This window comes from Puntigrus tetrazona, chromosome 25 (genome assembly GCF_018831695.1).
Source record: "Puntigrus tetrazona isolate hp1 chromosome 25, ASM1883169v1, whole genome shotgun sequence".
In the NCBI taxonomy this organism is placed as follows: domain Eukaryota; kingdom Metazoa; phylum Chordata; class Actinopteri; order Cypriniformes; family Cyprinidae; genus Puntigrus; species Puntigrus tetrazona.
In genome coordinates, this window is record NC_056723.1 from 14,076,314 (window position 1) to 14,203,813 (window position 127,500).

General features: G+C 38.4%; 9 protein-coding genes, 1 long non-coding RNA gene, 1 pseudogene and 1 gene segment (V, D, J or C); 9 read left to right on the forward strand and 3 right to left on the reverse strand.

Moving 5' to 3' along the window:
• LOC122331293 (leucine-rich repeat-containing protein 56-like) overlaps nt 1–413 on the forward strand; it is a 1,825-nt gene extending 1,412 nt beyond the window's left edge. Inside the window, exon 5 of the mRNA XM_043228860.1 lies at nt 403–413. Coding sequence (XP_043084795.1) covers nt 403–413 — 11 coding nt within the window. The remainder of the gene's footprint in view (nt 1–402) is intronic.
• A 6,981-nt stretch (nt 414–7,394) lies between these two features.
• Nucleotides 7,395–11,488, reverse strand: LOC122331294. The segment is given in 4 exon segments: nt 7,395–7,744; nt 7,840–7,896; nt 11,283–11,396; nt 11,476–11,488. Coding segments are annotated over 4 exon segments (534 nt in total).
• A 3,133-nt stretch (nt 11,489–14,621) lies between these two features.
• LOC122330404 (NLR family CARD domain-containing protein 3-like) lies at nt 14,622–36,796 on the forward strand. Its single transcript, XM_043227363.1, is given in 10 exon segments — nt 14,622–15,110; nt 15,936–16,049; nt 16,212–16,288; nt 16,291–18,043; nt 18,486–18,659; nt 20,375–20,548; nt 20,904–20,950; nt 21,020–21,322; nt 21,325–21,574; nt 35,721–36,796. Coding segments are annotated over 9 exon segments (2,928 nt in total). The 5' UTR covers nt 14,622–15,060; the 3' UTR covers nt 21,561–21,574; nt 35,721–36,796.
• On the forward strand, nt 23,531–36,796 carry LOC122330406 (annotated as a pseudogene).
• A 935-nt stretch (nt 36,797–37,731) lies between these two features.
• LOC122330409 (NLR family CARD domain-containing protein 3-like) lies at nt 37,732–46,804 on the forward strand. Of its 5 annotated transcripts, none has more exons than XM_043227368.1 (9): nt 37,732–37,930; nt 38,109–38,148; nt 38,460–38,519; nt 39,922–40,023; nt 40,177–42,006; nt 42,782–42,955; nt 43,998–44,171; nt 44,298–44,344; nt 44,426–46,804. In XM_043227368.1, the coding sequence occupies exons 3-9, from the start codon at nt 38,470–38,472 to the stop codon at nt 44,962–44,964; spliced, it is 2,916 nt and encodes a 971-aa protein (XP_043083303.1). In that variant the 5' UTR covers nt 37,732–37,930; nt 38,109–38,148; nt 38,460–38,469; the 3' UTR covers nt 44,965–46,804. The 5 variants fall into 5 exon arrangements, with proteins under 5 accessions (XP_043083303.1, XP_043083301.1, XP_043083306.1 ...); XM_043227366.1 differs by having other exon boundaries at nt 37,733–37,930; nt 39,919–40,023; XM_043227371.1 differs by lacking the exon at nt 39,922–40,023 and having other exon boundaries at nt 37,733–37,930.
• A 2,004-nt stretch (nt 46,805–48,808) lies between these two features.
• LOC122330875 (mixed lineage kinase domain-like protein) lies at nt 48,809–55,043 on the forward strand. 2 transcript variants are annotated; one of them, XM_043228210.1, is made up of 11 exons: nt 48,809–48,952; nt 50,158–50,610; nt 50,736–50,852; nt 52,306–52,483; nt 52,567–52,667; nt 52,745–52,880; nt 52,997–53,081; nt 53,296–53,435; nt 53,513–53,562; nt 53,669–53,812; nt 54,663–55,043. In XM_043228210.1, the coding sequence occupies exons 2-11, from the start codon at nt 50,163–50,165 to the stop codon at nt 54,698–54,700; spliced, it is 1,437 nt and encodes a 478-aa protein (XP_043084145.1). In that variant the 5' UTR covers nt 48,809–48,952; nt 50,158–50,162; the 3' UTR covers nt 54,701–55,043. The 2 variants fall into 2 exon arrangements, with proteins under 2 accessions (XP_043084145.1, XP_043084146.1); XM_043228211.1 differs by having other exon boundaries at nt 48,812–48,952; nt 50,161–50,610.
• A 21-nt stretch (nt 55,044–55,064) lies between these two features.
• LOC122331295 (leucine-rich repeat-containing protein 56-like) lies at nt 55,065–59,133 on the forward strand. The gene is made up of 10 exons (XM_043228861.1): nt 55,065–55,745; nt 55,853–55,940; nt 56,091–56,151; nt 56,469–56,565; nt 56,634–56,831; nt 56,937–57,084; nt 57,161–57,265; nt 57,947–58,011; nt 58,104–58,156; nt 58,442–59,133. The coding sequence occupies exons 1-10, from the start codon at nt 55,608–55,610 to the stop codon at nt 58,707–58,709; spliced, it is 1,221 nt and encodes a 406-aa protein (XP_043084796.1). The 5' UTR covers nt 55,065–55,607; the 3' UTR covers nt 58,710–59,133.
• A 261-nt stretch (nt 59,134–59,394) lies between these two features.
• Nucleotides 59,395–87,962, forward strand: rassf7a (Ras association domain family member 7a). 3 transcript variants are annotated; one of them, XM_043228212.1, is made up of 6 exons: nt 59,395–59,532; nt 81,960–82,118; nt 82,609–83,468; nt 84,565–84,739; nt 85,426–85,512; nt 87,446–87,962. In XM_043228212.1, exons 2-6 carry the CDS (start codon nt 82,016–82,018, stop codon nt 87,475–87,477), a joined length of 1,257 nt encoding a protein of 418 aa, XP_043084147.1. In that variant the 5' UTR covers nt 59,395–59,532; nt 81,960–82,015; the 3' UTR covers nt 87,478–87,962. The 3 variants fall into 3 exon arrangements, with proteins under 3 accessions (XP_043084147.1, XP_043084149.1, XP_043084148.1); XM_043228214.1 differs by lacking the exon at nt 59,395–59,532 and adding an exon at nt 59,577–59,692; XM_043228213.1 differs by lacking the exon at nt 59,395–59,532 and adding an exon at nt 62,517–62,694.
• A 1,512-nt stretch (nt 87,963–89,474) lies between these two features.
• LOC122330457 lies at nt 89,475–90,656 on the reverse strand. The gene is made up of 2 exons (XR_006248016.1): nt 90,479–90,656; nt 89,475–90,067 (listed from the first exon to the last, which is right to left on the reverse strand). It is a non-coding gene; the product is annotated as an uncharacterized LOC122330457 (long non-coding RNA).
• A 1,584-nt stretch (nt 90,657–92,240) lies between these two features.
• phrf1 (PHD and ring finger domains 1) lies at nt 92,241–107,222 on the forward strand. 3 transcript variants are annotated; one of them, XM_043227540.1, is made up of 18 exons: nt 92,241–92,354; nt 93,013–93,151; nt 93,488–93,610; nt 94,053–94,240; nt 94,317–94,400; nt 95,127–95,257; nt 96,264–96,355; nt 97,278–97,435; nt 97,894–98,026; nt 98,267–98,379; nt 98,497–98,690; nt 98,810–98,932; nt 99,033–99,178; nt 99,761–102,712; nt 103,625–103,695; nt 104,797–104,922; nt 105,018–105,146; nt 105,328–107,222. In XM_043227540.1, exons 2-18 carry the CDS (start codon nt 93,058–93,060, stop codon nt 105,484–105,486), a joined length of 5,016 nt encoding a protein of 1,671 aa, XP_043083475.1. In that variant the 5' UTR covers nt 92,241–92,354; nt 93,013–93,057; the 3' UTR covers nt 105,487–107,222. The 3 variants fall into 3 exon arrangements, with proteins under 3 accessions (XP_043083475.1, XP_043083476.1, XP_043083474.1); XM_043227541.1 differs by having other exon boundaries at nt 92,285–92,358; nt 97,278–97,417; XM_043227539.1 differs by having other exon boundaries at nt 92,286–92,358.
• irf7 (interferon regulatory factor 7) lies at nt 106,763–112,030 on the reverse strand. Its single transcript, XM_043227542.1, has 9 exons — nt 111,871–112,030; nt 111,322–111,478; nt 110,959–111,127; nt 110,798–110,883; nt 110,632–110,680; nt 109,813–109,935; nt 108,580–108,969; nt 107,500–107,615; nt 106,763–107,420 (listed from the first exon to the last, which is right to left on the reverse strand). The coding sequence occupies exons 1-9, from the start codon at nt 111,885–111,887 to the stop codon at nt 107,274–107,276; spliced, it is 1,254 nt and encodes a 417-aa protein (XP_043083477.1). The 5' UTR covers nt 111,888–112,030; the 3' UTR covers nt 106,763–107,273.
• A 2,737-nt stretch (nt 112,031–114,767) lies between these two features.
• LOC122331029 (achaete-scute homolog 1b-like) lies at nt 114,768–117,134 on the forward strand. The gene has a single exon (XM_043228456.1). It carries the CDS (start codon nt 115,894–115,896, stop codon nt 116,404–116,406), a length of 513 nt encoding a protein of 170 aa, XP_043084391.1. The 5' UTR covers nt 114,768–115,893; the 3' UTR covers nt 116,407–117,134.
• The last annotated feature ends 10,366 nt before the right edge of the window (nt 117,135–127,500 follow it).

Here is a 127,500-nt window from a genome sequence, read left to right on the forward strand (position 1 = left end):
ATCATATTAAAATCAGCTAACTAAATATGTATTACATATAAACTCTATTTGTTGTGCTGACTTTTATTAAAAATATATCAGAACAATTTCTGACATTCCTAAAGCATCTGAAACCCTGAAACCTAAAAATGACTGGTGATTTAAAAATAAAAAAAATCACATTGATTTTGCCTTTTTGTTGTCTGTTCATGCCATTTAATTTTTTTGGAAAGATAGTCCTAGTGTCCTCTACAGAGGACATAAAATAAAATATGATTAAAATATATTTATATAAGACTAATAATAATAATAAAAGACTTTATAAAAGACTAATAATAATAATTATAAAGACTAATAATAATAATTTCTTCCACAGATGAACAGTGAACAGATTATTTGTAACTTTTTCTTTGCACTACGTAGAAAGGAATTGATAGAGACTGAGCCTTCTGTGAGGGACACAGCTGAAAGGAGAGTCTTCACAGAGAGTCAAGTGACTTTTATTTTGTGTGCGTCTGTAATTTCGTTATTTAACATTTTCATAAACCACCCACATAAACTACTTTAGAGGTCTGCTTAAGAGTGACTGCTTAATGCCAGCTTTTTTCTTCTTTTTTCAAATTTTTTTCTTCGTTCAGATTTTGGCAGAGTTCAGTCAAATATCTGGCACAAACCTGCAAACCGAATTCTTTCAGGAACCGGACAGATTCACAGACCGTTTCATTGATATTTTCACGTCCAAAAGAGGAGCAATTGGCTGTAAACTGAAGAACATTCTACAGCAGATTGATGTGAGCTCCTCATACACACCCAATTCTTTTTTTGTTGTTTTTGTCCTGTGTGGTTTGTGCAAGCAGCACTATTAAATGCTTTTCACAATGTTGTTTAATTCTGCAGAAATCTGACATCAATGGCCGACGAACAGCTGTCCTCTATCTCCTCTACCGTCCACTTCTCCTTGGAGAGGAGCCCACCGAGTTTTACAAGACATGTTTTGTCAGTCATATATCTTAATAAAAAAAAAATGGCTTGAATGAATGAATGCCTTGATTTAAAAACTAATGCATTTTTTTTTACAAATATATACTATTAAAATGTGTCTGATTTTGTCTTTTTGCTACACACAATTATAGGACTGTGATGACGAAAGAGAGATGTCTGGCGTTTCGGTTGGCATACTCACGGTGATCCCTGAGGACTCACTCAATGCATCTAAACGCCACATGCGGTCATTTTGAAAGGATGATTTGCGTTGGATGACGTGGAAATCTTCCTCAAACCATGCGCCTGCTTTTCGGCCTTATTTATGCTCTGAATTTAGAGTATCCTCCCATACTGAAGAACACTTTTGACTTCATTCAGAGAGTGATTTTGTCACTTGGACACAAGGCTCTCAAACCAAAAATACAATTAACTGATTAAGGACTGACCTTTACTTCATTACCAAATTGGTAAATTAGAATAGAGATGAGTCTTTAAAAGAACTTGCACTTTTAAGAGAGCTAGTAAACTTGTTTAGGACAGTTTGTTTTCCAACACTGTTTCCTGTTGGAGTACTTGCCGTGTGCACAATGTAAAGTCGGGTTTTAGAGTAAAACTTGGTGTTAAACGGAAATTAAGGAAGTTTTAAGAGAACTTTAATTTTTATTAAAGAGAACTAACTAAATAAAAGAATTTGAAGAATTGTTTGTTTTTTGAAAAAGTGAGGAAAAATTATCACATTGGATTAGATTGCACTGTGTACAATTTTCAGTGTTTTCGATTTTGAAGGCATGGCTTAATATTCTTATTGAACAAATAAATGCCAATGATGTTCCAATATCTGTTGTCTGTCTTTGTCTAAGTACAACTTACTTGAGAAATTTAAGGCAATCAGTTTCCAAACATTGCTCTAGTAATGTGAACAAGCAGGCCTGTAAAGGGAACTCTTTTATTTGAGTTACGTGTACTAAGATTGAATGTATATCGGATTTTAACCGAACTTGTCATATTGAGTTGTAAGTACTTAACTTTATTAGTAACCTGTACAAATAAACAAGTAAAATACACAAATCTGTAGCAAGTTTAATGAACTCACAAATGATGAACTACTTGAGGCAATCAGTTTCCATAGGTTTTTCAAGTAAATTCAACTTATTACTGTTTACAGTGTTCATCAACTATTTTGTCGTGGACTCCGTATCATCAGTCTAGATGATGATCCATTAAACTATTTAATATCAGGTCAGACCAAGCTGTCATGTCTTATATATATTAAAAAAACCTATAAACTGTATTACATAGGTATATAGTATCTGTTGATTTCATCTTTTATACATTTCCTTGACATAACTGGTGGAACCGAAAAGATGGCTGAAGAACTTGTGTTAATATACTGTTACATGACAGATTCTCAATGTGAGCTGATCGGTTTTGTTCTTCAGGCAACGATGTGTCAAGATCGAGGACGGACAGACAGACACCTGCTGGTCATAACATATCTGCGACGATTTCCAATCAGGTTTTAGACCGTACCATAGTACTGAGACTGCTCTCATTAGAGTTACTAATGACCTGCTTCTATCATCGGACTGTGGTTTTATCTCGTTATTAGTGCTATTAGATCTTAGCGCAGCATTCGATACTATCGATCACCACATTCTCTTGGATAGACTAGAAAACTAAGTTGGCATTAGAGGAAGCGCCTTAGCATGGTTTAAATCATATCTATCTGACCGCTATGATGAGGTATCATATCGATCAGAAGTGAAATATGGAGTTCCTCAAGGCTCAGTGCTAGGACCGTTACTTTTCAACCTGTACATGTTACCTCTGGGAGATATTATCAGGAGACATGGTGTTAGCTTTCACTGCTATGCTGATGATACTCAGCTCTATATTTCAGCGCAGCCTGGTGATACACACCAAACTGAGAATCTAACAAAATGCATAGTCGATATAAAAAACTGGATGATGAGTAACTTCTTAATGCTAAATTCTGAAAAAAACGGAGGTGCTAATAATTGGACCTAAAAACCCCACATATAATAATCCAGAACACAGTCTAACGGCTGCTCTGTTAATTCTTCATCATCAGGTAGGAACCTAGGTGTGCTGTTTGACAGCAATCTTTCCTTCGAAAACCATGTTTCTAGCATCTGTAAAACTATTATTAATTCATGCATTTATGACCTCGAGGTTTGATTATTGTAATGCTTTATTGAGTGGTTGTTCTGCACGCTTGATAAACAAACTTCAGCTAGTCCAATACGCTGCAGCTAGAGTCCTTACTAGAACTAGGAAGTATGATCATATTAGTCTGGTTCTGTCAACACTGCACTGGCTCCCTATCAAACATCGGATAGATTTTAAAATCTTATTATTACCTATAAAGCCCTGAATGGTTTAGCTCCACAATACTTGAGCGAGCTCTTATCACATTGTAGTCCTGCCCGTCCACTGCGTTCTCAAAACTCTGGCCATTTGATAATACCTAAAATATCAAAATCGACTGCGGCCGGCAGATCCTTTTCCTATCTAGCACCTAAACTCTGGAACAATCTCCCTAACGCTGTTCGGGAAGCAGACACACTCTGCCAGTTTAAATCTAGATTAAAGATCTAGATCTTTTTAACTTAGGCTACACATAACACACCAACACACTTATATTATGTTTTTTTTCTTCATTCTGTATGGATGGGGTTTTGGTCCCTTGCCGCTGTCGCCTCTGACTTGCTTTGTTGGGGACGCTTAACTTTTAGCAACTATTGTCGAATTTATTACAGAGACCGTCTCTGCATTTATTAACAAATTGTTCACTCTCGTTATTATACTTCTCCCATGTGTTCAGAGTGACCTACTTTCTATTAATTGTCTAATTGTCTTCAGCTGTGTCTTGTTAATTTAGTCACTTCCTGTGTGTATTTAAGTTCCAGTTTTCTTCTGTTTAATCGTCAGTTCTCGTCTTTAAAGTGTGTGGGTTTTTTTTGTCCTGCCTGCTTGCAGCTATCTTGCTATTTTGTCCATTTGTAAAGGATTAAAACTGTTTCAGTTCATTTCTCTCATTGAGTGCTCTTTCTCACAAACCAGACTGTGACATAGGTTCAAATATGTACCTTTAAGCTATCAAAATGGACCCTTTAGGTACAAATATGTCCCTTTTAAAAATCTACCGCCCTAATGACAGCTTTTGTACCTTCATTTCTAAGAGTGTATTTGCACTAAAAGGTATAATATACAGTATTATCAAAATTCACTGTGTTCCTGTTTTATCCTAATCCTTAGAAATAGCAGAATGTTTCACTTAAAGTGTAACATAACAAACATACAGGCTTTATTCAAATATATTTACACTAAAGGTATAATTGAAATTACATTTCTTTATATGATTCAATTAATTCATAAAACCACAAGCTGGTTTTAGACAGCACAGACTACTTTTGCAAACCAACTAAAAATCTATTACATATAAACATTAATAAATATGAATTATATGTACAATTTAGTGTCTAGTGCCTCGGTCTGTTCCTCTTATTTAAACAATGTCCCATTTCTCCCTTTTCTCTACTCTCATTCTGAAAAACAGGCTTTAGCTAAAAAATCCAATCTCTATCTGATCTCAGGCTCTGGTTTCTGCTGGTTCTGTGTGTTCATCTCCTCCAGGATCCACACAGAGCTCCTCACGGACTGAAGGTGACCAGGAAGCAGTTCTCCGCACTTCCTGTGTCACTCCTGCTCTCCCTTCTGCCCTACTTACATTTATTAGCAAACATTTATTTCTTTGTGTATTTGCAAAATGCTGGACATCATTTTAGAACCTTTTCTTTTATGATTTCATGCAGGTTTCCTTTACAATGTTTATACAACAGTGCTTCCAGTCTGTACTGCACTGCAACAAAACAGAGATGTCAGAAGACAAGAAGTCTAGTGTAATGTGAGCCATAGTGATTCATGTATTCAGAGAGCTGTGTAGTGAATTAAAGGCTCATTCTGGACTTTGACAAGGCTATTCCTCTAAACTTAATTGATGGCAAAGCATCCACGTCCTGATGAAACTCAGCATGTGCTTGGCTGTTGTTTCTTGTTATGAACGGAAGTGTTTGGTTTCCTCTAAACGTACCAGCACTTTACGTCTAATAAACAGTTTCATGTTCGATTCATGTCTACCAGAAATCTCAAAGATCATTTAGGTTCTTCTTATCAAAGGTGTCTGTGGTCCTGGTTACAACTCGCGTTAAGATGCGTTTTGTCAATCACATTTTTTTAGTCTCTTAGTGCTCTATGAGCGCGATCCAGTCTACTTCTGGGAATAATTGAAAGTGGACAAACTTAACCCATTCACAGCTGTATTTAGCTTTTTTCCACTTCAGACCAATGAAAAGGCACCTTAATAAAATTCAGCTTTTGACTGCAATGCAGTGAACAATGGATGATTTTTTAAGATGTTGATTAAAATGTTACTAAAGCCACAAGAGCATTTTTTACAATCAATAGTGATAGACATAAAATGTCAATGAAGTTAGAAAAGGAAACAGGATTCAGAGATCTGTGGAAATCTGTTAATAAAGTAGATTGTGAGCTCATTCAAACTGTTCAGAAGTCTATAGCAGAGCTGGGTGATTTTCCATCAGTCCAGCAGTAGAATATGAATCTGAATATGAAATATGAATCTGACCATGAGATCCTGACTGACTCCTAATAAATAAATAACTGAAGAGTAAGAGAGTATAGGAATATTCAAATATCCTAATTAGAAACTGAAATAAATGACTGATAAATGTCTCACTATAAATGGTCACTCTCTTAAAGCTACAGGTGTCTAAGAAAAGAAGCAAAAACTTGGAAAACTTTTACCCTTAACATGTTTTTTCTTCAACAAGCACCTCACAACTTTTCTTCAGGCAATGTCAAATCTAATGAGTGTTATATAATGATATTACATTGCATTAATAAGTATATTTCCTCCTTAGAACATCATATAAATAAATTTGTGAAGTGTTTGATTCAGTGAGTTTGTGTTGTTTGTGATCCTCTCATCATCAGCTGCAGTATCTCTCAGCTGTATCAGTGCAGTCACTGTGACTCTGACTCACAGCTTTTTGTACGACTCTTTATCACTGTGTGAACACCCAGCTATCACTGATATAGTGTGCACTCTGACAGTAATAATCTCCTGTATCTTCAGTCTGGACTCCTCTGATGGTCAGAGAGAAATCACTTCCAGATCCACTTCCACTGAATCTAGATGGAGTTCCTGACTGGAGGTTGTTTATGTAATAAATGAGGAGTTTAGGAGCTTCTCCAGGTTTCTGCTGATACCAGGCTAAGTAGCTGCCGTATATTCCTACATCTATGTTACACTCTATTGTAGCTGTTTGACCGAGCTGGACAGTTTTAACTTTAGGTTGAGTCAGAGTGACTCCTCTGGATTCTGAAGAAGAGAAAAAGTCAGTTTGTTTGTAAATCACCTTTATGGAAGACTATTTGTATACTAAATTGGTAAAAACAAGAACAACAGTAACCTTTTTTAATATAAAAAACATGATATTTCACCTAGGATAAAAGCTGCAATGGTCCAGATGAGGATGAGGATGTTGTTCATTGTAGTAGTTGAGTCTTGTGTGATGATGAAGATTGTGTTGTGTTCTGCTCTCAGTCATGAAGTGTTAAACTCACAGCACTATAAACACTCTCAGAGCACTGAGACGTGACTATAATGCAAAGTGACTGCATTTACACTGCATTTAAATTATTAATTTAGCATACATAATTTTGCATGTAGACGGTAATGCTAGTAAATATATTAGTCTGAAATAGATTAAAAGCATTATATACATCATAGTTTATCCAGAGAAATAACTGACTACATGAAGCTTTCATTTCAAGATGATGCGTGGTAAGCTTTTTATTTCAGTCCAACACAGAGCAACACAGGCTATCGTATTATTAATTTCAAATACATTTCTGATACTAATAGTCACACCCCTGCCCTGTTTTGTGTTTCTCTTCATTTAACATGTATTCTGTGCCCTAGTCTCTGTCTTCACTTGATTGTATGATTATGTTCAAGTGTTGTTAATTATCCTCATTTACCTTCCCCATATAAGTTACCTTCAATGTTTTTTCGTCAGATCTCATCTATGTACATGTGTGGTCTCGATTATCTTTGCGTGTATTGCTGTGGATTTTTAAAGTTTATCGTCTTCCTTCCCGCAGCACAACGTGACAGAAGACCGGTCCAACATAAAGTGGTGTGTTTTCCCCTAGTTTTGTGTTTGGTTTCTATATTTAAGAATGGACATTGCATCTACTAATGAGTAATGTTGCCATTTACTAATGGGCATTAGTGTGTGTTCTCTGATCAGTGTTGTGTGTGATTGTGTTGTAGAGCAGCTGCATTATCTCTCAGCTGTATCAGGTTTTTGTACGACTCTTTATCACTGTGTGAACACTGGTTTATTGTTGATCCAGTGGTAACTCTGACAGTAATAATCTCCTGTATCTTCAGTCTGGACTCCACTGATGGTCAGAGAGAAATCAGTTCCATAATCAGCTCCATTTCCACTGAATCTTGATGGAGTTCCAGAGTAAAGGGTTTTAATGCTGTACACTAAAAGTTTAGGAGCTTCTCCAGGTTTCTGTAGGTACCACGAGACGCAAGACTTGCAGTCACCATCTGACCGGCGTCCAATAGAGCTGCTGGTTTTACAGGTCAGAGTCACTGTTTGTCCGTTCTGAACATGTTTCTCTGTTGGAGTCTGAATCACAGTCACCTGTCCTGCAGAGTCTGAAGAACAATTAAACGACATTAAACTTTCAGAACTGAATAGAGAATAGAAATGTTTGAATTACAACTGCAAAGATCAAACTATATTGTCTTACAATGAAAACAAATTGTCAAGATCAAGAAGATGATGAATGTCATTTTAGTTGTTGTGTCTGTTAAAGTGTCAGTCATGAAGTGTTAAACTCTCAGCACTATAAACTCTCTCAGAGCACTGAAGCATGTCGATGAAAATTTGAATAATTTACCTAAAAAGCTGTAACTCAAACCACTGATCAGTAGACAATGCGCTCATCATTAAACATGGACTGACCTTATATGAATGTATAAACATTATCAAAAACCATAATTGGTTATAAAACACAGCATTCCAGATTTGTTCAAGTCAAGTGACTATTATTTAAGTCACACAAAAAAAAGAGTGATGAGCTATTAAATAGTGACTGAAGTGACTTGTGGCAGGTATGGTGATTCATACTTGGAATTTGTGTTCTCTAACCATTATGCCTAGCTGAGACTGTTGGGAAGGGCTTGATTTGATCCAATTGGCGTTTATATCAGTAACTGTAGCAGTGAATGGGGTGAGTGGTAACTAGAAAGCTGAATGGCACTGGAGACTATGAATGCCACCTACAATAGTACAATTGTAGGTGCACTACAATTACAAAAAACATGCCTAGCCAGCAGAGGAAGCCATCGCCAGAGTACTAGTAGTGCTCCCTCTGCAGTCATTTCCTGTTTGTGGGCTTTATATCAAGAGGCCCACCATGTGCTCAATGTGAAGTATTGCCAGTATCACCGCCTTACCAAGTGTTTGCTTACCATTGTTCTATTGACTGCCAAGTGTATGATCTCTGCCTGTTTGCCTGACTGCAGATCTCTGATCTGTTTGCCTGTCTGGATTCATTGCCTGGTAAAGACCCATTGCCTGTTTATTGATCACTTGATTACTCTTGGATTATCCCTGAACCTGTCAGCCTGTCGGACTGCCTCTCTGTGTGTGACCCTCTACCTGAATTACGTTTATGTTTGTTGCCCTTCTAATAAACTTCTGCACATGGTTTCTACGCCGACATCCGCCTCCTCATTACACACTGGAAATTTAGTGTACTTACTCTGTATGTTGTAATCTAAAGCATTACCAGACAAGACAATGTTTTGTGATAATACTCTTAGGTGTGTTTGTTGAAAACACCAGAAGAGTCGACATTTTCTGGTGGCATTATAGTCTTTATTACTGTCACACTCTGCAAAATTAATAAAAGCTTGAGTTTATACCTCTGCATGTTTGTTCTCTGATCAGTGTTGTGTGTGATTGTGTTTGTAGAGCAGCTGCAGTATCTCTCAGCTGTATCAGTGCAGTCACTGTGACTCTGACTCACAGCTTTTTTGTACGACTCTTTATCACTGTGTGAACACATCTTTACTGTTGATGTAGTGATAACTCTGACAGTAATAATCTCCTGTATCTTCAGCCTGGACTCCACTGATGGTCAGAGAGAAATCACTCCCAGATCCACTTCCACTGAATCTAGATGGAGTTCCTGACTGGAGTCTGTTTGTGTAATAAATGAGGAGTTTAGGAGCTTCTCCAGGTTTCTGTAAGTACCAGGACAGACATGGTGTTGGGCTGCAGCCTGTTAAAGGAGTGCTGGCGGTGCATCTCATCACTACAGTCTTTTCTAGTTCAGTTGTTTGAACTTCAGGAGTTTGAGTAACTGTGATCTGTCCACTGGAGCCTGAGAGAGAAATGTAATATAAAAGTATACGCATCAAGGCAATTTTTAGTATACCGTAGGCCCCTTACCATAGCTAACTTTATTAATTATACTGTATTAAGCTCTCATCATGTACCTTGAGTACAGCACATCAATGTCCAGATGAGGATGAGGATGTTGTTCATTGTAGTAGTTGAGTCTTGTGTGATGATGAAGATTGTGTTGTGTTCTGCTCTCAGTCATGAAGTGTTAAACTCACAGCACTATAAACTCTCTCAGAGCACTGAAGCATGTCTGATGATGTAAAGAAGTGGGCGGGATTCACAACAGCTTGAGCTGCACTATGTACTGTATTATTATGGGTCTAATAGATGAAATTTCAGATACAGATGAAAGCATTTATTAAAGCCATTATTTTTTTTTCTTTAACTCACTGACTGTGGTCTTGAATGCAGCATCACTCACTTTATTTTATATAAAAGCTCAATATTAAATAATCTGTACAAAGTGAGGTGCGTCAAATGGTGACATCAGTTGTGTTTTGGGGGTGTAGGGGACAAATTCAACATGGGGTTTGTAGCTGTAATGTGGAGACTGACAACAGAGTTAGGGATCCAAATGCAAAAAACTTTATTTACAGTACGTTTTTAGATTTTCAAATCTTTAGTCAGATTTCAGCACTACATCTGCACAATTAAAGTGCATTAAGTACAAAATGAGTTGTTCCAGTTTAGCAGACTTTTAATACTTTAAGTATAGTCTAGACAAGGCCCAAGGGGTCTTACAAACCCTACTTTACTGCAACATGAGTAGCAACATCAGTCAGCAGAAAGGTTGGCCATACCGACACACGAGATATCAGACGCTTTATTTAAACCCGTAAATCAGACAGAAAGATAGCCAGGCTGTTTGTGGAGTTGTTTATCCTGTAACAGTAGCTGTCTGTTACATCTAATTTAATTTAAAGTGTAAGTTCACAAGCTGTTCTAACTACCTCACTGCAGTACATGATCAGTACATTTTTGTTTCATGTAAGTGACTACCAAGACCTGGCTACTAGAGTACTTTTACTGTAATTAGTCTGTACTTACAGGACACTGGGTCATTAAAATAAAGTTATCTGCTGGAAGGTCTTTCTACTGTGAACGAGTGTACTGTAGTTAGTGGAAGCTAGAGACTAAGGCTGAAAGTTTTACATATGTATATTTTTCTTATAAAAATTACTTTTTGGGAATTTACAATTTACTCAGGAGGCCTTTATTCTCATGTTGCATATGTACCATTTCCAGTATTTACTATTTTGTTTTTCTCAGAAAGATATGACTGAGCAAACATGACATGAAAAGAAGCAAACGTGTAACTTTACCTTCCCTGTCTAATACAGATAGATGTTTTCTAGTTTGATTTAATGGGTAAAGGGATAGGACATCTAAAGTAAAGCATTGCCACATTTATAACAATAAACTTCACCATCTATTTATTTTGTGTTATGAGTGTGTGTTCTCTGATCAGTGTTGTGTGTGATTGCAGTTGTAGAGCAGCTGCAGTATCTCTCTCAGCTGTATCAGGTTTTTGTACGACTCTTTATCACTGTGTGAACACCCAGCTATTACTGATATAGTTTATAGCCATACAGTAATAATCTCCTGTATCTTCAGTCTGGACTCCACTGATGGTCAGAGAGAAATCAGTTCCACAGTCAGCTCCATTTCCACTGAATCTTGATGAAGTTCCTGACCGGAGGGTTTTAATGCTGTGCACTAATAGTTTAGGAGCTTCTCCAGGTTTCTGTAGGTACCAGGAGAGACATGACCCACACCAACCGTCTGACTGGCGTCCAATAGAGCTGCTGGTTTTACAGGTCAGAGTCACTGTTTGTCCGTTCTGAACATGTTTCTCTGTTGGAGTCTGAATCACAGTCACCTGTCCTGCAGAGTCTGAAGAACAATTAAACGACGTGATGTTTAAAAAGTTTGAAATAACTTTTAAGAGAGCTAACTGAATGAAAGGTCTTACCTTGAAAATACATCCCTAAGATCAAGAAGAATATGATCAATGTCATTGTAGTTGCTGTTTTTGTTGCTGTGTCAGTCATGAAGTGTTAAACTCACAGCGCTATAAACTCTCTCAGAGCACTGAAGCATGTCTGATGATGTAAAGTGACTCTCACTATTTAAATCATTCACCTGAAGACTGTAGTTCACTCTCGAAGACACTACACTTGTTTTGTATCACATTTAATACAGTATTACAGTATAAAGGCACTGCAGGTAAACATTAAAAGCTGAACGAACAAGAATGATTATGTAACAAAATAGTATTTAAATTGACAAGTTTCATTAATAAATCCACTGGTGGACAAACACTTAATAAATTATCATAAAAACAACCAGTATAGACAACAATGGCTATATTCTTCAACACATGTAGTGTTTTTCGGTAACTGTTTCATTTAGATTTAGATTACTGTTTAGATTACATAGTTTTAAGCACTCCTGAAAATTCAGCAATATTAATATTATGCTTTGCTGCTATTTGCCAAACGTTCATGTTCATAAGAGTTTATTCACATGCCAGTGACGCCCCCTCTAGAATAAAAATCTACAATACAATACTAATGTATTGTTCTTTTATTTAAATGGGGTTTAAATGAATAAATAAATTATAAATTATATATATATATATATATATATATTTTTTTTTTTTTTTTTTTTTTTTTTTTTTTTGTTCATTTGTTTGAGAACCACACATGTATGTCCAACTTATATTTAATAAACTATGGCGATTCTTTAGGATTATATGGTTACTTTACAGGCAGATAATACACTTATATTAATATTAAAGAGCAACATAGATTTATTTACAGTCTTGTTGTTTGACGCTTTGGCAGTACTCTAATATGATTTTCTGAGTTAAATGTTTATTAAGGCTTCAGTGTTCACTGAGAGCAAGTACACTGTTAAATTAATTAATATGAATAAAATATTTCAGGATGAAATGTCATTTAAATGTATCAATTAAAAAATAAAACCTTTATATTACACTATTGTAAAAACTTCTTATAAAAAAAAAACAGTTAACATTTACTTATAATATAATCTCAGATAATACATTATTATTATGTCTGTTTTGATGAATATTTTGTCTTCTCTTTTACATTGAAATATTCAGGGTTCACTCACTGAACCATGAAAACACCTGCAAATGGAGGAAATTATGAAACTATTTTGAGTAGTCAAATGATGAACCCCAACCACTGAAACAGATGACTGTTGGTTCTGTGTGTGTTGACTCGGTGTAGTCTGACTGTATCTTGAAGCTCCTGTGAAACATCTGCTGATGGAGCTGATCTATTCTGAGAGGAACAGAATGAGTCAGGACTAAAGAGAGATGATGTTTGTTCACTGAGACTCTCAGCAGTCAGACTGAGCTTCCCAATGATTGATCAACCATTTACTGTTTTGCTGTAAAAACTATATGTGTGTGTGTGTGTGTGTGTGTGTGTGTGTGTGTGTGTTGTTTGTGATCCTCTCATCAGCAGCTGCATTATCTATCAACTGTATCAGATACGACTCTTTATCACTGTGTGAACACATGTTTACTGTTGATGTAGGGGAAACTCTGACAGTAATAATCTCCTGTATCTTCAGTCTGGACGTCTTTCATGGTCAGAGAGAAATCACTTCCAGTATCTCTTGTTCCTGTCACTGAATCTAGATGGAGTTCCTGACTGGAGGGTGTTCATTTGATATATGAGGAGTTTAGGAGGTTCTTCAAGTTTCTGCTGATACTAATATAAGTGACCGTAGCGTATCCCAATGTCAATCTAACACTCTATTGTAGCTGTTTGCACAGTTTTAAATTCAGGCTCAGTCAAAGTGACTCCTTTGGATTCTTATAATAATATAACTTAAATAATGTCTCTTACGGAAGTATGTAATAGAAACCCATGATAAATAATCAACTGCCCAGTACATTCTGCGTCAGTGACGTCAAATGGTTGCACTCCTTGAGCTACTGGTGCTTTTTACCACAGCACAACTAATAAACAGTAAAGATGTTGTGTCGTTTTGGTTGAAATTTTCAGTCGAAGGGCGACAAGAGAAGCGATGTTTGACATTTGCCATTTTCCTAGCGATAAGAGTAGGAAGAAAATAATGTGATGATGCCTGTAGACGAATTAAACTTCCTAAAGATTTGTTTCTTTGTCCTTTCCACTTTAGCTCTGATGCTTTTGACTCATTCCTGTAATCTCTTTCATTTGAGGTGGTCAGTCAGTTTATTTTCTGAGTTGTGTTTTCTGAGTTGTCTAGATCACCGAGTGCAACCATTTTACGTCATCAGGATAATGGCGTCACTAAAGTCCAAAATATGTATAAAACAATGTGGATTTTTAATAATATAAACCATTCATGGGTTTTCTTCACATATTTCAGTAAGGGACATCATTTACATTATATAAAGCCACACAAGTATTAATAACCAGGGTTCCCTTTCATGTAAACATACAATAAATAAAGGACTATGGCTGAAAGCTTACTTGTAATGAAGTAACTGCACTGTAAAATCTAACTGTTCTAACAAACACTGTTTAGATAACTTAATGCCTGTAAAACTAGTAATATGTACTAGTATACACATAATATTCATTGTTTATTCGGAAAACCCAAATTACGATTGATTGATTCTTTTCTAGTTGCATCTACTCATTTCTCAAAGTCCTATTGAAAGTTGAATTGTCAATAAAACTGAAGAATTGAAAAGAACATTAATGTCAATCTGCTAAAATGTGCTGGAAATGATAAACCCGTGAAGCAGATTAGTCCATACATAATTATACAATACCTATATATTATTATGATATTATATATTTTTACAGATGGATCGGTTTGAGGCACTTAATCGGGTGTGAGAAGGAGGCATATAAAACTAGTTTAATTTTCATTCATATTGTCCGTGTTGAGTTATAAACGGCACAACTGCTTTGAGATCCACCTGAGCTTGTGATGATGCTCTGCACCACTAGAGGGAGAAGAAGACGAGAAAGAAACAAGAGTTAAGAGTCACCTTGACCGGGTGACTAAATGAAAGTAAAACAAAGGATCATATTTTGAGTTTAAATCTATGCCTGGACTTTGAAGTGGAAGCATACAGTGGTAAGTTCAGAACTTGTTCTTTATCTAATCATGTAGATATTTAAAAATAAAATGATAATGATAATTATGATGGTAAGTTATTGTCTATTTAAAGATGTGTTGTTGGAGGAATAATTTCAAACGTGTACTAATTATACTATATAATTATAAGGATTTATGCAATAATTGCTAGGATTTATGGGCTTTTTTGTTCGTTTTTTCATTTGTGCAGTCCCAGTGCAGTATGGTATCATTTGTACAGTATTATACAGAACTGCAATACATTATACTGAATTTGACTGTGTATGCATCTATTTAACATTGTATTTTTAACTTTAACTTTTAGCAATACAGAAGGCCTTCAATCCGCTATTGAGACTATTTAATAAAATGTCACCATATTTTTGTTTGTATATATGTAGTTTGTATAGTTTATATTTTTTTAAGAGTAGGAAGTGCTTCCAAAATGAGCTCCCATGAGAAAAGAGAGAATGAGGAAACCTCCGCTGACTCCAGGTATGACATCCATACTTTTTCAACTTTTTATGGAGGTGCACGTTTTTATGCACGTTCTGATTTCAACATGTTCCTAGGTAACATATCCAACATATTTTGTTAAGGAACAACATTTTAATCCAAAAATATAGTCTTGACCATATCCGTGCACCTAAACCTAATCTTGCACATGAGTAATGCCTAAAATCAGAGGAAATGGTGTAAGCCTAAAAAAAATTCTTCAAATCTGACTGGTTAATCACAACGTTGTTCCAAGGTCAACAAAGATGATAACCTAGGAAAATTTCAAACTCAGTAAAATCAGGTCCTGCTGTGATTTATAGCTCTGTAGCTCAGGCCATGGCTCTCACAATGCCAGGATCATAGATTTGATTTGTGTGAAGCTTACTCACACATCACTATAAGATATACAGTATTTGTTGAGTTTTGGATTAGTGTGTTACCTTATGTTGGCATCTGTTACCGTGTTTAATCTGTATTTGATGGGTTGCAGAAATTCTCAAAAGTGTCCACGTGAATTTTTGCATTGGCCAGTGTCTGTCAGTGCCGTGTCAAATTATCTGAATCTTTCTTTCTCTCTGTATTTAGATGAAACGTAATGTGTCTAAACTAAATTAAAAGCCAATGTTCAAGGCAATGTTGTTCCCAGCATAGTTTGCATTTAGCAAATATTTATGTGTAAAACTTTTATAATATAGAACATAGTTTATTCCTGTTTTCTACAAAATTTCAGTTAGCCTTTTTTCAGTAATCAAATGGAATAACAATAATTAAAATAGCTTTAACTGTTTGTATCTATTATACTTTGTCTTTTGTCACTATCAGCAGGAAAAAGAGACTGAGATCAGATGCTGCAGGATCCAGTGTGTCTATGAAAAGTACAAGTTCCATGTCTACATACAATACATTCAGTGATGGAACAGTGACCTCTGCCCCACAGTTAGTATAAATATTTAGTTGCTGAAATATAGATTTTTAGTAACCCAAATAAATACTAAATGTCCTCCAAAATATTTAACAATGCACACTAATATGTTTCTCAAAATCTTAAACATTCATTGTAAACACTGTAATTTTTCCTGTTCTTCCTATTAATTTTAGCATAGTGGAGACAGATAATACAACTGCATCCCACAATCAGACCCACATCAGGAAGAAAAGACCTGAAGAAGTCCTGCAAAAGTCAAAGACAGACACAAAACCAGCATGAAGAACAAGTATGAACACTTATTTGAGGGAAACAAACTACAAGGAAATGAAACCCTCTTGAACAGGATCTTCACAGACCTCTACATCATAGAAGGAGAGAGAGAAGGGGTTAATGAAGAACATGAGGTTTTACAGATGGAGAAAATTCCCAGAAAACAACACTCACAACACAATCCAATCAACTGTAATGACATCTTTAAATCATTACCTGAATCAAGATGTGAAGAGAAAGACAAAATCAAGACAGTTCTTACTAAAGGAATTGCTGGAATTGGAAAAACCGTCTCTGTGCAGAAGTTCATTCTAGACTGGGCCGAGGGAAAAGCCAATCAGGATGTAGATTTCATGTTTGTGTTTTCATTTCGAGAGCTGAACTTGATTCAAGATCATCAGTACAGTCTTCACGGACTTCTGCTGGACTTTCATCCTGAGCTTCGAGACCTGGGCTCAAAGATTTATGAAGAATGTAAAGTGGTGTTCATCCTAGATGGTCTAGATGAAAGCAGAATGACACTGATGTTTTCAGATGATGAGAAAGTTTGTGATGTGAATGAATTTTCCTCAGTGGGTGTGTTGATGTCAAACCTCATAAAAGGAGATCTACTTCCCTGTGCTCTCATCTGGATCACCTCCAGACCAGCAGCAGCTAGTCAGATCCCATTCAAAAATATTAATCGTGTAACAGAGATTCAGGGTTTCAATGACCCTCAAAAAGAGGAATATTTCAGGAAAAGAATCAGTGACCAGCATCAAGCCAGCAGAATCATCTCACACATCAAAAGAGCAAGAAGCCTCCACATCATGTGCCACATCCCTGTTTTTTGCTGGATCTCATCAACTGTGCTTCAGAAGCTCCTGAAAGAAGATGTTAATGCAGAAATCCCTCAAACGCTTACTGAAATGTACATCCACTTCCTGCTGATTCAGATTAAGAGACAGGATGAAGAGAGAGTTCCAGACAAACTCCTTCATTCCAAAATAGAAGTGACTGTAAAACTTGCTAAACTGGCTTTCAAACAGTTGATAAGGAGCAATGTGATGTTCTATGAGGAGGACCTGAGAGAGAGTGGCATAGATATCACTGACTGCTCAATGTATTCTGGGATTTGCACTGAGATCTTTAAGGAAGAATCTGTGATTCATCAGAGGAAGGTCTACTGCTTCATTCATCTGAGCATTCAAGAGTTTCTTGCTGCTTTCTATGTATTTTACTGCTATTTAAATGACACCATGGAGGCCCTTAAAGATTTTGATTTAATGCACAATTTGCACAAAGGTGCAGTAGATAAAGCCTTAGAAAGTAAAAATGGACACCTGGATCTGTTCCTGCGGTTCCTGCTGGGCATCTCACTGGAGTCCAATCAGAGACTCTTACAGCATCTACTGACACACACAGAAAACAGCTCAGAGACCATGAGGAGAACCACACAGTACATAAAAGGAAAGATCAAAGATGGACATGAACTCTCCACTGAACGATCCATCAATCTGTTCCTCTGTCTGCTGGAAGTCAAAGATCAGACTCTGTCCAAAGAGATTCAGGATTTTGTGAAATCAGAAAAACACTCAGAGAAGAAACTCTGCCCTGCTCACTGCTCAACAATTGCCTACATGCTTCAGATGTCAGAGGAGGTGCTGGATGAGCTGGACCTCCAGAAATACAACACATCAGATGAAGGTAGAAGCAGACTCATACCAGCTGTGATCAACTGCAGAAATGCTCTGTGAGTGTTTAAATTGTGTTTCACAATGAAAAATCCTTTCTGAATGGAATTCACTTTTGACCCTGTTAAAAAAAAAGAAACAGCAGATTTTGTATGTTTGATTTCTGGTTATGATTGCTGGTTGTAGCTGGTTTAAGTTGGTAATATGCTAGTTATAAGATGATCCTAAGCAACTAGCTCCTGCTCAGGACCATCTTAGGACCAGCACATGACCAACTTCAAACAGCTTGTGACCAGAAGCCATGCTTCAAAACATACCTATTCAGCATATGCTGTTTTTATTGTTGTTTTTTTAAACAGGGTATTATTTAGATTATTTTTAGAATGTCCTGATCTGTTTAACAAAATTAAATAGATATTATTGCAATGCTAATAGTAGAATGAAATTAAGAATTTGATTATTATTATTATTATTATTATTTTGTGTTCTGTTCTGTTTCAGTTTGGCTGGCTGTAATCTCACTGACCAACATTGTGATACTGTGTCATCCACTCTACAATCCTTAACCTCTGTCCTAAGATTGCTGGATCTGAGTAACAATGACTTGCAGGATTCGGGAGTGAAGCTTCTCTGTGATGGAATGAAGATGGAAAACTGTCAGCTGGAGATACTGAGGTCTTTTAAATCATGTCAAATTCTCAACATTTGTAAAGGCAGCAGGTCTGCTAAATAATCTTCCCCTCTTTCTGCCCAGTTAAATCTTTAAAATTGAGAAAAATAGTGACAGGTTTGGAGGTTTGCCTAAAGACTTCATAACTGATCATTAAAAAACACTTAAAAAGCCCATCATTCTGAAGTGTCAATTAAATTATTTATTGTGTAGACTATTTTGTTTGGTATAACTAAAGTTCTGCACTCAGACTTGTGTTTTTAATCTGCTGTCAAATTAAAAATATAGTGTAAATTATTTGTGCATATAATTTTATAACACAAGAAATCCAATAAGGACATGTATACTTGTTTAATGTATACATGTATACATCCCTTTGGACTCAAAGGGAAACTACGTCCGAATTCTGTTCATTGACTTCAGCTCAGCATTCAACACCATCATCCCTCAGTAACTGATAGAGAAGCTAAGCCTGCTGGGCCTGAACACCTCTCTCTGCAACTGGATCCTGGACTTTCTGACAGGCAGACCTCAGTCAGTCCGGATCGGGAACAGCATCTCCAGCACCACCACACTGAACACTGGAGCTCCTCAGGGCTGTGTGCTCAGTCCACTGCTGTTCACTTTGCTGACTCACGATGTGCAGCGATGTACAGCTCCAATCACATCATTAAGTTCGTTGATGACACGACCGTGGTGAGTCTCATCAGCAAGAATGACGAGTCAGCATACAGAGATGAGGTGCAGCAGCTCACAACTTGGTGTAGAGCCAATAATCTATATCTGAACGTCGACAAGACAAAGGAGATGATTGTTGACTTCAAGCGAGCAAAGAGTGACCATTCTCCGCTGTCCATCGACGGGTCCAAGGTGAAGACCGTCAAGAGCACCAAATTCCTTGGTGTTCATCTGGCGGATAACTTCACCTGGTCACTCAACACCAGCTCCATCACCAAGAAAGCCCAGCAGCGCCTTTGAGAGCGTCCTTTGCAGCTGCATCACTGCCTAGTTTGGGAATTGCACCGTATCGGATCGCAAGACCCTCCAAAGGATAGTGAGGACAGCTGAAAAGATCATTGGCGTCTCTCTGCCCTCTATCACGGACATCTACACCACACGCTGCATCTGCAAAGCCCACAATATATTACAAGACCCCACACATCCCTCACACACATTATTCACCCTCCTTCCATCTGGAAAAATTACCGAACAGTCGGGCCCTCACAACCAGACTGCTGAACAGTTTCTTCCCACAAGCCATCAGACTCCTCAATAACCACACCTGAATGGCCTTCCTGTCCCATAAGCATTCTTGCATGTCTTATTATTGTTGTTTGTATTTTGTGTTCTTGCACTAATTATGTTTTTGCCTTGCACTAATTTTGTCTTTGCACTGTTTGCACACTGGATTTGCACTCTACCCCCTTGCTGTTTGCACTAGTCCGCACACTTTGCAGTTTATGTGGCTAAGACACTGTCTTAGCTCAATATGTGAAGTTCTTTTGTATTGTGTTGTAAGTCTGACTCCATGTAGCACCAGGTCCTGGAGAAACGTTGTCTCATTTCACTATGTACTGCACAGCTATATGTAGTTAAAATGACAATAAAAGCCACTTGACTTGACTTGACTTGACTAAAGAAAGGAACAATGATGATTCCTCAGGTTTTTGATATTTGAGGGCTTCACATATAATGCAGTCTTTTTTATGTATGTTTATAGGTTGTCGGGATGTATGGTGACAGAAGAAGGCTGTCGTTATCTGTCTTCAGCTCTGAGTTCAAACCCTTCACACCTGAGAGAGCTGGACCTGAGCTACAATCACCCAGGAGAATCAGGAGTCAAGCTGCTCTCTGACAAACTGAAGGATCCAAACTACTCACTGGAGATTCTCAAGTATGTAGAGTACAACTGTATATATATATATATATATATATATATATATATATATATATATATATATATATATATATATATATTGTATAATCCCAATAAAGCTTAAAATGAATGCATTGCCACCAATCCACCTTCAACATGTTTGACTGGCTGATGTAAAAACTTTAATGGCATTTTTTTCAGTTTCAGTTTTTACTGAAATATATTGAAACACTGCAAAATACAGCTCTGTGAAACACTTTGTAACAAGATGTATTTACAAAATGCTAAACAAATGAATTGCAATTGTTACATTGGAGGTCTGTATGTGAATAACTATTCCAGATACTGTAGGTATGTTTGTGTTTCATTTTAGTTTGGTCCATGGAGAGCCTTTCAGGATCCAACCAGGATTACAAAAATGTAAGTTCTATGTCTGAACTCTAGCACATTTAATAAAACAAACATACAATTGCCTCTTCTTTTGTTCAGATTTCTGTGATCTCACACTGGATCCAAACACAGCGAGCACTCAACTCATTTTGTCTGAGAATGGAGAGATGAAATATGTAGAAGAAGAGCAGCCATATCCTGATCATCCAGAGAGATTTAAAGACATTCCTCAGGTTCTCTGTCGAGAGAGTCTGACTGGACGCCATTACTGGGAGGTTGAGCGGACTGGCTGGGCTCGTGTAGCAGTGGCCTATAAAACAATCAGCAGGAAAGAAGGGATGATCTGTAAGTTTGGATACAATAACAAGTCCTGGTGTCTCTTCTACACTGTTGATGGATTTGTTGTCAGCACAACAATCTAAATAAAAACATTCCTGCCCCTTCACCCTCCTCTAACAGAGTAGGAGTGTATCTGGACTGGCCGGCCGGCACTCTGTCCTTCTATAGCATCTCTGACACACACACACTCACACACTTACACACATTCAACACTACATTCACTGAACCCCTCTATGCTGGGTTTAAGGTTTTTGATTCCTCGCTGTCACTCTGTAAGATCACACAACAGACAAACAACTGACTTCTGATTCCATCCTAATCATGGTCCTATGTCTATAGCAATTGCATTTTGTACATACAAATACTGTTACTACTCATACTACTCATAAACAAAAAAAAAGTTTTTATTGTATTTATGTTGTATTGCAAAACACTGTTATTGTTATTGATACAGAATAAGTTTGACAAGTAAAGGGTGGGATAAGGGATAGTGAAGTAGAGTGATAGTAGAGCAAACAAACTTAATATATATGTCATTCATGCTGTTTCTCCACCACATATATGTACTGCGATCATTATGTTATTATTCTGTTACTGTTTAATCTTAAATGAATGTTGTATGCTGTGATGACTTGTTAAAGACAAGAGAAAGAGACATTCTCTAATTTAAGGATATTATCACATGATCACGCTGTGAAGCAGTAATTTTAATTTTGAATGATGTTTAACTGAACATGAAAACAAACACAGCTAAAATGATTTAATAAAATGTGCTGATTATCACCATCTCTTCATCTTCTGCTTTCTGAAATCCACCTGCATTTGGGCTGGCGTGAAAGAGATTTTATGTTGACACAATTTAATATGTTTTGAATTTTTAAATGAAGCATCACTGAGATCCTGTTGTTTTCTTAGAACTGAATCTGAGACAAATGCAAATGAACTATTCCTGTGGTGTGTTTACTGTAATTCTACAGTGTTTAGTGTAAATATACATTGTATTCATTGTAAATGTTATAAAGAGCAATTTGACCTTTTTCTATCCAGAACGTGAAATCTGACACAACCCAGACCAAGGACTTTCAGTGTGCTCATTAATTAATGAACTGTGAGTTGGATTCAGTTCAGCTTAGTTTATTTGATGAACACTCTCACGATATATTGCGCCCCTTTAGAGAGATCAGATGGTCTGGTGAGTTTGCTGGCCAGTCAAGCACACCAACACCATGGTCATTTAACCAAGTTTTGGTGCTTTTGGTAGTGTGGGCAGGTGCCAAACTTTGCTGGAAAATAAAATCAGCGTCTTGAATACAGTGACGCTGGTTTTTTAAAAAAACAAAGTGGACCAACACCAGCAGATGAGACTTTTTAGCAACTTGGTCTATGAGCTTCTTCGCCCTTCCGCCAGACAGATTCCAAATGAAATACAAAACTTTGTTCTCATCTAAAAAAAAGGACTTTGGACCACTGGGCAACAGTCCAGTTCTTCTTCTCCTTAGCCCAGGTAAGACAGCAATTCTATATATACAGACAGACACATTGCATTCAGAAGGACAGTTTAGCTTTTTTTAGCATACTTTTGTGCTTATTACAGAAATAATATGGCCTAACCTACTTTGAAATATGATACTGTTATAGGTGTGAATTAATTGTAAGGATTTCAGACATTTATCTGCATTTTACCTATATAGTGTATTATAGTTCAAAATCATATGCATTTAGCTGAATTTCAGAGTGCTTTTGACCGCTAGCTTATGTAGGACTAAAGTACATATTTACTGTATATAGATTTTTATAATATTGATTCAGAATTCTCTGTAAAGGTGGAAAAACATTTTCGTCTTCATTTGGATTGAGGTTGAATGCTTAGGAACATGGAAATGGAATAGAATAAAATAAAATAAATAATATTGCTTATCCTCTCATGATACATCAAAATCAGTTTACCCCTAGACACATTGTTTTTCTTTTTTGAAACATAAACCCCATAAAAAACGATGCAATACTCAACTGCACTACTAAAAACAGACCAGATGAGTCCATACATAATTATACAATAACTATATATTATTATGTTATTATATATTATATATTCTCACAGGTGGAGCAATTTGAGAAACTTACTCAGTTCCTGAAGGAGGATGAGGAGCAGAAGGACGTCAAAATTCAGAAAAACACCATCCTTAGGGATGAATTACAAACAAAGTTTTTTATTTTTATTTAATTAACTCTGTGTTGAGTTACAAACACCCACAACTGCTTTGAGTCCACTAGAGGGAGAAGAAGACGAGAAAAGAGAAGAGACAAGAGTGACCTTGACCGAGTGACTAAATGAAAGTAAAACAAAGGATAATATTTTAAGAGTTTCAACCTATACCCAGACTTTTAAGTGGCAGCATAGTGTGGTAAGTTCAGAGCTTGTTTCTTGTCTAACTATGTCGATATATATAAAAAGTTTACAATGGAAATTGTGATGATAAGTTATTGTGAATTTAAAGATATTTTGTTGCCAGAATAATGTAAATCTTTTATGATTGTATGATTCAGTGATTGTTGATTCTCTTGATGTGCCATGACATGCTCTTAAAAATGAATGCAGTTTTACATGAGTCTTACATGCTCTTCTTTTATATCACAAACACTGCGTTATTGCTAAACCTACTGCTTCAAATTTCTAGAATTGTACTGTATATTAAACATTAAAAACTGAATTACCAGTGAGGAATGATTTTGTAATGTAATAAAACCTGAACAAAACAGCCAAAGATATTTGATATGAACCATCACAAGATTTTCATTGCTCTTATAATGTTAAAATTAATGTCATGACCACTTTAAATGTTTATATGTATCTTGAGTGTTATAAAATATTGTTTATGCATTTTATAATCGTTTTTTATATTTTTTTTTATAATTAAATAATATTTTCCACTTTAATAAGATAAAGAGAAGTGCTTCCAAAATGAGCTCGCATGATAAAATGAAGAGAAAAGACACCACCATTGATTTCAGGTATGACATCAATACGATTGCTGAAATATGACTGAATAAAAGTTGTAATATAAACATACACAACTGGAAGCGGTGCAACCAAGAGAAAAACTATGAAACAAAGAGAATAATTTGTTGGACATCATTTAATGCATATTCATGAAAAAATAAAGTAAAACTAAGTCAGGGATTCTGATCATGTTTAGGTCAGCAGAGAAGTCTTTGCTGGACGCAAATCTGCCACACATAATATTTTTTCCACTCAGTTATGTCATAAGCAAGATCTTTTCTTATTAAAACATATTATGTCATGCGTTCCATTATAATAGATGTATGCTGCATTATGGGAGCAAGTGATTGGTCACATAATGCATATTAAATCGCTAGTCTGTCAATATACTGTGATCTAATAGCTGTACTCAGAGCCATGGCTCCGATACTGCCAGAAAACTGAATGGGGGTAAACTAAATTAATAGCCAATTTTCAATGTTGTCTGTTTAAGCATACAATACATACTTGTTTGTCTTTTGTTTGTCACTACCAGCAGGTTGAAGAGACTGAGATCAGATGCTGCTGGATCCTGCAGCAGTGTGTCTATGAAAAGTACAAGATCAATGCCTTCGCACCCTACGTTCAGTGATGGAACAGTGACCTCTGCCCCACAGTTAGTATAAGTATAGTATATGTAGTTGCTGATTTATAGGAATGGGCAATGTTTCAAATATATTTTAAAAACAATATTTTTTAATAACATTTTGCATTTTGCATTTTGCATCAGACTTTTAAAGCTGCAGTGCCATGTAGTTGGATTCTTTTGTTGTTGTTTTTCATGTACCATGTGCTCTGTGTGCCCTACTTCCTGTCCTCTGTTAATTGTCTCTATTGAGAGTTATATTCTTGTCGAGTACTCCTTTCCTGAACCACACAGTGACAGAAGAACGGTCTTCAAACAGTTTATATAGCGGCGTGTTTCCCTGTTTTTTTTATGTTCTCCCCAATGAATGACCTTAATTTCCTCAACCTCCTGCTGGAGCAGGGGGAATGCTCTCTCGAGGGCTACACAGAGGAGTTTGTCGCCCTTGCCAGTGACTCGCGTTACCCGGGCAGCTTCCTGTGCTCGATCCACTTTCACAGACTCAACACCTCCACACAAGCAAAGCTGTCTGAGAATGGGCCTTGAGAGAGCGTTGCTGCTTACATCGAGTTGGTGCTGGTGTCGTGCAGTTCGCCAGTGACTGTTCAGCCTGTGGACAGCGACACCAACCCCACTCCAGATCCAGAGACCATAGACTTGGCACATCCCATGCATCCTGAATCCCCTCCAGCCGTTCTGAGTCCCTGCCTCCTGTGCCACCCACTGGTTATTGCGCAGTCAGCACATTTTCTAGAGTCTGCCCCACAAGCGCGCCCTCCAGTGATTGCGCTGTCAGCATGCTCTCCAGTGACCAGACATCAAGATTTCCCACCCTTCCACTCTATTCTGCCTCCGTTGATGTCTTCCTGCAGTCCCTGTACTCACCCTCAGCTCACCATCTGGTGCTGGGGTTTGCCAACGGTTCGGCCAGTCACCATCGCCATCATTGGAAGAGGATCCCTCACCTCGTCATCTAGCCTCCAAGTCCTGGACTTCACCTCAGCCCATAGACCCCTCGGCTCCACTGTGGCCCATCAGTCCTCCAGCTCTGCCAGGCTCCATCTTCCTCTGGATTCCTCACCTCCGGCTTCACGTCATCCCTCCATCCCTCCGGCTCTGTCAAGCTCCTCCATCCCTCAGGTTCCACCTTTGGCCTCTGTCGCTCTGGTTCCACTGTGTCCTTCTAGTTCCCTGTCTCCTCATCGGGTCGCTGGTGCCAACAGTGTCGCCTGAGGCCCTCCTGCTCCTTGGTGTCACCCTGGCTCTTCGGCTCTCCGTCTCCTCCACCACCTGCTCCACTGCCGTCGATCAGCCGCACAAAGTTGACGGCCATTCCTCCTCCATTGCTCCTCCCTCCGTCAGCTACACCGTGGGCCGTCATTTCTGTGCTCTGGATCCTACAGATCTCCTCCTACTTCGGACTCCTCCCTGTCTCCTCTCTCCATCTGTTCCATGGACTCTGTTTGCCAACCCCCTCCTGGGGGGCCGTTCTCCACCAGAACCTTCTCCCAAGATCCCATTCTCGGTGCTCTCTCTCTCCTGACAAAATGGTGTCTTCATGCTTTTTGTATTGTAACTCACAGTGTTTTTGTTGTATCATTGCATACAGTCGCACGTTTTTACTGGATGTCGCCAGAACCAAAATTTTAGAGTTAAACTCTGCATTAACTGAAGAGCTGTGGGACAATGGTCTGCTCCAGAGGCCTACTGCATCACTGACCCCCACTACTGCACCTCGCTACAGTGGAGATACTACAAGCGGTTCGAGAGAAAGCAAAAGGGGTATATGCGAGAAGGTATGCAGCTAACCCACACAAGCCAGCTATCCCCACCATCTTATTGGTGAACATTCGCTCTTGGAAAATAAACTGAACTATATCAGATTACTATGATAAACACAGAGGACTGTAAGAGACTGTTGTGTTTTTGTGTTTATGGAAACATGCTTCAACAACAGCATACCGAATTTAACAACACGTGGAGCTGTTGTGGTCTGCAAACACTGCTCATCTCTGGTGGACTTCATGATTATTAAGTGCCAGCCATTCTATCTACTGAGGGAATATATGGCCATACCGTTGCTCTATATATCTCTCCCAGTTCCAACAACAACTACAGGAGAGTGACACTAAATGATCTGTACCAGGACATCAGTAAGCAACAGACAGCCCACCCAGATTTTTTTTAATCTTGGCTGGGGATTTTAATCATGCTGACTTAAAGAGTGTGTTCCCAAAATCTACCAACATATTGACTTTCCAACAAGGGGAAACAACACATCAACCCTCCCCACATCGATTGCCTCAAACCACATGACCATCTTGCTAATGCCTGCATACAGACCGGTCGTCAAATTTACCAAACCAGTTCACAGACAGATTCAAGTGTGGCTATAAGGGTCATCAGAAGCCCTTTAAGACTGTTTTAGCACCATTAACTGGAGTATGTTCAAGCAGGCTGCCGCATACAATGACGTCACAGACCAGAATACACAGAGACTGTTACATCCTACATCATCAGGTGCATCGAGTCATAAAGTCCATCACTGTCTGACCCAACCAGAAGCCATGGTTGACAGGAGAGGTCTGCAGACTCCTAAAGGCCCAGAACGCTGTCTTTAGAGCTGGAGATCAGGAGGGCCTTAAGACCGCTAGGACCACCCTGTCCAAGACAGTACTCCAGGAGATTATCGTTTCAGTGACTGCAGAGACACTCAAAGCCTGTGGCAGGGATTCAGTCACAGACTTCTAGCCCCCACTGCAGACCTGCAACAGCTCCGCCCCACTGCTGAACAAGCTGATTACCTTCTTTGCTCGCTTTGAGGAGGCAAACAGCACCACAGCACAGAAGACTCCACCTCCCCTGGACGACCAGGTGATGATGGTATCCTGCAAAAAGAGCAAGAAGAACCTTCAGCAGGGTCAACGCATGCAAAGCTCCGGGTCCTGACAAAATTCCTGGGCGTGTTCTGAAAGAACACAAACATTTTCAACACCTCGCTTAGTCAGGCTGTTGTCCCCACATACCTCAACGCTAACATCATCATTACAGTGCCGAAAAAGTAATCTCCATCCTGTTTCAGTGACTACCATCCAGTTGCAATTGAACAGCTAGTCATGCACCATATCAAGTCATCCCCATCTCTGGACCCCTTTCTATTTGCATATTGGTCCAACCGCTCAACTGATGATTCCATTGCCACTGCCCTCCACTCAGCACTCACACATCTGAATAAAAAAGACTCATGTGTCAGAATGCTATTCATAGACTTCAGTTCAGCATTTACTACAATCATCCTCAACAGCTCATCTACAGAGTGGTTCAGCTGGATCTTAACACTTCGCTGTGAAACTACAGTACAGGTCATCATAATTCAATCTGCTGCCATCAAGGAGGAGACTGCAGGAGGAGTCTCCAGACTAGGACTAGTAGACTGAAGGACAGATTAATACATCAGGCTTCATAAGACCAATAAAAACATTTTTTAGTAAATTGTTGACCTTCTGGAAAGTATGTTCATTTACTGTACATGTACTCAATACTTGGTAGGGGCTCCTTTTGTTTTAATTACTGCTAGCATGGAGGTGATCAGTTTGTGGCACTGCTGAGGTGGTATTGATTTCTTTGACAGTGACTTTCAGCTCATCTGCATTTTTTGGTCTCTTGTTCCTCTTTTCCTCTTGACAATTCAGGTCTGGTGAGTTTGCTGGCCAGTCAAGCACACCAACACCATGATCATTTAACCAAGTTTTGATGTGTTTGGCAGTGTGGGCAGGTGCCAAATACTGTTGGAAAATAAAGTCAGAATCTTCAAAAACTCAGGCAGTTCAGCCTTGACTGGGTGCACTGACCAAGTCCAACTCAACACAGAAAAGATTCTCTACACAGGGTAGAGCTTGCTCTTTTCCAGTTTACCTGAGGCTCCAACTGGCTAAGGTACTGGAGCACCAGGTCCCTGTGATCGCACAATTGTTCTTGAAACTGGGCCATGATGAGCCAGTCGTCCAAATAGTTGAGGATCCTGATGCCCACTGAACTGAATCATATAGCCAAGTTGTATCGTACAGACAGACCTTATATATGGATGCTTAAATAGGTGTTGTATTTCTATAGGTAGATGGGGTCAGCTGAAAGTCAGCTGATGCAAGCTTGACTAACGTGAACGCTATGCTAGATTTTTTTTTTGAGCTGAACTCACACCCTGAATTTTTATATGTACACAAAAGGCCTATTTCTCTCAAATATTGTTCAATGTTGTCTTAGGCTGGCCACAATAAAGGGCCACTTACACAGCACAATGCCACAGATGTTTCAAGTTTTGAGGGAGAGTCCACTTGGCATGCTGGCTGCAGGAATGTCCAGCAAAGCTGTTGCTTGTGAACTTAATGTCATTTCTCTACCTAAGCCACCTCAAAATCACAGATTATGTGTAACAACATCAGCCCAGGACTTCCACATCCAGCTTCTTCACCTCCAAGATCTTTGCATGACCAAAGGATTTCTGAAACTGTCACATGGAACTGCATCTGCATGCTCGTCATCCTCATTGGGGTCTTGGGATTGTGTGAGTAAGCGGAATGCTGATGCCCATGGTGATGGTGTGGTTATGGTATGGACAGGCGTATGTTATGGACAACAAACTCAGGTGTATTTTATTGATGGAATTTTGAATGCACAGAGATAACATTGGTTCCTGAAGGCCATTGTTGTGGCAGTCATCCCATCATAATGCACCGCCCCCATGTTGCAAGGATCTGTACACAATTCCTGGAACTGAAAACATCCCATTTCTTACATGGCCAGCAGACATGTCACCAATTGAGCATATATGACATAGTGTTTCAATTCCTGTGAATATCCAGCATCTTCACACAGCCATTGAAGAGGATGGACTAGAAGGTGATTCTTAGCATGTATGTGCATTAAAAATGTAGTTTCTGTGCTTTGGTGAATGTAAGGGAGGATAAATGTCTCATATGGAATTTCAGTCTGGTCCTGAGGGGATGACTCTATGAAGAGTTTACAATATTGATTACTATTATGAGTTTACATGTGATGAACATGATGTGCTGTGTCTTTTACCATTAATCTTGGTTACTCAAATTGACATTATCCTTCCTTAGTTGGCAGTCTGTTGGATCTCCTGGCCCATAATTTTACAACATTCTGTTGTCCTGGGCCTCTGTAGTAGAATTTCAGCTTCTCATGTTTCAATGTTCCAATCAAATTTTAAAGTGTCTGATTCACTCTGAGATCCAACAATAATCTGCAGGTTTTGTTGTTAATCACTGCTGGTAGCTCAGTTTACTGTAAGAAACTGCAATTACAGGTTTTAAACATAAATTGCAACAAAGAGGCAAAACTTATGGACTGCAGCTATAAATACAACAGTTGTTTCCAACTACAGTCCTGGAGGTCCCCAACACTGCGTGTCTCCTTAGTATATTTAAAAAGAACAAATAAAATAGTATTCTGTATTTAAAGTATGTGTATTTGAAATACTACTCATTCCTGCTGATGTATTGCAATTTCATTTTAATTTTCATTTTCATTTAAAATTGAAGGCAAAAATGAAAACTAAATGTTCTCCAAAATTTGCAACAATCCACGGCAATATTTTGCTTAAACAGTCATTGAAATCACTGTTATTGCCATTTTCAATGTTTAAATTTTAGCATTATGAAGATAGATGATACAACTACATGCCACAATCAGACCCATTTCAGACAAGAAAGACATGAAGCAGTCCTGCAGAGAGTCAAAGACCAACACAAAACCAGCATGAAGACAATGTATGAACACATATTTGAGGGAAACAAACTACAAAGAAACCAAACCCTCTTGAACAGGATTTACACACAGCTCTACATCATAGAAGGAGAGAGAGAAGGGGTGAATGAAGAACATGAGGTTTTACAGATGGAGAAAACACCCAAAACACAGCACAATGTAATCAACTGTAATGAAATCTTTAAGCCTTTATCTACACCAGGATGTGAAGATAGAAACAAAATCAAGACAGTTCTTACTAAAGGCATCGCAGGAATTGGAAAAACCGTCTCTGTTCAGAAGTTCATTCTAAACTGGGCTGAGGAGAAGCCAATCAGGATGTAGATTTCATGTTTGTGTTTTCATTTCGAGAGCTGAACTTGATTCAACATCATCAGTACAGTCTTCATAAACTTCTGCTGGACTTTCATCCTGAGCTTCAAGATCTGAGTTCAAAGATTTATGAGGATTGTAAAGTGATATTCATCCTAGATGGTCTAGATGAAAGCAGAATGACACTGATGTTTTCAGATGATGAGAAGGTTTGTGATGTGAATGAATTTTCCTCAGTGGGTGTGTTGATGTCAAACCTCATAAAAGGAGATCTGCTTCCCTGTGCTCTCATCTGGATCACCTCCAGACCAGCAGCAGCTAGTCAGATCCCATTCAAAAATATTAATCGTGTAACAGAGATTCAGGGTTTCAATGACCCTCAAAAAGAGGAATATTTCAGGAAAAAAATCAGTGACCAGCATCAAGCCAGCAGAATCATCTCACACATCAAAAGAGCAAGAAGCCTCCACATCATGTGCCACATCCTGTTTTTGCTGGATCTCATGCACTGTGCTTCAGAAGTTCCTGAAAGAAGATCTCAGTGCAAAAATCCCTCAAACTCTGACTGAAATGTACATCCACTTTCTGCTGATTCAGATTAAGAGATGTTATGATGAGAGAGATCCAGACAAACCTTTGAATTCCAAAATAGCAGTGATTGTGAAACTTGCTGAAGTGGCATTTAATGAGCTGATGAAGGGCAATGTGATGATCTATGAGGAGGACCTGATTGAAAGTGGCGTAAATGTCGCTGATGCCTCACTGTTTTCTGAAATTTGCACTGAGATCTTTAAGGAAGAATTTGTGATTCATCAGAGGAAAGTCTACTGCTTCATTCATCTGAGCATTCAAGAGTTTCTTGCTGCTTTCTATGTTTTTACTGCTATTTAAGAAGCACATCAAATGCTCTTAAAGCTTTTAATTCTATGCTGAATTTGCATAAAGGTGCAGTAGATAAAGCCTTAGAAAGTAAAAATGGACACCTGGATCTGTTCCTGCGGTTCCTGCTGGGCATCTCACTGGAGTCCAATCAGAGACTCTTAAAGGATCTACTGACACAAACAGAGAACAGCTCAGAGACCATAAGAAAAACAGCCCAGTACATTAAAGAGAAAGTCAAAGATGGACATGAACTCCCCACTGAACGATCCATCAATCTTTTCCTCTGTCTGCTGGAAGTAAAAGATCAGACTCTGTCCAAAGAGATTCAGGATTTTGTGAAATCAGAAAAAGACTCAGAGAAGAAACTCTGCCCTGCTCACTGCTCAACAATTGCCTACATGCTTCAGATGTCAGAGGAGGTGCTGGATGAGCTGGACCTGCAGAAATACAACACATCAGATGAAGGTAGAAAAAGACTCATACCAGCTGTGACCAACTGCAGAAAAGCTCTGTGAGTGTTTTTTTTTTTACATTGTTATTTACATTTTTTACAGCATTAATGTTAAAGTAATTATAATAAAAATACATGAAAATACATAGGCAATTAAATTTTATTTTCCATTTTTTTCCCTAAACTGTGCATAACGATGATTCGCAATTATGTTATAACAGGATGATTTGATAGACCATTTTTCTTTCTGCAAAATGTGTTTAAATGGAAATAAATAGGATTTCTCATTGAATATATCTATGAACTAAATATAATTTTAATATTAATGTGTTTTGGGGGCGACCTGCAGTAAAAAAAAAAAGAAGTGTAATAATGGCAGTAATAATTGACCAGATTTTCATAATAATATATCATATTTAATAGATTATTAACATACAATTTCTTTCCCCATTCATTTGTTATGACTCGCATAAAATGCATAATAAACATGCTCCTTGGGGTCTTCATATGAGGACATTCAATGTCCTGTTTCAGTAATAAAAAGTCATATTATAATTTGAAACCACAAGATGTGGATTTATGATGTGGATTTATGACAAAAAATTTAAAAATTATTACAGATATAATACAAAAATACTTACTTTTACGTCAATCCCTGTTCTAGTTGTATTGCGGTAGGGAAAACTTTAGCGCAAATGTTTTATTTATGATTAAATCTATCTGCATTCAATTGATGATAAAACAGATAGAACGTAAAGATAGAATAAATAGATATAGTATATATTTGCAATGCTAATTGTAGAATGAATTTAAAATTGTATTAATCTGTATTCTGTTCTGTTTCAGTCTTGCTGGCTGTAATCTTACTGCTCAGCAATGTGACATTGTGTCATTAGCTGTACAGTCCTCAGAATCTGCCCTCAGAGAGCTGGACCTGAGTAACAATGACCTGCAGGATTCAGGAGTAAGGCTTCTCTCCGATGGACTGAAGAGCCAAAACTGTCAGCTGGAGATACTGAGGTCTTTTAGAACATTCATTCATTCTTTATTTATAAAGCACAAAAAAACAACTCAGGGTTGACCAAAGTCCTGTATTAATTAAGATAATTCATATAAAAATACACATGACAAACACCAATAATGGGTTAATACATCATACTAAGTAAATGTGTTTTAAGCTTCGATTTGAAAGAGGAAAGCGATGAGAGCATTTCAATTGACACTGGAAGGCTATTCCAAAGTTTAGGACCTGCCTGATGCTTTAACCTCGATCTACAGACAGAGAGTGTTCCAAGGCCAGTGACCCAGAAGGAATGTGATAATGTAACATATCTGAAAGACACTATGGTGTCAAGCCATGTAAAGCTTTAAAAAACAAAGACTAAATTCATAGTTTAACTGGTATCCAATGATATCCATTTGAAGTCGTCCAATCAATGATTGATTAGCTCCATAACAGAATGAATTGCAAAAATCGAGGCGTGATGTAATAAATGCAGTTAATTCAATGTTTTTTGAGAAGAAAAAAGGTTTGACTGTTGTAAGATGCCATAAATGATAAAAAAACAGGTTTTGACAACAGCATGAATTTGTTAATCAAAGATATTTTAGATATTTTTCACACAGAGTAAAATGAGAACTTAAAACACAGAGGTCCAGTTTGCAAAAAATCATAGGGATCACTTTGACCAAACTATAAAACTTTGGTTTTACTCTCATTTAGGGCTAAAAAAATTGTGTGAAAGGCAAATTTTCACTTAATGAAAACAAGCTAACAGAACCCCTATGGAGCTTGAGTCATTCAGTCATTCAAGTGAGATATAGTTGGGTGTCATATAGGTGGAATGATACTCTATATTTGGAAAAAATGGAACCCAATGGCAGCAAATACAGAGTGTAAACAATGTTAGCAAGTTCAGCTCTCAGAATTGAGTTTTTAATGTGCTGTGTCAAGTTAAAAAATTTCATTTTTAAAGAGCCTGTTTCAAGAAGTTGCATTACACTGCTTGGCTTGCACTCCCTTTAGAGAGAATGACCTGTCAACAGTGATTTCTCAGGCATTTGAGAGTCGAGAGCTTGACATACGATGGAGTCTGTTGTGTGTTTGTAGTTTGTCAGGTTGTATGGTGACAGAAGAAGGCTGTCGTTATCTGTCTTCAGCTCTGAGTTCAAACCCTTCACACCTGAGAGAGCTGGACCTGAGCTACAATCACCCAGGAGAATCAGGAGTCAAGCTGCTCTCTGACAAACTGAAGGATCCAAACTACTCACTGGAGATTCTCAAGTATGTGGCATACATGTTTAAAAAAATTATCTTAATCTTAACAAAAACATTGCTTAGAAATTCTTTCTTTTGTGGTACTTCTTCAAGTGTGTTTACTAGTTTCAGTCCGAAGCAGTTTAAAAAGGAGGTTTACTGAACACCCTCAAGTTTAGTAATAACACATACATATATAAATACATATATTTTTGTAGATATAGACATTTAAAATGTTATAAATACTTTTTCTCACTGTGAGACCCCATATGTGGGGTGTGAACTAACCCCAATATGGCACTTAAGATGGCACAACAAAACTGATTTCAAAAAATATTTATTGAGAAAATACTATACAAATGGATTAATTCTTATTAATGCATTCTATAAGAATAATATTTAAAATTCCTTTAATTCTTTATGTCTGTGTGTGTGTGTGTGTGTGTGTGTGTGTCATTGTAGTTTGGACTATGGAGAGTCTTTCAGGATCCAACCAGGACTACAAAAATGTAGGCACTCTGGAGTCACTTTTGCACATTTAATGAAATCAAAATTTTTTTTAATTATTTTTCCCCTTTGGGTTTAGATTTCTGTGATCTCACACTGGATCCAAACACAGCGAGCACTCAACTCATTTTGTCTGAGAATGGAGAGATGAAATATGTAGAAGAAGAGCAGCCATATCCTGATCATCCAGAGAGATTTAAAGACATTCCTCAGGTTCTCTGTCGAGAGAGTCTGACTGGGACGCCATTACTGGGAGGTTGAGCGGACTGGCTGGGCTCGTGTAGCAGTGGCCTATAAAACAATCAGCAGGAAAGAAGGGATGATCTGTAAGTTTGGATACAATAACAAGTCCTGGTGTCTCTTCTACACTGTTGATGGATTTGTTGTGTGGCACAACAATAAGAGCCACAACATTTCTGTCTGGTCACCCTCCTCTAAAAGAGTAGGAGTGTATCTGGACTGGCCGGCCGGCACTCTGTCCTTCTACAGCATCTCTGACACACACACACTCACACACTTACACACATTCAACACTACATTCACTGAACCCCTCTATGCTGGGTTTAAGGTTTTTGATTCCTCGCTGTCACTCTGTAAGATCACACAACAGACAAACAACTGACTTCTGATTCCATCTTAATCATGGTCCTATGTCTGTTTATGAAAAGATTTGATGTATGAAGTATATAATGTATGAATTTTAATAACTACACACTATGAATCATTAATTAAGCATTAGTTAATACTCAATTCATCCTTTATTAACCATTGTACCAAAATTATTATACTTTATTAAGCGGCTTACAAGTGCATCTATAAATGCCTTGTTCTTGAGCATATATATAATGTTTAATAGTTGTATTTTCATGCTTTATTAATGATCAGTTTATTGTTTCTAAATTATTACATTATGTAAAAACAATTATTTAGGAGTTTTCAGTGTTTAAGATCATTTAGAAAGTAAATGATTAACAAATTATTTCAATGCACATTATAATATCGTATTATTTAGACGCACGATAATAGTTTCTCAGTGTGTTAATAAATGCTTTATTAACACATGTTCGTCCTCTAATTCATGATTAAGTCAAGTACCTATAAAACATTTAATAGTTGCCAGCCATCTATTTTTGTGAGCTCATATATAGTGAGGAATATTTTTACCTTGTAACACATTTATAAAGGAGAGGCAAAGTTAAACTAACACAACACAAGAACAGTACTATATATATATATATTTAGCAAAAAAGGTGCAAAAATGAAACCGTACAACTATACACTTGATAAATGAAAAGACAAACCTCTGCACCCTGAATCATGTGTGTAAATTAGGAGACTTCTAACATGAGCAAAGTTCTGTTCTTCTGCTATGGGTGGTGCTCCAGATAAGGTTTTATCATCCTACCCCAGGTGGTACATGACTCACAGGTTAGAATCGGTCCCAACAAAAGGTCCTGTAAAAGTTTTAATTATGCCAGAATTGATTATTGTTTTGTTTTGATTTGGGTATTTAAAGAAAACTGGTGAATCATTCAGGGAAGCATCTATAGACAGAATGCTGACTCTTTGATATCATTTTGATGTTTGCTGATCAGTTGTGTAAGAAAAATGTATTACAATGTATTCTCAATTTGAATTGGTTAAAAATGGTATTTTATTGATTTAAGAATTGTTTAATTATGCCTGGCAAAATAAATGTTCATTTTGATTTATTCCAAACTCTCTGAAATTATTCTTTTGAGTAGATTAATGTGCAGTCCACGATATTGTGGCAGGACAGAGCGTAACCGACGCATGGCGTAGCGAGGGCTATCCATTATGAATGTTTTGGATGCTCTGTCGCCATCATTAACACGGTGTTTGGGTATTTTGCGGTTAATTAGTTAGATGTCCTCTTTGTTCAGAACATGCCGGTGGGTAGTTCACTTAAGGCATCATAACCTTCACCCTTCCCTTCACCTTCTGGTGAAAACACAGTTTAAGAAAGCAATAAATTCATTATTATTGGAGTAAGACCAAATTATATATGGAGTCAGATCTTTGCATGTTGTGTGCTGTGTTGACTTTAAGTTAAGACATGCTCTAATTTAATGATGATGATGTTATGAAGCAGTAAATTTTGTTTCGGTATAATAACACTGAAATTGCGTGAGCCGGATAACATTGAACTGAGCATGGATAACAGACACAACTAAGATTATTCAATCAACTGTACTGATTATTACCATCACTTAATATTCTGCTTTCTAAAATCCCCCTCTTGTTTTCTTAGAACTGAATCTTAGACAAAAGCGAATAAACTGGTTCTCGAGGTGTACTATTCCTGCAGTGTGTTCACTGTAAATCTACAGTGTTTAATGTAAATCTGTAGTTATAGTACATTTTAGTAAATAGCAACTTGACCCTTTTTTAGCCACAGAGTGCAGTCTAAGACAGAACCAGATCTAACTAAGCTATTTTCACTCTGTTATTAAACCCGGTTCGAGGCAGCATCTACCTGATACTAAATATAGCAGAGAACCTAATATTATGTGAATAATATGTGTACACTATACAAGGTCGACTGTATCTGACTGGACGTTTATAGTAGGTCAGGACTGAATTGTTTTGGATAGTCTCCATCTAGAGGTGAATGTACAGCATTACGCAGACACATTGCATTCAGAAGCACTTAATTTTAAGTGTGCTTGAAAGTGAAAACTAACTTAAGGTCCACATGAGATTGCGATGATGCTCTGCACCACTAGAGGGATTTTTTCACCTCAACCAGGTGACTAAATGAAAGTAAAACAAATTTAAAACAAGTTTAAATCTGTGCCTGGACCTTCAAGTGGCAGCACAGTGTGGTAAGTTCAGAACTTGTTCTTTATCTAAACATGTATATATACTGCATAATTATCATGCAATGACAATAATAATAAACCAGTGATTGCTGATTGTCGCCAAGAAGTGTTCTTGTGCTCATTTACATTCTTTTCATTTACAAAAAGTAATACTGAGTTCTGCACTTATATTGTATCACAGATACTACACTAATACTAAACCTACTGCTTTTCTACTGCAGGTACGTTTTTGTAATTGTACTGTAACAAACATGTAAAGCGGAAATATTGATTTAATATTATATATATATATATATATATATATATATATATATATATATATATATATATATATATATATATATATATATATATTACATATTTTCTGTAGAAACCTTTGAGTTTACCAGGAGTTCTGGGCTTCTTATTTATCTTTTACATTGCATTTTGTATTTATGTTTAATGGAGCAATACAGAAGGTCTTCCATCTGCTGCAAGACTATCCTAATCTAACGTCCGCATGTTTTGTTTTTTTATTGACATATATATCAAGTGTTTCCAAAATGAGTTTCCAAGAGAAAAGGGAGAACGAAGTAACCGCTATTGACTCCAGGTATGATTTTAATACTTTTGAAACTTTTTATGTAACTCATATTTCTGTAGCTTAGCATGGTTTTCACAATTCCAAGATCAAGGGTTTGACTTCGATAGGCTTTTTCACACAGCACCAACAGATGCTGGCCAGCTCTTTAAGGTATATTCGTTGGGTTTTGTTGGATCATTGTGATCATCTGTTACCATGTGTTTTCCTGTTTTCTATAAAATTTCATCGAGTATCTTTTAATAATAAAATATAACAATACAAAGGTTAGTTAAACCAAAAAACTCTCATGTCATTGCAAACCTGTAAAACCTTTGTTCATCTTGAGAACACAAATGAAGATGATTTTAATGGAATGAAATGGAGCTTCCCTGATCCTACCGCAGACAGCAATGATCCTTAGGCTCAGAAACATTGCAAGGACGTTGATAAAATAGTCTATGTCCAGTTTATAGCTCAGGGGCTCAGCAATAATTTTACACAGCTACAATAATATTTTAAGTCTGTGGAGGGTCAGAGAGCTCTCCAAAAATATTTTAATCTGTGTTATGAAGGTTGTTGTGGATGAATCTTATGGATAGAGGCAAAAAGGAGACCAGAAGTGGTGAGATGTGCAGAAAACATCAAAACATCCATGGGTCAGAAAAATAGCACCCCGTTAGACTTTGCTTGAACTGTAATATGCACTTGGAACTTGACAAAGAGTCCAAAGACATGAAAGGTCATTTATATTCATTTGACAGAAATTTACTGTTTACACAAAAGCAGTAGTGCTACTGTAAATAAAGCCAGATTTCTCGAATGTGCTGCAGATATTTTAATAAGCCTAAATTATCATACAGTATGCACATTTTTCAGAATATATAACATAACATGTACAGAGTTTTACACTAGACATAATTAACATAACCCAACACATATTACACACAACCCTTCCCAGCCTCATAATAAATGAATGTTTTATGTGCATGTGTGAGAAAAGAGGAAACATGCCCTATATTCTGTGAATGGTCGTGGAGAAGCTCTGTGACCAAGATGAACAGAAGGTCTTACAGGTTTCAACGACATGAAGGTCATTAATGGCATCATTTTTAATTTTTAAGACATGCGGAGTGGGTGGATTATTGTAGGGTGGTTGTGTTCACACATTGACAACGCAGATTTATGTCTAAACACCATGAAAAAAGTGAATTTTGCATAATAGGTGCACTTTAAATAAAAGAAGAAAAATCATTAATGGATGATGCTTGCCTGTTTATCAAGTAGTACAAATGTGTATGTTAATATGCAATAAAACTGTGTGTGTGTGTGTGTGTGTGTGTGTGTGTGTGTGTGTGTGTGTGTGTGTGTGTGTGTGTGTGTGTGTGTGTGTTTATATATATATGCTTTACATATTTGTTTGTATTTTCAGCAGTATCAGCAGGAAGAAGAGATCAGAATCTGCAGGACCCAGCTCTGTGTCTAATAATAGTATAAAGTCTATACATAGACCTCCTTCATTCAGTGATGAAACATAGTAAATATTTAGTTGCTGGTTTACTGCAATTTTATGTCAATTTCAAATAAAATATACTACAATATATGCAAATATATAATTCACACTAATGTGTTTCTTAAAACAGCTGTTGTAATTTGCCATTTTGACTATTCTTTCTTTTAATTTTAACAGTAAAGAGATAGATAATCCAACTGCAATCCACGATAAAACCCACAACAGGCAGAAAAGACCTGAAGAAGTCCTGCAGAGAGTCAAAGACCAACACAAAATCAGCATGAAGAACAAGTATGAACACTTATTTGAGGGAAACAAACTACAAGGAAATGAAACCCTCTTGAACCGGATCTTCACAGACCTCTACATCATAGAAGGAGAGAGAGAAGGGATGAATGAAGAACATGAGGTTTTACAGATGGAGAAAACACCCAGAAAACAACACTCACAACACAATCCAATCAACTGTAATGACATCTTTAAATCATTACCTGACTCAAGATGTGAAGAGAAAGACAAAATCAAGACTGTTCTTACTAAAGGAATTGCTGGAATTGGAAAAACCGTCTCTGTTCAGAAGTTCATTCTAGACTGGGCCGAGGGAAAAGCCAATCAGGATGTAGATTTCATGTTTGTGTTTTCATTTCGAGAGCTGAACTTGATTAAAGATCATCAGTACAGTCTTCACAGACTTCTGCTGGACTTTCATCCTGAGCTTCTAGACCTGGGCTCAAAGATTTATGAAGAATGTAAAGTGGTGTTCATCCTAGATGGTCTGGATGAAAGCAGAATGACACTGATGTTTTCAGATGATGAGAAGGTTTGTGATGTGAATGAATTTTCCTCAGTGGGTGTGTTGATGTTGAACCTCATAAAAGGAGATCTACTTCCCTGTGCTCTCATCTGGATCACCTCCAGACCAGCAGCAGCCAGTCAGATCCCATTCAAAAATATTAATCGTGTAACAGAGATTCAGGGTTTCAATGACCCTCAAAAAGAGGAATATTTCAGGAAAAGAATCAGTGACCAGCATCAAGCCAGCAGAATCATCTCACACATCAAAAGAGCAAGAAGGCTCCACATCATGTGCCACATCCCTGTCTTTTGCTGGATCTCATCAACTGTGCTTCAAAACCTACTGACAGATGATCTTAATGCAGAAATCCTTCAAACTGTGACTGAAATATACATTTACTTTTTGCTGACTCAGATTATGAGAACTTATGAAGAAATAGATCCAGAGAAACGTCTACAGTCCATCAGAGACGTAATTGTGAAACTTGCTGAAGTGGCATTTAATGAGCTGATGAAGGACAATGTGATGATCTATGAGGAGGACCTGATTGAAAGTGGCGTAAATGTCGCTGATGCCTCACTGTTTTCTGAAATTTGCACTGAGATCTTTAAGGAAGAATTTGTGATTCATCAGAGGAAAGTCTACTGCTTCATTCATCTGAGCATTCAAGAGTTTCTTGCTGCTTTCTATGTTTTTTACTGCTATTTAAGAAGCACATCAAAAGCTCTTAAAGCTTTTGATTCTATGTTGAATTTGCATAAAGGTGCAGTAGATAAAGCCTTAGAAAGTAAAAATGGACACCTGGATCTGTTCCTGCGGTTCCTGCTGGGCATCTCACTGGAGTCCAATCAGAGACTCTTAAAAGATCTACTGACACAAACAGAGAACAGTTCAGAGACCATGAGAAGAACAGCCCAGTACATTAAAAAGAAAATCAAAAATGGACACAAACTCTCCACTGAACGCTCCATCAATCTTTTCCTCTGTCTGCTGGAAGTCAAGGATCAGACTCTGTCCAAAGAGATTCAGGAGTTTGTGAAATCAGAAAAAGACTCAGAGAAGAAACTCTGCCCTGCTCACTGCTCAACAATTGCCTACATGCTTCAGATGTCAGAGGAGGTGCTGGATGAGCTGGACCTGCAGAAATACAACACATCAGATGAAGGCAGAAAAAGACTCATACCAGCTGTGATCAACTGCAGAAAAGCTCTGTGAGTGTTTTTTTTTACATTGTTATTTACATTTTTTTACAGCATTAATGTTAAATTACAATAAAAATACATGAAAATACATAGGCAGTGATATTTTTATTTTCCATTTTTTTCACTAAACTGTGCATAACGATGATTCGCAATTATGTTATAACAGGATGATTTGATAGACCATTTTTCTTTCTGCAAAATGTGTTTAAATGGAAATAAATAGGATTTCTCATTGAATATATCTATGAACTAAATATAATTTACATATTAATGTGTTTTGGGGGCGACCTGCAGTAAAAAAAAGAAGTGTAATAATGGCAGTAATAATTGACCAGATTTTCATAATAATATATCATATTTAATAGATTATTAACATACAATTTCTTTCCCCATTCATTTGTTATGACTCGCAAAATGCATAATAAACATGCTCCTTGGTGTCTTCATATGAGGACATTCAATGTCCTGTTTCGTAATAAAAAGTCATATTATAATTTGAAACCACAACAATTTCTTAAGATGTGGATTTATGACACGCAATTCAAAAATTAGACAGATAGAATACAAAATACATTACTTTTACGTCAATCCCTGTTCTAGTTGTATTGCGGTAGGGAAAACCTTAGCGCAAATGTTTTATTTATGATTAAATCTATCTGCATTCAATTGACGATAAAACATGAACACGTAAAGATAGAATAAATAGATATAAGTATATATTATCGCAATGCTAATTGTAGAATGAGTTTAAAATTGTATTAATCTGTATTCTGTTCTGTTTCAGTCTTGCTGGCTGTAATCTTACTGCTCAGCAATGTGACATTGTGTCATTAGCTGTACAGTCCTCAGAATCTGCCCTCAGAGAGCTGGACCTGAGTAACAATGACTTGCTGGATTCAGGAGTAAGGCTTCTCTCCGATGGACTGAAGAGCCAAAACTGTCAGCTGGAGATACTGAGGTCTTTTAGAACATTCATTCATTCTTTATTTATGAAGCACAAAAAGACAACTCAGGCTTGACCAAAGTCCTGTATAAATTAAGATAATTCCTATAAAAATACACATGACAAACACTCAAGAAAATAACCAAAAGACACTAAAATAATGGGTAAATACATCATACTAAGTAAATGTGTTTTAAGCTTCGATTTGAAAGAGGAAAGCGATTCGAATTGACACTGGAAGGCTATTCCAAAGTTTAGACAGAGAGTGTTCCAAGGCCAGTGACCCAGAAGCCATGTAAAGCTTTAAAAAAACAAAGACTAAAATTCATAGTTTAACTGGTATCCAATGATATCCATGTGAAGTCGTCCAATCAATGATTGATTAGCTCCATTACAGAATGAATTGCAAAAATCGAGGCGTGATGTAATAAATGCAGTTAATTCAAACTAATTCAATGTTTTTTGAGGAGAAAAAAGGTTTGACTGTTGTAAGATGCCATAAATGATAAAAAACAGGTTTTGACAACAGCATGAATTTGTTTATCAAAGATGTTTTAGATATTTTTCACACAGAGTAACATGAGAACTTAAAACACAGAGGTCCAGTTTACCAAAATATCATAGGGATCACTTTGACCAAACTATAAAACTTTGGTTTTACTCTCATTTAAGGCTAAGAAATTGTGTGAAAGGCAAATTTTCACTTAATGAAAACAAGCTAACAGAACCCCTATGGAGCTTGAGTCATTCAGTCATTCAAGTGAGATATAGTTGGGTGTCATATAGGTGGAATGATACTCTATATTTGGAAAAAATGGAACCCAATGGCAGCAAATACAGAGTGTAAACAATGTTAGCAAGTTCAGCTCTCAGAATTGAGTTTTTAATGTGCTGTGTCAAGTTAAAAATGTTTATTTTTAAAGAGCCTGTTTCAAGAAGTTGCATTACACTGCTTGGCTTGCACTCCCTTTAGAGAGAATGACCTGTCAACAGTGATTTCTCAGGCATTTGAGAGTCGAGAGCTTGACATACGATGGAGTCTGTTGTATGTTTGTAGGTTGTCAGGATGTATGGTGACAGAAGAAGGCTGTCGTTATCTGTCTTCAGCTCTGAGTTCAAACCCTTCACACCTGAGAGAGCTGGACCTGAGCTACAATCACCCAGGAGAATCAGGAGTCAAGCTGCTCTCTGACAAACTGAAGGATCCAAACTACTCACTGGAGATTCTCAAGTATGTATATTTATTGGGAAAATACTATACCAATGGATTAATTCTTATTAATGCATTCTATAAAAATAATATTTCCAGCTTCCTTTAATTCTTTATGTCTGTATATGTGTGTGTGTGTCATTGTAGTTTGGACTATGGAGAGGCTTTCAGGATCCAACCAGGACTACAAAAATGTAGGCACTCTCTCTGGAGTCACTTTTGCACATTTAATGAAATCAAATTTTTTTACAATTATTTTTCCCCTTTGTGTTTAGATTTCTGTGATCTCACACTGGATCCAAACACAGCGAACACTCAACTCATTTTGTCTGAGCACGGAGAGGTGAAATATGTGGAAGAGCACCAGCCATATCCTGATCATCCAGAGAGATTTAAAGATATTCCTCAGGTTCTCTGTCGAGAGAGTCTGACTGGACGCCATTACTGGGAGGTTGAGCGGACTGACTGGGCTCGTGTAGCAGTGGCCTATAAAACAATCAGCAGGAAAGGGATGATCTGTAAGTTTGGATACAATAACAAGTCCTGGTGTCTTTTCTGCACTGTTGATGGATTTGTTGTCTGGCACAAAAATAAGAGCCACAACATTTCTGTCTGGTCACCCTCCTCTAAAAGAGTAGGAGTGTATCTGGACTGGCCGGCCGGCACTCTGTCCTTCTACAGCATCTCTGACACACACACACTCACACACTTACACACATTCAACACTACATTCACTGAACCCCTCTATGCTGGGTTTAAGGTTTTTGATTCCTCGCTGTCACTCTGTAAGATCACACAACAGACAAACAACTGACTTCTGATTCAATCTTAATTAAGGTCATAGTTTAGCTATAAAAATATTTGATGTTACTGTTTCTTACTTACTGTATAACTAATAACGAACTAATGAAGAAGTAATATAATAATTCATTGACACTTAACTCTGCTGTTAACTAATAAGCAATCAGTATATATTACAATTTTATGATTCTGTTAAAGAGCAGTTAGCTAATCAATATCTAATGTAATTAATATCTCATGCCTCCGGGAAAACTAATAGTAATGTTTAAGGTTCATGAAAAATAATTATGAAGTAATTACCAATGAGCAGTCATATACAATTATACTTAGTTGTGACTCTTTCATATATATGTCAGTAGCAGTAGTATGAATACAGTACTGTATGTGTGCTTCCTCAGCATATACCATTAATCTAAAAAAAAAGTTTAAAAATGTATAAATAATTATCAAATAATTCTGCAGGGCGTATTCTGAACCTGAAACATTATGCCTATACTAATGTGAAAAAAATTTAATTAATAAAGAATTATCAGATATTCATCCCAGTGTTAATTAATTATTTAACAAAGCACCATTTTACAGAGAGTATCTCTAGTAAGTTGGAGTGTTAAGGCAAGACACTGGAGTTGTCGCTAGTTTCCAAAGCAGAACATGCACGCAAAGCAATTATTTACCATACAGGCAAAAATATGATGAAACCCAGAAAGGAGGGCCAAAACATAAATTTAACATAGGTTGCTCTTACTTTGTGCACTGGTTACACTCATGGATGACAGTATACTTTTGCTAGTAGAAAGAGCTCATCAAGAGCTTTCATATATATCTCCATTCCACTCTTCTGATTCTGACGTCTCATTATGTACATTTATAGTAATAAGTCCTTTTGTGTGCAAACAAAATTGATATTTGATTTACGTTATAGGCTAATAACAGTAGAATGTGTAAAAATGCTGCATATATTTAGTACCACTTTATACTAAATAACTTTAACTATACTACTTGTGTATATATACAAAGGTTGTGGGGTAAGATATTTTAAAGATGATTTAAAGCATAGAGGTAGGGTCAACAATGTACTTATTGTAAGAAAAAACGATGGGAACTTTCAAGATCTTGATGAAGATGTTTATTGCAGCATAGCGGTGACAAAACACATGTAGTAAGTTGGGTTCAGCGGAGTCGGATTGAACCCAGAGCATCCTAAGCTCAAACCTTTTTAGTTTTCTAGACTTAGAAACTACGTTAATTAAGTTTCAGACACCCCTTCGTCTGAGATGGTTCTCGTCACGCACCTTCTTTCATTCTACAACTGGTCAGCATTTGCTCAGGATGGAATCATCCCAAACGCTCTACAGACAACATCTTCTCTATGATAATTAAGCCATTTTGGTAGATGAGTATTATCAAACGTATTTTATGGAGTGGAATCTGGGTGGAAGCAGACTATAGATTCACAGATCTAACTTCAAACGTTAGAAAGAGATGTAGTTCTTCATTCCACCAAGAGAGCATATTTAAGAGAGAACGCATAGCTTTATATTGTACGTCATTCATGCTGTTTATTTATCTCTACCACATTACTTCCAGTACCCTTATAACATACATGCACTGCAATCATTTCAGTCATGTTTATGTTATTTTTCAGTTTCTGTTTAATCTTAACTGTGTGTTGTGGGCTGTGTTGCCATCACAAGTAAGAGATAAGGAAGAGTCTTAAATAATCATCACAGGATCATGCTGTAAAGCAATCATTTTCGTTTTGGTGTAATAACGTGTTAAATTTGTGTTGGTCAGACTTAAAATATCTGACTGAACATGTAAACAAAATTCAATAAACTTTTAATATCACTTCATCTCCAGCTGTCTGATCTTTTCTCCCTCTGCTTCTGGGCTAATGATGTTTTAAGTGTGGAAACGTGATCCTTCTGTTCTTCTCAGAACTGAATGTGGAACCAAAGCAAATAAACCAGATATTCCTGTGTTTTGTTCACTGTAAATCTGCAGGGTATTTACTGCTCATTATATAATGAGCAACTCATCCCATATCTATCCTCGGAGCTCAGTCTGATACAACCCAGATCATGAACTTATTTAATGAACTGTCATTTTGATTCTGAGCAATTCAGCAATTTCAGAAGCATTTCGTACATTACAGATCTTCCACAGAAGCTTCTCTGACAGTCTTTTGAATGAGAACAAAACTAATTCTTTTTCACTTAAAACGTTCATATCTCTATGAGGCCTTCACTCATCCAAACTCTTATTTTCTACAATCTTCAAACTCTATCCTGAGAGAGCTGCATCTGAGTAACAATGACTTGCAGGATTCAGGAGTGAAGCTGCTCTCCGATGGACTGAAGAGCCCAAACTGTCAGCTGGAGATACTGAGGTCTTTAAATCAACCACAATTCATTCATTCTTAATGTTTGTCAAGGCGGCAAGTCTTTAAGATCAACTTCCCTATTAGTAGACTTAGTAGACTGTCAGTAACTTACATGTCAATTCATTCTACTAACACCAACCATAACCCAACAGTCTTCTAATTCTGTAATTGGAGTTAGTTCACATATAGCAGGTGCAAAGTTACTTACATTTAGCATAATGTCTAAAGTGCACTATCAATAAAATTTGCAACTCATATTTCCTGTAAAACCTGTTCAATGTGCATTGACAAAATGCAATACAAATAAACTGAAATTATTAAAAAAGTTTTTTGAATTAAGAATTAAGTTATTACATTGTTTAGAGCATAAGAAAGAATATCACTTTTAAAAACTATATTTTACTAAAAAATATATATGAATGGCATGAATAGACATCAAAAAAAGGCAAAGTCAATGTGATTTTTTTTTTTTTTTATCACCAATACATTTTTAGGTTTCGGGATGTTTTATGCCAAACTTTGCTTAAGGCTGATTCTCAACTATGTTCTAAAATATTTAACAAACATTTTTTATATACTGTTTTGTTTAATGCAATATGGGTGTACAAATAAATTTTTTTGTATTTATGTTGTATTGGAAAACACTGTTACTGCAAATGATATTGAATATGGTTAAGGAATAGTGATAGGGTCAAATTATAGTGTAATTATAGATGTAACTGCATACATTTGTATTGTATGGCATTCATGCTGTTTCTTTATCTCTATCACATTGCTTCCTATAACACATGAGTACTGCAGTCTTTATGTTATTCTTTTACTGTTTATCCCTAACTGTATCTGACAGGAAGTATATAGTAAGTTAGTATTGTAGCCTGAGATTAAATTGTTTTGAAATGTCTTCATCTAGAGGTGAATGTGCAGCATGACACAGACACGCTGCATTACTTCTGAAAAGAAGCGGAAATAATACAGCCCGGTTTTAAAGGATTAAACAGATTTTGGGTGGAATAAAAGTGTATTATAACTTAAATTAATATTAAACGCAACAAACTGAATTTTAGAGCGCTTTTCGACCACTTATGTAGGATTACATACACATGTACTGCATATAAAATGTCATAATTAATTTCAATAATTATTTGCAAGGTGGAAAAATGCTGCATTATTGTATATTTTGTCTAGTGTTTGCCTGTATATAAGTATGATGAAGTTTAAATGTACTTTAATAGTTAAAATTAAATTATTATTATTATTATTATTATTATTAAATTAAACCTTTTTAATTTGCTAGCCTACTAATTTCCTCATTAAGGTAGACCAGTGGTCTACCGCAAGTGCCCTAAGTAGTACACTGTGAGCGTCTTTCTTCAGAACATTTATTCGCTTTTTAATTGCCTCCTGCGTTTTCACACACAGAGGAGACTCACTAAAGAAGTTTGACCTGAAAGTATGAGGCTAGGTCGTGAACCGAGAGCCACGGAGCTAGAGTGAATACAAACGAGTGAACCGGATTCAGTTTTAATAAGGAAGCCGCCTTTAAAGCTAGTATATCAGCAGAGGAGGAGCTGTCACTCACGCGTGTCAGACTTTCACCGGTTCTGAAGCGGCTTATAAAGTAAGCATTTATATTAATTCAATTGTACATTTGTTTGTTTTGCATTCGCGGCAGGCGCATATTACAGCCTATGCTTGACTCGTGTTATAACACGTTTAAAATGAACAGTATTTTGCAGCCTACTAGCAGTCCTGCACGCGCTTATAAACAGTATCGCAAAGTGTACCTGTGAAATATTACACGTTAAAACCTACAGAAGAAGGTTTAATGTTTAGGGCTGAATGTTTAGGTCGAGTTTCTTTTAGCTGAGGATGTGTTGCAGACGCTTACATTTCCTGTTTATGGTTTCGCTTCACCGGATTGTGAAAGTAACTTTGGTTTTGGTACATGGACTTATTCCGAGAAACATGTCGTAAACGGAGCATTGGTTTTAAAATGAGGAAATTATGTGATTTGAACTTTCACTTCCCCTTATTTTTTTCATTGTTAGTATTAATATTTGTATATATTTAAACTTGTATTCATTTATTTATATTATAATATTTTAATTGAAAGCTGTTGTCATTGTTATATGACATAGAGCTTTGCACCTTCTTTTAAACCTATGTTAGCAATATAAGAAAAAATGCTAATACTTAATCATGGGATCTGGTTTTATGTTTTGCTCCAAAAATAACTAAATAATTTATATGGTGCTTTCATAATGCTTACTTTTTTAAAGTATAAGAACAATAATTTTATTAAAATGTGCTAAATTGAAAGGAGTTGGGGAGAGTCACATTTGGTTGTTTTTTAATTTTAAAATTTAATAAATAGTAGTTTTTTGTTTTTATAAGTACTTTTAGGCCTGGTTTCATAGATAGGGTTTCGCCTAAACCAGAATTAGGCCTCAGTTCAGTTTAAGAAGCGTTTAAGTAATTTTTAACTTCCTTTTGATAAAAGCTTTACTGGCACTGGCGTGTTTTAAGATCAGTCAGTGCAAGTTTAGTTGAAAGTTTTAGTTGAAAAAGCTCAGATTTACATTTTAGCCAAAGATTAGGCCTAAGACTTGTCTGTGAAACCGAGGGTTAGTTTATGCGACTGGTGCGGATGTTTCTGTATGTAACGTTCTCCATTTGTGTCAGAGATTGATTTGCTTTTGCATAAAACTCTAATGTATTTAATTTTTCAAAATTAAGTAGTTTCAAAGAGCACCAGGAAAAATGTGAAGCTGCAGACATTTAAGATACTTAATCTGAGAGAAAATTTTATTGTATTTTTTTCAGCAGCAATGGACATCATAGAACCGATTCTAACCATCGCTAAAGAGCTGTACAGCCTTTGTGAGGAGGTCAAAGCCAATAAAAAGCGTTGCAGGCGTCTGGCTGACCGCGTATCCGCTCTGGTTGGACTGGTGACGGCTGTGAAGGTTCATGGCTTTGGGGCTGAACCCGAACAGGTTAGAAATGGCCTTGAAAATCTAAAACTCACTCTGGAGTCAGCAGAGCAGGTAGTGAAGAAATACACTTCCCTCGGCTATTTGAAACGCGTCGCCAAAGCTTACGACCTCGGCGAGGAGTTCAGCTGCCTGAACGAGAGGCTGAATGATGCCGCTCAGGTGCTTTCTCTAGCGCTTCAGGTCGAGCACAGAGCGAGTATAGAGAAAGTGTTTCAGGAAGCGACAAGGCGGCGGGAAGATGAAGAGGACAGGCAGAGTGACTCTCTGGAACTTCGAGAACGTAAGGAACCTTTAAACTAGGCCTGTTTCTGAAGGTCCACTGTTTAGTTTAACTACTTTCCTAATTAAACATACATAAACAAAGCTAATCTGTGTATTTAAAGTGCTTAAATTTGTCTCCTATAGTGCTCGAGTCTTTGGCCGAGGAGAGCAAGGAAACGAACACAATGGTTGACGCCGTACATAAGACAGTTGACCAAACTCAAAAAGATGTGCAGGACATTAAAGAGATCCTGGAATCATGTAAGTATCTGGGTCAATGAAAAAAAATTATAAAAAATATATATTATATATAAAATATATATATATATTTTTTCACAAAATAAGAATGCAGATCTTTTTTTTTTTTTTTTTTTTTTTTAAACTACATGTTGTTTTAGCTTTAATGCACTTAATTAAATATCAGTACAACCTTTATTCATTCATTAATTTATTCATTCAAAGAACACAAGCTGCAGATTTCTGAACCAATTGAAGTTCCAAGAGCTTGGGATACAGATAGAGCTGGGTATAAAGTGTATTATCTGTATAGCAATTAAAATGGATGCCAAACATCCTAAAAATATGACAGAGAGGAAGGTAGTGTATAAAGAATAAAAGAGGGCCCAAAACAGAACCCTGAGGAACACTTTAGTTTGTTTATCAAATGGTTGTCAGTAGCAAAAATGAAAAACATTGGGCACCAATTTACAAAATAAGAAACATTTTTTCAAATGTGATAGAGGATGTTAATATATGTTTAATATCCATACATTCACTACCGCTTATCCGGGGGCCGGGTTGCGGGGGCAACAGTCTAAGCAGGGACGGCCAGACTTGCTTCTCCCCAGATACTTCCTCCAGCTCTTCCAGGGGAACGTCGAGGCGCTCCCAGGCCAGCTGAGAGACATAGTCCCTCCAGCGTGTCCTAGGTCTTCCCCGGGGCCTCCTTCCGGTGGGACATGCCCGGAACACCAGCATTGGAAGGCTCTGGGAGGCATCCGGCACAGATGCCCGAGCCACCTCAGCTGGCCTATCTCGATGTGGAGGAGCAGCGGGTCTACTCCGAGCTCCTCCCGAGTGACTGAACTCCTCACCCTATCTCTAAGGGAGCGCCCAGCCACCCTATGGAGGAATCTCATTTCGGCCGCTTGTATTCGGGATCCTTTCGGTCATGACCCAAAGCTCATGTCCATAGGTGAGAGTAGGAACGAAGATCGACCGATAAATCGAGAGCTTCACCTTGCGGTGAACCTGTCAATCTCTCATTCCATCCTCCCCTCACTCGTGAACAAGACCCCAAGATACTGAAACTCTTCCACCTGAGGCAGGAGCTCCCCACCAACCTGAAGGGGGCAAGCCACCCTTGTCCGACTGAGAACCATGGCCTCAGACTTGAGGTGCTGATTCTCATCCCAACCGCTTCACACTCAGCTGCAAACCGCCCCAGCGCCAACAGGACAACATCATCCGCAAAAAGCAGATTAATATTAATTAAATTATAATTTCGTATGTTATTGTTGCTGTAATTAATTTAGTTGTGATTTAATATGTTTTATTATTAAATATTAATTCATAAATATTCATCTATTTTGGGGGAACTTATAATATTAGTAAGGATTATAACAAGGGATTTATGAAGTGTAATTTAGTATTGTTGAAATAATGTTTTAAAAGGTGTCTGCACTTAACGGTTTTATTTGTGTTTGGTTGGCAGTGAAAAAACCTGTCCTTCATTTACAAGACATCAGAGAGATTAAACCAGAAGAACTGACTTACAGTGTTCCTTATGAACCCCTTATGAAGAACAAGCATTCAGAGCTTTACAAAGGGACGTACAACAAGTTCACCGTGGCCATCAAGAGATACTCATGTCCGCTGTGCACCAGCCCCAGGTAGAGGATTAAACGAAATCCATCCATGCCATAGCAATCATTTTATGACTGATTTCCTTGTTGCATTTCTTCATTCTCTCCAGTGAGCTGAGGAGTGTTTTCAACAAGGAGGTGGAGACCATGAAGCGTTTTGAGTCGCCCAATATCTTAAGAATGTTTGGGATCTGTGTCGAGGAAGAGAACGGTGCGTTAATAATCCCAGTTTGACTTTTAAATTTAGTTATAAATTCATCTGACTGCTATTGTGACCTTCTCACACAGGACCAAATCCCAGTTACCTGATAGTCATGGAGTACTGTGAAAAGGGAAGTCTTCGACAAGTCCTGGACAGCAAGTGCAATCTACCCTGGGAGAGAAAGACACAGATGTGTCTGGATGCGGCTCAGGGACTCTACAGGTCCACGTCTAGCTAGACATAATAAAGTCAACATACTGTTATTCTGTGTCTAATTTATTTTATTCACTCGAGTTTGTGTCTGTCGTATCAGTTTCATTGTTTTTTGCCCGGTACAGGCTGCATCAGTCAGAGGAGAAGTTTAAAGTGCACGGCTCCGTCAGAAGCAGTAGTTTTCTGGTGGCCGCTGGCTACAGAGTGAAGGTAAAGAGACTTACAGTAGTCTAGACTATGGTCATGAAACAATATATTTGTCTGTGATGCCAGAATGTGACGTTCCCAAAACTCAGATACCAAAACGCCCCTGATTTTTAGCATGTTGTATTTAGATACGAATTGATTTAAAGTCATTGGGTCAATTCAGTTATTTATATCTATCTATCTATCTATCTTTATGATCATTTGTATGTTTCTCAAGCTTGGAGGCTTTGAGTTGGCAAAAACAGAAACTTCTCTTCTGAAGAATAAATCCAAAAGGAGCGGTGCTTTCCATTACAGCTCTCCACAGCAGCTTCAGAACATCAACTGTCCTTACAACAAGACGTGTGAGATCTACAGGTACGGCGGTCCCACTCAAATATCATACAAATAAAGGACGGTCACTGACTGAAGCTGCTTTTGTTTTTGTTTTTTAGTTTTGGCATTGTCTTGTGGGAAATTGCAACAAGAGATGTTCCTTTCAAAGGTATGCATCCCTAACACTATCATTATTAATACTGCATTTGCCCTGGTTATTACTTAAATGTCAACTAAATACATGGAAATAGTCTTTTTTGTGTCTGTGTTTTCAGACTGTACAAGCCCCGATCAGATCTTCCAAAAAGTGTTTGTAGAGAAGGTCATGGAGCCGCTTCCAGCAGACTGTCCTAAAAAGCTAAAGGAGCTGATCAATGCCTGTCGATCGTTTGAGCCCTTCCTACGACCGACCGCAGGAGGTGAGACCCTGACTTACAGAAAAACTCAGTTACACAAGTGGGTCTTCACACCATTCTTTGAGTAGTAATGCTGTACTAATCATGTAACTAGTGAAAAAAACGATATCTCTTCATACAGTTGTGCATTTATTGCCGATGCTTCATTTCCGATGCTTTACAAAAACTCGTTCAAAGGCTCTGCTCTATGGTTAGTTCTGACTGGTGACGCAAAGACAGTTGGGTAATTGTCCCTCTGCTTCCTGTGAAGTGATGTACAGATGTTCCCTTAGTCTCTATGCCGTTCTCAGTGTTGAATGGGATCTCACTTCAGATGTCAGAATACCTTGTGAAGTCCACTTCGCCGTCCACTTACGTTCAGTGGAGTTCTCCTATGGTGTAGTCCAAAGCAAGCACAGCTGACAGCTAAAGAAAAGACACAGATTTTCTCCAGAGAGAAAAAATCGTCTACAAGCTCATAGGACATCGTGGTGATTCATTTGAATCTGTTTGTGTCTGGATGAGATGATTTTGTTTGTTAAAAAAGTAGAATAAAAGCGGGTCAAATACAAAGCCTTCTGGAACACCAGAAGTATCAGCTTTGCTACCTTTTCTTATAATATATATATATTTTCTTATATATACATGCACACACTTTTGCTGGGATAATTAAAAATAAAAAATGAACCCAATAAAGACATAAACTTACTGACAAAACACAAAACTAACATCATTATAAACAAGATTTCGCAAATAGATTGTGAATATGTGACTGAGAAGACATGAATTGTTATTTTTGAAAATAGCAATATATAACTTATGAACAAAGGTATTTTTTTGTTATTTTATTGATATTTATATTTTTCCTTTCTAGCATTGGTCGACATGCTCCTGAAAATGGTGGAAGAATGATGATTAATGATGAATGAAGCACATCTCCTTCTGTAACTATAACTACTGGCAAAGTGTCAATCTGTTACTATCTATTCCTTTCAGGAATATTCCCAAAATCAGGATAAACATATCATTTAAACCAATACTGAACTATTGGTTGATTTACCAAATCCTTGCTTACTTGCAGTAGCCTACATGATGAATATACTGTATATGATCCGTTATTTTTTTTTTAACTGTTAAACAACATACTTCTCTGTATATGTGTATCAAGACTTTTTTCTGGTTGTTGTTGGTTTTAATTAATTGTTGTCATTAGTATTATTATTATAAATTGCTCATTAATGAGGTTTGTACAGTAATAGGCCTATATTATGAAATATAGTTTCATTGCTGACATAAATATCTGTTATAAATTGGAGACATATAAATATGGAGACAAACAGCTAAAACCAGCTACTTCCAGTTTATATCAGCTACGACCAGCCTAGGCTGCTTATATCTGTTTTGTTTTGTTGTTTTTTTTGTTTTTTTACGGATCATCCTATTTCTATTTTTTATCAATAAAATAATCAATAACTGTTGTTTGTTACGGACATAAACAAAACATTCTATTAAAATTGCTTTTTCAGCAGAATTGTTTTTTTAAATGAACTACAAATCCCACTTAGCCTCGTATCCAGGAAGTAGTTTCCGTTGCTAAGCAAACTCGCGCTGTGAGGCAGAAGTCAATCCTGACGCTGAATATCATGTTGTTTACGCTCAGAATGTAAATACAATTACATTAAAAGGTAAGAGAATCGATCTTTATGAAGATACGGAGCAAATACAGACCAGTTACATATTAAATATAATTAAAGAGCTGTTGCAGGCACTGCTGCGGACAGCACAGATATTTATTCAGGGCAGATGCAATAAAGGTTAGATGTCGATGAAGAAGAGACCGGGCTCAGCTCTGTCTGTTGTGACTGAGTTCAGTGGATCTGGTTTCTTAAACCCCAAACCTGCTGAAGATGATCCTGAAGAAGATCTGCTCGATCAGAGACTCTCTCCTCACAAACTGGTACGAGCTCGAAGAGGAGAATAACACCAAACGTGCACAGGGGAAAACCTCATTACATCTGAATTAAACACCAACGAGAGTTTTAAAAAATATGTTTTTTTTCCCAGAAAATTATTTCTGGATCAGACGATCTACACGCGGTGACGTCACTGGAGATGTGTGTTGACACGCGACAGAAATCTCTGGACAACTTCGGTCAGGTTCATTACTGCTTTACTTTAGTATTAGCATTAATACTAAAAACAGTAATGGTCCAGGTTTGAAGTGACTGATGAAGTTTAGATGATGACTGAGAGAATAAGAAAATTATATTTGTGGTTTTTTTTTTGTCGTCTTGTCTCACAGGAAACTACTTGCCCAAACTTACCCAGCTGAAAATGAACAACAGTTTGATCTCATCTGTGCGGTAAGATCTTCATTTATTACACCCATGAAGGACTAGCTCATCAAAGATTTAAAATATGTGATCATTTACTTATTTCATACCTTTATGACCTGTATCTCATCAGCGGGGACTTCAAATATCAATAACAATAAACATTATAAATGTAGTCCTTACAAATAAAAGTTAAAGTAGGCAGATGAACATCTACAGCCTCGTCATCCAGAACCAAACAAATAATATCTATGAAAGAATACAGATCCCATAAACGTCACAGAAGATGAACATTTAATAGAGACAGAGGAAGTGATGTCGGCTCATTATTCTCAGTGTTTCCTCAGGGATCTGGGAACCGGTCTTTCCCACCTGCAGGTCTTGTGTCTGGCTCGATGCGGTCTGACCGACCTGGAGGGCATTTCTGCTCTTTCCTCCTTAAAGGTACACAGGAATGTTTTTGTGTTAAACGTTTACCGAATGAGTCCTGAATGCTCCTGGTTTTTGCTCAGGAGCTGTACGTGGCCTTCAACCGCATCTCCGAGCTGAGTCCAGTCAGTTTGCTGGAGGATCTGGAGCTGCTGGATCTGGAGGAGAACGAGCTTGAAGATCTGGCTCAGTTGTGGTATTTGGGCCGTTGTGTGAAGCTCAGGACTCTGTCTCTGGAAGGAAACCCTGTGTGCCCCCGTCCCGCTCCAGGAGCCTCCGAGGTACACCGAGAGTCATCTCCCTCCTCTTCTCCTTCTTTCGTGATGCATGTGGTTTCCAGAATTCACTTCTCTTCCAGTCAGTTTTCTGACCTGTTTGTGCCGCAGGCGTCAGGCTTCATCTTCAGGTCTTCGGTGCGAGAGCTGATTCCTCAGCTGATCTTCCTCGACGACGTTCCTGCTGAAGAGGACAAACCTTCTCTTCTCAGAGACTCCTTTGAAGACGCTTCGGTCAGAGACGGCCTGCAGCTCGCAGGTAAAGACCAGCAGCAGCTTCTGAAGACGCTTCGAGCAGCACTCGTGTGTTTGTTAAGAGTCTGTGTCTCCATCAGAAGAGAGCTCCGTCAGACCTGCTTCAGCCAGACCTCTCTCCTCCTGCTCCGGATCAAGAGCAGACCTCAGCGTCCTGAACCACGAGGCCAGTGATCTGACCAACGGTACAACTCAGAAGATCACAGCGAAAAAGACATTACATTATTTTGATAAATACTTCATGTTTTGATATAATACATTAGGAATATTCTATACCATATTTCTTAGTTTTGTTTAATCAGATATTTTTGTTATTATTAAAACATCAATAAAAGTATTACATTTTACTATTATTATATTATTAGTAATAATACTTGTTTTAATAATAAAATAATATAATATTTCTTATTTTGTTTAATGAATTATCATTTATTAATGATACATTAATAATAATACAATAGTAAAAGCTTGTATAACATTTTGCTATTGTTAATAATAATACTTTTTAATGTTTTAATAATAAAAATAAAAATACTAATGAAATCAAAAACATGCTAAAATACTATAATAATTATACTTAATATTCAGTAGTAATAATACTGCTAATAATATTACTAAACAAAGTAATATTATTAAAAACAAAAATAGTTAATTAAAATACTTAATTTGTTATTGATGTAAAATCTAAATCTAAAAATTTACATAATAATAGTAATGTTTCTTGTTTGGTTTAATATTTTTATGATTTATTTCATCAAATAATATTTTCTATTATTATTCTATTTAAATAACTTTAATAAATTGTTATAAATACTACAGAAACGTAGTTTCTTCTCTCATTTACTGTGAAGCTGATGTTTGTTCAGGTGTTGGTGGAGTTCTGTGTGGGAATCCTCTGCAAGCTGCTCGAGCGCGGAGACAGAGAATAAAGGTGAATACCGTACATGAACATGGTCAACAATTATTATATATATATATATATATATATCAAAACAGAATCTGTCCATCTGTCCATCGGTCCAGCTCCAGAACTCTCCTCAAAACAAGAATCTGTCCATCTGTCCAGGGAAGGTCCAGCCAGAACTCTGATGTGCTCATGAACTCAGAACCGTCCCAGCACTCTTCCTGAAAACACGAGGGAACACACACTCTCTCTCTCTCTCGAAAACTCTCACCGAGATGTGCTCTCTCATGAACTCAGAACCTGGAGGATCAGCACTCTCTGAAACTCTCTCTCTCTCTCTCTCTCTCTCTCTCTCTCTCTCTCTCTCTCTCTCTCTCTCTCTCTCTCTCTCTCCTCTCAGACACACACTCAGACACACACACACACTTCCTGTTAAAGTCTTCTTTTCTTCCGACAGACGTCTGTTGTTTATGGAGAAGGAGCGTGAGCCGCAGGTGACGAGGATCCACCACAGCGATGAAGATGAAGGCCGTCACAGTCTGAGCAGTGATGACATTACCGGAGGCTCTCCTGATTGGTCGGTTCGGTCGGAGACGCTGAGACTCAGCTCTTCATCGGGCTGCTCCATGTCTCCGTCTCCTCCACCCAGATCCGCGGGACAGAGACTCACACAGATCCGCCGCCGGAGACTCCTGGGAAGCACTGATGCATCGTGGGTCAGATGAGCTCAGGTCTGAGGTTGTTGAGGAGGGTTTGATTGACAGGAGAGTCTCGGTCAGATGTCACGTGACCTGAACGTCACTCTTCTTCTACACGTCTCTGAAGATGTTCCTCAGATCAAACACAGCAGTCTCCACACGCTCCGGTCTTCATCCGCTTTGGACTGAATTTTGTAAGATTTTTTGTGCACATTTATGTATATTTTGAAAATGAATGATGGAAAATTGTTTAAAAAGGCAAACAGAGAATGAAAAACTAAAATATCTGTAAAATCCTGTATTATTCAGGTGCATCTCAAAACGTTTTATATTGTGAAAAATTTGTTTCACTACATGCAGTCAAGTGTTTTTTTTTGTATGATTAGAGCTACAGCTCATGAAAGTCAAAAATCCAGTATCTCAAAATATTTTTCTACGATTGATAAAAAAACCCCACTCCATTTAAATAAATGCCACATTATAAAACTGGGATGTTGTCTATATCTGCACACCTTGACTTTTGCGATGCGTATATTTAAAACAATTTCGACGTGATAAACAAATTAAAGGGTAAGGGTGGGAAATAAATGTTTTTTTTATTTCCCACCCTGAAAAAAAGTAGCTTATTTCGCCTTTAAATAAAATTACCTGGCACCGCACGCGACACCGATATCGACGCGACGCACGCGTAAGCGAGGCCTTTGATTGGTCAACTCGCGTCGACGTCACGCTCTGAGTCTCGCGTCGCGTCAGGTTGTAATGGGCGGCTTCTGAGTCTGTGGCGTCGTGTCGCTTGTCTATCGCACACAAACGGACGAAATAAAGTGCGGAGAGATGCGGCGTGTGAGTGGTAAGCGTGAATGCTCTTTCTTAAGCCGCTATAATCGGATAGCGAACTTTGCACGTCTGACAAACCCACGGCCAGACGCTGCTTGACGGACCTTAGCGTTTAGTTAAACGAGGAACGAACACCTGCTAGGGAACTAAACTCTCTGCTCGAGAAGAGTTGGGTAAAAATAACTAAACCAAACACACACACACACACACACACACACACACGGCTCAGAAAACAAAGCTGCGGTATTCGTCACGCATTGATTTTTGTTTTATTATTTTATTTACGAAATTAAACCCGCGCGCACGGATTTATTTATTTTTAATCGTGCAACGCCGAGGCGAACAAAAACAGGACCATTAGCGGAATAACGGAGCTCACGCGTCGTCTGTGTCCTGAAGATAGCGGAGATGGAGAGGAGATGCGCGCTTCGTGTTATTTACGTGCACGGCGTGGACTGGTGTAGAAAGGACGTCTTCGGTCGAGCAGCGGTTTAGAGACTCGAATCGCCTCAGGGGTCCGGGAAAGGCTGGTTTTTATCCCTCGTGTCCACTGAAAACTTTTCCTTGCCCGCCATGACGCATCCACACCGGTAGATGTCAGTAAAGACCGGGAGATAATGGTCCTAACGTTGTTCTCGGAGCCTAGCTGCTATCTAGTGTTTTCTTCTTAGTGTTAAAATGTTCGTGGACCGTTTTAGCGGTGTTCACCCATAAGCTCAAGATCAACAAGTTTATTAAAAACACTGAAAATAGCATATAGTAAACGTATAAGCCATATTTTGCAATCCAGTCATTAATTAATTATTGTTCATGTATTACTGAGTCAAAACTAACAATCAAGCTAACAATCTCAGATATTTAGCGATTGGTTTCTGTTGTCATTCTGGACAGTGCAATGCATTCTGGGATATTTCTCCAAATCCAAAGTAAGATGTAGTATTTCTTCGCAGTTCCATTCATAACATTTTTCCGTGGCTTGCACGATGTATTCCTCGCACTCCCTCCTGCCCAGAGAGTGATTGACCGGACTCTTTCCGGGCTAGTTTTTTGGCCTTCGTGAGAATCAAATAGTGCCGGTCTCTCCCTCCTACAAAAGCTCTTCACAGTGACTCATCTGTCCAGCGGCTGGACGGATCCAGAACAAAAAGTGCTTGTGTACCAGCTGGAGATAGCGCATACTGCACACACACACACACACACACACACACACACACACACACACACACACACCGACCGACTCATTCCTCCTAAGTTATGCTTCCACTTTATAATTCCCGTAAGAGAAATTGGTTGAGAATTTCCTTCTAAAACACAATCTTTGATTACTGCTTTAAAAAGGACAGTTTAATAATAATGATCATTGCAAAAAAATTAAGCAATATCATTGCCTTATCAAGTCATTTTACGTTCGACGAGCTTCATTAAAAGTCTTTATTTGTACGTTTTTTTTTTTTTAAAGAAAACAATACCATTAATAGAATTATTCACTTAAAAATAACGATTTTTATCATTTAGTCTTATGGAACTCCAAACATAGGTGAAAATAGTTTGCAAAATGTTCGCAATATCATTAATTAATTAAAAAAATACATAGAAAGAAATTCAGGACTGCTTCTTCAAAGACTCAAAATTCATTTTGATATTTTTAGGAGGATAAGGTAAAAAATAACGACTGGTATAATAACGAAAGATGTTTTATTGAAAGGATTAATTCCTTGCGTGAAAAAACAAGGGTCTGTTCACACAGAATATGGTTTCTGCAAAAATATGATGCTACTTTATGCTTCAGCAGAGTCCTAAAATCCTGCATACAGCACCTGAATGATGCTTTTTATCTGTAAACGCATGAGATGGACGTCTTTGTCCAATCTAAACGATCCCAGATCACAAAAATGTGCCCCTAAATGGTTTAGAACATATTATAATGTAGGAAAATAAGTACTGAAGCAGGTTTGTTGTCGTTTTGTTTGTCAAATTATAGTCATGTGGTGCAACTACTGTGAATGCTTCCCGGCTTCAGGTTTTCAAACAAAAGTTTGTTTTGCCGGCTAATATTGAAAATTCTTCTTACCATATCATATTAATGTTAATTAATCTTAATTACGAACACACTGGTTTGTAGTCTTTTCGTTATTTCTCTACAGCGTTGAAGAAAATGGTTTCTTCACACTTTTGAAGGAGCTTCTTCAACCTCTTCTGTCAGAAGGTTTGGATTAAACTGCTCGTATATGAGCAGCATGGACATTTTTCAAAACGTCTTCTTTTGTTTTTTCCCCACATAAAGTGAAATTCAGTTTTAAATGATCACTGTATTTATTTATGGGGAGATGATCGCGGATATAACTGTAACAGAGCTTTGCCCTTTGTTTTTGTTTCATGTAAATCCCTTCGGTTTAAATCAATACTGCCGGACTGAATCCATCTGTCCCGTTCTGCTGGAAATCTTCAAGATCGCACGTTTTGCCTTCAGGTTATTAGCATTCCAGTCACAGACAGATCAATCAAGAAAAAAATGCATCCGTTTTCTCCAACTGACAGTGAAGCTCAGAGATGAACTGTTGTTTTTTTTTTTTTATGGAGCTTATTATTGCTCCATGGTTACATCAGAGTCGGTGCGACGCTCGTAGGGCGAACCTGTTGAAAAAACATCATGCACTCGTTGGAAACGCAACTGAACGCCAACATTTAAGTAGTTGGAGGGAAAGTTGTTACATCTTTATGATCCTACGGTGCAGCGTTCATGTGTTTTTACAGATTCTCAGTGATCGTCAAAGGTCACTGGATTCGCTCGGGCCCCTAAACAAGCGTGAAGTTGGTGCCTCACTATGAAGGCATCCCTCGCCTTTTGCTTTCTTTTGTGACTCTTTCAAGCGTCCATTCCTCCCCCAAACGCCCCGACGACTCCCGCCCGCCCCTGCCCCACTCGTCAGTTTTTTGTGTTCGGCTCAAGCCCTGGTCATGTGACCTGCGTCCCAGCACAATCGAGGCTCCCCGCCATTGGTCGGCCGCTTTGAAAGAGCATCGGTTTCCCGGGTAACGGAATGGCGGCTCCACTTCAGATGGTCTCCGGGGCCCCTCCTAACGTTTCACACGGACCCTCGCGTACCGAATCAGGTGCCTTCGACTGTCTCTCGCTCTCAGACAAGTCTCACACCGTCTAAAGATAGCGTTTTAGGTGAGTAACCTGTTTTTATTGGAGCACAGGGCTTCGTTTTTAAAGATTTGGAGTGGGATTTAAAAAGTTGGATATGCAAGAGGTTAGTTTTTGTTCTGTTTATTCACTCATCTTTAAGCGTGCTTGGTCGTAGTTTTTTTGTAATACCTTGGTGATGTGATTTAGTCAGGTGTTTTTCAAGGAGATCGTGAATTGAAGTGCTGTGAAAACACTTGTTTTTGTGTTCATTGGAGCTCTGAATGAGAAATGATGGGAGTTTCGCATTTTGACGAGGTTTTTTCCATTTGTTAGTCACCTGTTGCCTCATGTATGAATTTCAATGCATTAGATACAGAATATCAAAACAAGTGGCAGCTGAAATTCTGCCAACACTACAGTTTAATCGCTTTAAAAATAGGTTTTTACTTACATAATGTGTGTGTACTGTTTATAAAAGACACATACAGCGCATATTTAGAGAATAATTACGTGTATATATTTATATTCATGTAATTTGTTTTATTCAGCAGCTAAACGTAACATTATTCATTTATATATATATATATATATATATATATATATATATATATATATATATATATATATATATATATTTATTTATTTATTTATTTTTATTATTATTTTTTTTTTTTTTTTTGGACACAGGTTCTTTTGATCTTGCATAATCTCCTGGCTACAAAGCTGCCTTTATCATATTTTTTACTTTATCATTCACTTTTATTATTTAAGACCAACACACTTAGGGGCGGTTTGCATGACAACGTTTCCAGCCAAAAACAGGACACTTCTTGTGCATTTTGCCTTTTTATTTACACAACAACGGCATTTTGAGGACAGAAAGCGCATAATTTTGCAAACTGGCGTCCTGCGCGGTGTCTATTTTCATTTATTTTACGCCTGTGCACAAGCTGCTAGCTGTGTTTTCTGTGAAAATTGCCTTTTACAGTCTGTCTTTCAAATAAATGCCACTTGGTTTTATTTATTTTGTAAATATGACTCAAGTTCTTGTACGTACAGCATATTATAATGGCTCTTTTGTACATAGCTGCGTGTGTGTTTTTGCTCATTGAATGACAGCGTGTCATTACTTTCTTGAAATTGGTGGTGGCCCCGTTGCCCTCAGGAATGATTCCCTTCCTGGAATCCGTCCAGTACCGTCATCTACACAAACCTGCTTCATTCTCACCGTCTCCGCAGCACCTACAGCGCTCCTGAAACCCAACAAAGCCCCATTCATGCCGGAGATCCGCTGGCCGCGATTCAGCAACATCTGCTGGATGTGTTCTCAAATTGTTATGACATTTGGTTATCAGGCTTTACAAATGAATTAACAAGACTAATTCCTGTGAAATGGAACGAGAGCGTCTTTCCGCGCGTCCGCTGTCTCTTTGATGGCGATGAAGGATGAAAGCGAAATGTTTTGAAAGCGCCATTGTTCTCCGTGTTTGGATGTCTGTCAGACGCCGGTGCCGGGGGCCTTTGAAGGATGAGTTCGCATGGCTTTTGTTTCTCGTGCCCCGTGACCCTCAGGTGATTTTCTTCATACCCCTCTTCCTGAGCTTTTGAAAGCCTTTCTGACGGAAAGAAAAACAACCGTCCCACCCAGAAGCGTGTTTTCACCTCTCTCTGGAGGTGAGATGTTGACAGTACTGTCAGTCTCCAGCTAGTTAGTTGCGTTTGCCAAGACAGGCTTCTGTTATCATTACTCTTAAGATTTGAGATTTACTGGTCTTAGGTGGTTTAGTTGGTCTCCCAGCGGTTTATCTGGTCAACCAGCTGGTCTCCAAAATGACAAATGCCCAAATCCTCTCTAAAAGCGACACACAGGGCAGCTTGGCCAGGATTGGACACCCGCTGACCACCTAAGACTGCTTTAAGCTGGAGATGCTCATAATGGTCTTGATGTTGGGGAGTTGATCTGGTTTATTTTTTTAGAAGTACATTAAGGGTTTGGGTTAATATATAATGCAGGGCACTATATAATGATCAAAGCTGAATTTTCAGCATCATTAATCCTTCTGTTAGTCTTCTGTATATAATATTCAATTAAGCTGAGCAGAACATAATCACAAAACTTCTGCCCATGTATTTCTTTCCATAGAAAATGAATCAGCGTTTTCCCTTTCCGAATGTACACTTTTCCTAAATAATCATCAGAATTATAAATAACGTGTAACTGCAGTTTTGTCAACTTCGCTTTGAGGAAATGACCTAAATAGTGGCACGAAAGATCAAGTTCAGTCCGTTTGGATTTTCTGGGTCCGCTTTCTCTGGATGTTGCAGTGTTTTTAGCGCAGGATTATCTTCTATTGAGCGATGAATGTTTCTTTAAAATCTTAGATGTTGGATATATTTTGCTTCGGGGCTGCGTTCAAAATAGAGCCGAAACTCAAGCCGTTCTGAATCGTCTCGAGCCTGAGGAGAAAGGAGAAAACTTTCATTGTGGACAATGTGATTTGGGGCCGTGCTTTATTGAGTTATGGGAGTTGAACTGCAAAATGAGCAGTGTAGGTCGCGCCGCACACAAATCCCAGCAAACGACAAAGAGCTCTGTCATCATGAGGTGACCGTAATGACAGAGTCGGGCTATATTTAACCACGCTGCCTATAAACAACAATCAAGCAGCGCTACCTTGTTTTGTTCCTTTTCACTTCATCCTGCGCTTCATGCCGAAGCAAAGCATCTCCTGCGTTCCAAACATAATGAACTGCTTTGTTTTGTTTTGGTTTTTTTTGTTGTTTTTTTTACATTTTTGAAAAATGCCATGCTACGCCAGAAACTTGACTCAACTTGGTTCCGGTAGTTTGATGTTAAAGCTACTTTATATATAATACGTTGTCTACAATTAAAAAGGAAAGTCGTTTAAAAAATACATGCAAATACAATTTGTACATCCACGAAAAAGTTTCCGTATATTTATATAAAAATGTTTTTATTGTTTTTTTTCTTTTCCACCATGATCTATGACTGTCCTCAACAGCCGTGTCAACGTCTAGCACATAGAGGTCTATACATAGATGCCTCATTAGTGGCTAGTTAGTTTCTATTAGTTTCTATGGGTTGCAGTAAATAAGGATCTATGTGTATATGTCTATGTGCCAGAGCATGTTGACCTTTTTGTTTCTTTCTTTTGTCAATTATTCCATACTTTTAATTTTCTTTGTCTTTGTCGTGCTTTTCCAACAATAAGCTGGGTAACACTTTAGAATACAGTTCCATCATTAATGAATAACTACACAACAACACATGAGTTGTGTGTGTGTGTGTGTGTGTGTGTATATAAAACGGTTTTTGATTAGGGATTTGTGAACTACCAATTTCAACTGAGTGTGCTATTACTTACTAAACTGTTTCAGAGTTTCTTGTTAGTTAATAGTAGTTACTCCAATGTTAATAGTGCATTTGTTCCTGTGTAGTTATTCATCAACGATGGAACAGTATGGAACACTAAAGTGTTACCATAGGCTGTGTGTGTGTGTGTGTGTGTGTGTACGCGCTATCAAGGTCAAAATATTTTATCAAGCAAAAATGTTTCACTTCCCTCTTGATAAAGTGCTTTGCTGGTTATTTGTAACAAGAAAGGTTCATAGCCTTTCCAAAAACATCATCCAAGGTCATTTGTGCAGACGCGCAGTCAAAGGAAGATGAAAATCTGACCATCATGTTGTCTCAAACCTGCACAACTTTCCTCCTCCTGTGAACTCTTGAGTGTTTGGATGAAGTGTTGTGGGTTAAAAATGAAGTTTTGAGCACCTGCCTCATGCTTTGTCCACTGATCTAAAGAGACTCGAGTGTCGCTGGATTTTAAAGCGCACCTGCTCTTTGAAAACATCTGCATGAATGGGGAAACTAATGGGTTGCGTCTGTTCACATTTTACGTTGAAACAAGTTTAACTGCAGGGTTCTTTCTTTTATGATGGTGCATTTATTCTTTTACAATGGCTTTGTTTGCCAATGGAAGTACAATGACTAGGTAGATGAGGTAAGGAAGCAGTCACGTTCCTATTCAGGCCGGTCCTTTCACGACTCGTTTGTGTTTCTTCATAAAGTAGGTCATGCGGTTATCAGGCATGCTTTCTGATGTCTGTAAAAGTGGATGACTTTTGCATTTCATTTTCTCTTTTACCGCCTAGAAAAACTTATCTAATCTTTAAAATGATTTACTCACCAGTTTTATTACACAAGTGTGGACCCCTTCATAGGATAAGAACCATATTATCAGACATTTTTGTATATTTGTAGGGCTGTAATAAATAAAACAATAAATTACATTTTTAATCAAGATCACGATACGTGATATTTGTTTGTAGCGTAATCATCATTGATATTGGCCTTGTGGTTATTTAGAAGAGTTTAATTTAATTTGGCATTTGCATTTTCTTGCATTAGTAACAGCCCTCTACAAGTTTGGTTATGGTTGCTAGATTTCAAGAGTTCAAGTGTCCCCAACCAAGCAAGCCAGAGGCGACAGCGGCAAGGAACCAAAACCCCATCCATAGAGAATGGAGAAAAAGAAACCAGACTCAGTTGGGGCCAGTTCTCCACTGACCGGACGCCCAGCACTTAACTTCCAGTTCAATTTTAAATGCAGCTGTGTCAGATAGTGCAAATGGCTTGGTGTGTATGTGTGCGCATCAGGATCTGGTGATCTGTCCACAGAGCGCTGATGAACATAATCTCTGGGTGCTGATCCACCATCTAGTCTGGATACAAACTGTGAAACAGATTAAGAAAGAAACAGGACTAATATTAGCGTAGATGCCATTCTTTTTACGATGTCACAAGTACATTGTGTTTTAGGAGTAGTGTTCCCGGTTCCAGCTGATCTAATTAATGCAGCCTAAAAATCCTTTAAAGGATTTGAATAATAAAAGTGTGTTGGTGTGTTGTGTAGGCTAGGTTCAAAAGATCTGTCTTTAATCTAGATTTAAACTGGCAGAGTGTGTCTGCTTCCCAAACAGTGTTAGGGAGATTGTTCCAGAGTTTAGGTGCTAGACAGGAAAAGGATCTGCCGCCCGCAGTTGATTTTGATATTCTAGGAGTTATACTATTGTTTAATAAACACACCCCAGTGTGACTCTCCATCCACATCAGTAGGAGGCAGTACAGAGTCCAATTAATAGTCTTCATGTGACCTTTCAGTAATGTAGTTAAACGCAGACATTAAAATGTGAAATACATTAAACACCTTATTGATGTATATTTTGTACAAATAATAAATACCCCAGATGTTTAGCGTAGCGTATACGTACACAAATATATGCATTCGCACGTTTTGAAGGAGAACTGTAACCCGATACTGAGGGAATGTAAACTTGCCCCGGGACGGCTGCAGAGAGTGTGGGGGGTCCGAGGTCCCGCGGGGGATGGGCAGAGATTACAGGTTTTGGGAGTTTCCCTCAGGAATGCCAGTGTCAGTGGAACGTAAAACAGACAAAAACAAGACTTATAATCACCTTAATCCCACAGAGTCGGCCAATCCCAGACCAGAGCTGCCTCGTTCACACTTCACCAAACTGCTGAAGGTATTGTCAATGGTGTCATGAACGTGGCAGTCGCGGACCGATGGAGTTACGTAATAAAGCATTGGTGCAGAAGGTGATTGTTTTGCGCTCGGTGGCGTATGAACGAGAGGATGCATTAATAATTGACCGCTGGTTTTGTTGTGTGCACATGTTGGTGTGTGTCGTGTGGGCAAACATGCTGACAGAAATCAGGCCATTACTCACTCGCTTATTATGCAGTGGCAGCGCTGTATAGAGATATAGATAAGAGATGCTTACATCTACAGTATATAGATGCCACTTCTACAGTTGAGATTCACAACCAGTCTAGATATAGGTTATATTTAAGTCCATTGATTTATTTGCTTACCTGCTTAAAGTAATTTTTCTAACAAGAAATCACGTTTTCCAATGTGATAATCACAATGGATAAGAACTATATTGTTTTATATCAGTATTTTGAACCGCCTTTTATGAATAATCAACTGTACATGCATACGAAAGATTATAGATTTAATAACTTTATTCTTTTCTTTGAATTTTGATGTATACAAACCTTTGTTTGTTAGACAGTTTATAAAATATCAAACCCAATAGAACTTTTTTGTATTTTTCACACAACTTTGTTCTGCGTCAATCATCTTGTTCAATAATTGAATTAATGTCTGTAATCTTTTTTTTTTCTTTAATTTAAAAACCAATTGCAATATTTATAATCTAACTAATTGTGAATCATAAATTGTAAAAAAAAAAAAAAAAAAATCAAACAAATGGGCACATTAAGTTAATGAGAGCTTAATTGTCAAAAAATCTTTATATGCATGTTTTTGATTGGTTTCCTTCATTTGTTTTTGTGTTGTAATGCGATACAGATTTGTTTTTAATGGATTCACCCTCATAACCATCGTGGCGGGGCTGTTTGTTCATTTGAGTTTTTGCTGTGTTTGGTTTCTATGGGAAGCTGATGGTCCGGTTTCAGTGTTTCAACAACAGCACATCATTACCAACAGAAAGAAAACATCACAGATGTGGGATTCAGTCCAGATCAAGTCTATTTTTATTGCTTCTGGTGTATTTTAGTGCTAACGTTCGAGGCAGAACTGAGACCTCGGTTAAATCTGTTAAACTTTCCTCTGAGCACCTGAAAGAGACGCAGATCTGTTTTTGAAGAGCTGAACATGTGACTTCCGTCGCAAGCGTCTGGTTACACTCACACACGGAGAGCTGACTGAAAAAACAGCTACTGATGCTCATTCGGCTCGAGATAAAAACTATACCCCCGCTTTCGCAGACGAGGCTTAAGCCTAGTCCTAGATTGAAATGTAAATCTGAGCCGTTTCAACTGAGGAAAAACTTGCACTGACTGATCTTAAAACGTGTCAGTGCCTTTGTTTTGTCTTAAGATACACACCAGTAATGCTTTTTTTCTAAAGCAAGTTTATAAAAATAAGTTAAATGTCGTAATTGAACTACGGCCTAATCCTGGCTTAAGCTAAGACTGGTCTATTAAAACCATGCTAGAATGTCCAAGCTTTTGTATTTGAATTAAAAAAGCATAGTTTTTCATTTTATTTATTGTAATTTTGCTGTGTTTTGAAAGTCCAAGACAAGGATGGATGAAGATATAGATGGATGGACTGAAATGGATGGAGATTGATATAAATCTAAAGGAAATTTAATTATTTATTTGTATAGTGACATTTTATGCATGAAGTCAGGGTATTAAATATTAAATGTTTAAATGCAAACTCGTGTACAATTTGAGACTAAAACTCCCATTAGATTTGATTTATTTAGGGGGAGTCTTTTGTTGTCGTTTGTTTTGCATGCAAACACTGTACTTTATAGTAGATCAGCTGTTAGAATTAGATTTGTGCTAGCTTTGTAGAAAAACAACCTGAAACTGGTCTAAGCGCTGTATGCCCCTCTAGATATGGATGGGTGTTGATAGTGAGGGACAGAAACTGGTGAAAACAAAAGACACTCCTCCTACCTGGAGATGTGGGCGGAGCTTTGCCATGTCAGCAGAGTTCAGAGAGAGAGAGAGAGAGAGAGAGAGCTGTGGCTGTGAGAGGGAAGTGCTGTCATTCCTGAGGAGCGCTCACGAGCAGAGCACACACACAGGATCTGAACATCTGTCTCACACTCGCTGCAGAGCTGGATCTACACCGTCTTTCTGCTTTCGTGTGGAAGTAGCCGTCGAAGCCTGGAGGAGCCGCGTGAAGTTTTTTTTTTTTTTTTTTTTTTTGAGGTAAGAGAGCGCTGTTCTCCTCGTGTTCTGGAAGTCAACCTGTGGCTTCAAATCAACCTGTTGACCTCCGTCAGAGCGCCGAGATCTCGGGGTCAAAGTCATCGTACATCTGCAGGAAAACTTTACTGCTCAGAGGGCGCGCTTTAATCGCTTAATGGAGGGTTGAGTTACGGTTTGTTTAAACATCAACTGCGATTCAGACATTTCTAGAAATAAACAGAAATTGGACGCGTGAAATGAGATGAATCGGTCTTGGATGAGTTTGATGAGGAATAAGATCAGTTGCAGTTTTTTTTTTTTTTCCTGAAGGTCTAGATGAGAAACATTTGAGAGTCATTTTCTCAGAACTATTTGAACAGTACACATGTTTTGGTCGTGGGATACTGCTGAGATATTAAACATTTATCCTTAGTTTTTGTTTTTTTTTATAACAAATTTGATTACAGTAAGCATATAAAGTAGCTATGTGAGTGATGTTTATGGAATAAAACAAATCTGGTTAGAAATCATAGTGAGACTTTGGTGTCTTAGAAAATCTGAGCGCTGTTTGAGACGCTGATGAGATTTCCTTTAAAACTCCAGAAGAGGTGCATGGCATTTTTTTCAGAAGAAAATTCTGAGCAGTAGATATCACTTTTGATTTCCTTTTGGTTTTGAGAAAAGCTGGGAAATTTAAAATCTCTTGTGAACTTCCTTTTGTGAAGGACCTGCAAACATTAGCTTTTACACACATTTGATGAGAATTTAGTTTACATTTCAACTTTTAATTCTAGGCGTCTTGGAAAATCTGTGCACAATTTGAGACATTATTAGTGAAAATGAAAAAGTTACAGAAAATAGAAAAAGTTTTTCCTCAGATTTAAATCTCCATTTAGTCCGTTGTGCTCTGGGTTCAGTTTTTTTTTTTTTTTTTTTTTTTTTGTAAATGTGAATTTTTTTTTCCTTTCAATATTTCTGTCACTTTTGACTCCAAACATCTAACAAAAAAAACATTAGACATGGTCTGTATGTGTTGGATAATGGATGGTAGCATGCAGCTTGAATTTGATTATGCGTCTATGCGTTTAGATCTACATTAATCATGCTTCTGTAACAGGCCGCTTCCCACTAAGTCCTTTCAGAACTCGCTTTTGCATTTAATCTAACCAGATTTCCCCCGTCAGCCTGCGTTTAACCACATTCGGCCCGTTAATGACCGGACTGCGTTCTTGAAAGTCCAGCACAGGCACCAAATCTGGTTAGTGTATCATTAAGGAGTTATCTTATTATTCCAAACGTAAAACCTTTCCAAGCGTTTACAACTCCAGGCGAGTATTGCAGACGCAGCACTTGTTGAATGCGGCTCACGTGACGTTTATTCGTGACTAATCGAAGTAAATCGGGTGACGTGGAGTCAAAGGCAGCAGGTCATCGGCTCAGCTCTGGTTAAAGCGATCGTTCAGCACTTGGCTTGTTAAGCTGATCAGGGCCATGCTGGTGTGATGTACTGTCAGACGGCTCCGTTTAGCCTTCGCCCCGTTTCTGATGAGAAACGGCAGGTCTGAGAACACAGCTGTCCGTTAGAGAAGCAGGCGCACTGCAGCGCGGTGCTAAAACATTGATCTAGAGAGAGAGTGGACGCGGGGAGAGTCGATAGTGACCGTGGCCGGGCAGAGATTATTGCGTTACACAGGAGAGTGAGTGTCAGGGACGCCCAGTTTAGACCAAGGGCGCATTTTAAAGGGATAGTTCACCCTTGTGTCGTTCGCTCAACTTCTGAATACAAATGTAGATATTTCTGATGAACTTCGAGAGCTCTCTGAACCACATGGACTACGCTTAGAATCAGTAAAAAGATCGTTAAAATATTCCATCAGTGGTTCAACTGTGATTTTTACGAAGCTACGGGACAACAAAAACGACAAATTCAACAATTCCTCTGCCCCACATCACCGTATAACACCATTTTGTAGAGTATCGAATTGTTGTATGAAGTCGTTATTTTAGTTTTGTTTGCGGACAAAAAGTATCGAAAATATAAATGCATAAAATCAAAAGTTTAGATGTGTCCTTTGAATTTTTGGTAATTAAAAAATACAGTATTCGTATGGATCTTATGTTTTTAAAATGATTTGAAAAACCACGAATATTACGTTTTAGAATATTAGATTTTGATAGGAGTTTGTAACGAGAACAGACTTACAAATCTAAGGCGAGATGTCTTCATAAATTATAGAGATGCTATGCGATTTTTCCATTTACTCCATTTAGATTTTTCAAAACTTCCTTTTGGAGAAATTCGAAATACAGTTAACGTATAAAGGAGCTATAAAAATTATTTTAGAAGAATTTTAATCATCTTGAGCAGCATGATTTTTTTTAAACTTGTACCATGTTTTCAGTTTGAATACTCGCGTATATCTATAGGAAGGACATCATGGTCTTTTACTAAAAGATGATGTACAGAGTGAGGTTCATTGGCTCTTGTGCTGAGTACTAAACCTTCACCGAGTTCTCTAGATCAATGTGGAGAAACGCACACAAGCTTTCATTAGGGCTTGCTTGTGAATGCTCCTGTGCATTAAGATGGACCGTTTCACCTCCAAATCCTTCCCTTGTCAGCATTCAATAAAACCTCCTGTTTCTCTCCCTTGTTATCTCCGGATCTTTCCAGATGTCTGCGTCTCTGCAGCTTCTCATGACGTGAGCTTCTGCCTTTCACACCCCATTGACAAACTCAGGAAGGTGTAAAAATATGCGTTCAAAAGTGTGAAGATTCCCAGATAACACAATAAAAAGCTTTTGATTTTCTGTCAAGGTCAGAGTTTCTAGACAAATCAAAGCCACATACATGTAGCGTGTGCAGACCCACGGTTTTGGAAACGTTTAGAAATAGCAGCAGAAACTTTCATGTGGAAAGCAAGTAGAAAGTTGCCATAATTTTGTCTGAATTTTTTTTGTAGAACTTTAAGGAATGTATTAATTTATTTAGGCCGTACCATCCAAATTTTTTAGAAAGTTAGGACCGTTACAGAAGTGAGTTGTTGAATATGTCCTCTGGCAGGAATGAGGTCTCCAGAGATCTTTACGTACAAGAGCAGGTGAAGATATTCTCCTGCTGCTTTAGTGGTTATTTAATGCCGTTGTCAATGACATTGACTATAGCTGCATTTTTTGTCTGATGTGAGCAAGAAATGGAAAAAGCATAACAACCATAAACACTGTCTGCTTACCCAACACAAAAACAACAGCTGACAACATCCTCAAAGCAACTATCATCTGTGAAAATCTGCAAGGACACGCAAGATTTTGTCTTTTGAGATATATTTATACATAGAGCGCATTTTCCATGTAACTTACGAATCTAAATTCAATTTGATATTTTTGGTAAACCAAGAAAAGTCTGCAAAAAGTCATTTGGCGTAACCAAATATATCATAGGATCCATAAACACACTCGGGTGTGAAATCTCTTAAAGTATCAAGATAGTTTTAACATTTTAAGAATATTTATATTTTATTTAAATCACGATTACAATGTCGAATATTCAAGATGAACAGAAGATATGTAGTCGTAAAGTTTTAATTATACCCCAACGTAGATTGCAAAAATAAAAGTCTTTTACAAGAAATATTTTAAACTAGAATTTGAATAGATCTTATTTTGGTCGCATTTATCGTAAACGTGGGATATTAGACATCCTCAGATTAAGTCTGGTTCCTCGCTCCAGTCTGAAACACTTCTAAGTCTCACGAAGTGTCAGTTTGCGAGACCAATGTTATTTTTAGCAAAGCACAGTCTTAACGTTTTCGCAGGCGGCGACGCTTCTATTTTCTTCCTCATCTCAGCATCTGCTGTTAATTTAATTCTGCACAATCACGGTTCAGGAAAAGGTTTAGTCGGTCTCATTTTCTCATGTCTCATCCTGACGCCTTTTACAGCGTTTCTCACAAAGCTCAGTTGTTCGATAATCTTTGGTAATCTAAAAGAGCTTAGATCTCAATCCTCAGAGTTGTAACTTTGTTTCATCCTCGGCTCCCATGTCTTGACTGAAAAATCAATCTTGTGTGATGCTCGGAATCGCATGCATACTAATTTAAACGCTTGTCTGGTCCGGGAGGCTGGCACAGGCGTAGTCTTTCTGCGAGATGCATCCAGGAGACTGGCAATCGTGTGAAAACTCAGGGTGTTGACGCTATCCATGTCCCAAGGCTGTCTGAGTAATTATTTAGCAAAGCTCACATAATGAGAGTGAGTTCGCTATGCTTCGGCGGCCTTCACCCATATAAATATCCTCCCTTGGAAACCACAAGCTGTTCACCACTGTTGCTTAGAGCCGTTGCCCCAAAGTTCCCATCTGTGCCGCTACTTGACTGCATAAGTAGACCAGCCATTGACTGGCAGTTTAATTCGTTACTAAATACGCCACGAGCAAACCCAACGGCGACCATCCACTTTCTCAGTGACCTTCTTAAAAACTTCAGCACAAGAATACTGTACGCCATGACTTAACCTTGAAAGTCACTTATTGTATCTGTATTGAAATGTTTATTATAGGACTGGGTATTGAAACAGAGTATTGATTTTTGACAGCCATGATAATCAAGGAACTAGGGAACTCTAGGTTGGTACAGTACTACAATATTAAATGCTAAAAAAAATTTTTTTAATCATTTATTTAGCAAAATGCTCATCCCTAGGAATTTTTTTAACCATACCTTCAGGTTTGTGGTTATTGAATTATTTTTCAGTCACGCCCTAGTTTGCACGTTTACTAAAATTTCTACACGTTAGAATGGTGGATATTTATCCCAACTGTTTTGTTCTGTTGATGACACAAATTGATGTCGACTCATCCACTCTTTTGGAGGGAAGAAAGCCTTCCTCGTGGATTTTCAGCTTCTCCACACTTGCAGGAATAGCGATCTGGGATGGAGCAGGCAGGGGGATGTCAAGAATGCACGCACTTCTCAGTGCTCCCACACCAGGAATGCGATGTTTCGTAACCCATGCATTCCACTAACGCTTTGACTGTGAATCAACACTGAGGTTTCCCGCCACAGGGACTGGATGTGTCACCTGAAATTGCACATTCCAGACCTTTTCCAAGCATTTACTGAAAGTTGTAAGGGCCTAATACAGACCCCTGACCTTCACCGGTGGAAAGGTGATAAACGGTCGTGTGCTGGTATTGGTAGGAGGTTTTTTTTTACAAATCTTACTCATACAGGGTGGCATTAGTCAGCATTCAATCAAGCATGGACTTTTGGTTGGTCATCAGAATGACTTGCTGACTAGTCTGTATACAAAACGCCCCTTCAGTAGAGTGACTAATAAACTAATGAAGAACATTGACTTGAACTTTTTGACGGGCATTGATTGTGATCTGACTATTACTGTTAGACCCTTAGCATGCTAAAGCAAAGCACAGTGCTTGTATAGAAACCAAACTGCATCAAATATGCACCTTCACCTTCTAATTCTAAAAATTCTATTTCTAACTGACTAGTTTGTTAGTCTCATTACATAATTACATTGAGTTTAAAACACAAAGTATATTTAAAAATATTGAAATTGCATTTAATAACCCTCTTACTCATGAGTAAACCATTCAAAGACAAGTTGGTCACGTAAAGATTACAAAGACCAACTTTATTTTATTTGGAATGCGTTTCATTGAATAACGCCCATTGAAACCTCAATATAAGTAAACTGGGTCAACGTTGAGTTCATGTTGACTTCAGGAAGTTTCTCTTCAAAAAGAATTTGATGATGGATGTATAGTTTGTGCACCTGTGAAAAAATATCCACTTCTATACAGTCCGACCACGAGGGAGTTTGCTCTTGTTTTTAATATAGCCACTCACAGTAGGTGCACCTGTTCTGTCTTGCATTGAAAATAGGCCAATGCCTCAGGACTTCTTTTGCTGGCGATCTGTCTTTTACACCTCAGGCTTTGATATTCATCATTTCGATAAATTTGGAACAGAATGCAACATTATTAAAAAAAAAGCGTGGAACACGTTTTTAAATGATTTCGCACAGCAGGCATGCAAAAGATTATTAAATAACACATGAACCCGAAGTCTCGCACTGCATGCAAGCAAATTTAGAGAACGGAGGCAGTCTGGCTAAAATCGGCATGGCTTGTAACGTCAGTAAACAGAGACTCCATTTCATTTCCTTAGAGGAAAAACACATTTAATAGGTTATGACAAACAGCAAAGCTCGAAATAATGTTTTAAAGCTGCTTTCTCTCTTCTAGAGCTTGTTGCACACGACTGATGTTATTTTCTCAGCAGATTCCCTTATGGTCCCCTCACACCTGGACGGTTTTTCTCATGAGAAGTGAAATCCGCCCACCTGTCTTAAAGACTGGAATTACAACCCATGCGTTTATACTTGACGTCTTACAGATTCTTGCGGTTGCGCTCAGAATTGGTTTTCCAGATGGTGTCGGACTCGAGATTGGCCTTAATTTGTGATCTTTTTGCGAAGTTCATTTAGAAGCCCGAAATGCAACTTCCCATTGGAGGCTTGACAAAAATGCTTTGCCCACACACTTGCAGTCTCTCGCTCGGTGTTTATCCCACTTGCTGAAGCCAAGATAGGGATTTCTGGGCAGCGAGTGGAGACAGCCTCTTTTGTTTTCCCAGGCTGCCTTTGTTTAGATTAGGGGTGAAGCCTGGTCACTTTTGGTGCCCTCAACATTCCTCTGTCTAAAGGCAAAGGGTCAGCACTTCTAGCGTTCGTGCAGTCGTAGAAGGCTAAAGCTGCATTTAATTGGTGCTTTCAAACATCAGAATTTGTGCATTGGAAAAGTAAAAGTGGCAATGCACTTTCAGCTTAATTCTAATTGAAAAGCCTACAGTTAAACTAATGAACAATGTTTTGACATAAAAATTAAGAGTTCAATTATGAGTTGAGTCATTCTAAACCAGGGTGCCAGACTTTAATTGTCTTAAATATGAAAAATTAGACTAACTGCATTTATTAGAGAGAATATTTAACACATTTTTTACCGTGTTAATACAGTATTGTAAGTAGCATTAAAACAGCTATTGCAATTCTGTAGACTTTTCCTCTCCCATTGGCGCTTTTATGGAATTACACTCTTAACGCTATTTGGCCCAGTTTAATGAATCTGGCTCTACAACTTGTTTGGCATCTGTGATGTTCTTTTTGAGTACTCACTGCTGTATCATTATAGTGTTTGGAATTCATCTCAAAATCTGCTACATTAAAGTAGTGTAAAATGTTTATTTCAACGAAACGCAACTGACTATGGCATAAATCAGCTTAACACAAAATCCTCAACCCATTTGCTTCCATAATCTTAACATATTGAGTGAGAAATAATCTAGAGCACGACTTGATTATATCTTTTGAGAACTGTATTCATGAAAATTAACTTTTAAAAAGAATATTTACTATTGCATTAACAGTAAGAACAGAAGTGTATATTAAAGTAAACACATCTGTCTGGATTGGTAATTTAGACATAGGACAGTTATAGACTCAAGGTTTTGCGTTTGTTGCTGGCAACAAGGCCATTATGAAAGAATGTCTGCTCTGGTTATAGCTGTAATTCGTGCGTGAAAGCAGTGACACGTTTATAGGTGCATGTTTGTTCAAAGAAGGCTAATCAGTCAATCAGAGAGGAAATGGGTACAGAAATGTGAACCACCAACTGACTCGCCTGTGATGATGATTGTGAGGGGCATGTTCAGGACTTGCCTGGAGATGTTTGATGGTTATTTTGATGCATGAGTGGGCATAATGTGGATGGATGGGTTATTGTCTAATGTTAGCAGTTGTTATCTGCTCCGTTGTTATTTCTAGTTTATTACTTCCATTCACAGTGGATGAGATTTGGTGTTTCCATGTGAATTTTTGGTCCTAATGGGACAACATACTAAACAAAACCATGCTTTTATCGCAAACACATTGCAATAGTCTTAGTCTTTAGTACGATATAACTACAGAAGGGTCAAGCTTTAACTAGGAAAAATACTGAAACTCTGGTCATTTCTACACGATGCTACTGGTCTAATTGTATTCAATGATATATGCTAAGCTATGCTAAAAATGCTATCGCCAGTAACGCAGATCAGCTGAATAGATTCCAAAACGGTAAAACTCAACTTGTTAACTCCGGGGGGGGGGTTGAAGAATGAGCCTATTTCCAAAAAAGTAGAGTGTTTCTTTAAGTATAGCTCAGGTTTCAGAATAAAAAGCTATCTATTGGACATTTAGTGCCAATGCTTTGGAATGACCCTTTATTTGTGTTGTAGATGAAAACATCTCGCTGAATTCTTGCTGATGCATTTCTGCTACGGCGTGGAGATGCCATCCAAATAAATCTCCATTTGATTCATAATGTGTAGAGACAGTAATAACTCTCTCCACACACCCACCAGACACAATCCCTCTGCTTTCTCAGCACCGCATTCATTCAGTGATCAGCTGCTGAGGAAACATTAAATCAGAGGCACGCTACAGCTGACAGAGCGCCGTCCCACCCTGCCCTAGGATTTTATAACGTTTTTGTTTGTTAAAGCTGCAGAAAATCAGACGTGTTAGGCCATGTGTTTGTGGCAGTGTAGGACACAGATGTGTTCTCACTCAGGTATTAAGAAAGAGCCATTGTTGTGTCTATTCGGGGGCTGAAGATAACCTGCACCATGGGATAAACACACCTCAACAGCTGCAGCAGGAAACTGTCTGTACTGGATGTGATGGGCAACAATGGCCTGTTGTGTGGGTTAATGTTGTATCAAACGCGCATCATTTTTCTATGGCAAATAATCAGTAAAATGTCGTTTGACGAGGAGTGCTCGCTAATAGAAATGAATTTGATTTAAAATGTGAAGAACAGATAAAACGAAAATGGTCAATAATGCTCATGTGGCATTGCTGTGCTATGTGGTATTATCCTGATTTAAACATTTTGGTCATATCGTAAAATATTAGCAGACTTGGAGGGTTTAAGGTATCATTAAACTGCAGAATTGCGAACTTTCCCTTCTCTCTTTCCTTGAGGGATAAGATGACATTTACGTGCTACATTCTGCAGATGAGTGTTTGTGCTCGTGCGAAACTTCTGTTTCTAGAGGTTGCCGGCTCTTGCCACCTAATGCATTTACAATGATTTACTACCAATAAGATTGCACAGTAGTGGTTTCGATAAGAGCAACCGGTTAATAACGTTTGCTAATGTTTAAGAGAGAGCACGGCGCCTGCACAGTAACAGTGAGCTTGTTCTTCAGGACGTATTCTCAATCTCAACAGCCCGCAAAACATAAAGAGGGTGATGAGAGAGAGGAATGGGATAATTCCAGTAATCATAGCTTTCGGAGGACGCTCTCAGAAGGGAGGAGACAGGGAAGTTTTAGATGTGTCTGGGGTGGGTCTGCATTTCTGAAGCAGTGGGTCTGGACATGTGCAAGTGATTGTAAGTGAAAGATGGAAGCTTGTGACAGCGATCCACCCTAATCTCAAACACAAGCCTGCTGTGAGTCAATGCTAAAATGTACTTCTTTTTTTTGTCTAACATGAATGCAGTGAACTTAAAGGGTTACTCCACCCCAAAATGAAAACTTTGTCATTAATCACTTACCCCCATGCCGTTCCAAACCTGTATAAGCTTTGTTCATCTTCAGAACACAACTCACGATGGAGCACTTCTCTGCATCTTGACAGTGGTAATTGTTTGGCAGTAGAAGGGACAGTCACAAGCCTCCTGGTTTTCATCAAAATATCTTAAATTGTGTTCTGAAGATGAACAAAGCTTTTAAGGGTTTGGAACGACATGGGGGCAAGTGATTAATGACACAGTTTTCACTTTGGAGTAGAGTAACCCTTTAAGTCCAAACTGTCCGACAAGCCCAATGCATCTGGCACCTGTTGATTCCTCTGCGATTCGTCTTTCACGTCTAGTGCTTTGTTGTCATGGCAACCGTGGCCTGCGTTGAGAAGTGTACCCTGAGGCCACGTACTTGATTTAGTAAGATGGAGCCTGTAGAGGTACAGAAGACAAAAGAAGATTTGTTTCACTCTCCGCTCTCTGCCTCATGCAGGCCAACGAGGTAGCATTCCTCCATCTGAGTACGGAGGGGATTGGGGAGGAAGAATGCTTCAAAATTGGCCAGCACTGTTTGGGAGTTTTTGAAGAACAGAACAGCAATAGATCAAGAGGCTTACAAGAGCAGGTGGAAAGAAAACATAAAACTTTAGAAGTTTCAAGGTTCTGACTTAACATGTGCCTCTAGGTTTTGTAATTTGCACTGTCAGAAAATCTACTGATAACAAACTCTGTTTGTGGCCTGAATAGCTAATGACTCATGCAAGTTGTATAACTGTTTTTTAAACTGCTCAAACGTCTAGTGGCTGCATTCAGAAATCTTCTCTTTCTTGGTGAATATTATGAAAATGTCTTTCACCTCCAAATCAAAATTAGAAAAGATGTTTTGCATTACAACAATGACAATTTATAAAGAAAACAAATGCCACTGTGGGCAACTAGGGCAACCCTGGTGTGTTTTTGGAAAAAAGTCTGCTCTTCCCACTTTAATTTTCTTCATTCTCTTTTAAACATGTCTTTTAAGGCCTAAAGATAGAGCATCCATCAATGGGTATTTGGCAGCTGCTTAATGGTCTGCTTAGTAGCTTAGTACTGCTACTGAATGTTTTTATAAGTTAATGCGGTAGACTTTACTGTAGATTTTTTCTTCACAAAGGGTAAAATATTCAACAGTCAAAGTTTTAAAACCAACATATTTTGCTTATATTAATCTCACAAACAGCAGTTCGTTTAGTATCTGCATGGCTGAAACATCGGGATACTACACCTTACCTTTGCAGCGCCATCTGTTCCTGCTGTGGGGCTTCAAAGTGGAGTCAGAGACACATGCAAGCACATGCAGTCTCTGAACAACTACATTCTGCCTGTCTGTTCCCTTAAGCATTCATCTGCCAAAACGCCTTTGAAGAGAGCCAGCAGTGCATTTAATTGGAGCCGAGCTATGAGTCCATCAGCCTCCTGCTAATAATAACTCTTGAAATTTGCTTACCCACTGGTCCTGATGTTCAATCACAATTTCATGTCTCATGGCTGGAAATCCTGCAGGGTTTGAGCAATCAGGTAGAAACAACTAAAGCAGATAATAGAGAGAGTTTTCATCATGGATGTAATTTGGACCTTATTTGATGAGTTTAGAATAGGTAGTTTGGTAATTGTTTAATAGATTTCTCAAATCAAATTGAGTACTTGAGTACTTAAAGTTGGAAACGGGGATTAATGTGCAATGTTTGGTTAACAATTATGTGCATATATCTGTCATGTGGATGTCTTTTTTTTTTATTGCACCTTGTAGACTTGTATCATTGCATTTAGAATCAGACCTGAAAGTATTACTTGATAAAATATAATAAAAATGATGAGATTGATTGTGTCCACTTTTTACTCTGCTTGTATTGTAATCTGTCAAATGTGTGTTAACTTGTCCCTTCTGCTGTTTTGTCATTTCAGAATCCAGACATTGCCATGCATTGCTGATGTAAGCTGATCTGTGTTCAGTGTCTCTGATGGAGCTGAAAGTTTGGGTGGATGGAGTTGTACGAGTAGTCTGCGGCTTGTCAGAAGAGACATCATGTCAGGACGTAGTCATTGCACTCGCCCAAGCCATTGGTAAGTACCTCTGAGAAGGAAATTTAGGGGGAAAGGTTAAATAAACTAAAACAAACCCCAAATAGCACAAATATAAAAAAAAAAAGTGTAAGGCTTTGTGTGTGCTTTCCATTTAAATTGGAGACAACCACTGCAATTAAATTTTTCATTTGAAGCAAAAACAGAATGGCGTGTTGTTAATCATTATGTCCCTAACAGTTACTAAAAAATTACAGAAAAATAAGCTTGATAAGGTTTAAAATTAAACTCTGCAAGACAGTGTCTCTCCAGGGTCAAATTTGAGGAACATTGCGTTAGATGTTTAAAGATGTGGGCTAGTAACCAGTAGGTTGTGGGTCAGAGGCCCATAAAATTTTGGTTCAGGAGTCCTTGGACTCTTGAAGTAACTTTAGGAGAGTTCCCCTAGAGCCAGGGGGATTGTCCATGTAATAAAAATACCAATAAGGTATAGTACATTCTTGGATTTTAACTACCCCTGTGTTCTCTACAGGCCAGACGGGTCGTTACGTTCTCATTCAGAGACTGAGGGACACAGAGCGCCAACTGCTGGCCAATGAGCGCCCACTGGAGTCCCTGGCCAAACTGGGCCAACACAGCAGCGAGGTGCAGTTCTTCCTGCGGCGGACCGGTCCCAGTAGCAGTGATGAGCAAAGTCACAACCGCACTCTGCCTCACTCCAAGCCTTCCACATCAGAGCTCAAACGGGGGTTGCCGAAGAAATCCTTCACTTTCAACTTGGGCCCTTCCAGTTCTCCACATGTGAAAACTAAGGACTCTCGTAAAACACCCTCTCCTGAACAGAGGGCATCCCCAGTTCCGCACGCGCAGTACCCTCCGGGTCCTTCCAAAGATGAGGTGCTCCGGCATGTTCTCCAGCAGCGGGAGCAGCTACGTGCCCTCGAGTCCCAGCTGTTGGTTGTGGACAAGGAATGCGAGTCTCGGGAAGAGTCATCTCCTGAGGAATCACCCCTGCAGTCAGAGATGGAGGTTTTGGAGAAGACGCTGTGGAAGAACCAACAGGAGTTGGTGGACGAGGAATTCTGGGAAGAGGAACTAAGGATAGAGACCGAAAGGGAGCGTGGGATGAAGCGGAGGATAGGAGAGCTGCACGCTAAACTGGATGACTGTGGGCAAAAGTTGCACGAATTCAACACTCGCGCCTTGCAGCTTGAGGAGGACATTCAGAGAGAAATGCAACAGGTGGACGACTTGCCCACCCAGGTCGATTCAAAAGACTCTTTGGGGGTAGTCGAGGCAGATCTTCAAAGTCGTCAAAAGCAGGGGGAGGAGTTGGAGGCGGAGCTTTTAGAGCTTGAGAAGGCTTTGGGGAGGGCGGAGACTCTGCTGAAGGTAAGCAGAGAGGGCGTGGCTCTAGAGAGAGGCTTGTAGCTGTTGGCTGCAAATGCTGGAGGGTATTACGGTTACTTCTGTGGAGATGCATAATCAACGAACTAAAAGAACTCATTTAAATGTATTTCACACAGAACGTATGAATTGTGCCTTTTCTGTGCACAAAAACAAATGTTTTTATTTGGACACGCATACATTCCTTTTTATATTTTCTGTGCATTTTATGCCTTGAAAGGACAAAATAAAGGCGTATACCTATTGGAACAAGTTTCTTTTCCTGCTGGGCATGCATGAATTTCAAACTTTACATAATTATGCACCAGCCTCAGTTTTATAACAGCATTTCAATATTTCAGGATTCCAGTGACTTAAATCAAAGACTTGCAAGTCTGTGAAGATCTAAACTATTTTATACCACAGTGCCACTCAAAAGTCTTCCTTTATGTGTTCTTCTAGAAAGCAAGGAAATCAACCGTGACTAACTGGGTCTTACATAATCATAATCTACTCCCTTTAGACCAGTCATGCATGCAAATTAGGTTGATCTTCATCTTTCAAAAGAACATTGTGAATTATCACAGTTTTCAAATAGCAACTCAGGTGATTACTTGAGTCGCATACTTTGTGGTTACCATTGACTTGTCTGTATTTGAATTTGGCTTGTCTTGTTAAACAAATGAAACCTGCAGCCAGAAAGGTGTCAAAGGTACCCATTGAGAACAAATCTTAGGATTAGTGTAATCGGAGCCGCAGGGCAGACTTACTGCCTTTTTAAGGTTGTTTAAAAAATGGCGCCACCTTGTGACCACTGATGAAAGTACACCAAAGAAGAAAACAAAAAGATACAAAATTGTTGGTTATGTTTTATTCAGACAAGACACGCAATAAAAGGCTTACACGGAGTGTTTGAAGGTACTAAGCAATGCGGCTAAAATTAATAAATGCAAATATATTCAAAAAAAAGTATACAATGGTAAATTGTTAGCCACATCATAAAATGCAAAAAATATATATTTTAATAATTCAAATTCATAATTAAACTCTTTTTATTCTAGTAAGCAGGCTGTTTGTGATTGTCTGTTCTCTCTGTGTGTAGGCTAAGCAGGAGGAAGTGGAGGAGTTGAATAAGGAGCTGAGACAGTGTAATTTACAACAGTTTATCCAGCAGGCTGGAGCCTTGCCAACTCATACTCAACCCCGCACAGACCTCAGTGAACACCCAGAACAACCGGACCAGACTCAACAACAGCAGGACAAACACAAAGACAGTGGTATGGCCTACACACACACACAAACACTAAATCTACTGTGAGTACATACACCAGAGTGGAGAAAAATACATAAATAATGGAATACTAGCATACTGTTTGCTGCTGTACTACATAGCTGGCAGTGTACGTGAAGAGTTGAACTGTATATACTGCCAAGACAGCGTCCTGTCTTCTTGAATTTGTTTGTTTTAATTTAGTGTTAAAGGGACAGTTCACCTAAAAATGAAAACGAGAGCTCTCAGACACCTGCATAGACAGCAAGGCACCTGAAATGTTCCCAGAAACTTAGCGAGAACATCGATACCACGGTCCGTGTGACATCAGTGGCTCAACCATAGATTTCCGAAGTGTTTTTGAGCGTGATTTTCTCGCATCTTTGTAAAATTAGTTGAATCGCATGTTAACTCTTTTATCTATGTCCGGGAACATTTCAGTTGCTTTGCCGTCTGTGGATTTCATCAAAACTATCTTAATTTGTGTTTGAGGATGAACGAAGGTCTCACGGCTTCGGAACGACACGCGGGTGACCAATTAATGAGGGAATTCGTTTTTTTTGGTTCACTGTCCCTTTAATATATCTTGTGTAAAGAAGACGTTTCAGCTTATGTCTTGGACTGGAAATAGAACATGAGTAGATGTTTGTGTTAATGTGCACTTATCTTGCTGATGCTCCATATTCCCCACAGATTCGCCTCCACGTCCCACGGCCAAGCAGTTCCTGGGTCACCCGCGCAACCTGCAGCACCCCCTGGTGTCCAGCCTGAACCCCGAGGGTGTGTATGTGTGAACGCTGCTGCTGCTGCTTCCCTGCCTGCGAACCCCTGCGCCCGCTGGCGGCGGCCCTCTCTGGGTGAAGGTGCCTGCATGGTGGCCCTCCTTAACCGCCCTCTTCTGAGCAACATGCCTGATTATTGTAGCACTTTAGCTGAAAGGCATTGCGTCTGATTTCCGCGACGTAACCATACAGTTCGAACCTATATTTTCAATCGCTGTGATATACAGATGCTAATTTTTGCCTGTAAATATTTTAACTACATCGTATTGCAACGCTACGAAGTCGATATGCAGTGCCTTTCGAAAAAAGTGTTACCACAACCTGTGCTTTTCAACACTTTGGTTTAAGGGGTAGTGGGTTGCTTTCAAATTACATCTTGACAAGCTGCTAAAAACTTTTGGAGTCCATGTTTTTGCTTACGAAGATGTAATTTGACTTTAAATTTGAGGCAAACTAAAGTGTTTCTGACATGTTTCCTCGAGTTCTGCTCTTTTTCTTCTTTACGCTCTTCTGTCCCGTTGCGTTGTGAGTCTGATTTATAGTGCAGCTGTGTGTGTGTGTGTGTGTGTGTGTGTGTGTGTGTGTGTTATTAAAGGGATAGTTCTCCCCCCAAAATCGTTTTTCTCGGTTTTCCTAACCTGCGTGACTCTTTCGTACTCAAACTGTGAAATAAGACGTTTTGAAGAATGTTTCCGTCGCTTTTTCAACCAGGAAGGTTCAGTATTCGTGATCAGCATTCGGCGTCAAACTGGGGCAACATGTACGTGACGAGTTCGATTATACGCAAGTGCAGATGAGATTTAAAGGATCGTCGGTTAATAATTGAAGTTCGGGTCTCTTTTTCGCACAAATACGCCGTGAGACTTACATTCGATACTTTAATGGATTATTATGGAATTATCTAAATTCTATAATAATCTTTTAAAGGAGGAAATACCAGGCGATTTTGAAGTGTAGGGTGTTTGTTGAACAAGTTGAAAAAAGGGCATCATTATGAAAAGTTGCTTTGACCATTTTTTGTTTTATAGGGCTGGATTTATGAAAACTTTAAAGAATGTCTTAAGATAAAATTCCAAAAAAAAACAAAACAATCAAAACCGTTTCTGTATCTTCATTTATAATCCTAATTTTAAATGCGTTGTGTATCTTAAATAGCTGTCAAAATCTCATTTCTGTAGAGTTAATAAATTTTAAAGCCTCTTCTCGCATAATCCTGACCGATAATTGTTTACATTATTAATGCTCAACGCTAATAATGATAAAATGCATTCTATGTAGCGAGTATAGTCTTGCGATGCTTCATATTCAAATAACCCAATAAATTAACGCTTTTAGACAAGTTGGAAGCTATCCAAACTTTACATTTTTTTTTTACAATTTTCTTTTCACTTTATTGGTTTAATGTGTCACCTTTTACTTGATTTTGCCATCTTCACTTACATAGATGAACAACAGTGTCCTGCACCCGCTAGTATAAAATTTATATATATATATATATCACCTTTACTTGATTTTGCCATCTTCACTTACATAGATGAACAACAGTGTCCTGCACCCGCTAGTATAAAATTTATATATATATCCCATATATAATATATATATATATAGATATATAAACTTATATCTGAATAATTGTTGGTTTGACTGTACTTTCAAACGTTATTATTTTGAGCGGAAACTTTCCCATGATGAAATTTTAGCAGATGTTTCTCCAGCGATCGTCTGCATCGGTTACTTTCGAGGTGCCCTGCATTCGCCGTTTTCCAAAGAACGAATCCCTTGCGCTGCGACTCGGGGTTCGTACGCGGTTTCTCTCGGCTGCCGTCTGCATGGGAACGGGTTTGAAAGCCCACGGATGACGTCTTTTTGTACTTCTGCTGATTGAACCTCCCTGCAGCGTCACTCAATGTACTTCTCTGTGTGTCTTGCAGTCCTGACATCCAGAGAATCGTCTTGGCGGTAATAAAGCTGAAGCACAGGGCTAAGGATTTATAATGACTTTCTGCTAATATTCGACTCTGCCTATATAACCGTTCATGTTATATATTCACTGTATATATGAATTATATATTTACTACTTTTTGGTACATTTCAAAACCTGTATTTACTGTAAAATATTACCAGATTTTATCGAGAACGTTTACTTTTGTCTATGTATTTAAGTACAATAAAGACTGTGCGTTGTGTCTCAGATGATCCTCGTTTGATGTCAGTTCTTCATCTTCTGGGGTTTTCTTTTACTCCTTCACAAAGTTCCCATGTTAAGTGAGAGCCACCGGGTTAATAATAATATACTAAAATCAATAATCATTTATATTAGAAGAACACTTCGCGATCAGATTTTCATGCTCAAGCTGACCTGTCCTCCACAAATGTTATGTTAAATTAAGTTTTAATATTATAGTTTTACTTATGCTTTCAAGTGATTTCATGCATCCAAAATAAGATTTTTTACATTGTGTGTCCTGTATATTTATTTATTATATATAAATATATATATATATATATATATATATATATATATATATATATATATATATATATATATATATATATTTTATTTTATTTTTTACAAAATTGCAAATAGATATGTCTATTGATTTTAATCCCCAAAAAATGTGCATATCATAATAAATATATATATATATATATATATATATATATATATATATATATATATATATATATATATATATATATATATATATTTTTTTTTTTTTTTTTTTTTTTTTTAATTACAACACATTATCAAAATGATAGAGGAAGGGACCAAAATAAAAGGAAAAACTTAAACTGGCCTAACTTTCATAATTAATTAATGAATTAAATACACATTTGAATGTGTTTAAAAAGAAACCACATAATGCACAAAAATCACCTTCTGGTTAAACGGGCCCTTCTTATTTCACCACAGCCATTCAAATAACTCCCGTCATATTTTTCTGAAAGTCTTCTTTAAACGTGCCTGGGCACTTTGACAGAAGCCGTTCGTCTGAGCCGCTCTCTATTGGCTTGGCCGCCGAGATGTCATGATTAACTGTATGAAAGTGGATTATGAGGATCAGATCGAGAGCCTGTCTGACATGAGCGAGATTAGACCGCTGTCTGTCCGTCTCCACGCATCCACACAGAAACGGCTCGTGAGCTCCCATTAATGAGAATGGCATGTTTGAGTTCATTTCACTGAGTGGGATAATCACTACAGAAGAGATTCAATCAAATCAAGTCTGTAATCTGTGATGAATTCCTTCATGCGGGCCAGAGCCATTCGACACGCTCCGTAATGACCGCCCCATTTTTCCTCATTTCGTCCATACGTTAAAACGCGAGAATCGACCGATAGGCAATTTAATCACTGTTAAAAGGCGGGATTATTATTTTTTATGGAACTCAAAACCCAGTATAAACCACTTAAATCGGTGAGATATACATTATATGAAGTGCTTTTCAAAACAAATCCCGGATTAAAAGACGTTATCAACATTTCTTTCATATTTTGTTGGGTTTATTTGATCTGTTTTTACATTTTATTTACATAAACTTTAAACTTATGCTTTTTTTATTACTTTATTTTTATTTTTAACGTAATACGGTGTAATAATATACACTGCAACTTTGGGATTTCTTTTTAATATTTTAGTTTATTAATGTAACAATACGTAATATTAAAATGTTCTTATTTTTATATTTTATTTGATATAATGTAATAACGTATACTGCAATACTATTTTTTTATTATATAATATATAATGCTTTTTTCACAGTATAATACTTTTTTATTTTTTATATTTTACAACCGTTTCCAAAATCGTATTTCGGCATCAATTAATATTTTAAATAGAATGTATTTTCCCCATATTCAGCATTTTTATTATTTATAATTTCTTAATAATGTTTTATCCTCATTTTTTTTTTTTTTTCAATATTTTTAGGTTTTATATATTCCATTTATACAAGGTATAAAAAAATTATATATATTTTATTCTGTGTAATTTTTTTATATTTTAATGCAATACAATTACGTATCGGAAAGCATGCACAAAAACACATTGACTTTACATCTCCGAAACCGACCGTGCGATTATGATTATGATGAATGAAAGCACACAAGCGCGTTACGAGCGATGTGTGGATATGATTCAGAGCGGTTTGCACAGTGACGCCGTAACTGGATTTGCATAACTGTACGAGTTCAAAAGTTCAGAGCAGCTGCATACGTGCAAACAGACGGCGTTACTGCGTATCAAAGCTTATTCAGAGGCGAGGGTTTACTTTTTTACGCTTCTTTGGCGCACGGCCTTTGGGTTTTGAGCGCAGCGTTTTACCGTCTGACCTACGGGAACCCAAAGCGGACCCCTAAAGGGGCCGCATCCGCCTTCGAGGGCTCTTCGGTGGGACGCCGAAGTCAGGAACTCATCCAAAAGCTGGTTAGCCGCTGTCACACGCACAGTGGAGTGGAGAATAGGCGCAATGTGCGTTAGTCAGTGGCTTACCTGCTTTCAGAAATCACAAGCTCTGAGGGCACTGGACGGCCGGGATGTCACTGGAAACATCTGAATGCGAACACAAGAGAGATCAGGTCACGGTTTCTCACGGTTTCTCCAGCTCCACAGAACACATGTGCATGCCTTCTTTGCAATTATTTATTAATGTATGATAATTATATGCTAATTACACGAGGTATAAAAGGCTATCGTCTATTTTCCGACCATGTGGCTTTGGTGAAACGCCTGAATTTGTTTTTACGTACAAATAAAATCCTGTTTTATTATTAGTTCTGGGTTTTTACATTTTTAACACTGACAATAACGTCCATAAATCGTTATATTCTACTCGGATACGAGGAAAACAAAGCCGAAAGGCTAAAAGACGCGACTGTTAAAGCAAACCAGTTTATCGCGTTGAAAGAAATCGATTAATATTATTTTGACACACAATTGAAGCAAAAAGACAGACTTACTCACCTCAACTTCTCAGTAAACCGTTAGTTACCGGGAGAGGAGCAGATCCTGGTGGTGTCGGTGGAAACACACGAGGCTGGAGACGTTTTCCCCATAGAAAATAATTTTTGAAATAAAGTATTAAATTGAGGATAGTGCACTACAGCAGCGCAGAAGTTCAGCTCACTTGCGCTATCCCAACCCTGCCCACTCCCCTGCAACTGCAACCTGACCTGCTTATGCAAATCGGCGCTCGATCGACGCGGCGGCCGGCCAATAGCCGGCCTCGCTCTCCGCCGAGAGCCCGCCCCTTAAATGGAACTCTCGAATTACAGCGTCGGAGGGGCCTGCCCGTGAGCGTCAACTCGTTCGGTGGATTTTCTCGGAGTTATAGCGGGGTGCGGCGCGTTCGGTTCTGCACGTCGTACTTTAGGAACGAACCATTTTGGGCGCGCGTATTTTCCGCCTTTCTGGCGCGTTTCCAGAAATGCGCGCGTCGTGCCGCGCGCTTTGGTGTTTGCGGGTGGAATCCGGCGTGAAACCGACCCGTCGGGGCCACCGCGCGCTGTTTTTCGCGTGTTTGGGGAAAAATAGCTCCCCCCGCGTCCTGAAGGTGGTTGGACTCTGTGTAGTAAAGCCATGAAGCTGGTGTGGATGTGCACGTACGAAGGATGGAGAGAGAGAGAGAGAGAGAGAGAGAGAGAGAGAGAGAGAGAGAGATGGCGCGAAAAGTCATCTTGAAAATTAGAATGGCTTTTTTATTTACATTTTATCTAAGCTTTTGGAATAAAAATATATTATGAGCTACCATATTAATATAGGTAATACTATACTGTATTAATTCAACTTATATCCCAGTATTGGGAGAGCATGGAGTTCGCCTGAAAAATTCAAAAAAAAAAAAAAAAAAAATATATATATATATATATATAATGCTTTATAAATAAAAAGTAGGAAAAAGTTGATTAGGAAGGGCGACATACGAAGCCATGGCCTAAAGGGACCTGATTGGAAAAGTGAGGCTGGATCTTTAAACTGTTTTCTGTTATAGATCAGTTTATTGTAAGAAAAAATGTATTAGTGCTTCTGCATTCACTAGCAAGACTTTCACATTTCTTAAAAGTATTGCGTTCCCCAAAGAAATCTGGCATTCACGTGGGGGTCAAAAAAAATTATATTTGCTTTCTAATTTTTTTATTTACTTTTTTGCAAGTGTATGGAAGTCCCTCGAGAAACTTTGCATTGAAATGTGTTTCTTTTCTTTTCTCAAACTTCATTGTTTTCGTGACAAAAGCTCAAGTGAATGTAACACTTCTCAAGGGATTCAAAATTTTTGCAAGCGAATGCAAAGTTACTTGATTGTTGATTTTTTTTTTTTTTGGAAAACAAAATGGAGAAGTTTTGTGAGCAAAAGAAACATTTCTCAGAATTACAAAAAAACAAAATTACAAAAAAAGAAGCATAAAAGCCTCATTTTGAGACAGGGTGCAAGAGTTTAAAAAAACGACATAGGGTAAATATATAAGCAAAATGTTATAAAAGCAACATGAGTCCTAGTGGATTAAGAAAAAAACTAAAAATAAATAACCAAAATACCTGAAGAATACAGGAATGGGCTGCGTTCAACAGCTTTAGCTCATGAATATTAATCCGGTCATGCTAAATTTGCCTGCTCATTAATATTCATAATCCCTAACCATTACCCAAGTAGGAGTCATTGTGAAATCCGTCAGCCACTTCCAGCCAATTGTAGAACGCCTACGGGGCGGGTCTTCCGCCATCTAATTAATATTCATGAGCAACTCCTTCCCATAGTAGGATTCGTAATTTCTCCAGCCGGTCAAAGACAAACGCCGTGTGGACTTCAAAACACAAATAATGTCTTACACAACCTTGCAGGGTAGGTACGAATACTCAAAACTATAACCTCCCCGAATATTATAATAAATGAGACAATTATCGCCTTTAAAAGCTGCTTCAAACGGCCCGGGTATGATATTGAACAAAATAGCTGATGAGTTAAATTTAGACCAGGGGGCAAGAAACACTGCTAGCGTGTTAGCTTTAGCCCTAGCTTTAGTGCAGGTGCTCGAGGCCCAGTTTCACAAAATAAAATGGGTTTTTGCGAGGATTATTTTCACGGTTGCGATCCACCTCTCTACAGCCTTCCCTGGAGCGCGTCGTTCACGCGAAGTAACGCGCTGGCGGTGTTTTTATCAGCTGGCTTGCTGTTAGCCGTTAGCATCAAGTCAGCAACATTGATTTGTATAAATAAAGCATTGAGAGTTTTGTGCAGTGAGCCGTTTGTATCAAGCTGTGCATAATTAAGAGGGCAATTTAACGTGTCGTGCAAAAAATAAATCATCTTAAGGCGTACTTTTGGGATGGTGTGTTTATTAAAATGTGGCTGGTTGATCTAGCAGGTGTTTTGCTGAATTATATTAACGATGATAAAGATATAGCTGTGGTTGTTCTGATGTATCAATGCCGAATTTAAATGTTTGTCGCATCTGGACCGGATGCTGGCATCGTATAATGAACGCATCTGTGCCCTACAGGTTGTTCAGTGCTGAGATACATCTAGATCAGGTCAGAGAATAACCATGGATGAGGAGGACAGTCAGGATGAGCTGATCAACAGGAACGTGTCCCACGGAAAAGGAAAGAGGCCTGCCATGTCCATCATCTCTGATGAGGGTTTGTAATCCGGCTGGAGTAAATGTTTTATGCCCTAAATGATCTCTGTCCGTCCTGGAAACCCTGCTAGATTAGATAAAACATTACTTTTATGAAACCGATACAGTATTGTTAACGATATCAGTTATTCCTACTGTTATTTAGTCAAAATCAGTAAAGATTTCACAGGGAAGAATATATAAATCCCAAGCAGAAGATGGATGTTTCTTATGCTGATAAAAGGCCTTAGAAATCTGTGCGTCAGATATGATACAGTCAGGGTTGCGCTTAATACAAATATATATTTTTATTGTTTGTTTTTAATGACTTCTCTTCCTTCGTGTCACTGAAATTCAGAGGACAACTCAGCAGATGAGGGGGAGTCCGAGGAAGGAGAAACGGGCAGTGAGGAGGATGATGACGGAGAAGAGGAAGTCCTCGATGGAGAGGAAGACGAGGAAGACGAGGATGAAAGTGAAGGTAAGGTCTCTTCTAATTTAATCTTTATTGGTGTCCGCTTTAGTTGATTATATGAAAGCAACTTCTAAAGCCACCTAGTGCATTATCTATTTAATGATTCAGTCGTTCTTAGGGCCTTTTATTGCTTCTAATGTTAAAATATAAACTGACAGAACATGTGTTTATAGTGTTATATATTTAGTAGAATGTGAGAAGTGGACTATTAAAATAAATAAGTAACTCTGTAACTTCTAATTCTCATTAATTTCCAACTGCATGTCTGCTAACTCTCATTGTAGACCGTTTAGGGTTAGTAGAATAAGTTGACACGTACACATACCCATCAAAATAAAGTGTTCAGTTATTAAGCAGACGGTCTACCAATACTCTAATGACTGCTAGTCTTACCACACGATGCAATAATGTATCAAAACGCTGCGGGTGTGTGTGTGTTTCTCTTCAGATGAGGACTCCGGGAAGGCTCCGGAAGGAGCTGTGGGGAGCGTTGCTGTGGATGCGGCGGGCCTGAGCTCCGACGAGGACTCGGAGAAATGCCCCATCTGCCTGAACTCGTTCCACGAGCAGCCCGTGGCCACGCCGGAGTCCTGCGAGCACTACTTCTGCCTCGACTGCATCCTGGAGTGGTCAAACGTAAGACCGATGGGTTTTTAGTATTAATTAACCGTAGCACTGCTTCATGAACAATCGTGTCTCTCTTTTTTTCCAGAATGCCAACTCTTGTCCTGTGGACCGGATAACGTTCGATAACATTCTCCTGAGAAAGTGCTATGGCGGGAAAGTGCAAAAAACAGTGAGTCACGTAACTGAGAACAATAAATAAGAAGAAAAACCCTTCAAACAACCTGTAGAAAGGAGAAAGATGTGCGTAATTATTGTTATAGCTATTGTTATATAACTATATACTCAGAATAAGCCTCTTAAAAGACTGCGTTTAAGAGTTAAACACGCATGAAATACACAATCTCATAATTTAAGGAATAGAGGAAAAAGTTTAATTGGCAGTATCTGTGGGGAAAACATGCCTTAGTTGACGATAAGTTTGTGGGAAATTACTATTTTAAATCTAATTGCTACAAAAATATTTATATTAATTACGCTATAAAACATCACCATAAAACGCACATGACGTCTTGTAACGTCACACGTTCAAGTCAGAAACACAACACCGAAGTAGTCAAAAGAAATATGTCGTGAACAATAAACCCACATAATTACATCTGAACGTGCCTAATATTAGAAATATATTTAATATATAAGCAAGGCATATTTTTCCGAAATATATGTACATTTATGTGTGTGTATTTACGGATACATTATGTGCACCGTACAAAAACATGTAAACAAAAATTACAATTAATCATCAGAAAGCATTATTATTTACTAGTTATAGTTTTCAATATTTCCATTTCTCATATATATATATATATATATATATATATATATATATATATATATATATATATATATATATATATATAACACATTGAATGCACTTTAATATCAGCTTTATGCTTAGATTGCAGTGAAGAAGCCTGTAAAAGCTGGCGAGGAGCAGGTGGATGTGGACTTGGATCAAACCAGCTGTGAGGTTTGCGGGGGTCGAGACCGCGAAGATCGTCTGCTGCTGTGCGACGGATGCGACGCTGGGTAAGAAGCGTATGGCAGACACTCAAATACGACAAAGTCACAATCAGTGATGTCCTGGAGGGTCTTCCCGCAGAGCTCATCTCCAGCACACCTGCCTGAAAACACGGATTAGCTGGTTCAGGTGTGTTTAACCCGGGGCTGGACTGAGCTAAACTCTGCTGGGAAGTCGGGTGTCTTACGGGATAGGTGTACATGCGCAAAGTTCATCGACGATTTCATGAAAATGAGACTTGTAGCTGCTTTGAAATTAGACTGGTCATGAAGAATAGCTCACTTTAGACTATGGGTAATAAATGCAGCTGACAAGCACTTGTATTAAAACTAATTTAAGGCTCCGTTTGCCAAAATAAGTTGCTTTTGGAGTTTTGCATTGATCATTTAATTTTTAGGCATGTAAGTGCACATTTATTTTTTACAGCCTCGTTCTCATAAGAGTGCTTGGAGATACGATTTGGTCCAATAAATATAACTAGGCTGTTGTTTTATTTAAATATAAAATGTGATAATACTATTATATTTTAAATTAAATTTTAAATAAAGTAAAATGCAAATATTAATTAAAACAAGTCAGTATATGTGCTGCCGATTGAAAAGCATTAGATTTAGCATTATATATTTAGCATTAGATTTTCAGTTCGAATAAAGTCTATACCAGTGATCCTCGAATCTGGAGCTCGAGGTCCATTTTCCTGCAGAGTTTAGCTTTAACCCTAATTAAACACACCTGAGCATGCTAATCAGTGTCTTCAGGATCATTAGAAAATCACAAGTAGATGAGCTTTATCTGGGTAGGAGCTAAACTCTGCAGTGCATTGGACCTCCATGGTAAGATTTGAGGAACTCTGGTCTATACCGTATTATTTCGATATTGCAGTTTATTGCTTTAAAATAGTAAGCGTGCATTAACAGCTGTGAACCATGTCCGTGTGCAAATGAGCGGTCTGAACTTATTTACGCAGTGGTTTTCATTACGTTATGATTATATTTCGTTGTTCTGTAACGGCAGGTACCACATGGAGTGCCTCACACCGCCGTTGGACGCTGTACCTGTAGAGGAATGGTTCTGCCCAGAGTGCATCGCCAGCAACCGCACATCAGGTCATCTTTTATTTCAAAAAGAGAACATCAATGCGGAATGCAGAAACCAAACCGTTCACATATTTATTGCATTTTCTAGAGAGGCGACAGAAGCCAAAAGCTTTTTTCCCCTAACTAAAATTATGCCTCAAATATAATGCGAACATTGCTATTCGGGTTTATAATAATCATCCGAATCATTGATAATGGTTACGCCGCCCCTAAATGAAAACGTTATTAATCACCCCCATGTTGTTTCAAAGCCGTAAAATTCATTCGTCCTCTGAATACAATTTAAGCTATTTTGGATAAAAACCAGGAAGCTTGTGACTGTCCCATTGACTTCCAAACAACGAACAATGTCAAGGTGCAGAAAAGTGTGAAAGACTTTGTCAGAATACTGCATCTGCCATCAGTGGTTCAACTGCAACGTTATGAAGCTACAAAAGTACTAATGACTTCATTCTATTCGGCACCATAACAGCATTTTGGAGAGTATCAGCTGAACGTGAATAAGATTCTTTGACACAAGGACGTGTGTGTTTCTATGTGTGTTTATGCTTTGATTTGAAAGAAACGTATTTGTGTGTCACGCTATTTGCATACAGCTCTATTCTCCCAAAATGCCACTACAGTGGCGATAAGTCATAAGTTTTCTTTCCATACAAAACAATGATTGCTGTGTCATAATGTTACGGTTGAACCACTGATACTTTCTTTCATACTTTTCTGCACCTTGCTAGCGTTTGTTCGTCAGTCACAAGCCTCCGGTTTTCATCCAAAATATCTTAAATAGTGTTCCCAAGAAGTAAAGCTTTTATGAGTTTGGGACAAATTTTTTGGGTGGAGTAACAATTTAACAACTTTCGAATTTAGTTTACCAGCCATTTTGAGAGCCCTATTATGTATTGTACTAATACGCTTTTTTTCTGGTAATATCTAGGTTCTGAACAAATCAGTGAGGACGAGAGCAGCTCTCTCCCCACCACCAGCCGTCCCCGGTCCAGACCCACGCGTGCCATCGCTCGCACCCAGCACAGCGAGCGAGTTCGGGCCACCGTCAACAGAAGGCGCATCACACAGGCACGCACCGCAGCGCAGGTTTGCATGATGCTTTCGCTTTTACTGACTAATCATAAGTGTGTAACAGTGTCTTGACTGATGTGCTGCTGGGCTGAGATTGGTGTGTCACTGAGATGGTGAATCCGGTCTAACCGAAGTCTTGTTCAAGTCTTGTTCAGATAACCAGTCAAATAAGATAACACAATAAACGCTTAGTACTGACTCCGGAATGTTGTTTGAGGTTTTTGCACGTTAAAAAGATCAATATGAACTTAAGTCAATCATGTTTAAACACTGCCTCCGATAATTTAGTCAAAAATATTGACCAGTACTGATTTTCTGTGGAATGTTGTTAGCAGAAAAGAGGTAAATAAATAAAAACGCCTGACACTTGTGACTCGTGCTTGGACTCAGTGAGTGGACTTTGGGAATGTTTTGTGCAAAACTGCTATATACGATCCAATGTGTGCCTGAATTGGTGTGGTATTGTGTTTTAGCTCGCTCCCAGATACATGATGCAGTCCACGTGGTTGGATGAGACCATCAATGCAGTAGTGGCCGGACTCAACACAGCCGTTTATGTGCGAGACTTGACCCCTCGCTCTAAAACTCGCCGGAGGAGGAGGACAGGTGAGAAAGATTTGTTTAAACATTATAATTGTTTTTACCATCACTTATATCAGTTTAATGTGTCCTTGCAGACTAATAGTATAAATTAATGTTACTGTCTACAAACCGTTTTGCCTAATTGGGTAAACTGAGATGGATCCTAATACCAGGTGTAATCAGTCTTAGATTTCACTAACCTGGTTGGTTAGTTGGGTGTAGTTCTATCTGAGCTGAATGGGATTCTCTTACTTGTTCATGCAGTTAAAAGAAGGAAAACCAAAAGCAAATCCTCAGCCACCTCAGGGGGAAAAACAAACACGGGAGTCAAGAGACGGAAACGCAAAGTGAGAAAGTCAAAATCGAGAAGAAAACTGGTGAGTTCTAGCAGATGTGTAACCACTACAAATTGATGTTTATATAGCCAGCGTTGAAAGCTTTTATACAAATGTTTTTTTCTGATTTGAAAGTATTACTTTACCTTGCCCTTTTAGATCCCAAAGAGGGAAACCAATTCCAGAGGTCGTCTTGCACGGAGTTTAGGCATTAATAAGCCCAAGTCTGGTTCCGTGATTCCTTCAGTTTATCGGCCTTCAGAGTACAGTTTAGGAAGTATGCGTGCAGAAATCGGAGCTGCATCCCTCTCTGTGTATGGAGATCCCTTTGACCTGGACCCCTTTGATGACAGGTGAGGTTTTATTAAGCAGCGGTCTTCTCAATAACCATTTCTATTTGTAAACTATTTTTAAGAAGTGAGTTAACTTTTTTTTTTTTTTTTTTTTTTTTTTTGGATTTATCTATTTTAAGGGAGGATGAGATTGAAGTTCCCACGCCAGCCTCTGTTCTGGATGCTAAACGCCGTGGCCTGTCCCGTTCTGCCTTGCGATCCCATCAGCCTGTGGCCAGACCCATATCTACAGGACTCTCCAGGTAGGAAGAAAGGATAGCGTGTGATAGAGGTGATAGAAAATCATAATGAAAGTAAGTTTGAGTTTAGAGTAGTTGATCCTAGTTGTGTGCTGGTTTCCAGGCGAGGTGCGAGTGTCCCACAGGTGGCAGAGGAAGCCCCTGTATCTGATCTGCTGGGCAGCATCCTCAATGGTCAAAGCATGCTCCTCATGGACAGTTCAGATGTGGTCATCAACAGAGACGGTTCCCTCAAAGCAACCAAGCCTGGTAAGTCATGCTTTGGAGATTTATATTTCAACTCTTAGCTACTGGTAAGCTACTGTTTGTTTTTTTTCCTTAGTTTGGCTTGTGGGCTATACGAGTACTAATATGAAATACAATTGGAATATTTATTCATGTTACAGTCTCGTACCTTATTGCTTTATTTTTAATAAATCTCCGCATGAGAAGCTTTTATTAGATGGGGAAGGACAACAGGGCTCACTCATTACCTCTTTAAATAAAGAACCAACATTTCATTTTGCTGAAATGATTGATCTTTGAATAATAGTTACATATGAGGCTGTTGTTAGTTGTGGTTAGCGGCAATGGTTAGTTGACAATTTTTTCAATCTATTTATCCCTTGAAGGAGTATTGAGCAAACAACACATAAATCCAAGAATAACAGCTTTATGAACACCAGAGTATATAACAGTCCTTTTCTCTGTGATGTATATTAGATACATTAGTAAAAAGATTTTTTTTTTTTTTCTTGCTGCCAAACTGGTTTGATGGTTATAGCAATCATAACTTGATGTTGCATGTTTGACATCCTTTTAAAATGAAAATGTTTCTTTTATTCTTTTTAGTGTCCCTGTCCTTGCCAATAAACACTACCCCAAGAGGTTCAACTTCAGGGGAATCAGGAGACATCCCAAACTCAGAAACAATTCTCATTCAACCCTCTGGAGGGGCTGGTCCATCCTCCAGCCCATTGAGGACGCCGCCACCAGCACACAGTTCTCCTGGGTCCAGTTTCACACCTCAGAATCCCACATCTCAACCCATACACTCCCCTCATATTCCTCACTCTCACCCGTCTCCCTTGGGACATCCCCAGTTGAATCCGGGAGCTCCTCATAGGCCTGTCACCCTAAACCCACCTAGATCTGTGAATAGCAACTTAAGCACCAATGGGAAAAGTCATCCCTTCTCAAGGATTCCAAATCGCCTTTCTGACTCTCCCCATCAAGACAAAGATGGTCCTGTACGACATTTACCTATCAAAAAGCCCCCTCCTAAACCTGTATGGATAGATGTTTCTGTATTGCCAAGAATACCAAAAATTAAAAGGGACAGTACCTCTAGTGCAAATAGTAGCAGTGGCAGCAGTAGCAGTACTTTACCTGGGCCTTCAGCGAACAGCTTAGCAGGCAATACAGGTAGGGAACGTACCGTTGACCAACAAGGTACAGGTGTGAGTCAGCAAAACAGGACAATGGATGCTCAGAGGCAAAGAGCAGACAGAACTGGTGCTTCATCGTCATTTTCTAGCTCTTTCACCTCTACTACATCATCTTTTAGTGCCTCTTCAAACTCACGCCCCTCTTCTTCTTCCGTCAGTTTCCGTATAAATGCTAGCGGAAACCCCTGGCAAGCTCGGCGACTTCCTGCATCAGGAGGGACTCTGCCTGAAGATGATGAGAAATCAACAATAAAGAGGAATAATAAAAGTAAGCAGATGCTGTTGTCTTTAAGAGCAAAAGTCAAAGAGGAGAAGAGTGAGGTCTATGATCCCTTTAACCCTACAGGGTCTGATTCCTCTGATACTGAACCAGAAAATGAGGGTCCTAATGTCAGCATCCAACATAATGCACCTTGGGTGCCAGTTGGAGCCAGTGAGGTTGCCTGTCATCCAATCAAATCTGAGCCTCTGGATGTACAGTCGGACACAGAGAGAGGCTTGGAAATGTGTGCAGGAGTTAAAACAGAGCCAGGATCTTTGTGGGACAGACCATACAAAGAATCTCCACATCATTCAGACACAATGCATAGTCCTGCTCCCTTGGGAGGTCCTGCTTTGGGTTCTACTAGATGCGAAGCAGGCGTGGAAACTGGAACTCCAGGAAACCCTGAAGAACACTCCAGATCAAGCTCGTCATGCAGTGAAAAAAATGTTAAGGTGGAAGTGAAGTCTGAACCTGAGACTGGGCCTCCACCTATCAGGCCCCAATCAAAGTCACTAAAAGAGTCTCTATCCAATCTACAAGAAGACCCTAAAGGAAATGAGGTGTGTAAAGAGCTGCCTTCAGTCAGTGGTGCTTTTAATTCTTCTAAGTCAGCTAAGGATAATGTGGAAAGACCACAGAAGGCCCAGTCCAAGGACAGGAAGCAGTCACCATCGAACTCCCAAAACCTTTCATCTAAAGACTCCCATAAAAAGAAACATTCAAAGTTAAAAGAAAAGAGGAGATCACGCTCAAGGTCAAGGGATCGACGGAGATCCCTCTCGAAATCAAAAGAGAGGCAGCATTCTCGCTCAAGATCGAAAGAGAGGCGACATCCACGATCAAGAGACCAGAGGTGTTCTTCGAGTTCCAGCAGTAGAGAAAGGAGGACAAGCAAGAGGAGATTGAGTCGTGAAAGGAATGACAGCCGAGGGAGAGAAAGACATAGGAAGAGATCAAAAGAAAGAAGGCGCTCCCGATCTCGTTCATTTTCTAGATCAAGATCCAGAGAAAGGAGAAGAACAAAGGATCAGGGTGAGACTAGGCTAAAGAGGGAGAAGTCAAGATCAACATCTAGGGAGCGTAAACGGCAGGACGACCGCTCCGATATCTCTCAGCGCAGGGAAGGGAGCTCCCATAAGTCTACAGAGCTTATGTCCACTGAATTACGTGAGCCTGCTCTTAGTGCAAACAAGATTACAACACCTGTGAAGACAGAGAAAGATGTGAGATCACTTGAGTGTGAGAAAACTGTTGCATTACCATCAGTTAAAGTTGAGGTCACAGCTCATGGACATGGGTCATCAGGACATGATGACCTGACCAGAACACAAGAAAGCAAGGATGACATTTTGCTTGAATTGCTTAAGACTAATGAAATCAAACAGGAGAAACCTTGGCCCACTGGTCCTGTCAAAGAGTTGAAAGACATCAAAAAGGAGGAAGAAGTCTGTCTCAACCTTTGTGAAGAATTAGACCGCATAAAAGACATGGAGAATGAAAATGTGGCACCTTTAGACATCTTCAGCATGGAATCACCAAATGGTAATGAAATTAAATCAGACAATGCTGATTTAGAGAATAGCCATGCTAGCTTGCAGTATGAGATGAAAGGGCAAGAAACGGTTGTTGAGCCAAAAGCTATAAAAATTGAACAAATATGGCCTGATGAAGATGATTCACCCAACTGCAGTGACAACCCTCTTGTCATCAATTTGGATACGCCTGATGTAGATGCAGTGAACTGTAAAAAGGAACCCACTGATTCTTATCAATCGCCACATTTGGAGGAGGAAATGGAGATGTCACCTCTTCCAGACCCAATAAAACAAGAACCTGTTGTTTCCTCCGATGAAGATATCAGTGTTGATTACTTGATTGACAATTTAGACTTCATTAAGAAAGAAATGAGTGAGAGCTCTGTGGCCGATTCAACAGAAGCTGTCGACTCCAAATCTGCCCTCCCAGAGGCTCCAGCAGAAAACAAACAAACTACTGAAACGGTTACGCCTGGTGCAAAGTCTAAATCGCAGGGTAAAAGAGTTACCTGGAATTTGCAGGAACCAGCAGAACCCCAGTCTGAGAAATTAAGCAGTAAGTAAACATTATTTTGCTGTAAAACTATTCTGAACTTTGGATGGTTTCAATAGTTGTATTACAGCAGTTCATTACAGACCAGGGTTATCCAATCCTGCTCCTGGAGTACCAATGTCCTGCACAGTTCAGCTCCAACCAGATACAACACTCGATCAGCTGGTTCAGGTGTGTTAAATTGGGGTTGTATGACAGTGGCCCTCCAAAAACCTTTAGAAAGACGCCTTTAGTCAAGCCACAGCTTAACCCAGCATACTTGTCTCTGTAAAACTTCCAGCCTTTGAAATAAGACCCAGCATGTGACATTTAATGCTGGTTCAGGTGTGTTTATTTGTGATTAGACCTGACCTCTGCAAGTCAGTGGCCCTCTGAAGAAGGATTGGACACCCCTGATCTGTAACAAACTCTTCAACTATTGAGATAATGACTAAGTCCCCGTCCACACAAACACAGGTATTTTCAAACAGCAGCTTTTTCTTTGTGGTTAGGCTGTTGGTCCACATGCAAATGCAGCACCAGTTCACTGAAACCAAACAGTTTTGAAAACTACAAGGGTGACGATTTTTCTGGTTTCTGAAGATTTTTGGCTTGTGACATTGGGGCATGTGCTGTTATCTCCACCAACTGGACACTTCTCCAGGCTTCTGATCAGCCAACATGGCTTTACTGTTAAGATTATATTGCCACCTTTTGGTTTTGGCACGTTCTTGACAGTGCTTCATAGCATGCTTTTACATTTTTATGTGAACAGAGATGGGAAGAAGAAAAAACTTTATATAAAATACTTTGTGTGAAAATGGTCTTAATGGCTTAAATCACAGCAGATTTAGTGTGAAGCATTTAGGTAACATAAAACTGAAATGTTTTTGAAAACTAGTTAAAATATTCTATGTTTTTCCATGCCTTTTTTAGAACTTGCACTCTTCAAATTAAAACTCAAGCAAGAAGGATCAAGAAGGTCTGCTACAACCACACAAAATCAGGTACAGTGCCTTAAAGAGAGAGATTCTCCGCAACCCCCATCTAACATCTCAAGGTTAAGAAAATTAACTTTTTCTTAACTCGAGGTTCACTTTTGCATGACTTCATTCTATTTGGCAGACAGCAGCTGTTGACTGAAGACTGTTGACTTTGTGTGTTTTTTTAAAAAGGAGTTACAGAAGATGTCCATCACATATGCAGATCGCTAAACGTTTTTTTTTTCTTTTTAATTGAATTTGGATATTTTATCCAAATGCCAACAATAAAAACAATTAGCTTAGTTCGCTTATAGTCTTAAATTCATGTCACCATCAGTTCATACTGCTGTTAACACTATCTCCTCCAAGCTATTTTTTTTCTGCTTTCTGCGATTGGTCAGGTCACTTTCAGCATAATATCCCATTATAGTAAATAACTGCACTTTCTAACTGGGCTTACATCTTACATCTTTGGCTTACATAAATATAGCCTCACAAACAAGCTTTTTAAATTTTAATAACACCAAAAACAACACAATGCTGTCATTTGAAATTTCTCAACTGGTTTTGGATGCCAGTGCATATACCGTAATTATTGGCTGGCATATGTAATTGCTTCAAGCAACCAGAAGGTGTCCTTGTGTCACTACTCGCTTTCATATTTTGCTGCTTGCTCTCTCTCGGAGGTGAAAATAGTGCTGATGCAATTTCTGTTGCACCCATGTGATCGAAACTGAAAGCAGCCGTATAAGGCTTCACTTCAGATGAAATGAAAGTTAACATTACTCTTGGAAAGTGCATCCTCCAAAAACAAGTTAATCGTGATTAATCAGGTTTGTGATGTTTATTTTCAGCAGCTGACACTGATTGATTCTTTGAGGTCATCAGCTACATAATATAAGTAATAAAAAAATCCAGGTTTGTAAAAAATCTAGGTGCAACAAATCTGTGCTATATTGTGCATTATTACATCACATTCCCTTCAGCGAAGGGAAATCCCAAAGCACCGGAAGTTTAGTCGCCTCATAAATCTCATGAACATTTTATGGAAATTTTCCTAATCTGAGGCAGTTGGGAGTGCTGTTATGGATAATTCAGTACAACCGTATTATTTCAAATTTAAAGGATAAATCTTCATCTCATGCTGAACCAAAACTGATGTCATCGGCCTCCAGCCTGCCTCCTCAAGATGAATCCATCAAACCAAAATCCCGCAAAGAAGGTTTACACGAACCCAATCAGAAAGAGAAGGTGACTGGAGTACAGTTACATCATATCACCATCTCATTTTTCATTGCATTGTCTTGATTGTCCTGAATTTGTAAGCGTTGTTCGTCTTTCTGTAGTACATGAAGAAACTTCATATGCAAGAGCGAGCGATAGAGGAGGTCAAACTGGCCATAAAACCCTTCTACCAGAAAAGAGACATCACGAAGGAAGAGTACAAGGAGATTTTGAGAAAAGCCGTTCAGAAGGTAATTGCGTGACGTCGGGTGGTTGTTTTTCGTGTGGCGCGTCACGACTGAAGTAAACAACTGTGACGAGCACTTTTGCATATGCAAACGCTATTTTGATTCCCTCCACTCCGACGGGCCATTACTTGTCGATTTATGAAATCATTTTCATGTTTGTGTCCTCTTTTGTCTCGTTCACAAGGTGTGTCATAGCAAGAGCGGGGAGATTAACCCGGTGAAAGTCGCCAACCTGGTCAAAGCCTATGTGGAGAAGTATAAACACGCGAGAAAACACAAGAAAGAGGAAACCGGGCAAATCCAACCAGCAGACGTCCCGAAAGGCTCCCAAACTCCAATGTGAGGCCGATGATAGTGACTACATGCTTTTGGGATAAAATATTATATATAATGATCAACGGTAAAAACAAATTTTAATCTGTGCAGATCTATAATAACATAGGGAACTCTTAAGGGCTCAACTTCTTGTCTTGCTCAGCGTCAATCACCAGTTAGCGAATTAACCTTTTTGGATGTTCGTATGTTTTCTTTTGAATGTAAAAGCATCTGGAAGTGTCCGGATACAGAATGGGTTAAAAAATCCAAAATTTTTGCCATCGTTCAAAACAGCACCCTTTGTTTAAGAGGGTATTGAATGCTATGCTATTTTACGCTGATGATTCAACAGGAAGTTTAAGTTGTTCGACCGGCTTTTTGCGTGCTTCACATACACGCACAATACTCTTGAATCCGTGTTTCCACCATGAATAGTTGACACTGGAGAGCTATTTGTTTTGTGATTTAATGAGAATACAAGCATTACGTTGAGGAACAAGGTGCAGAAGAGATTTTATGATCTCTTTTTTTGTATTTATTTGACCTAGAATATTGATATCCAGTCTTTATGAGACTCTGAAATCAATTTGGTTATTCAAAACAAGCAGTAGGCCTCACCCTCATCTTTTCTGTTAAGTCCAAACATTTTCATTTTAAAATCTGCCAGCTGAACGTTTGCCAATTGTTTTTCCCTGATTTGCTTTTGTTTGTGGATGACGTGCTTTCAAAATATAACAAACCGTTTCTTTACGCACTTCTAAAGTTTCAATGAAAAGTCGAAAACTACGAGGTTTTTTTTTCTGAACGCTTTCGACTAATTGTAATTTTAATTGCTTGAGAAATGTTTGTACGACTCCTGAATTGATCATGTAACTTGAGTTGCGTTCTCACGATGGGGTATGGAGAACGCTTGGCCTGTTTTCTCTGTGGCAAATTCCAACAAATTGATCCGAGATGTGATTCATTTCCTGACTTCGGAGAGATTTATCTCTTAACCCGAGTGAACTTTATCGTATGAATCCGGCCAGTCACAAAATACGCAATTTGTGATGTGATCTGAAGCTATTTGTGTCTTTGTAAATAATTTTATTAAACACTTTATTTAATAAAAAGTAAAAAATATATATATTTCTGTTTTCTAACAGGTATGGTTGTTAAATGTATGATTAATATGCAATAGATTTCATAATCATGTTACTTTAGCAGGAATTTTGAAACTGTTTATTCAAGGTGTGTAACTGTATTTTATTTGAATCTTTAAATTTAAATACACAAGTATTACATTGTAGATTAAAAACGAAATCTTTCCTTTCATATGTTTATTAACAATTAAATGCATAACATTTATATACGTAGTCCGTCTTTACATATCGACGTCATCATTTAATAAAACAACACCCGTACAAACAGTAGTTTTTACTATTAATAGTGCAATTTTTTTTAAACCGAACTTTATATCACAGACATAAAGCGACAGACAAGCGATACAAGCGCAGCCCTTTGGGCGAAAGGTGAAAGATTCTTCACTTGAAGACAGGATATTAAAATGAGGGACTAGCTCTCATTAGAAACTAAAAAGACAGTGTTTCAGGTAATTAGAACAATACAGTTTCATTGAGATTGCTATTAAAACGACCAGAGTAATTACAAGACCTCTGAATCCCCCGCAGAAATCACCTCGGGAAAGTTCTGTCAGTTTGCATTGTGCCAAAGTACAACAGTAACGAAACGATGTTCTCTCTTCCTCTCTCTATATATGTCGGAGTGCGTGGAAAATAATGTTATCTGCCTGATTCCGTGGAGGAAACGGCTGCTTTATGCCACCGAGGGCAACCCCAAAGAATTTATAAGGTCAAAAAGGCTGTTGTGGGAGATCTGCAAGCTAATGTTTTCGTTGTGAAGGGAGGACGCCCCGTCTATTTGAGCTCTCTCGTGAAGTTCGCGGCAGATCAGAGGTACAACCTGTTGAGATTTGAAAAGATCGATTGGTACAATGAAGTGCAAACCGGACGCAGAATGGGTTTATGTTTGGGATATTTACTTTGACGGTGATCAGCTTCTTCTCCAGTGGTTTTCCGTCCGGAATCTTCTCTCCAAAGCACAGGTAGATGGTGTACTCCGGAGAACCCCGTCTGTTCTCTTGAAAGTCCTTCAGATCTGGAAAAAAAAAAAAGTTACATCTGAATCAGGATGAAACCCTGTCGCATTGTAACAGCATTTGTAATCTGCGATTCAAAGAGGAAGTGTACAGGAGGATTTAAAAGCACATTTTAAGCTTAAGCATTTGGTCAATTTTGTTTTTAGAAATTAAAGAAATTCATAAAGAAATGAATTCCTACACGATAACTATGGTAACAGGGTTGAAATACGTGAAAAATTGCAATTGTGTGGGGTTTTTTTTCCATTTGCCTTCCAGCCTTGTTAAAGTGGAAAATTTTAAATTTTTTTTTTTAATTAGTTTTTTTTTTTTTTTACATTTATATATTATGCATTAATTACGTTTAATCATTTTATTTGCAAAATGAGTAAAAGGGGATCATATTAATTTGTCACTCTTTGGGTTTTAATTAGTTTGGGACCAAATTCTTGTTTTGCAGTTTCATAAAAGTTGAAAAACGTGTATTACCCTCCCAGAATATCTAGGATAACAGGGCTGAAGGCTAAGTAGTCAGTTCAGCAAAAATTTTATGAGATTTTTTTACTTGGCTTCTTGCCATGGTGTAGAAAGGGCCCAATGATTTAATTTCCTAAATGTCACAATTTTAGCAAATAGTTTGTGTTTGTAATGGGGAACAATAATGCTAACAGGGTGTCAAATTCCATTTTTTTTTTCTTTTGTTGACAAATGATCGGTGAAAAGAAGTGTGTAACAGTTACTTGAAATGACTGTATTATACATTTTATAATATAAATTAAATCTTAACGCCACATTAGTAGCTAGTTTGGGTCCAAAAGCTTTTTAAGTGAGTGACAAAAGTATTTTTCATCAATTAATTCACTATTGTAACAGGGTTGAAAAATGCTGCAATTTGTAAAAAATGGTAGAAAATAGAATTTTTATTTTATCTAATAGTGTAGAAAAGGGCCCGATAAAGTCAAAGTTTTCAGTCATCATTCATACCTCTTATGTACTTATCAAAGCTGAGAAGAAGCACTCTGGTGTTCTGAGGCAGTTTTCTAGGCTCTGGGTTCTGGATCTCAGACGGGTCGCTGGTGCTGACGAAGACTTTACACTTGTCCTGGCGGTAGCCGTAGACGCCGTATTGGTTTACCTCCAGCTGCAGGCCTCTCTGAATGCTCTCCAGTATGTGTTTGGTGAACTCGATCTGTTTTTTATCGATCAGAACCTCGGTGGACGGGAAGCGGACCGGCTCTCCTCTCAGCTCGGTCGGGTCGCACTGATAGTGAAACTGAACGAGCGGCGAACACAGGCGAGTTTTAAAAACCTCCGTTCTTCTGTAGTTGATCGAGATCTCTAGATCACAGACAGGTGGGAGGTTCCATTGTTGACCTAGAAATAACATTAAAGGATATAGATGGCTTTAAAAATCATTCAAAATTTAAAAGAAGGGTAGAGCTGATGAACAATAAAAACACGGACAGCCAATCAGAATCCGTCCGACTGAAGAGCTTGAGCATTTAAAGAGGTACACAACAAAACTGCAGTGCATGCTTAATATAAACATGGCAATTCGTAACTATTTTGTTTTAGCGAATTTGTGGCAAGTTTATGAAATAATAAGGTCTGGTTTGTACGTTTTCTTAATATCTCCTTCCAGGTTCTGGTTGTTGTGTCAAAAGTATACATTGTTTTTGTACGTGCAAGCACTCTACAAAGCCTTGTCCAGTGTCTTTCCATAAGTTACGAGCGAAAAAGAACAAAGGAACGAGCCACTTTTTCGAAAATCGTTTTTTCTGACTGCCCTGGAGTTTTCCAATCTATTCAGTCGATCTCCGGGTCTGGCGGTATCGCTTTTAGCTGTAGCTTAGCGTAGATCACTGAATCCGATTAGACCGTTAGCATTTCGCTCAAAATTGACCAAAGAGTTGTGATATTTAAAAACTCAATTCTTAGATGCTGAGCTGCAGAACCAGAGATGTGCTGAACGTTTTCGAAATCGGATTTTAGTTTAGTTTTCTACTCTTAGTTAGATTTCCACTATTCGTTTAGTTTTCTATAAATTCAATGCATATATGTCTGACCTGTGCATTCAAATTGTGTGAGAACATGTGAACATCGATGCTTGCGTTTTCTTTTGGGTTTTTTTTGAAAATCACATTACCATTTGTATCACATCATGCAAATTCTCATGAGATTAGGTCGAATCGAAAGCATTTCAGCAGCTTGCGTTACCTGTAGTGTAGGGTTGCTGGTCTGGGGCAGGCGTGTTGTTCTGAAAGGGCTGAGCGGTCTCATAGTAGTTGCTTGAGGTGGCTGGAATGTTTTGGTGGGAAGAGTTTTCCCACGGTTGGGATTCTGTGAATAGAAATTATATTGTATATTTGTATTTTGCTAATATGCAAAAATAAGAGCCAGTCCATCTACCTCACTTGTGTTGCTACATTTTTTTTTTTAGGTATAGTCACGTTAAAAAACAGGCAAAAAAGGTATGTTGTCAATATATGATGCTTTTGCTGGTCAGCAAATCCGTTTGAACTTCAGCGCATATCTATTTTAGACTATAACGATAAAGGTAACCCCGCAACTACAGCCGATGAAGCTGAAATTTTGCGCAAAAATTGGCTTTGATTGCGTGGATTCCTTGCGAAGATTTAATCGGCGAACGTTTAAATATTGCAATGCAGTTTTTAGAACGTTTCGAAGGACTTTTCCGCCCTCGCTGTGTGGATTTTTAATTGATTCGATTGTACGAATTACAAAATGACGGAATTTATTTACTAATAGTTTTTAGTATTAATACCTTAATGACACGAATAAAGATATTGCCTTTAAAAAAAAAAAGAATAGTATAGGTGACATCACAACTATGACAATATTATTGGAATCATTTTAACGAATAAAATGTACCTAATGATCCGTAGAATAGCGAGGACCGAACTTAACCACCAAAAATAACAACAGTAAACGTGAGCACACCTTAAAATGTTGGTCTCAAAATCACGGTTTGTTTAAATCGCTAACAATAAATATAGCCATCATACTGATTTATACCTGCTGGTTGATAATTTATATCCATGGTCTCCACCTGGTTGAGCAATTCCTGCCGAATTAGACACAACATTTACTACACACATCCATACGTTTCCATAACTTAATATATTTTTTTGAATATACAAGTCTTTTTATTACATGCTTATGACTATGTTAACAGACTTACCTCTTCGGTGATGCAGTTAGGCACGCAGTAGGGCTGAGGAATGAACGGGAGTTGAAGTGGCTCTGCACTCTGGATCTCTTGGTGATCTACAGAACGAGATTAGCTTTACAAATCGGCTATTTTCCCCCACAACAAAGTGCAGATCGGGCAGTTTAACTCACTTCGAGGACGGATGATGCGATAGACTTTGTGTTGGTTGTCCTGATCTTTGGAGTGGTCCTCTAACATCTTAAAGTTTTTCAGACTGTGAAGCGCGCAACGGAAGTTCGTCTTCCATTTGGCTTTGTCGTTGGGGTGCTCGCTGATCTTCCCGCTGACCACAGCCCATGCCTGTAAAACAGGAGAATCGCTGAACAGGTGCACTATTAAAATCGAAACGCATTTACGCACAACTTTGAAGTCAAAGGGGGCGGGGCTTTCGCTGGGAATCCCGCCCTCTCTGAAGATCTCCTCCTACCACGTCCCGCGTGCATCGTTCGCGCGGAAGCGAAACGGCACCAAAGTCGACGAGAGGAGGAGCTTACCTTGAATATTTTAACGTCGTCGTCCCCGAGGTCTTTTCTCGAGTTGTGTTTCCAGGGGATCTGAAAGATGTCATCGCCTATCATGCGCAATCCCTCATATCTCCCACTTTCCACCTGCTCTATGAGCCACGGGCCGAACTGAGGTTTGCCGGTCGCCCTTCGTGAAGAAAACAAAACGATGGCTTTCAGGCGGAAACGTGCACCAGTCACTTAATGACGTCGACTTATGCGGTCATATTTAATCAAATATAAACTTTTTCCATGCTGTTTTTTTTACAGTATAAACGGTTTTTAAACAAAAAGCAATAACCATAAAATATATATCTATCTGTATTAATACTGATGCAAAATTTAAAATTAAGCTACGTCGCCACACCTGCATCTCAAAACATTGTCGGCTAAGCGTAGAAATGAGAGAGAATTAGCTGAGCTGGTCGTTAATAACGCACTTTTTCATTGTTGAGCTTTGTTTTTGTTTTTTACTCCGTCGCGTCGGGTTATGAGACGCAGCCTCTGTTTATAATAATGAGAATAATCTCCTCGTCTTACCCCTGCGTCGCTGCCATGCCTTCAGGTCCCGAAGTTGTTCTACTGCTGGTCGTTTTCGGCGTTTTACGGCGTTTCGTTTGTCTTTTATACACGCCGGCACGTCACGGACGCGTCACGCGGGTGGGAGGAGTTTTCTCGGAGTTCAATGAAACCGAGTATCCGAAAACAAAAGCGACTCACCAAGAAGTCGTCTTATTGCATCACCGCATCCGGTTTAAGGTAAAGGCCGCTGATGCAAGTCCTTAAAATGCGTCTCTTGTCACCGTAATGATGCTGAAAACAGCAAGTTGCTTTAAGTTATAGTGTTTCACAATATTGCCGTTAAAACTGACCAAGTTTGCTTGTGTTGCAAAAAAATGAGAATAACGTTTAAAAATAGATAACGGAAAGTTAAGAACGTGCGCTTTCGTGTTCAAAACAACACGAACGTTACCTTAAGAGACTTTAAAGCCGTTTACTGTGGTCGTAAAGTACTGGGCTTACGTCAGTGATGGTTTGTAGAGGTAAAAGGGGAAAGTACAACAAAACTACTGCTGTGTAATTACTACAATAAAGGCGCGTTCACATGTACAGCTGTGTGGCGGATTCCAGAGACTTGGCGGGAAATCCTGCTAAAAGTGACCGCACCTTAGCACTCAGGTTGAAATGAGTTTGTCACTGCATCCACCCTCCCGTGAAACCATGAGCTGTAAATGCTCGGTGATTTACCTCAAAAGCCTGCAGACCAATAGCGTGCTGAACAACAGCAGGCCTGACTACCATTAAATCACGTCCGTTCTGCTTGGTGACGTTCGTCGTTCGCGTTCACGCAGAGCCACGTTACGACACTAAATACGGGGAAGGGAGTTCATGAGAACATCTTTTGGACAGGTGTTTGAGTTTCTCCGAATCCGTGCCTCGTTTCTCACGGCACCTCGGAGGACCGCGACGGCGCTGTTATAAACCGCTGCAAGTTCTCTGCGCCTTCCCTCGAACTTGGAGGCGAGCGCGTCTGTCATTCAGCGGCGGAAAAAGGAAACGAATCCGAGGCTAACTGGAGCACTTCTCCTCGGAAAGAGACCGAGGTTGTTCCCCGGCACCTAAGTCCCCATTCAGCCCCATTCAGCCGACGCGGGTGCTCGCCCGCGAGCGAGCGGCGTCGCGCGTTTTCGGTTCCCCCTTTTTCGCGATTTCACGAAAAACGGAGAGAAACCTGCGGCCGCGTGGAAATAAAAACCTATAGCGGAATCGCAGCTGGACGAAACCCTGCTGTAGTAAAACCGCTTCCGGTGTTCACGTGCGTTTTAACACAGAAATATGTGACGCTTTTCGTTTAGGAACGATTAAAAGGTTGCTTATCTGCCCTCTACTGGAGATGAAACCGCTACGCGATAACAAAACCTGGTTATCGTGTAAACTATAAACATGGTGTGAAGTAAAGTTAACTAAAAAAAAAGCAAACGAACACTGAAGTGAAGTAAAGTACGGACACCCGAAGAGCGCTTTTAAACACCTTCCATAATAAGTTATTCACAATTTATCGATTCTCCCTAATTCCTTTTTCATGTTAAACGTTAGTTTTGCTAGTTTTGTCTTTCAAGCTCATTATTTTCCCGATTTTCACCTATTCATTTGCTTCAAAGGGCCGGTCAAGCAGCTATTTTGAAAAGATTGAACATCGTTAAAATGCTGAAAAGTGAAAACATACTGAATGGCCTCTTCCCTAAAATTAAAAAAATGTATATTTTAATAATTATCGCATGGGTCTCTGATATTGCGTGGTCAAAGGCAATGATATTTTATTTTTTAAATAAGCGATTTAATTTGTTATTTTACAATCGTTTATTTCAATTTTACATGAGTTATGATTTAATTAGAATACATAACCCTTTATTTTAAAGGTGTCCCTGTTAAACACGTTACATGTAATTACCATTTTAATTTATTTAATTAAGTAGCCTAAGCAAAAGCCCTGTAAAAAAAAAAAAAAAAATAAATATATATATATATATATATATATATATATATATATATATATATATATATAAACGAAACTTATTTCAATATAATATGCATTGTTAACTGTGTAATAAGAATATGTATGATGCTTGTTCATAACATAATCGTGCTTGATATATAAGAACGCACTATGAAAAGTTTGCATTAATTAGCAATACAAAGTTTTCTAGTATTTTCTTTACAGCAAGAACGGTCTAAAAATGGATGCATAGAGAATTTATTTGCAAAAACGTAACTCTATTTTTTATCAATTTTTTCCAAAATCATGTTTGTTTGTTTTTTTATTTTATTATTATGTTTTTGGGGTTTTTTTATTATTGTGCATTCTGTTTAATCTCGATTTAACTGGTTGGGTCGTTTTTATTGGGGCTAAAATAAATACTATCAGAATTAAACATTATAGCTAAAATAAATACTATATATATATATATAAACATATATATATATATATATATACATATATATATATATATATATATATATATATATATATATATATATATATATATATATATATATATATATATATATATATATATATATATATATATATATATATATATATATATATATATATATATATATATATATATATATATATATATATATATATATATATATATATATATATATATATATATATATATATATATATATATATATATATATATATATATATATATATATATATATATATATATATATATATATATATATATATATATATATATATATATATATATATATATATATATATATATATATATATATATATATATATATATATATATACATACAGTTTATAAACAAGCATTAAAGTAAACACTTTTAGTTTAATTAATACATTAATTAAATATATGGATATAATGCCACTTTTTACCACCAGAGGGAGCAGGATTCCACCAATACACACGTCATTATATTACCACTCCAGCTATCATACAGCAATAAATACCAGCTCGTGAAAAGGGTTAGATGAGCAAATAAAAAAAGTGAGACCTGAGCTAAATAAATACATACAATATTCAGGTTTTTTAGTGCAGTGCACTAAACTGCAATTCATTTCAACATGTGAATATGTAAAAGAAATATTGGTGACACTTTCAGCGTGGTGACTTATTCTAGCTATCAGCGTTTATCAACATTTTGGCTGTTTATTATGGGCTGTTATGAAGCGCGTGCACGTCTGCGTGACCGTATCGATGTCAATGTGCCGAGCCTTAAAATAAAGTTCGATGGAAATATTTACGATTCCTAATTTAATCTTCTGCTAGCTCGCTAGTCAAATGTAAGCAAATGACTCGATCGGGCTTTTCTTGCTCTTCTCGAATCGTCGGGTTTAGTCGGGTTTGTGTACTGATGTCAAATGCGCGCGTTTCCTTACGTAAAGTCAACAGCGGCGCGCGCGCATTGGACTTTTGGGTCGCGCTTTGCTTTAAGCTGTCCTTTAAACGCCGAGCAATATGCGCGCGGCGTTATGCGTATGATGCATTGCTTTTATAATAGTAAAACAAAAACGAAACAAAATGATTTTTAGCACGCATGCATGTCATGGTATGCTTCTTGGCGTTTATCTGCGCGAAAAGGGGACAAATCCAAACCGAACTCCTTCAAAGAATCATTGTTAGGTTCAAAAGCATCTATAAAACCATTCGCCTTTTATTCCGCACATTTTGTGGTCTCTCATTCAGTTTAAATCCACCAATGGGCTTTGAGGCCGCCGATATTGGGATGTAAATGAGCGCGCCGCGCGTGCTGGCGCAGTGAAAGCGTCCGATTGTTTATTGAGCTCGCGGAGCCACGCGCCCGGCTCGCGGAGCGTCACCCGGCGGGCGGAGTCCCGCGCGAGAAGCGTGCGTCTTGAAAGGGGGTGGGGTGTCCGACGCGTGTTGAAAAAGCCGAGAGCTGCCAAAGTTTGTAGCAGATACGAGCGACCGCAACACCACGCGAAGGGCACGGGAGTCGTGCGTCGCTTAGTCTTTCCTTCGGATTTTGCCGTTCGAGAAGATTTGCCAAAAACGAACCATGGATGCCGCGCAAAGTGCATGCATCGCGCAAGACTGCGCGCAAACCAAGTCGAAGGTGCTGAAGAGACAGCGCTCGCGCTCGCCGGAGCTGTTGCGCTGCAAGCGGAGGCTGGCGTTTAACGGACTGGGATACAGCATCCCGCAGCAGCAGCCCGTCGCGGTGGCGCGGCGCAACGAACGCGAGAGGAACCGCGTCAAACAGGTCAATATGGGATTCCAGACGCTGCGCCAGCACGTCCCCAACGGCGCGGCCAATAAGAAGATGAGCAAAGTGGAGACGCTCCGCTCCGCGGTGGAGTACATCCGCGCGTTGCAGCAGCTTTTGGACGAGCACGACGCGATTTCCGCCGCGTTCCAGTGCGGCGTTCCGTCACCGACGCTCTCCAACGCGTACTCGGCCGACCCGGAGTCGCCACACTCCTCATATTCGTCCGACGAAGGGAGTTACGAGCCCCTGAGCTCTGAAGACCAAGAGCTGCTGGACTTCACCACTTGGTTTGATCGCTACTGATGAGATTTTACGATCTTCACCCAAACGTTCTTGTTGGAAAACCCAGATTGAGGAACGCGGTTGCTGGTTTTTGGAGGCTTGTTACTGGCCCGAGATGATCTAGAAACAAACCCCCGGACTCTTGTGAGCTTCACAGGTGCTGCTTCGTTGGCTCGACGGGCGGCAGGGCTGGGACGCTGCGGCTTAGTGGTTAAGCTGGAAAAGGTTGTGGGTTCAAGTCCCAGCGGGGCTGATGAGCTTCTACAATTGCGAAACAAGTCAAGACTGCTGGATGAACTCATTTCATAAGTGCAATTGTGGGCATGATATGTCGATGCCGTTTAGATGAGACCAACTTCCCTAAGAATGTCAAGTTAATGGGAATATCGTTTATTATTACCTACAACCAACTACCAGGTCTGCCTGAGGACCGATGTCGAAATTTGTACAATAACTTTTTGTATTGTTAAAGATGAAGATATATTTTTGTAAGTGGAGCACAACAAATGAACGCTGTTAGGTTGTTGTAACGATGATGATGATGATGATGATAACCGTTCCGTTTAGATCAAAGTTGTTTTTAACACTGGAGAAGAGTCGATCTGTCGATCTGTATTTATCGAAATTTTATTGTCTAGATGTAGTTCTTCCTGTGAAACCATACACGGTGGACTTTTCCGATGCACTTGTCCATTTTTAGTAGTGTACATAAATGATTTTAACAAATATATTTTGTGCAAATGTTTTTATAAATAAATCTGCTCTATTTATATGTACACATCGGTGTTTCTGGTTGATTTTCAAACTCAACTAAAAATAAAGGTTCTTCGACGGCAGAACGAAGAACCTTCGACATCCATAGAACCTCCTCAAAGTGGAACACTGTTCTCTGGAAGGTTCCAAAATGGTTCTTCCACGGCTTCGCTGGCAAATAAAAACGTCTTTATCTTTAAGAACGAGGTGTTTTAACTTCCCCGTGGTTGCGGAAGAATCACAAAACGCGCTTTTTGCTACGCTCTACGTTAGACGGCCTATTTCCACCCTTTCTAGAGGCCTTTTCGCCGTGACAGAGTCAGGTCAGAATTCACACCCGAGAGTTGACTGCTCTATTTTTATCGTCGGTGTATTACCCCGGCTGAGTCTTTTCAACCCCGTCGAACCAAACCGAAGACGCCGTTTTGCCATTGTGCTTCCCAACAGGTGTCTTTATGCACTTCTACACGTGTAACGGCACTTCTTATTGTGAATAATTGAAATAATGACTTGAATTTCACCTGCAGTCTTTCACATTTCAAACGGGCCCAATAAAAACTCAAAGACTCTATTTAATGATCCCTCGGTAGGCGGCCCATCGAGAGTTTTAATGGATGCAGCTCATGCATAAAAACTTTGATTGGTTGTAGTGGTTGTAAAAGGCAAGATAAAGATCTATTAAGCTCCTCCAAAAACAGGCTCGCGATGCCCCCCCGTCCCGAGCGAGGGGGGACCCGTGCCCCCATAAAGAGTTCTTCTAAGCAGGTGTGAGCCACGTGCCTGTGTTTGGTGGGACGCATCTGCTCCACCCCATTGGCTCGCCGACGAACCCTCTCGGTTGGAGTTTTAAAAAATAAGGGAGTGATTTATGACAGTAATTATTCATCTCTTTATGGATTCTTCTATATCTTTTAGGGCACCAAAAGAAAAATGCACTCAGCATAAATCACCTACCGGTGGGCCATTGTTTAATTCTGAAATATAGTTCATCTTCGCTGACCTTCACGGGGGATGAAACGGCGGGCCGCTGTGTTCGGTGGAGGGCCGGCTTTAGCGAGAAGGAACGCTTGAAATGTGATTCATGTCATGATATTTAGTGCTAAGTGACTGGAAATTCAAGCGCGCCCACAGGAACTTAAATGAATTGCTATGTGTGAATATACGTTAGAATGTAGTTTAATGTGAAGTCCTCGGTGTCACATGATCCTACTGAAATCATCTAATTTGCTGCTCAAAACACTTTTCTTATTATCATCAATGTTGGTGCTGCTTCATATTTTGTCGGAAGCTGTGATGCTGTGAACTTTAGCGGTGGCGTATATTGTCGAAACATCTTTAGTGGTGTATCAAGAGGCCCATGGCCACACCCCCGGAGCACCTGTGTGGGTGGAGCCTGACCATAAACTAAAGCGAGCGTGAGCCACTGTTGCTTGTAAAGTGATGAAAGTGGACTTTGTCTTGGCTTGTAGTGACTTTCCTCGGAAGGTAATCCCACCTGGATCTGTTTTAATGGCCCTTTCAGCAATGTTTGATTTCAAAGCCTGGAGAAAAGAAAAAAAAATATACATATTTTTCTTCGTATACATTTTTTGAACGTTTGGCCCCCAAAAAAAGACGGGGTGGAGGGGGTGTATAACAACGAGGAGATCTGTTAGATATACTGGATACATTTGTGTGTTCATTGTAGTGTTTAACTATTATACGTCCCGTGTTGTACATAACCCTGTTACGTTCTGAGAGTTATCTTCTAATGGACTGGACATCATTGGGCTCTTTTTACAGCACAGTGAAAAGAAAGTACATCATTATGATTGCAAATTGGGAAAAAGTAGTATAGAACTATGTTTCTAAAAATGATTAATATTATGCACGCCACCTTGTTACTGTACGCTTTCAATGATCTAATAATTCGTAAAAATATGATACGTAGGAAGTGACATCACTGAACCATTCATCACTGAAGAAACTAAAAAATTCCATTTTCAACCGATTCAACCCTGTTACTAAAGTAAAAAACATAATAAATAAATTAAAAAATAGATAAATTATTTCATTTGGGTAAGTGTTCGCTCATAAATATCTACAAACCGTATTTAATCGCGGACTAGCTAACTGTGAGAGCTTAGTTTAGGCTAAATCTGCAGTCCTGTTACTAGCAACGCTGTTGCCAATGTGGTATTTTTACAAATAATTTTCATGTTACGCATTTTCATTTGAATGTTTGTTTAATGTTTACTAAATTAGTTCACACAAATCAGGATTTAAAAATGTATTCAGATGTGTCCCAAATTTTAGTAACGGTTGAAAATCATAGAAAAATGACGATGACGACAACTAAAAAATATTTAAAAAAATTCTAAAGGCACTTCTTTTAAAATAAGCAAATAAATATCGTACAATTAACATGACTAGATTAAGTTTTTACTTTGGCTTTTTTTTTTTTTTCTTAGTATTTGTTACAATAGCTCCACAAACAGCACATTTTTCCGTCAGAAGCTTTTGTTTTCTTCTCTTTTCTTGCATGTTAACATCAGGGGCTCACAGCAGCGTCCCGCCATTCCGTCCACGGATAAAACTCCTCCGCTTTCTGCAAAAGCCTCAGGATGCCCGCAAATCCCAACAAAAACTCGCAAGAGTTCCGTCTTTAAGCGGGAGGGAGATAAAACTTGCTTTTCACTCGAAAAAAAAAAGTTTGAAAACGCCAAGCCTAACACTTTGACAGCGCTAAGCCGTCTAAACTTCAGACGACCTAACCGTGTCTCACAGAGCCGTGGACAGGGGGTTTGCTGTCATTTGCATGGACCATTGTGCTGCGCAAGTTTGGCTTCTCTCTTCTTCTTTTTTTTTTTTTTCTGATGAGAGCCTTTTGGCCATTTACTTCCACCCTGGCTGGCTGTTTGGAGCGTTGAATGGCCTTCACTCCAGGCCCGCACAAAGGAGCCTTTGTGCCGCGGCCGCACCATATTCATCATGTAATGCCTGTTAGACAAATCTGATTGGACGCTCCTGTCACTTTGATGTGCGTCCAGTGGTTTGGTAGTGGCGAATCTCGCTCTCTCTCCACCTTTCAGGCTAATATAGATGGGAGGTTCGGGCAGGGGAGCCCCTCATTATGTGCCAGGGCAATTTCATAACAATTTCTTAAGTCTCGCGCGAAAAAAAAAAAAAAAACGGTTGAGATGATTGACGTTACTTTACTCTGGCTCGAACAAAACCCAGATTTGAGCCGAATAACGGATGAATGTGCCGAGCGTGGACTCAATTCAAACTATTTTAATCCCCCCCCGCACACTTTATTCACCCTTTTCCCCCTCTTTGTGGCCCTCTCGCTCCTTTCAGCTTTCTATCCAGTTTTTTCCACCCAGCATTCCTGATTTTCGGGGTAATTCCACACAGACAGAACCGCTAATTAAGGTTCATTAAAGCAGGCGGCTGCTAGACTTCTGATAGTGAGCTTATATCTGTCTAATGACTGCTGGAACTGGAACCGGACCCTCGTTGGGTTTGTTGTTTGCCGGATAAAGGACGAACCAGGGGGTCTGGTTGTCAGTTTTTGCACTGGGTGTCGCTTTCAAGTGGAATTTTTATGCCACTCCAAACTGAGTTGGCCTTCACACAAAACGTATAATTGCTGCATGCTAATCTAGCGGCGTCACCACTGGAAATGACACCATCATCGACCAAGTCAAACGTGTGCAGGTTTATTTATGAGCCTACGATAAATATACGTTTAAGCTTTGAATTAAAAGATGAGGTCAAAAAATGTCAGGGTGGTATAACCGCCTGGATACCGTTTTTAGAAAATGCTGGTATTCTTGACATGATGTTTTATAGATTTATTTGCCGTGGTGGTTTTATTGATTTATTGAAAATGCAATATTTTATGGACGTCTCTTTATGACGCGATAGGGTTCGTTGGCGTTGTGAAATGTCACGTGGTTCGACTCTCTTAAGACGTATTGATATTTATCAGTTACTAATGAATTCTAATGATATAGACAAATTATTTGGCATTTAATATAAATAATATAATAAAAATAGGTATAAGTGTAATATTATGTTTTAAATTGTTCTTTAAAATAATTCATTTCTGGAAGTGTGTTTTAGAGTAAAATTTTGATTTTTCTCAGTAGCCCATTCACACGATATAAGGTGGAAAACGTGCTTTTTTCATGATTATGACACAAAACGTTGAAATCGTAGGATAAAAAGTCATTATTACAAAGAATTCAGATCTTTTTATGTTATGATTACGCTCTCAAAAGCTTTCCTGTCATACCGGTAGCTTTTTAATTTCACAATAAATGGCTTAGTGTTTAATCATTTTGACCATTTATCTCAATTATGACTTTATCTAATCATTTAGACTATTTAGACTTTATTCATTTCTATTTAAAAGTTTATCTAGTACCTCAAAACGTTGACTCGCACGTATCTGCGTATAGCCGCTCAAATAAATGTTTCCTGTTGTACTTGTGTGCAGAACCAAGCATGCTGCTTTTAACCATTTATCTGTAATAGTTAAAAAAAACGATTTGATAAATTAGGCTATATTCTAAAAATGCCATCCCTTCTTACTGCTTATGCGCCACGTTGCTCTTTTTCCCTTTCCCATTCTTGGCTTTTTGAATAACGTCTCTCCGCAAATAGGATTAGTGAGCACCATTTTGTGCGACTCTTTTCATTTCATTAGTTTGTGACCCCTCCAGTTAATTATCTTGATCTGGCCAAAGAGCAGGCTTACTTTAACTGCCCCGAGTGACACACTGGCCAGAAACACACACACACACACACACACACACACACACACACGCACAAACAAACACACACAATAGTTAACACACCGAGGGTGAATGAATGAAAAAGCCAGGAAAGGCAGAGAATGAGAGAGAGAGAGATTGAGTGTGCTGCTGGTCGCCGTAAGAACCAGGTTGAATTGATGGGGAATTTTTTTTTTTTTTTTTTTGGAAGGAAGTGAAATGCCTTAATAAGCCTTTTGTTGAAATATGGGATTGTTGCAGATTGATGGAGTGCTCTCATTGACGAGGCGAAATGGCATTAAGCTGATTTCAGTGGAAAGAAAGAGAAAGGAATTAATGGTACCTCCCTAGTAGAAAATAGCATTCAGCCACATGTTATACTTGAATGTAAGAAAAAAGAAATCGGTTTTGTGGTTAAACTGCATTTTCACAAGATGAAATGAGTTTTATAGTTTTAACTGAAAATTAATTTTTATCTACCTTTTCGTTTTAGTCTTACGTTAACGTTATTTTAAACTTGCAGATTTACCTTCAGTTTAGCCTTAGTTTTAGATTCAGCTCAAGTTTTAATCTATCCTTTTGTTTTAGAGTTTTAATTTAAAAATGTAGTTTTAGAGTTAGCTTTAGTTTAAGCGTAGTTTTAGCTTTGATGTATTTTTAACTTAAGCTTCAGCCTAATTTTTAGCCATTATTTAGGCTTTTCATTTTAGTCTTGGGTTAAGTTTATGCTTAGTTTTAGGTCTTACTTTAAACGTCTCTAGTTTCATTTTAGGTTTAGGTTTAATCTACATTTTAGCAGTGGTCCTAGCTTTAATTTTAGATTTAATTGTACATATATTTTAAACTTTAGCATTAGCCTAATTTTTTAGCCATTATTTTACTGTAGATTTAGTTTTAGAACTAGCTTTAGTTAAAGCGTAGTTGTTGTAAATTTATGTGTAAGCTACAGTTTTAGCTTTATCTTACGTTTTAACCTTAATATTAGAATTACCTTTAGTTTGAGCTGTTTTAGATTTATTCTTAGTTTGGTTATAGTTTTAGCTTTAGCTTTAGCCATAAGTTAACCAAGTTATCTTTGCTTGTGAAATTGGCTTTAGTATAAGATTTTTAGCTGTAGTAAGAGATTTATCTTTTTTAAATGTAGTTTATGCTTAAGCTTTACCTTTTATTTCAAATTTAGGTTTAGCGTTAGCGTTATTTTAAACTTGCAGATTTACCTTCAGTTTAGCCTTAGTTTTAGCTTCAGCTCGAGTTTTAATCCATCCTTTTGTTTTAGAGTTTTAATTTAAAAATATAGTTTTAGAGTTAGCTTTAGTTTAAGCACAGTTTTAGCTTTGATGTATTTTTAACTTAAGCTTTTTAGCCATTAATTTAGCTTTTGTTTAGGTTTTAAAATTTGCTCTAGTTAAAGATTAGATTTATTTTAGTTAAAGTAGGTTCAGGTTTAGCCTTTATTTTTAGATTTTGTTTTAGAATTAGCTAGTTTAAGCGTAGTTTTAACTTTAGTATTAGATTTGTCTTTGGTTTAAATGTAGTTTAAGTTTCAGCTTTACCTTTTAAATTTTTGGTTTAGATTTAGCTTTAGTTTAAACTTGGTGTTGGGGGTTTTGGTCCCTTGCCACTGTCGCCTCTGTCTTGCTTAATTGAAGACGCTTAATTTCTACCGATCCTAAATTAATAAAAAAAAGTGTTTGTCATCACTCTGTTCTCCTTTATGATACTGTATTGTTAAAAGCGCGATATAAATAAAAGTGTTGGCTTCAGTTGTAATTAAGATTTAGTTTAACTTTTAGATTTAGTTTTAGTTTATTTATAGTTTTTTCTGCCTAAATGTGCCTAAATGCAAACTAATTGTTAGCATTTCTGATGTGTTAGTGTTATATCTTTAACTTAGCTTTAGGTTAGCCTTTATTTTAGCTTTAGGTTGGCTTTAGTGTTAGTTTTATCTTTAAATTGGCTTTAGGTTTAGCTTAGCTTTTAGTGTTAGTTTTAGCTTTATCTTAGTTTCAGTTTTAGCTTTAGGTTAGCTTTCATTTTAACTCTAGTGTTAGTTTTAGCTTTACCTTAGCTTTAGCTTTGGGTTAGCTTTAGTTTTAGCTTTACCTTAGCTTTAGCTTTGGGTTTGCTTTAGTTGTAGCTTTACCCTAGCTTTAGCTTTTTGGTTAGCTTTAGTTTTAGCTTTACCTTAGCTTTAGCTTTGGGTTAGCTTTTTATGTTTACCTTTACCTTAGGTTTAGCTTTGGGTTTGCTTTTTATGCTTTTAGCTTTACTTTAGGTTTAGTTTTAGCTTTTTAGCTTTAGCTTTGGTTTGCTTTTTAGTTTTAGCTTTAGCTTTAGCTTAGCTTTAGCTTTGGGTTTTTGGGTTAGTTTTAGCTTTACCTTAGGTTTAGCTTTGGGTTTGCTTTTTAGTTTTAGCTTTACCTTAGCTTTAGCTTTGGGTTTGCTTTAGTTTTAGCTTTACCTTAGCTTTAGCTTTGGGTTTGCTTTAGTTTTAGCTTTACCTTAGCTTTAGCTTTGGGTTTGCTTTAGTTTTAGCTTTACCTTAGCTTTAGCTTTGGGTTTGCTTTAGTTTTAGCTTTACCTTAGCTTTTGTTTTGCTTTTAGTTTTCCATCTGCAGACAAACAAATCATTAATAAAGATTACTAAATGAATTAAAGTTACTATATAACAATAAATTACTATTTCAGGCATAAATTTCACCCTTTATGCTTGGAATTATTCGTGAAATTTGCGAGTAGTTTAAATAGTGAATCATTTTTGCAGCCAATAGTTTTGAAGTAAATCCAGTGCCATATTTTTGTATGTGCTAAAACCTGACTCTATTATTATTTTTTTTTTACTTTCTGTCTGAAATAATCAGTCGCAGCCTCGGCATTAAAGGACCGCCGGTCTAGAGCGTCTCACCTGATGGGTTTCTCTCTTTCTCTTCTGCACCTGTCTCTTCAATACTTCACTATACAAATCCTCTCTTATTTGTTCAGTCTCTTGATGTTTGCAGGGAGACGACTTGAGTTTGCTCTCTGCTTCATATGCAGTATTGAAAACAAATGCAATCAAATCCGGTCCATTTGCATACTGTGACCTCTATTGTGGCCGATAAACATTTGGTATGGAAAGAGGAGTGAAAATCTCTTAAAATGCTTTGGGTGGAAATACTAAAATGGACCGTTTTTAGACTTGTTTTTTTTTTCTCCTGGAATTCAGAATAGTCTAGTCTGTCTGGCTATGCATGTAAAGAGACTCGGCTTTTTGTTCCAACCGTGGCTGAGAGCCAAAGTCTTCAAACATACCCACTCAGCTCCCTCCACCCCTCGCCCCCCCATCCAGCCCAGACCACCTCGCCGAAAAAAGTGCTTCAACACAGGAGACGGCCATCGTTTAAAAAGCAGGTGTTTTGAGTTTTAAAGACATTTCCAAATGGACATCCTTTCACCCGTGAGCCTCCGCTGGTTGAAGTAGCCGGTCGGCCAATCAGCGCACTGAAATCTGGCACAGTAGCTCTCAGAATAATGCTGGCCATTCGAACTGATTGTGCCTCATTTGGGTCTGAAGTGTGGCTAAGCCTTCTTTCAGACTACGGTCAAGCCACATAATAGTTAATCTGTGAAAAGTGTTCATTAAATATGACAGTGAGAGGCTGCAAAGACACAATTACGCCTATTAGTACCGCGAGTATCGGCGAAAATGTGCACTCAGCACTTTTTTTCTCATTCAAATGTTACGTCAAAGTGATAACATTTTCCGTAGATCTTGAATATATGTGTATGGGATCATTATCACATGATGTGCAGGTTTTTATTCATTCGTTTGCTTTTTCAAAGGTCGTTATTCGTTTATTAGACTCGTAAGACTTTTGGGGGGTCATTTCACCTATCGTTTCATAACCTGAAGTAACCTCGCCTGATACTTTCAAACTTGCTGACCTATTTTAATGGTATTAAAAACATATTTCCATATCTGTGATATGTAACATTTAACAGCACGTTTGATGAGATAATGTTGGGTTTTCTTTGTCAACACAAACCCATCTCCTGGGGTTTATGGGTAATAAAAGTTAACCGATTTTCGTCTAGTTTGACTCACCGTTATTACTGGCTATAGTCCAAAATTTCAGACAATTTTTCCAATCTTAGCCGTTGACTTCAGTTCGGTTTTATGATATAAGCAGCATCATGTTATCACCTGTTTGATGGGTGTGATGACTATTTGGTTAAGCGGTGTTTTAGTTGATATTACCGTCTGTTTAGTTTCCTGTAGGATGGGCGTAGAAACTAACAACCAACGTTTTTCAGCCCTTCCTGGATAATGGTTACTCTTCACGGATCCACACCTTCCAGTCCCGCGCCTCGGGACGAATTCCAGCGGTTCATCGTGGCTGGAGTGAGAGGAACGCGTCCGTCTGTCTAACAATCAACTTTAAGGTCAGTAATCTGCTGCGATTCAGGAGCCCTTCCCTGAACATCCCTGACAACTTGAGCACAATTCGAAGGGAAAATTTGCAGATATTGTGCTCATCCTCAATTCATCCAAAACGTACTGATTTGGAGAAATGCAGCCAACTCTATCTGCGTTTTTTATTCATATCAAACATTAAGGCTAAACATTTTCAAACTGGCGGTGTACAGTACAGCCTCCGTCCTCGCAGCAACCCAAACGCTGTTTATTTATTGATATTTTCCATTGTAATGCTATTCGGGATCAAAGATTAGCATTGTATTATTTTTGGTGGTATTATATCACCAAATATATAATATATATAATATATAATATATATATATAATTCTAAATACATGCACCAAAAAAATATTTTGCACCAAAATATATTAAATACCGAATATAATACATTAGGTATAATGATCCGTTTAATTGAGGAATATTTGGCTTCCCGCATCGATCCTGTCTTCATGTGCAAGCGTTGGTCACTCCGGTTCAGTAATCTGGTTAAGGTCTGAGGAATGTCGGGTTTGTCTCCTCAATCAGATTCCCGAGTGTCAGACCTCAGATGTGTTCACAGCGTGAGAACTGAAGAAGCGACCTGGAGACTGTACTCCGTCAAAGCTGTCACGGCGGTTCAATGACAGGAGTTTGTTCTTCTCGTTAACGTCACTGTGCTGGAACGAAGTTAGCGATCAATCAGATCAGAGTCAGGCCTGAGCCTTTCCTGCTGTAGTTTAGAGAGATTTCAGTCTTACTTAACGCTTACAGATCGACCACTGACGCCTGTTTGCCGATTGTTTAATGCATCGTTCATCCTCTTTTTAATTTCGAAATAATTTCACTGGGTAATACGAATTTAAAATAGGGTTTTCTCTAGATGACGGAGGTTCGCAAATTAGTGAAGTGGCTTTAAAAAAATGTCTAGAGCAGTGAAAATGACCATTACCTCTTCAGACGAAACTAAAAAATTTGCTTTTTAGCAACATGCACTCAAGACTGGTTTGGTGATTGGTTTTGGGATAAAAAGTAGCCCATGTGTTCAATGAAAAACACTGCTGTATTATCCATCTTATATTTCTGGACATCTTGTTTAGACACATGGCGTCATGGATTCTATCAAATACCAAGAGATAAAATAAAAACAAGTGACTTGACTCTGTTAGA

Excerpts from the sequence above, each read along its gene's own strand:
- phrf1 (XM_043227540.1), top strand. The coding sequence starts at position 93,058 with ATGGATGAGGAGGACAGTCAGGATGAGCTGATCAACAGGAACGTGTCC. Across the intron at positions 93,611-94,052 it reads AGACGAGGATGAAAGTGAAG|ATGAGGACTCCGGGAAGGCT; the intron begins GTAAGGTCTCTT and ends GTTTCTCTTCAG. Across the intron at positions 103,696-104,796 it reads CTACAACCACACAAAATCAG|GATAAATCTTCATCTCATGC; the intron begins GTACAGTGCCTT and ends TCAAATTTAAAG.
- LOC122331029 (XM_043228456.1), top strand. The coding sequence starts at position 115,894 with ATGGATGCCGCGCAAAGTGCATGCATCGCGCAAGACTGCGCGCAAACC.
- rassf7a (XM_043228212.1), top strand. The coding sequence starts at position 82,016 with ATGGAGCTGAAAGTTTGGGTGGATGGAGTTGTACGAGTAGTCTGCGGC. Across the intron at positions 83,469-84,564 it reads GGGCGGAGACTCTGCTGAAG|GCTAAGCAGGAGGAAGTGGA; the intron begins GTAAGCAGAGAG and ends CTCTGTGTGTAG. Across the intron at positions 85,513-87,445 it reads GTCCAGCCTGAACCCCGAGG|TCCTGACATCCAGAGAATCG; the intron begins GTGTGTATGTGT and ends TGTGTCTTGCAG.
- LOC122330409 (XM_043227366.1), top strand. The coding sequence starts at position 38,470 with ATGAGTTTCCAAGAGAAAAGGGAGAACGAAGTAACCGCTATTGACTCC. Across the intron at positions 40,024-40,176 it reads TCATTCAGTGATGAAACATA|TAAAGAGATAGATAATCCAA; the intron begins GTAAATATTTAG and ends TAATTTTAACAG. Across the intron at positions 44,172-44,297 it reads TACTCACTGGAGATTCTCAA|TTTGGACTATGGAGAGGCTT; the intron begins GTATGTATATTT and ends GTGTCATTGTAG.
- LOC122331295 (XM_043228861.1), top strand. The coding sequence starts at position 55,608 with ATGTCGATGAAGAAGAGACCGGGCTCAGCTCTGTCTGTTGTGACTGAG. Across the intron at positions 55,941-56,090 it reads GAAATCTCTGGACAACTTCG|GAAACTACTTGCCCAAACTT; the intron begins GTCAGGTTCATT and ends CTTGTCTCACAG. Across the intron at positions 56,832-56,936 it reads CCGCTCCAGGAGCCTCCGAG|GCGTCAGGCTTCATCTTCAG; the intron begins GTACACCGAGAG and ends TTTGTGCCGCAG.
- LOC122330875 (XM_043228210.1), top strand. The coding sequence starts at position 50,163 with ATGGACATCATAGAACCGATTCTAACCATCGCTAAAGAGCTGTACAGC. Across the intron at positions 52,881-52,996 it reads GCGGCTCAGGGACTCTACAG|GCTGCATCAGTCAGAGGAGA; the intron begins GTCCACGTCTAG and ends TGCCCGGTACAG. Across the intron at positions 53,436-53,512 it reads AAGACGTGTGAGATCTACAG|TTTTGGCATTGTCTTGTGGG; the intron begins GTACGGCGGTCC and ends TTTGTTTTTTAG.
- irf7 (XM_043227542.1), bottom strand. Across the intron at positions 108,970-109,812 it reads CCAGCAACCCTACACTACAG|GTCAACAATGGAACCTCCCA; the intron begins GTAACGCAAGCT and ends TGTTATTTCTAG. Across the intron at positions 107,421-107,499 it reads AGAAGCTGATCACCGTCAAA|GTTGTACCTCTGATCTGCCG; the intron begins GTAAATATCCCA and ends AAATCTCAACAG.